General features: G+C 42.1%; 3 protein-coding genes across 12 annotated transcripts; all 3 read right to left on the bottom strand.

Moving 5' to 3' along the window:
* Positions 1-38,484: 38,484 nt before the first annotated feature.
* LOC101952463 (pancreatic alpha-amylase) lies at positions 38,485-74,430 on the bottom strand. 4 transcript variants are annotated; one of them, XR_010589716.1, is made up of 13 exons: positions 70,274-70,608; positions 68,570-68,692; positions 63,224-63,438; positions 62,399-62,545; positions 61,970-62,167; positions 60,970-61,200; positions 59,120-59,253; positions 58,910-59,032; positions 58,715-58,814; positions 58,342-58,463; positions 58,113-58,238; positions 52,165-56,344; positions 38,485-41,681 (listed from the first exon to the last, which is right to left on the bottom strand). XR_010589716.1 is itself a non-coding variant. In XM_042840647.2 (12 exons), the coding sequence occupies exons 3-12, from the start codon at positions 63,389-63,391 to the stop codon at positions 41,603-41,605; spliced, it is 1,428 nt and encodes a 475-aa protein (XP_042696581.1). In that variant the 5' UTR covers positions 63,392-63,438; positions 68,570-68,692; positions 70,274-70,608; the 3' UTR covers positions 38,485-41,602. The 4 variants fall into 4 exon arrangements, 1 of the variants encoding a protein (XP_042696581.1); XR_010589717.1 differs by lacking the exons at positions 68,570-68,692; positions 70,274-70,608 and adding an exon at positions 74,305-74,430; XR_010589718.1 differs by lacking the exon at positions 68,570-68,692.
* On the bottom strand, positions 71,144-99,070 carry LOC103305684 (pancreatic alpha-amylase-like). Of its 5 annotated transcripts, none has more exons than XM_008164332.4 (12): positions 98,993-99,070; positions 84,827-84,870; positions 83,346-83,557; positions 80,431-80,577; positions 79,422-79,619; positions 76,509-76,739; positions 75,237-75,370; positions 75,022-75,144; positions 74,779-74,878; positions 74,522-74,643; positions 74,305-74,430; positions 71,144-71,400 (listed from the first exon to the last, which is right to left on the bottom strand). In XM_008164332.4, the coding sequence occupies exons 3-12, from the start codon at positions 83,544-83,546 to the stop codon at positions 71,211-71,213; spliced, it is 1,572 nt and encodes a 523-aa protein (XP_008162554.1). In that variant the 5' UTR covers positions 83,547-83,557; positions 84,827-84,870; positions 98,993-99,070; the 3' UTR covers positions 71,144-71,210. The 5 variants fall into 5 exon arrangements, with proteins under 5 accessions (XP_008162554.1, XP_065410363.1, XP_023957809.1 ...); XM_065554291.1 differs by having other exon boundaries at positions 83,346-83,564; positions 84,828-84,870; XM_024102041.3 differs by lacking the exon at positions 98,993-99,070 and adding an exon at positions 92,847-92,952.
* RNPC3 (RNA binding region (RNP1, RRM) containing 3) lies at positions 98,827-122,646 on the bottom strand. 3 transcript variants are annotated; one of them, XM_065554292.1, is made up of 15 exons: positions 122,536-122,646; positions 119,496-119,543; positions 116,218-116,336; positions 114,655-114,738; positions 113,752-113,863; positions 112,178-112,246; positions 110,443-110,591; positions 109,106-109,231; positions 106,437-106,573; positions 105,064-105,231; positions 104,711-104,805; positions 104,574-104,632; positions 103,395-103,527; positions 102,545-102,617; positions 98,827-100,044 (listed from the first exon to the last, which is right to left on the bottom strand). In XM_065554292.1, the coding sequence occupies exons 1-14, from the start codon at positions 122,629-122,631 to the stop codon at positions 102,558-102,560; spliced, it is 1,455 nt and encodes a 484-aa protein (XP_065410364.1). In that variant the 5' UTR covers positions 122,632-122,646; the 3' UTR covers positions 98,827-100,044; positions 102,545-102,557. The 3 variants fall into 3 exon arrangements, with proteins under 3 accessions (XP_065410364.1, XP_023957810.2, XP_008162550.2); XM_024102042.3 differs by having other exon boundaries at positions 122,225-122,589; XM_008164328.4 differs by having other exon boundaries at positions 98,827-99,070; positions 122,225-122,589.
* Positions 122,647-144,179: the final 21,533 nt, after the last annotated feature.

The raw sequence follows: 144,179 nt of genomic DNA, 5'->3' as shown, positions 1-144,179 counted from the left end.
GGGAAGCTGAGCCCACGCTGCAGGACAAGCGTCACCGCTGCAATGTGAATGCAGGGTGGGCTCACTCACTCTCCAATCCCCACCTCCCCAAGGCCTCCCAAGCTGCAACGGGGGCAGGGCTGGGGGAGCCAAATGGGAGGGCTTTAGAGCCAGGCTGGGAATGGCAGCAGTTGCAGGAGAAGCCTGGGATTTTTGTGTTTCTGGGAGGGGGTTCTTTTGGAGTCTCTTTCAGCTCGGCCCACCAGACATAAAAGGAACTTTGAGAGGCTAATTTTCTCCCAGAACAGAGACTGCCTGAAGCGCTGTTTTGTGTTTTCATTTTGTTGTAGCCTGTCGTCCACTGTCACTTAAAGGAGTAATGACTTCAAATTATATGCATGTAGCAGGAGCCCTATTAGAGTTCACTATCCACACGAGGGGGCAAGGGTGGGAGAGTGAGAGCTGAATTTGTTTAAAATAAAAAAAAATAGCAAAGAGTAGTTATAAATACACACACACACACACACTATATTATATATATATATATATAATATATATAACAGTGGGTCCCAAAACATGACAAAATGCAGTAGGTGGGTCACCTTAGTAAAAAATATGGCCAACATTGGTATGCACATGATTTTTGTTTATGTTCTTTGTACATCTAAGATATGCCCTTTTCAGGAGCTGAGATCAGAAGTCACAAGATCCTAAACAAGTAAAACTTAAATTGAGATCTAACATATTCCTTCTATCTTCTGTGCTTTGTCAGTTTGTGAAATTTCTATGAGTTGTCAGACTCCTTTGTTTTGATGAAGTAAACAGGATTTTATAGTGCATTCCATACATGAGAATACAGGCAAGTGCAAGGGTATAACACTTCAGCTCCATAAATGAAATATTCCCAATGACCTATTTACTAAATAAAAACTATGCTACATTGGCACTCCCTATATTCTCCACTATGTAGAAGCTCACAGGCCCCAGAAAGAAAAAAAATTGTTCATTTCTTATTCATTAGATCACCTTTTTCTTACCTTTCCTCTGAAGAAAAAAAAAATCAAAGAACATTTCATAAGTCTTATGAGCAAGGATTCCTCTGTTCCTCTTTAGCAAATGCTAAGAAGAGTTTACAAAGCTCCAGCATAAAACAGCAACAAGTTAATATTATATGATTAATGTGTATTTCCAGAGCTACATAACTTTTTCCTGAAGTGAGAAAACTGATTTCATTTCCAAAAAGAAAAAACCCTCTAATCTCAAATTCTTTTGATTCTTTAAACATGGCAAAGAGATTTAAAACTATCTCCCTTAGTGTAAGCCTAAAGTGATGACATTTTGGTATTATTAAATCTGGATGGTAAAATTGCCATAGCAGATTTCTCTATTTGCATAAAATTCCTAGCAATAATTGTTAATATTGAGCCTAAAAGTGTCCATTTTTTTTAACTGCCTTTCTGCTACATGTAAGGTTCTACTCTTCTGGTTTAGATATTCAGCTGAATGCGTATAAACACAAAAATATCCCCTAGAGAGGTTTGTCTGAAGTGTGCTCTAGACTATATACATTTTGAAAATGTGCACTACACTTTTGAAGCTGGCTTCCCTTTATAGGAGTGTACAGTCTAGGTGATAGGTGTTCAAAGATTATTGAAATCTGTTCAGTTATTCATTTTTCTCCTACTTTTCCAGTACAGTATCTGAATAATATCCTGAGAAACTGAATATTTGATACTACATTTTATTATATACAATAAGATCTTTTACTACTAAGTAATTTTAATATGTGAAGATATTCAAATTAAGGGTTAATTGCCCATCTAATTTTTAAAAGGAATGATAAAACCATATTATGGTTGCATTTATCAAAATGTTCTGAGGGTTGACATGGATAAACTCATTTTGTCTAATTTTGACCCCACATTGTAGGTTTTGAAAATCCATTTGTAACATTATTGGGTTCACATTTTTCTTAATGAAACCAGAATAGGGGGAACGGAGAAAGAAACCAAAACAGAAGGCCAGATCCTTAGCTGGTGTAAATCAGCATAGTTCTGTGGAAATCAGTGGAACTACTTGATTTACATAAGCCGAGGATCTGGCTCAGAGAGACTATTACAAAAAAATCAGAAAGTGAGAAACATAATCTCCGGTATAAAGTTTGTTAAGAATTCTTACATATGAATTCTATTTTAGAGGGCATCCATTTGTGTTAGCCTTGCCTTATGGGGGATTCTTTTATCACTAGTATCAAACCCTGGCTCTTCTTTAGACAGAGAAACCATTAAAAAAATTGAGTCACCTTTGGAATAGAAAAATGGATTCTTGTTCTGGGGGAAAATAGTTTGTAAACTTGAAGAGGTTTTGAAGACCCATATAAGAGATAACAAAATCTCAAACATTTTGAGGTGCAGCCATCCCTCACTAAAATGTTTGATCTATAGATTTTTTTCCCCATCCATCTTTTAGCCGGCAACACCTCTTCTTTAAAGATTTTTATGGAAACTTCAGGTTGTTTCCAGTTTCCAGATATCAGTTGTCTCGACAAACTTTCAGCTACAGCTAAGTTTTAGATTTAGAGTCTCAGGCCCCAATTCTCAATTACTCAGTTCCTATGCTTGGGGCAGGGATGTAGAGCGGGGAGGCAAAGATGCCTTTAAACTTTTGTACTAAGAGGGTGAACTCCTGGTTCCATTGATGCAAAACTCCCATTGACCTCATTAGAGCTGGTATTTCACCACCTATATTCTGGAGAAGCTGTGGTGCTACAAGGCTGCTCCAGCTTATGCTGTTCACTATGCCTCCATATGGGCTCTGGAAAGCAGTACGTAGCAGTGTACTACAGGCATATCCTCTGCCTGCCCCAAGCCAAATTCTGACAGTGTTGTGTAGAGCCTTCATACTGGTTGGGAAGGCTCCTTACAAAGGAGACATCCTCAAGAGGCTGTGTTTGACCCCCTTAAGACATTTCCAGAATGGGGGGAAAGGAAACTCACTATAACTGAAAATCAGGCCCTCAGTATTTAGCTTGGTACATAATCGCTTATCTTCTTGATAATTTTGTGGTGTTTCCAGCCATTATCATTTATCAGTCATTGATTTTAGGGCAGAATCAGTTATCTCTATGTAGATCTTACCTGATAGCAATAGACAGATCTCAGAAGGTTCAGCTGAGATAAGCATGCACAAGTTCTCATGCTTTCCCACACCGATCTGGAAAGCATCCCCAAAATTTTACAAGAATCAGTTTTCTGCAAGATTCCCAGTACTTCTTGGTTTGGGTCAGACCAAAAATATTTTGAAACGTTTGTAAACGTCAGAAAGTGACTTTGATTTTAGGTGTTGAATGAAAGTTTGCATCCATTCTTATTTTATCCAAACCACTTTGCTCACCCTTTACAGTTATCCATCCTGGTCATTGTAGCACAGCTACACCGACAGTGTGATTTGACACAATTCCAAGAAGTACTGCTCCTGAAAGAAATACTTCCCAGAATGATGTTATAACATTAGGCAATCAGTACCTCCTGAAATAGCATTATAATTCCCAGAAGTATTGTTTGCTGGAAACTTTACTTCTGCTATTGATTTTTAAAAAGAAGTTTACAGGGAGCAGCTTATTTCTGCTTCTGCAAGCCCCACAACAGATGCAGTCTGCACACTGATGTGCACAAAGACCCACACACCCACATGTCTATCCATGGGTCCACAGGACCCAATTCTGGAGTCCTTATTCATTACATAGTGACTATAAGGTCAATGATCTAAAAAAATGTTTCTCAACTGGTGGGTTGCGACCTTCAGGAGGATCATGAAAGGCAATTGTTGGGGTCATGAGGCACTGGAAATTTTCTGCAGCAAAGAAAATCTCATTTCCCCATTTGCCACACACCCCTACCCTTCAGGTCACGTATTCTCTGTCAAGTAGAAACACACACAAAAATAAAATATAGACATTTGGTAATCGTTGATACGTATTTTTACTCTTCCTTTTATAGTAAAAAAAAGGGGATTGCAAAAATGTTTGACTTTGAATAAGGGGTCACCACCCTGAAAATATTGAGAAACACTGATCTAGGTTTTCATCAGATAGAATAAAGAAATTTAAAGGTTTCATACTACAAGGTATAAGCCAACAAGTAACTGACAGATGAAGTTAGGAGATAACTTCCCTTAATGGCAAGTTATTCTGTAGTTTTCCATTACAGGGGGTTTTTGCACCTTCCTCTGAAACATGAGGCTACTGGACCAGATAGACCACTGTCCTGATTGTATCATGATCAGTGGAACTGGAGTCAGTCATGTTCCCTGGAGGGGCCAATATTGAGACAGCACCAGGGGAACAGTGAACGAGTGCAGTTAGGGTGGAAGCAACTCAGCCACGTGGACAGAGCAGTGCACAGGGTTTACTAACGTTCCACTTGTTCAATTGAACCTGCATTCGGCTTCACTTTTTGCTAATGCAACATGGTGTCAGCATCTGAGCTGTGAGTTCCCTGAAGTGTAGGAGCTGGCAGCGTGAACCATGAAACTCGATTTGAAGGCCCCTGGAGCCCTGGATTTTGCTGACATGAACCCATCCCAGCGATGGCCCTGGTGGAAGGAGGAGTTTGAGCTGTACATAGACCTAGCCAGGAGGATGACATCAGCAGGAAAAACAACAAGGAGTCTGGTGGCACCTTAAAGACTAACAGATTTATTTGGGCATAAGCTTTCATGAGTAAAAACCTCACTTCTTCGGATGCATAGAGTGAAAGTTACAGATGCAGGCATTATATACTGACACATGGAGAGCAGGGAGTTACTTCACAAGTGGAGAACCAGTGTTGACAGGGCCAATTCAATCAGGGTGGATGTAGTCCACTCCCAATAATAGATGAGGAGGTGTCAATTCTCACGAAAGCTTATGCCCAAATAAATGTGTTAGTCTTTAAGGTGCCACCAGACTCCTTGTTGTTTTTGTAGATACAGACTAACACGGCTACCCCCCTGATACTTATCAGCAGGAAAGTAAATCTGTATTGAGGAACAAGGCGGAGAGATCTGCACCACTCTGAAGCTCAGCGCTGCCTCAAGTTCACAGCAGTGCTAAGATCCCTGAGAACATAATGCTCCCCACAGCAGAACAAAACTGTGGCACAACCCAGGTTTTTCACTAGAGGCCAGTCCAAAGGAGAGGAAACAGGACCCTGTGTTATAGCCTTCTGCACAATGGTCACTACATGCAATTTTGGGGACTTGTCAGACTCCCTGATTTGGAACAGGGTAGTCTGTGGCACTTAGGATCACCATGTACAGAAGTGGCTGCTTGTGGGAAGGTGATCATACATTAGACAGATGCTTAGATATGGGGTAGGCAATGGAAGCCTCAAGACAGGATGAAAGCCCCAGCAGGCACACCACCACCAAAAGTACATGCAGTGAGACAACATCAAAGGAAAGCAGGTTACTAGAGTTCAAGACCCATCTGGAGGTGCATTTACTGTGGGAGACAGCGTGAGTGGGTAAGAAGACGTGCTCCACACTAGTTTGGTATTGCAAGGAATATGGCAAGTTGAACCATTGGTAGCAGTGTGTGCAAAAGCAGAGGAAGGTCCCAGAAAGGGTCAATCAGACATGTGCAAGAGATGGATGGCACATCGGATAGTGAGTTGATATCATGACTTGCCTTGAATGTCAGAGCATTGGGTTCAGGCTGTTGGGATAGGAAAACAATAAGGGACAATACCAACTTCCATTCATGCACTAGTGTTAATAGGGAAACACCCTGTATGATTTCAGCTGGATAGCAGTGTAAAGCTGACAAGAAGGGCTCCCGACCATGAGTGTCAACCTCAGGGCAGATTGTTAAGAAACACTGAACAAATCCCCAACTTTTCCCCAGATGGTCCCTTACACCAAAAATCACAACAATATTCAGGTTACTCCCAGTCCCAGCCAATCACTCATATACCCCAGGTAAATCTCACCTATCTCACTAAATATAACGTTTGTAGCCAATCCTATAATAAATTAACTAAAGATTTATTAACTAAGAAATAGAAATGAGTTATTTACAAGGTTAAAGCAGGTAAACATACGCATACAAATGAGTCACATTCTAGGTTTCAAAAGATAATAGAAGCTGCTGTAATATGCAAGCTCTATTTGTCCTTTAGGGCTAACCCAAGCTGAGCAATTTGGGGATCCCTTGCTTAAGCTTAGAAATATTACCCTCCCCAAATTCCAAGCAGTATAGTGATACAGTTCCTTCTGGTCAGGCATTTTGATTCCCTTCCCACAGAACTCAAACTGATGGAACAAATGTCAGCACCTGTCTTCTTTTCATGTGTGTATGGGGGAGAGGAGGGTGCAATCAACAAAATCTTTGACCTTTGATATTTCACAATGATTCACTTTATTTCAATGGACCGCCTTGTGTGCAGGACGAGCACTTTATGTTAATTAATGCTTCTTTCCTACAATGCAAACACTCAGTATAACTTTATACCATGGGCTACAGATGTAGCATCCTACAAGCATTTCATCAAGTCTAAACACTAAACACATTCTTGTCAACTTAACTTCTGTTTTAACAATGCTAACACATAGGTGAGCCAGACTTGTTTCCAGATATGTATTTGTGAGTGTTCAGTGAGGCCTAAGAGCCTTGGCATGAGCTGGCACCTGGTCTGCCAGGGTCACAAGCAGAGCCTCCTGCAATGTGATTCCTCTGGATCAATTAGACTCAAATATCCATTAAAGAGAGCAAGCACACTATAATAATGTCTCATCAGAGTGTAATGCAGTCCGTAGGAAAATGTGACCTCATAGTAACTAACCTGAAAAATAACAGACAGCGCCAACTGACATTTGTGGTGGTGGATGGCAAGGACCACAGACCCCTCTGGGGTATACAGCCATACAAGATATGGATCCGATCAGGGTGCAGCATCAGAATTTTATAGCTGCAGTGCAAGAAGCAAAATGGAAAAGTCCCATAGACAATGGAGAAAATTTTAAAAGCATATTGGGATGTTTTCAAAGGCAATGGGTGCCTCAAAGGAAAGCTGTGATTGGACGTAGACCCCACCGTGAAACCTGTGTGCTTACCAGGAAGGAAAAATCCAGCATGAAAGAAGCTTGAAAGTGTGCAGGGCCAGGGTCTCATAACACCTGTAGAAACCAGTAATGCCTGGGTAATCAGCATGGTGGTGGCAAAGAAGCCATGAGATAAATTATGCATCTGCGTAGGCCCAAAGCCACTGAACAGGGCACTGAGATGATGCCACTATCCACTGCCCACAATTAATCATACCTTGCCAGAACTTTCCAAGCCAGAATCTTTACCATCTATGATGTAAGGAATGGGGTTTGGGTAAAGAGTCCAGCATGCTGACAACCTTTGGAATACCATTTGGTCACTAGAGATATCTGTGCATGCCGATGGCCATAAGTCCAGTGTGGTGGGGCGACTCCCCCACACAGGCAGGAGAAGGGTTAAGGCAGCCTTGGAGAGGCTACGCAGAACCCAGCCAATCAGGAAAGGGTTTATTGGGAAAGCCAATCAAGAGAAGGCTTGCTGGAGCAGCCCATATATAAAGGGCTGCTCAGCAGAGCAAGGGGCAGTCTCTCCCTAGAGAGCAAAAGGGAAAGACGGTCTTCTGAGGAGCACCAGAGATACTGCAGTGCTGGGCAGGGTAGTGGCACAATAGGGGAGTTCTTGGCTGACCATGGCCAGACTGAGGCCCTGAAGCAAGGGCAGGGAAGGTACTAGGGCTATGGAGAAAGTGGCCCAGGGAAAGTAGGCGGTGGGAATAGGAGAAGGGGCAGTAAGTGGCTGCCAGCTATAGGGTCCCTGGGCTGGGACCCAGAGTAGTGGGCAGGCCTGGGTTCCCCCCTTCTCCCCTTTACCCCTATTTGCCAATGAGGATAGTGGCCTAAATCCAGACTACCATTTGCCCCTGAAGCCCGGGGCTAGAGTAGAGACTGCAGTTGGCCGCTGAGGCAAGTGGAGGGACTGAGGACCATCTGTCCCCTGAAAGGGGGGAGACAATGGGCTGGGACACACCTGGAGGGCCATGTCCCAAAGAGGACACTGCGGTCAGGGAGCGACCTGGGTCCAGATGGTGGAGACGGTGGAGGAAGTGGAAGTAACAGCGAGTGAGACACCACTAGTAAAAGGCACCATGGTGGTCCAAGAGAGCTAATTCCCAGCATGACCAGCAGGAGGTGCCACTGCGGTGAGTCAGCCCCATTACACCAGGTTTCAGAGAAGACTTACCCAAGTGCTGGAAGGACTGTCTGGGATGAAAATAATTGCAGATTATAGACTCATTGTAGGTGCAAGGAGCAGTGATATTGAGGCTCAACAAAATATTTTTTTCTACTGCTGTGCAGGGGCAAGAACATAAAACTGAACCCAGAAAAAATGTGATTCAAACAGCGTGAGGTGACATGCATTGGACATCTGCTCACAGCAGACAGACTGAAAGCAGATTCCAACATGATCAAGGCAGTCAGGCATGCCAGCTCTAATGGATATTAAAGGGGTACAGCGCTTCATAGGAAAGATATATTTTCTGTCCACACTTGGCTGCAGTAGTGGAAACAATATGTCAGTTCACAAAGCAGGATGTTGAGTGGAACTGGGCAGGTCCCCAACAACAACCTTTTGCCAGAAGCTGGGAATGGGTGACAGGGGATGGATCACTTGATGATTACCTGTTCTGTTCATTCCCTCTGGGGCACCTGGCATTGGCCACTCTCAGAAGACAGGATACTGGACTAGATGGATCTTTGGTCTGACCCAGTATGACCGTTCTTATGTTGACCTGCTAAAACCAATTATTATTGATGCCTCTACACTGAAGTACTTTGAGCCAGGAGAGCCACTGACAATCCGGTGTGATGCACTGGCAAAAGGAATGTTGGGAGTAGATCTTTGCAGGAGCAGTTCGTTGCTTATGCCAGCAGAGCCCTTTCAGGGACTGAACAGGGCTACACACAAATAGAAAGAGAGATTCTGGCGGTGAAATTCGGAGTGGAGCAATTCTATCAGTACACCTATGGACACTCAATCATGCATTCAGACCACAAACCCCTAGAGACAATCATGGCAAAGTCCCTTCCTGTTGCTTCAAAGAGATTGCAGTGCATATAGATGCTCCTCAAGCACTACCAGATGGAGATCAGATATTGTCCAGGATGATTATTGGTGTTAGCTTACACTCTGAGCAGGGCATAAATACCCAGCATCAGCAAGTTGGTGAAGGGGATCAGGACATTTAATCTGCTAATATCCTTTGCTATCTCCCAGTTTCAGCAGCGAAACCGATGGAAATCAACATGGCTATGGAAAAAGGACACCCAACTATAGGCGTCAAGACAATAATACTAGCAGGGTGTCCAGAAGACAAAAATCCAAGCACTCGTAGGAGCAGAACCATATTTTCAAATTAAAGAAGAGCTGAATGCACAAGCCGAAATCCTATTTCAAGGACAGAGTGCTGTCGTCACGCTTCATTACGTAAGAATGGCATGCAAAAAATACATGCCTCACACCTGGGCATTGACAGCTATCTTAGATGGGCTCGAGAGTGTGTTTACTGCCAGGAATAATGGAAGGTGTGATACCTGCTGATCATGTGATAAATGCCAAAATAAAGAGACTCTGTTTTGTTGCCACATGAGCTGCCCACCTGACCATGGGGAAAGGTAGAAGTGGATTTATTTACCTTAAAAGAAAAGCAGAACTTGATTATAGTGGATTGCTATTCAAACTTTTGGGAGGTCAATGTCCTGTCTGATACAAAAAACAAGTCAATAATTGGCAAACTGAAAACTCACTTTGTGAAATGTGGCACTCCCACTGTATTCACTTACAAAGGACCCCAGTTTGCCCCATGGAAATTCAAGGTATTGGCACACAAATGGGAATTTGACCACCACAGCTCCTCTCCGCCATACCCATAGGACTAGGTAGGGCGGCCATGTTGTGTGAAGGGCCCCTCCAGATTTCTGCTCTGGGGGGAGGGAGAGGGAGTTCACTAGAGTTGGAGACAGTTGACAAGGAGACAGAAAGAGAGGTCACTTCTGGGGTGGTCATCTGTTGAGACCAAACTATATCCCAAAGACTGTGTAAGCAGCTGAGTCTGTGGTAAAGACAAGGCTACAGCTAGGCTATGTGCTAGCAACCCCTTGCCAAAGGGACATGAGTCCAGGCATCAATTATTTGTTTTTGATGTTTTTATATTTAAAATGTTTGTAAAATAGGGAAGTTATATCAGGATCAGTGCAACTGCAGTCAAAGGTCCATGTTCCCTGGAGGGGTTGTTACTGAGGCGACACCAGGGAACAGGTGGTAGAGTTAGGCTAGAAGCATCTCAGCCACAGGGACAGAGCAGTACACAGGGTTCAATAAAGTTCTACTTGTTCAACTTAACCAACACGCAGCTGCACTCCTTGCTAATAAAACTTTGAACTGATATGGAAACTCTGATGGTCCAAAGTTAAGGAGATTTGTAGTACTGTCCTTCATTCCAATAAGCTGTTTTTAGCTATCATCTCTTGGGAAAGAAATGGTGGAGTGACAAGCCACCTTGAAGTATTTAATGTGAAATGAAATGTGCTGCTTCTTGTTGCCTCCATTTATTAATTTTTTATTTTAATGGCATGTCAGCTTAACATATATACTTGAAAATGACTTATTACTTTTGAATTTGGTAGAGAATTAGTCTGGAGGTCACTTTATTATTTATTTATGCTTTCTCTCTGCAGTGTCGTGCTACCAGATTTGTGGCAAGGTGATTCTAGTTATTAAGAGATCAGTGAGCACTGAAATAACTAATCTGTACCTTTGCAATTTCAGTCAGAAACACTGTGAGCCAGATTCTGCTCTTAAGGGCGTGAACATATCTTCAAAAACATACTATTGATTATAATCCTACTTTTGTAAAGGGCTGGGCTGAATGTTCTAATAAATCTATTCATGTCTAATTTCTATGATTCCATTGATTCCAGATGGTCTTTTCTATGTGCAGATTGGTAGAAGATATGGCCCTAGATCACAATCAGAAAACTGTTTTTTAGCTCATGTACACAGCCATAGAATTTACCCCTGCAGCCAAAATTCAGGACCTGATATATGTGCCTAATTTGTTCATGCTCAGCCACTCATGCATGCAAGTTGGGGATCACATTTGGCTAGACAACTGTCAATCTAGTCACATATGCATGCAAAATTCCCAGTTGGCACATATAGTTGTGCGTGTGCTATTTTGCTCTGAAAACTAGGCAGTAAGGAGCAAATTCTGTTTCTGATACGTGCTCGGGTCCATCACTCATTAATTCAGTGGGTCTGATATTGTACTTCTTACTCAGAGTCAGGTGAAACACAAATTAAGTGAATTAAATCCCATTGAGGTCAATGAGAAGTTTGCTTACATGAAGAGTGTAAGATAATGCCCATTAATGGTAATTGTGTATGCACTGGGACAGAAATTGGCCCACAAGTTGTATATTCACAAACCATGAATGCTGAGTACTTTTGGATACCATCCAGTAAAATGTGAGTAAATATCATATGCCTTTTTATATAGATTTTTGTTCTTCTTTTTCTCTTTCATTCCCTCCTTGAGATTGTTAATGGTTTTCAGACTTGAATAATTGTTAATTGACTTGTTAATTCTCTTTAATATTTGTTTCCTAGTCAGTGTTTAGATCCTTTATCCCTAGTTCAGCTACCTTTCCAGGCATATCAAATCTTCCGTTTACACGAAAGCTACTTTAACCTAAAAAAGGAAGATCAAATTATGGCCCTACCTGCCACTAGTGGGAGAATCACCTCTCAAGCTCCAATAGTTACAGTATTAGGGAGTGGAGGGACATGCTGAAGTGGCTCTAAATATCACCTTGCAATGCACTTGCCACCATGGTATCTGATGGGTCTTATTGTTAGATCTTTAAAACCATGTAAAGTGCACTTTCCCCTGTGCTCTTTTGACAGTGCTGTCCAGTGCAAAGTGCAGGCAGTAACCCCAAATAATGGCTGCCTCCTTCAGATGTGTGCTGATATTGTTGGGGCACCATGTACCTCTCCCCTATTGGTACACTTGCACAGCGCCAGCTATTATTTAGCTTAGTTTATAGCTTGACATTGATATTTTAATGTTGGTAGTAGTTTTTCTCATTGCCCTCTCTTTCTATCCTTATGCATAGGCCCTATAGAATGTCATATGAATGAAATTATACAGATAAAAATTGAGTAAAGTTTATAGAAATTACTCTAAAAAACTAGAGGCTCAACTTCTCTCTTGTGCTAGGATTTGCTCACTACAGGTAGAGGAAAGAGGAACAGTCAGAAGTCACCTACATTGCAGGCTACTCTGGCCTCAGTCCTATGGTAAACTAAAGCAACCCAATGGCTGTTCTAATTTATATCCGTTTGCTGTGGTCCCCAAGGACCTTAGGCAGTTGGGAATTAGCAGAGCACAGACCCAGCAGTCCATGTGCTATCTCTGAGTTTGGCTAGCCTTTTCTGGTCTTTTCTGCCACTTTTTCTGAAATTGTTTAGAACTTTTCCATTAGTGATACAAATTCAGCTACCAAGTGCCAATACTTGCAGTTACATTTAAAGCTATGTTCTGCACTAATGCACTAGCACTAATCCCCAAGATACCTCAGTAGCTTAAACACACGCTTTATCAGATTCCCACCAAATGTGAAGCTTCTGGTATCCCTTCAAAAGACCATGTCATAGGTGTAAGATATAATAAATACTTTGCACAGAAGTCTAACACATTGTTGCTTTTTATTTAATCACACAAGAAATTAATACAAAAGTCAACCCTCATGCTTTTCCCTGCCTCCATTTTCTCACCATTCAAGTCCAGTCTTTGGCTGGGGTTAGTATCCTCCCCCTGCAACTGCATGACTTCTCTTCTGAAACATGCAGCTGCTCTTCCAAGGTCCGCTTGTTTTCTCTGAGTATGGCCAGTCTGTCTCCTGTTTCCTTCCTCCTATCCAAACGTCCTTGGTATCTTCCCCTCAGTCTTCCTCCTGGGAGTCCTTTTATAACCTTTTGGTTTGGTCACTTGTCTTTGTCTTGTTTTGATAATTTTCACTGCACTCCAATTCCACACACCCCTCAGACAGGAGGAGGATGTATATTCTCCCAGCAGGAGCTAACCCATTGTCCGAACATACTTAACTCTGGATTGATGGTTGGTAAGTCCTAATGACACACCATTGCCCTTTGTCTGGTGTGTTCTTGCTGCAGGTCCTTTCCGCAGTGGTGGGTTCCACATTTACATAGGACACTCAGTGATACAGCAATTTTCAGAGCAACAACTCCATGAAAACTTAATAATACCAACCACAATGATAAATTGTACAGACAGATCCCCCCCAAACATCACCCTTGCTCCCAACACACACACCCCCGCTTCCTATACGAGGGGAGACATTTGAGGTAGGAGCTGGCTATCGTGTATGCTGAGAGCTCTGTTACACAGAGGGAATTCTCAGCTGACTACATTCTGGCCGGAATCTGCCTGAAAAGTGCAAAGTTGCTGAAAGAAGGGAGATGACACTCAGAGTTAAATTGAGAATGAGATCCTTTCCATTGATTTTATTTGTAAACTATCCTAAGGAATGCTATAGTCGGGATCTCATTCACTATTTAAATTTGATAGAATGTGTCAAAAGTCTATTTAGAATTTGCCACTTTTTCTGAAATTGTTTAGGACTTTTCCATTAGTGATACAAATTCAGCTACCAAGTTCCAGTACTAACAGCTACATTTAAAGCAATGTTCTGCACTCTACTGCAAGCTTCCATTAACGTCAATGGGAGCTGTGCATGCACATCTAAGGGCAAAATTTGATTCTAAAGGGTATATTCGACTTTGATGTTCACAGAGTACATAACCCTTTAAAATTAATGGAAGTTACATATTCCAGTATACATCAAGCAGAAAATATCCCCCCCTAGTTAAATGGAATTAAATTTCTCCTCACCTATCAATAGTGAGCAGAATATTCATGTTGTTGAAGAATATTCTCCAACCAAGGTACAAATACTGCTCTAACTTGGGAAATCACGTTTGCTTTCATTTTGGTGTGTAGAAATAGGAGTAGGAAGGATATGTACTGAGTTGGTCCATAGTGATTGGCAGATAACTTATAGGTTTTTACAGTACATGGGCAAACCCTTGGTACAGTATGTCATCAGTTTTTAAGCCTATTTAACTGCCAGTTGCATACTAGAATTCTGTGTGAAATATAGAGTAAAAGGGACAAACTGCTAGCATAAAGTGATTTCTCTTGTGAGTGTTAGAACCTGTGCAAATAGGATTCTTTTAAGAATTATACAGTCCTGAATAGATGTTGCATTATTATCATTTATGTTCCTGAAATAGAATTTCCTAGTAATTGTTGGGGGGGAGGTGCACAGGCATGCATGTGCACACAGTCACACAAGGGCACATTTCTGAAGGAGATTGTATGCCTTTGGCAAACTTTTTTCCCCCCTGGCTATGAGACCAACCTACCTTTAATCTCATGAAATGGAAAGGTTATCTTGTATCACCTCTGAGCTTTTGCTACATAAATGCCCTATTCTGCTGGGTTATTTTATTATTATTTAGCACATAATAACTAATTCATAATGTAGACAAACAGTCCATGCACCAGAACTGAGAGTGACACAGAGCCAATGTTTACACTAGAGAATGGGATATCATTTGATCTGACTGCTCTGGTGCCTTTTGTATGCAACACAATTTTTATACTGGCCAAGCAATGCTGCAGCAGCATCCTGCATCTGCTCCCTCTCTGTTGCCTGAAAGTGATAGTAATTATTAACATGAGAGCTAATCAACAAAAGTAGTTGCCAGACACTATTTAATGGCCTCCAATTTCTCTCATCCAGTAACTGAAGACATGAAAGAAAAAACAAGTCTGCAATATGTTCATCAACTGCAATATGTTAATTCCTATCTCTTTAGTTGGAATCCAGCAGTACAGTTCCACAGGAGCTAGATCAGTGATATTAACAAGAACCCATTCTATGGCACTTGTTAAAAGGAGAATAAAAACAAAGCCTGCAGCCACCCCTAATTTGTGATTATCTTCCTATAAAAAATTACCCAAGGACCTTATACTATAGTTGTAAACAAGTGTTATGTAAACTACATGGTATGAATGGTCATATTTTAAGTCAGCAAATGCAAATCTATTTAGGGCAATGGCTTCATATTTTAAACAGTATTGCCACCTTGTGGTTCAAACTAGGTTTATTATTCTGTTTATTCTGTTCCTTATTTTTACAGTCACTGTTTCTTACAGTCACTGTATTGGCAACAGCTCCTAAAAGAGTAAATAATATAAATTTGCCATGATGGTGCATCTTCCTATTTACAAAAAAATTAATACAAAATAAACCTTTTGAAGAAAATTGCACCCAGCCCATCAGTCTGAAAGACAAGAAGCCTTTGTCACCTTCAATCAACAGAAAAGTATTGGAGAGGCAAGTTTTTAATTACAAGAATCACTTCTGAGATGACTGGTGATGCTGCCTGACCAAATGATTTCCCTCTTCTGACACGGAGCTCAATCCTACAGAATATAGTAATACATGTTTGTATAGCACCTAGCACAATGGGGCCCCAATCTGATTAACTTCTATCTAGGCACAACTGCAATATTAAATAATAATAATAACAACGTACAACTCCCATTGGCTTCAATGGAAACTTTTCCAGAATAAGGAATGCAGTATTAGGCCCAGTCTGCCTATTACAAGGGCCCAATCAATACATCAAGGTGTTGAGTCCCTCCTGTGAGCTGCTGAGCACCCCAAAGCCTCATGGCCTGACTAGGAGATGTGTTGAGCACCCACAGCTGCTATGACTTCTCCGGGACCAGGACATGCTCACAACCTCTGAAAATCAGGCAATCCATAATCTCTGGCATGTTCTTGCTAAGTGCATTCGGCTCCGCACACACCCTCCAGCATTGGGCCCCAAAAGACTATTTTCAAATTTCCATTTCACTTTATAACTTTCTTTAAAATAAGAAGGGTGAAAAACTTTAGTGCTTAGTATTTAAATCAAATGTTTCCTTTTGCAAGCATGACAGTCCCATTGACAATTAAAGCAGGACAGACATTGTTTTGCAATACAAGGTCATTTTTCTGCTTGAGTCACCACTGAGGTGATCACAAAACTGTGCCCTGGAGCTCCATGCATAAATCTCCCACATCCAGTACTAAGGATCAGCCACCATCCACTCTTCCCAGGATCCCACCAAAGGCACTCTGCACAATGGTTTGGAATCCATCCAGTGGAGCGAACTGGGAGGTCTGCTTCTGGTTGGGAAAACTCCCTCTGCTGCAGCAATACCCCTTTAAAGGGCAGTCCCAAGGCAGTTGTGGCCAAGGGGAGTACTACCCCCTTGCCGCGGGGAGGGATAGCTCAGTGGTTTGACATTGGCCTGCTAAACCCAGGGTTGTGAGTTCAATCCTTGAGGGGGCCATTTAGGGATATGGGGCAAAAATCTGTTAGATGATTTAATTGGGGACTGGTCCTGCTTTGAGCAGGGGGTTGGACTAGATGATCTCCTGAGGTCCCTTCCAACCCTGAGATTCTATGATACAGATGGGAAACAGTGGGGTTCCAAAATCAATGAAGCAATGTGGACTGCACTGTAGGGAGCAGAATCTGTCCCATTGTATAGACAATCCAACATGTAAATAGTAATCCAGGTATGTAATTAATGACATACATCCGGATGCATACCACATGTTTAGAGCATGTTGCTGCAAGCAGCTGAGTACCTTTCCTGATGTTCTGAACACCCTCTACTCCTACTGACTTGATTGGAAGTGAAGGGCACATAGGAGAGGTGCTGAGTACCTTGCAGAATTGGATCTTTGCCTTCTGGTGGTGAACAAGAAGAAAAATTCTTCACAGTTTAAACCACAAGGGGTCAGGGGAGAGCCATGCAAGGATTTTTCTACACGTCTGCATGTTGTGGGAGGAGTCTTTTCACCTGCTATGTATAGGCCAGTATTGTGGTGCACTGGACTCCTAATACCGAGTGATGGCCTACTCCAAGGAGTGCAACTGACTGCCCCAGGTGTAGTGCAAGAAGGGTGATCTATGTGAGCAGACAGCAATAAAGGTCTGGTTGTTGGAATTGTTTGGGGTTGTATGTTTCTGTCTGATACTGTATCAGGGACATTACAATCAGAGTTGAGCAAAATTTGGAATTTCTTTTCCACAGGAAATTCTGACATTTCACTATTTGTTTTTCTCCTGAAATAGGATAAAAAGATGAAATTTTGAAATTTTCCACAGAATGAAAATTCTGAAATATTTCAATTCTGACATTCTCGATCAAAACCAAACATTTCAACATTCCCTGAATCAAAGTGGTTTGTTTCTATTTGTTGAAATGATCAGAAATGCTTTGAGTCAGTTTAGCATTCACATTTCCCTATGGTGGCAAATTGCCTATGGAACAGGGTGGCTTGCTCTTGGGCTGGAGAGCCTGGGGCCAAGCCAACCCTGATTGCAGAATGAGCCCCACCTCACAGGAGTCAGGGAATTTCCTATCAGGAGCAGAAGGTAGCTGCAGGAAGAGGGGAAGTGTAGGAGACCACAAAGAGTGAGAGAGGCTCCTGAAGGGAAGACTCAGAGACTAGGGAAATTGCTGTGTCTAAGAAGAGCTGGGAGTAGCCTCTTAAGGCAGAAGGACTCTGCTTATACCATGGAAGTTTGGGTTTACCCAGCTAAAGGAAAGACTATTGTGTTTAGTTTTAAAAACTTTAAATTAATAAATCTGTCCCTAAGGAGGGCTATTTTGTTTGGGACTGGAAAACCCTGTGGGAAGTTTATTGGGGGAATCCAAGAAGGGAAACTGAAGTGAGAGGCTGTGTGCAGGGCGGCACTGAGACTGCCAAGGGGTGATATGAGGTGGCCACTAGTCTACACCCTTATGGGAACTGAAGATCAGGCACTAGATTCCCTCCCCCAACCTCTTCTCTCCTATGGCCAGGCTCCACGGCTGGACTACAGCTCCTACAATCTCCTACAATACACCCAACATCATATAACTGCCATGATGCAACACACAGCTTGATTAAAGTGACATCAGTGCATTGCTTTACGAGAGATGTAATCTTCCAGGGAGCCCAGTCCTTGAGAATGGAACTACAGCTCACATAATGTGCCACAATAGGTAAATGTGGTTTAATATTTGTTGAACTGATTTGAAATGAAATGATTCAGGTCAGTTAAAAAAAGGCAACATTTAAATTTGATTGGAAAGGACCCTAAATTAAATATTTCAATTTGATTTTCTCGATGAAAATATTGAAAACTTTGATTTTTGCAAGAACTGCATTTTCAGACTGAAAACTCTTGACCATCTCTAATTACAGCTGTGGAAGGCTGCAGTGGGAGCAGGCAAGAGCAGAGGCTATGGAATCTGTATTTACACAGTATGTACGTATCACAGAGACACTATAACCCCTCCACATCAGCTCAGATGCTGGAGTAGCAGCTGTAGAGGGGCTGTTCTACACATTCACCATTTTTACCCCAAAGTTTAGGAGTTGATTGTGAAAGTGCAGCTTTTCATGGTAAGAGCATCTCTCTGTAATAAAGATAACAATTTGCTTTACAGCTCTATCAGAGTTACTGCAAGATTCATATAATTTGTATATCTTCCAATGAATTTGGAGCAGGAAACAAGAAAGAATTCTTTTCACAATGGAGAGGTTAAAAATGAAGAGCTCATTCAGAAATATACTGCAGATTTCATGCAATATTGCAAAGCAAAAACAAATAAAAGTGACAAATTAACTTTAGTAGAAACATCAGATGTCTGTAGGAAAGAAAAATCCCCTTGTTTCTGAACATGGTAATACTCTCTGACTATGACAAATTATTCAGCATCCTGGTTTTTATACTTTAAAATGGATTAATAAATATTGTGTTAAACTGGTTATTTTGCTTATGGAATATTTTATTCTTTTGTAATATGATATTACAAACTACTTGCACGTTAGAATCCAGATTGCAAAATTAAAGGATGAGGATTAGATTTATTTATGCATGAATATAGTGAACATCTGCCAAAATCTATCTGGTTATTTTAACTCTCTGTTTCAACAAAGCTGACCATCTGCTCTGTCATCAACAATGATTTTGTTCTAAAAACTAAATCAAAAGATCACCTGTCTTAGGCACCTTGTTCTCACTTAATACAACACAAACAAAACTTTAATGGCATCCATCTGTAGCTATGATTGGTGACCTGAAACAGGTAAATACGCAGCCATTCTGACAACTCCATCTCCAGCTGCTACGTTTTGGCTCAATTAAAATTTTCATCCTGCATTCAAGAATAAAATGCATGAAGAATAGTGTACTGTCGAAAATAATTGCTCCATGTAATCACAATGCATAATCTCCTGAAACCTCTAAAACCCAAGGACATAGACATTAAATTTAAAGTATTAAAATGTACAGTGATATTTCCAATTTAAAAACGCAAAAGCCAGTGCCATCTTTTTGACCTTGTAACTCTTGTATATTTTGAGACATAAATATAATAGAATTATTATATCAGATGAATTTAAAAAGCAACTCAGTAATACAGTATAGTCAGTGTTGTTATGAAAACCTAAGATTTTTAAGATCCTCACTTATTAATTTAAATTCATAATAGCGTTTTGTTGTTGTTTTTTCCCCAATCACTTTGGGTCAATTGAAATAATTTGTTTCAGGAATTTTAAAATGTTTTTGTTTTGATTTCGACCTTTTTGATTATATTTTTTACTATAAATAGTAAAAAAATTGAAACAAGTCATTTCAAGCTGGAAAAACATAATCTTTTGTTTCAAAAATGTCAAAACAAAATGTTTCAACAATTTCAAAATCTCTTTAGCAAAATTTTTGAGTTGAAAAATTTGTTAAAATTGACCTTTGCCTGTGAAAACTTTGGTTTTGATTAATCTGCATTTTTTTTTGACGACCAAAAAAAAAAAGAGAGAGAGAGAGAGAGAGAGAGAGAGAGAGAGAATCTCAACCAGCTCTACTTGTAATTACTGCAAAATAGCAAGAGCAAATTCTGGACCTGAAGCCAGGGGAGGATATAAACTTGGCAAACAAATTACTTCAGTTCAAGATGCTTACAAGCTCTGCTGGTGAAACCAATCAATGGAGTTGCATTCAATGAGAATGCTCAGCTTCTACAGAAGGTGAAGAGCACGAGTTAGGACTGGGTTCTCAGTTTATAAAATTCGTATTATACGTTTAAGGACTATATGAAACTTCACCCTGGAATCTGACAGTGTGGTTCCTATTGTTTTTTATAGGGTCAGGAAAAATTGTTCTTAGTCTAAATTAACTATCAAAATAGTGAAACATTATCAAATTATCTGGGTATTGCTAGAGAACACAGAGGGTCAGATTTTTCTCTCAATTACATTTCTGCTACCCCAATGATTCAATGGAATTACTTGGGTGTAAATGAGAGCAGAATTTGGCCACAGAGGGGCCCAGAGTGAATACCCTTCTCCTAGGGCTGGTCCACACTAACCCCCCACTTCGAACTAAGATATGCAACTTCAGCTATGTTATTCACGTAGCTGAAGTCGAAGTATCTTAGTTCGAACTTACCACAGGTCCACACGCAGCAGGCAGGATCCCCCGTCGACTCCGCGTACTCCTCTCGCGGAGCAGGAGTACCGGCGTCGATGGTGAGCACTTCCGGGATTGATCCCAGAAGATCGATGGCTTACTGCCGGACCCGGAGGTAAGTATAGACGTACCCCTAGATTCCAGCTATAAGCTCTGAATGATCTCTGTAGTGAGCTGAATTTAAACACTGAATATTAACATCCCACACCTGGAGAAAGAACATACTTGGATCCAGTTTATGATACTCCTTAACATTTTGGGATATTTGTATCCAGTAATTGGGTTAAGTTTTCCCCACTCTAAGGATATGAGGTTATATCCTAGTCCCACTGAAGTCATTGGCTAAATTTCATTGACTTCAAAAGGACCAGGATTTTACCCAGGAAGCTTGGGTCTAGATCTGCAGACCTGGGATTTTAGCTTTGATCTGTAAAAGTGGCCCAACATCATAATTTAAATTGAACATACAATAAACTTCAAACTACTTCTGTGAGTAAGGCTAGCACAGTATGGCCACAAGTGGCTATAAATTGTGGATACTTGTCACTTAGTGAAAGAGACAACTTTTCTGCTATAAGAATCTATCAAATTAATGATGACTGTTAGTCTTGCCTTGGGGTGAAGTGTGTTTCTATGTTCTATCAATAATATTTGCAGAAAGAATTGAAGTGTTTTTTTACCCACGAAAGGTTATGCCCAAATAAATTTAAGGTGCCACTGGACACCTTGTTGTTTTTGTGGATACAGACTAACACGGCTACCCCCCTGATACTTGACTTCATAAGTCTTTGTACAAACCAAGTAATGGTATTTTCAGTGACAGTCTAAGTAGAAAAACTTTTGGAGCAATTGGAGGTACTAGATTATTGGTATTTAAAATTATCCTGTTGATCATGAGCCAGAATTGGGCAATATAAGGACAGTGCCACCAAATATGGATGTGCCAGGTTTTTCTTGGCAGGCTTTCCAGCTGTTCGAGGAAATAGTCATTAATCTTATTTAATCTTGCAGATGCCATATGTATTCCAAGGATTATTTTCATTGTATTCCTTCATGGCATAAGGAAACAGGACATTTGGTCATAAATCCATGAACTGTTCTTACCATTTAATTTTGGGTTTTTTCTCTACACACATGAAATCATTAAAGAATTGATTAGGCATGTAAACCACTAATAGGAATACACATGGGGACTAGATAGATGACATTTAAAAAACCTGAAAAGGGAGGATGGTTACACAAGTGACACTAATATTTCTATGCCAAGCAATAAACAGTTTGGATGATTTTTTAGGCAAGATGCTATTAGAAATGGTGGTGGTGGCAGGGGATTGGTGTCCTAGGGGTTGAATGAACCCCCTAAATATTTATTCAGCTAACTTTTTATTTTTTTTAACTCTTCGCCTCTTTGAGCCTGAGCCAAAACCACTGAAGTATAAAAGGGAGTGTCTCCATTAATTTCAATGGGCTTTCAAGCCCATAATCATTCCACTTGTCTTTATCCTCTCAGCACCTAATTCCCACTCAGCTCAAACTCATTTTCACTAGGCCTTACTCTGTTTCTTCTTCACTCTTTTGCTGGTTCACTTCAGTTAGCCTCTCAGCTTGAACATACTATAAAAATGAGTCTTGATATTTAATAAATACTTGATGCAATTTTCACTTTACACAGAATGGCTTGTTTGAATATATCTCAAATGTTCAAATATATGATATTAGCATACTATGTCTGAACTAACCGTTTTCCTCTGCGCCAAAGTTATCCAGGTAATGATAAAAAGTAATTTTGAAGGTTACATTAAGTATAATTGAATGCATTCAGAGCACAACTGCAAATCTCTTGAAGCTGTTATAAACCATGCAAAACTACCTCCTCTGTTACAGTTTGTTGAGCATATAAATGGAAATCAGAGAGCCTAAGCTATCTATTTCAATTCAGTTAGATATTCTGCAAAGCTTACAGTTCTGTAACACACTGTGGAAACTCAAAGTCTGCTAAATATATACAGACTTCAATAGCACCTTTTTTAAACCCTATGTTAAGAGAATGTTAATGTTGCATAATTAGGCATCCAAAACCAGGAAACGACAAAGTTAAAGATTGTATATACACTCTTAACTCTGCCGTATTGTGAAAATCCATTAATGTTCAGTTTGTAATTGCACCATAACATACAATTCTCAAATAATAACAGCATGGTCTAGTGCAGTGGTTCTCAACCAGGGGTACACATACCCCTGGGGGTACACAGAGGTCTTCCAGAGGGTACGTCAACGCATCTAGATATTTGCCTAGTTTTACAACAGGCTACATAAAAACCACTACGCAAAAAGTCAGTACAAATTAAAATTTCATACAATGACTTGTTTATACTGTTTTATATACTATTCTATGTCTAGTCTATACTATTTATATACTATGAAATGTAAGTACAATATTTATATTGTTTTATATACTATTCTATGTCTAGTCTATACTATTTATATACTATGAAATGTAAGTACAATATTTATATTCCAGTGGATTTATTTTATAACTACGCCGCTACCCCAATATAACGCGACCCAATATAACATGAATTCGGATATAACGTGGTAAAGCAGTGCTCCGTGGGGGTGGGGCTGCGCACTCCATGGATCAAAGCAAGTTCAATATAACGCAGTTTCACCTATAACGCGGTAAGATTTTTTGGCTCCCGAGGACAGTGTTATATCGAGGTAGAGGTGTATATGGTAAAAATGAGAAAGTAAGCAATTTTTCAGTAATAATGTGCTGTGACACTTTTATATTTTTATGTCTGATTTTGTAAGGAAGTAGTTTTTAAGTGAGCTGTAACTTGGGGTACACAAAACAAATCAGACTCCTGAAAGAGATACAGTAGTCTGGAAAGGTTGAGAGCCACTGATCTAGTTGACAGGACACTGGATTGGGACTCCAGAGACCTAGTTTCTATTCTCATTCTGCTACTGATTTGCTGTGTGACATTGGGCATGTCACACTCTGTGTCTCTGTTCCGCCCACCTTTTTTTGTCTCTTGGGTGTTTACATTATACACTCTTCAGGGAAAGGATTGTCTCACTACAGCCCTGATTCAAGAAAGCACTTAAGGTCATACTTAAGTGCTGTCTTGAACAGTGCTGCTTTTCTGAATTGGACCCTATATGTTTGTAGTGTCTGGCACAACGGAGCCTTGATCTCACCAGGGGCCTCTACATGCTGCAGTAACACAATTAAATATACAATTTATTTCTGCAATCAGCAATCCGTGTGTGAAACTTTTTGTAGTATTTTTCATTCTTTTATGCTTGCACTATTTTCATTGTTATAGAATCATAGAACAGGAAGGGATCTTGAGAGGTTATCTAGTCCAGTCCCCTGCACTCAAAACAGGACTAAGTATTATTTAGACCAGGGGTCGGCAACGTTCGGCACGCAGCTCGCCAGGGTAAGCACCCTGGCGGGCCGGGCCAGTTTTATTTACCTGCTGACGCGGCAGGTTCGGCCGATCAGGGCCCCCACTGGCCGCGGTTCCCCGTCCCGGGCCAATGGGGCGGCAAGAAGTGGCGCGGGCGAGCGATGTGCTGGCCACGGCTTCTTGCCGCCCCCATTGGCCCAGGACGGCGAACCGCGGCCAGTGGGGGCCCCAATCGGCCGAACCTGCCGCGTCAGCAGGTAAATAAAACTGGCCCGGCCCGCCAGGGTACTTACCCTGGTGAGCCGCGTGCCGAATGTTGCCGACCGCTGATTTAGACCATCCCTTACAGGTGTTTGTCTAACCTGCTCTTAAAAATCTTCAATGATGGAGATTCCACAACCTCCTTAGGCAATTTATTCCAACGCTTAACCACTCTGACAGTTAGGAAGTTTTTCCTAATGTCCAACCTAAACCACCCTTGCTGCAATTTAAGCCCATTGCTTCTTGTCCTAGCCTCAGAGGACTGTTGTAACAGTCAAGCATAGCTCCATTGACCTAGACATTTTTATTGGTTAAGTTATATTCTCTCTTGAGTATATTTAAAAATTTAGCCAGTAAGACAGCAACTATACCATTCTCCTTCCCCCTACCAAACCAAACCCGCAGCATAACTATGCTCAATATAGTTAAGACCAAAGCAGACTGTGAAGAACTTCAAAAAGATCTCACAAAACTAAATGATTGGGCAACAAAATGAAATTTAATATGGATAAATGTAAAGTAATTCACATTGGAAAAAATAACCCCAACTATACATACAATATGATGGGGCTAATTCAGCTACAACTAATCAGGAAAGAGATCTTGGAGTCATCATGGATAGTTCTCTGAAGACGTCCATGCAGTGTGCAGCGGCAGTCAAAAAAGCAAACAGGATGTTAGGAATCATTTAAAAAGGAATAGAGAATAAGACAGAGAATATCTTATTGCCCTTATATAAATCCATGGTATGCCCACATCTTGAATACTGCATACAGATGTGTTCTCCTCATCTCAAAAAAGATATACTGGTATTAGAAAAGGTTCAGAGAAGGGCAACTAAAATGATTAGGGGTTTGGAACAGGTCCCATATAAGGAGACATTAAAGAGGCTAGGACTTTTCAGCTTGGAAAAGAGGAGACTAAGGGAGGATATGATAGAGGTATATAAAATCATGAGTGGTGTGGAGAATGTGAATAAGGAAAAGTTATTTATTTGTTCCCATAATATAAAAACTAGGGGCCACCAAATGAAATTAATGGGCAGCAGGTTTAAAACAAATAAAAGGAAGTTCTTCTTCACACAGCGCACAGTCAACTTGTGGAACTCCTTGCCTGAGGAGGTTGTGAAGGCTAGGACTATAACAGGGTGTAAAAGAGAACTAGATAAATTCATGGAGGTTAAGTCCATTAATGGCTATTAGCCAGGATGGGTAAGGAATGGTGTCCCTAGCCTCTGTTTGTCAGAGAGTGGAGATGGATGGCAGGAGAGAGATCACCTGATCATTACCTGTTAGGTTCACTCCCTCTGGGGCACCTGGCATTGGCCAATATCAGTAGACAGGATATTGGGCTGGATGGACCTTTGGTATGACCCAGTATGACCATTCTTATGTTCTTATGCCGTTCCTTAAGGGTATTTCAGGGTGTGGGTCAAATTAGCTCCTTGGTTGGTTTAGCTACAAATGTAGAGCCTGATCCTGAAAATATATGTGGAACTTTTTTTCCCCCTCATGTGAGTTTTCCCATTGAAATCATAATAACTGAAATCCCTTGGGACAATTAATGTAAGTAAAGTTATTCAGCTAGTTGAAACACTTTATCCATGAGAATTTTCAAAAAAAAAAACAACCTTTTTTTTTTTTAACTGAAAGAGAAAATGGAAAGACAAGACAAGGGAAAAAAGGGAGAGGGAACAGGGCAAGAATGAAGGAGAGTAAGAGGGGCAAGGTGAGTGAGGCAGAAATTCTAGCTTCGGGTGCACATATGGGGATCTGAGGCTGTTTGACTGACTGTACCTGACACTATGTAAAATGTAGTGGAAAATATTTATACCAATTTATTTTCCTGAGATTCAAAATACAGTATATGATAGACATATTTACAATATTTTGTAAGTGTATTAAAACCCTAGTTATCCATATGCCAAATAGCATTAAATAGATTAGTTGTGACCTACATTTTTAATATCAGGAGAGAAAGCCAAAGAGAGTGAAAATAGCTAAGTCCCACTATAGGAAGGTATTGTGGTTAAGGCAGAAGGCTGGAACTAAAGAGACCCGAGTTTAGTCCCCAGCTTTGCCACAGATTTCCTGTGTGATGATGGGCTGGTCATTTGATCTCTCAGTGCCTTTATTCCCTGCCCATGCAACGGAGCTAACACTTCCTCACAAAGAGTGGGGTAAAGATAAATTCATTAATGTGTGTAACATGCTCAGATACTGGGTGACGGGGGGCGTATAAGAACATAGCTTAAAAAGAAGTTGACTCATTTACCCAGCCATAAATTTAATCCAGCCTTGAACTGGATTAAATCCTTGTCTCAAAAGGTATCCTTTTCTCCCAATTCATGGTCATTTGCTAAATCAAGAATAAAAATCTGTATGTCATTCCCATAACTCTTCCTGTCGTGAGCCTGTTGGCCAAGAATTGCTATCTTAATATTCTTCTTGCTACCCTCCACTTCTTCTTCAACACACCCCCAAAAATGACATGCATTGAGTAAGTGGTACAGAATTAGCCATCCATAAGGGGAGCCAACCTTTTGAGGGGAGAAGGCCAGAAATCACTTTTACCAAGTAGGCCTCTAAATGTAAGGTTGAAAAAGAAATGATAGTGTTACTAATAAAATTATTAAATAATAACTTTGTTTTAAAAAGAGAGAAAAGGGAAAAAATTAAAATACAGGTAATTTAATAGGGAAAGGGTGATGTTCTTCAATAAAATTTTCTACTCACCCATTAATTTCTTAGGATGAGATTGAATTAAAATTCCATCTGGTCATGCAATCATCTCAAAAGCTGAGTAAAAGAGTTCAACATTTTCTAGGGAAAAATATGTAAATAATTTGACTGTATCAAACCAATCTAGACCTAATCCTGTTTTTCACCCATTCAAATCTCCCTTTGACTTCAGTGGAAACTTTAGATGCACAAGGAGTGCTTCACTTGGACAGTTATTTTCCTGGAAATAAAACCTACAATGCTAAACTGTTCCGGCAGAAATTTAACAAAATGATATCTATCAATATTTCATTGGACATAATTTAATATAATTTCCACCTGAGAGCCTGTGAGATGTCCTGTAGGTAGAAAGAATATATCCTCATGATTATTCAGTATTTAATTTTGTATGAGGCTATGTGCTTACCTAATCTTTTCTGGGTAGACAAATATAACCAAACCTGTGATGATTACAGGTTAGCAAAGGAAGTTTGCATTGGTAGCTGACAATACCATGCAATCCATTAATTCATGTAGGACTAGGAGAAGAATATTAATCAGATTTCCGTGCCTACATGGATAAAGCAAAGGATAGAGAAAAAAAATCTAAAGTGGGTTTCTTTGTGTCCATGAAATTAACTCTGAATATGCTCCTAATCTAAGAACTACTAACATGCCACCATAAATATGCTTGCACAATATATACTTTGTCTCTCAAATACTTGAGAGGTAACAGTATCGGGGGAGAGAGAGAGAGAATTTATTTAAGGTGGTTAAAAGAGTAATGGACTGCAATATAAAAATGGAAAATTTAACTTAGATGCCAGGAAAAAAGTCCTGCCCTTAAGATGCATTAGCCAATAGAGTAGTTTGTTAAGGGAGGTCACTGAAGCACCAATGAAAACATGTTTCAAAGTAGATCTGATAAAACACTTAGTGGACAGGATGATTTTATAATAGTGCAGCCCAAATGACCCAGGTGGTCTTCTGACCTCTAACTGTGTGGGATAAACTGTACATGGCAAAATAGTGAGAAGCTCTAATGAACAGACAACTTCTATTGGCATTAGCCAAAATGAATATGTATCTACTGGAAAGAAATATAAAAAGTGAAATCCCATTGTAGCAATTACAAATGATGAAATAGTAGTATTAATTCCCTGCTAGAATAGATTGTGGCTCCTCCTCTAGGTACATAAATCTTCTGCAAATATGTATAGCAACACTGTAAATAAGTTGAAAGCTTGTATAAAATTTGATAAATATTCACACCTGGTGAAGGACTGAGTTGATTGTGCCTCGGCTGAAGAGCAGCATATGAATGGGCTTTGTGCCAGGGGAGTTAGTGGGTTTTGTGCAGGGATTTTCTGTGGGGTTTAGGGGCCACAGAATCCTTCCCCTAGAGTGCAGATCACTAAACTGAGCTGCTTTGTTGCTGCTACTGTGACTATAATGTAAAGTTAAGGTCCCTGATCCATACCTTAGGGTAGCCTTCCACAGAATCCATGGACTTAAAGGTCCACTGGCTCTGTCTCCAACTTTCCTCCTCCTAACCCGCCCTGCTCTGCCGTGGATAGAATCATAGAATCATAGAATATCAGAGTTGGAAGGGACCTCAAGAGGTCATCTAGTCCAACCCCCTGCTCAAAGCAGGACCAATTCCCAGCTAAATCATCCCAGCCAGGGCTTTGTCAAGCCGGGCCTTAAAAACCTCCAAGGAAGGAGACTCCACCACCTCCCTAGGTAACGCATTCCAGTGTTTCACCACCCTCCTAGCGAAATAGTTTTTCCTGATATCCAACCTGGACCTCCCCCACCGCAACTTGAGACCATTGCTCCTTGTTCTGTCATCTGCCACCACTGAGAACAGCCGAGCTCCATCCTCTTTGGAACCCCCCTTCAGGTAGTTGAAGGCTGCTATCAAATCCCCCCTCATTCTTCTCTTCTGGAGACTAAACAATCCCAGTTCTCTCAGCCTCTCCTCATAAGTCATGTGCTCCAGACCCCTAATCATTTTTGTTGCCCTCCGCTGGACTCTTTCCAATTTTTCCACATCCTTCTTGTAGTGTGGGGCCCAAAACTGGACACAGTATTCCAGATGAGGCCTCACCAATGTCGAATAAAGGGGAACGATCACGTTCCTCGATCTGCTGGCAATGCCCCTACTTATACAGCCCAAAATGCCGTTAGCCTTCTTGGCAACAAGAGCACACTGTTGACTCATATCCAGCTTCTCGTCCACTGTGACCCCTAGGTCCTTTTCAGCAGAACTGCTACCTAGCCATTCGGTCCCTAGTCTGTAGCAGTGCATGGGATTCTTCCGTCCTAAGTGCAGGACTCTGCACTTGTCCTTGTTGAACCTCATCAGGTTTTTTTCTGCCCAATCCTCTAATTTGTCTAGGTCCCTCTGTATCCGATCCCTACCCTCTAGTGTATCTACCACGCCTCCTAGTTTAGTGTCATCTGCAAACTTGCTGAGAGTGCAGTCCACACCATCCTCCAGATCATTAATAAAGATATTAAACAAAACCGGCCCCAGGACCGACCCTTGGGGCACTCCACTTGAAACCGGCTGCCAACTAGACATGGAGCCATTGATCACTACCCGTTGAGCCCGACGATCTAGCCAGCTTTCTATCCACCTTACAGTCCATTCATCCAGCCCATACTTCTTTAACTTGGTGGCAAGAATACTGTGGGAGACAGTATCAAAAGCTTTGCTAAAGTCAAGAAATAACACATCCACTGCTTTCCCCTCATCCACAGAGCCAGTTATCTCATCATAGAAGGCAATTAGGTTAGTCAAGCACGACTTCCCCTTCGTGAATCCATGCTGACTGTTCCTGATCACTTTCCTTTCCTCTAAATGTTTCATAATTGATTCCTTGAGGACCTGCTCCATAATTTTTCCAGGGACTGAGGTGAGGCTGACTGGCCTGTAGTTCCCCGGATCCTCCTTCTTCCCTTTTTTAAAGATGGGCACTACATTAGCCTTTTTCCAGTCATCTGGGACCTCCCCCGATCGCCATGAGTTTTCAAAAATAATGGCTAATGGCTCTGCAATCTCACCCGCCAACTCCTTTAGCACCCTCGGATGCAGCGCATCCGGCCCCATGGACTTGTGCACGTCCAGTTTTTCTAAATAGTCCCGAACCACTTCTTTCTCCACAGAGGGCTGGTCACCTTCTCCCCATGCTGTACTGCCCAGTGCAGCAATCTGGGAGCTGACCTTGTGCGTGAAGACAGAGGCAAAAAAATCATTGAGTACATTAGCTTTTTCCACATCCTCGGTCACTAGGTTGCCTCCCTCATTCAGTAAGGGGCCCACACTTTCCTTGATTTTCTTCTTGTTGCTAACATACCTGAAGAAACCCTTCTTGTTACTCTTAACATCTCTTGCTAACTGCAACTCCAAGTGTGATTTGGCCTTCCTGATTTCACTCCTGCACGCCTGAGCAATATTTTTATACTCCTCCCTGGTCATTTGTCCAATCTTCCACTTCTTATAAGCCTCTTTTTTGCGTTTAAGATCAGCAAGGATTTCACTGTTTAGCCAAGCTGGTCGCCTGCCATATTTACTATTCTTTCTACACATCGGGATGGTTTGTTCCTGCAACCTCAATAAGGATTCTTTAAAATACAGCCAGCTCTCCTGGACCCCTTTGCCCTTCATGTTATTCTCCCAGGGGATCCTGCCCATCTGTTCCCTGAGGGAGTCAAAGTCTGCTTTTCTGAAGTCCAGGGTCCATATTCTGCTGCTCTCCTTTCTTCCTTGTGTCAGGATCCTGAACTCGACCATCTCATGGTCACTGCCTCCCAGGTTCCCATCCACTTTTGCTTCCCCTACTAGTTCTTCCCTGTTTGTGAGCAGCAGGTCAAGAAAAGCTTTGCCCCTAGTTGGTTCCTCCAGCACTTGCACCAGGAAATTGTCCCCTACGCTTTCCAAAAATTTCCTGGATTGCCTGTGCACCGCTGTATTGCTCTCCCAGCAGATATCAGGGTGATTAAAGTCTCCCATGAGAACCAGGGCCTGCGATCTAGCAACTTCTGCTAGTTGCCAGAAGAAAGCCTCGTCCACCTCATCCCCCTGGTCTGGTGGTCTATAGCAGACTCCAACCACGACATCACCCTTGTTGCTCCCACTTCTCAACTTTATCCAGAGACTCTCAGGTTTTTCTGCAGTATCATACCGGAGCTCTGAGCAGTCATACTCCTCTCTTACATACAACGCAACTCCCCCACCTTTTCTGCCCTGCCTGTCCTTCCTGAACAGTTTATATCCATCCATGACAGTACTCCAGTCATGTGAGTTATCCCACCAAGTCTCTGTTATTCCAATCACATCATAGTTCCCTGACTGTGCCAGGACTTCCAGTTCTCCCTGCTTGTTTCCCAGGCTTCTTGCATTTGTGTATAGGCACTTAAGATAACTCAATGATCGTCCCTCTTTCTCAGCACGAGACAGGAGTCCTCCCCTCTTGCGCTCTCCTGCTTGTGCTTCCTCCCAGGATCCCATTTCCCCACTTACCTCAGGGCTTTGGTCTCCTTCCCCCGGTGAACCTAGTTTAAAGCCCTCCTCACTAGGTTAGCCAGCCTGCTGGCGAAGATGCTCTTCCCTCTCTTCGTTAGGTGGAGCCCGTCTCTGCCTAGCACTCCTTCTTCTTGGAACACCATCCCATGGTCGAAGAATCCAAAGCCTTCTCTCCGACACCACCTGCGTAGCCATTCGTTGACTTCCACGATTCGACGGTCTCTACCCCGGCCTTTTCCTTGCACAGGGAGGATGGACGAGAACACCACTTGCGCCTCAAACTCCTTTATCCTTCTTCCCAGAGCCACGTAGTCTGCAGTGATCCGCTCAAGGTCATTCTTGGCAGTATCATTGGTGCCCACGTGGAGAAGCAGGAAGGGGTAGCGATCCGAGGGCTTGATGAGTCTCGGCAGTCTCTCCGTCACATCGTGTATCCTAGCTCCTGGCAAGCAGCAGACCTCTCGGTTTTCCCGGTCAGGGCGGCAGATAGATGACTCAGTCCCCCTGAGGAGGGAGTCCCCGACCACCACCACCCTCCTCCTCCTCTTGGGAGTGGTGGTCGTGGAACCCCCATCCCTAGGACAGTGCATCTTTTGCCTTCCAATCGGTGAGGTCTCCTTCTGCTCCCTTCCCTCAGATGGGCCATCTAGTCCACTCTCCGCATTAGCACCTGTAGAGAGAACATGGAAACGATTGCTCACCTGTATCTCCATTGCTGGTGCATGGACGCTCCTCTTTCTTCTTCTGGAGGTCACATGCTGCCAAACCTCCTCACAATCCTTCTGTCCCTGCTGCCCCTGCTCTGAATCTTCAGAACATTGTGGCCGTAGAAGCATCTCCTGACGTCTGTCCAGGAAATCTTCATTTTCCCTTATGCAACGCAGAGTCGATACTTGTTTCTCCAGCCCTCGAACCTTCTCCTCCAATATGGAGACCAGCTTGCACTTTGTACAGACAAAGTCACTTCTGTCCTGCGGAAGAAAGACAAACATGGCACAACCTGTGCAGGTTACAACAGCTGATCGCTCACCTTCCATATCACCGTCCTCTTAGGAGCTTCCTCAACTGTTGCAGGAACTACTCGGAGAAACCTGCAGATGAAAGCCTCAGTGCGCTCTCCCCACGCGAACTCCCAGGCAAACTCCTGCTGTTAGCCTCTGCTGTTCGCCGCTCAGCTGGTTCGCTGCTGACTGCCCTTATATACCAGTCAGGCCCACTCAAGGCCCACCTGGAACAAAGCACTCCCAATTCACACTTTTCAAACAAACAAGCAAGCAATCAAGCACACGGTCAAGAGCCCCTCTGGTGCCGAGCTGAGCAGTGAGAATGCAGACTCCATTAAAGGAGGCTCTCCAATACCTGCTCTGTGTTTTCCAGGCATCCATAAAGTCCTATCACAGCTGTTCTGAGATGTACTCTCAAGCTACAACATATAAGTAACAAATCCTATATACAGTGCCTAAACAAAGTGACTGCAGAATCAGTCCCTTTCTTCCTTTCTCTTTGGTGTTTCAATCTTTTCTATTTGCTACCCATGGATATGCAGCTTCAGCTGTTAACTGAGTAACCCAGAAAGTTTGCCTGTGTTCTATTATTTGTATTCTGTTCTATCATTTATGCTATTTACCTTGTCATGTCACCTATTTGTCAACAATCATATTTATTTATTCTCTTATCAACTCTTGCTCTGCCATGCCAGCTATTTGTCACTAAATTCCCTGTCATATCGCTGTCACTACTGTGCTTTGCTCTGTCATATCAATTGTCACTAAAGCTGTCACTATCTAATAAATAATAGGTTAAATAAGAATTTGTGGAAAGGCAAAAAAAACCATGCATATACCATGCTTATGATGTTACCTTTCTTGTTTGGGCACAGTTCTTTCCATGTGTGAGAAAGGCCTAAATTACATTCTGCTACAATTTTGCTTCATTAATCTATACCATCTGTATGCCATGGATCACAGCACTGGGGGCTCTCTCACTAGAGAGGTCTGTATGTGTGTTTTGAGTGTGCAACAACTCTGTTATTCCTCTGCGAGTTCAAGAAGAAAGTTTTTCAGGGCATAGTTGTCATCAGTTCCCCTGCTACTACACTGCAGCCTTGGGGAAAGATTCTTTTCCTCCCTCCTCCTGGATATACAAATTACGACCATTTGTAAAGTGTAATCCAGATCAAAAATGCAAATGGAATGTATCATAACAATAGACCATGGAATACTCAGACACTTACCATGCAGAAACATGTTTTGTCCTCTGTATTCTGACAGTTCATTTTGTTACAGAGCATGAGTTGTTTTTTATATATATAACAACTAGATATATAGATAGAATGACTAGATAGATAAGTAGACAGTAATTGTGATGAATTTATATGTTTATTTTTGTTGAAAATTATTTTTATCAACTATTGCCTAGATAAACACAAGTCATAGATATACAAATATTTGTGGAACAACTTTAATATACATTATTTGTTACTAGAAACCCCCAGTGTCCTTTTTCTTATTTAATTTAACATCTGAGCCCAAATTCTAAGCTGTGTTCTGATTCCTCGGTAGATACATAGAACAATGATGTTGGTGAAGCTCTTGTATTAAAAAACTAAATTGTGATCCTGTCACTTCTTACCAAATGGCCAAGCTTGTTTACTTCGCCGTTCTTTCTAAATGAAGAAAAACAAGAGGTTTCAGCTGTGCACCCTTAGCTTTAGCACCAGCCTTTGGGGGGTGGGGTGGATGGAATCCAATTTTACTACACAGTATAGTACAGGTTTATTATTCTGGTCAGTTTAATAATTCTTTCATCCTGCATTTTTGAAATGCATTATGGCTTTTGGAAACCAACTTGTAAATGGGAACAGTATCTATATTACCTAAATTCAATCAACAGCCCTTCGGTAAAAGGCAGCCAGTGAACATTGTTTCAGGAGCTCAGGTAATAATTACTTGAATTTCAGAGATCTCAGTCCTGTATTTAACTACACAATGTCCAGAGGCAGATAGTTATTTCCACGCTAACTGCAAAGTTTGACACTACCCAAGGAGATACTTTGAGCTAGATTCTGATCTGTCTATACAGAACATTCCAAATGTAGATATTACGGTGTTCCTTGTACTTAAAATGGGGTATACTGCTAAGACCTCTATCTCTAGAAATGGAATGAACTTTTTACGTACACCCTTATATCACGGTGTTTGTCTTTGAAAACATAACATGAATTAAGGGAGTGGGACTCAATCTGAGTTCTATGTCGGGTTCTGTCACCAGCCTTCTGGTTGATGTTGGGCAAGTCACTTCACCTCTCTTTGCCTCAGTTGCCCCATCTGTAAAATGGGGTTATGATACTGACCCTCTGTAATTTACAGTGCTTCAAGTCATATGATGACAAGCATTTCATAGCTGGAATCTGTCTGGTCACCTGTGCGTTAATACAGATAGGATAACTATCAGGATCACTAGAAAATGTTTAGTGTTTGGACTCTATTGAATGCTTGAGTTGCTGCATTGATCTTATTTGTAATGTCTGTATTCCATATTGTAATGTAATATGTGAGGTGTATTGTGAGCCTCTGTGACTGTCTGAATCACCATACAGGAAAGGGACATTAATTAGTGTGAAGAGCTGCTCTTCTGCAGAAATTATGTCCCTCCTGAAAGAGGAGACAGGCTAGGTTGGATCTTACATCTAGAAACGCTCTACCTCTGGATTAAGAAACTCTCACCAAAAAGAATAAAGACTCTTCTTCTGCTCTCCTCCCATGAATCACAGAATCATAGGACTGGAAGGGGCCTCAAGAGGTCATATAGTCCAGTCCCCTGCACTCAAGGCAGGACTAAGTATTATAGACCTTCCCTGACAGATGTTTGTCTAACCTGCTCTTAAAAATCTCCATTGACAGAAACAATCTCCCTAGGCAATTTATTCCAGTGCTTAACCACTCTGACAGTTAGGAAGTTTTTCCTAATACCCAATCTAAACTGCCCTTGCTGCAATATCAGCCCAATGCTTCTTGTCCTATCCTCAGAGGTTAAGGAGAACAATTTTTCTCCCTCCTCCTTGTAACAACCTTTTATGTACTTGAAAACTGTTATCATGTCCCCTCTGTCTTCCCTTCTCAAGACTAAACAAACCTAATTTTTTCAATCTTCCCTCATAGTTCATGTTTTCTAGATTTTTGATTATTTTTGTTTCTCTTCTCTGGACTTTCTCCAATTTGTCCTAAAATGTGGCACCCAGAACTGGACACAATACTCCAGTTGAGGCCTAATCAGCGTGGAATAGAGTGGAAGAATTACTTCTCATGTCTTGCTTACAACACTTCTGCTAACACATCTACTGCTTCCCCTTTATCCACAAGGCTTGTTACCCTGTCAAAGAAGGGCATGGCTACACTTGCGAGTTAGTGCACATTAAAGCAGCCCAGTGCGTTCTAACTCACGACGTGTCCACACTGGCAAGGCACGTAGAGCGCTCCGACTCCACAGCTAGAGTGCTCCTGGTACTCCACCTCGGTGAGTGGAATAACGTTTGATGCACCCCCGCTGGAGTGCTGCGGCGCCAGTGTGGATGCCCTGGTCTGTTAATGCACTCTGATGGCCTCCAGACATGTCCCACAATGCCTCTTCTAGCCACTCTGGTCATCACTTTGAACTCTACTGCCCTGCCCTCAGGTGACCAACCGTCAGACCCGCCCTCTAAATTCTCTGGGAATTTTGAAAATCCCCTTCCTGTTTGCTCAGCCAGGCATGGAGTGCTCTCAACGAATCTTTCTAGGTGACCATGCCTCCATGCACCAGGCGATCCCCAGTATGGAGCAATGGCGAGGTGCTGGACCTGATCAGTGTTTGGATGGAGGAAGGTGTGCTTCAGCCGTAGGAATTACGGTACCTTCGGGCAGATATCAAGGGACATGATGGAAAGGGGCCATGACTGGGACGCTCTGTAGTGCAGGGTTAAAGTGAAAGAGCTGTGAAATGCCTACCACAAAGTCTGCGAGGCAAACAGCCACTCCGGTGCTGCCCCCATGACCTGCCGTTTCTACAAAGAGCTGGACACGATACTTGTGGGCGACCCCCACCTCCACTCTGAGTACCACCATGGACACTTCAGAGCCCAGTCCAACAAGGCAGGAGGAGGAGATACAAAGCGGGAGTGAGAGTGCTGAGGAGGAGGAAGACACCCCGGCATCCCTAGATACATGCAGCCAGGAGCTGTTCTCAAGCCAGGAGGAAGGTAGCCAGTTGCGGCGGCCGGTGCTTGGGGAAGGACAAATACCAGAGGAGCTTCCCGGTAAGCGGCTTTTATTTTGGGAAGGAAGTTATTCAGTGTAGGCTCTTGGGGCGAGGAGGGTTAGGGCTCTATGCCTAGATGCGGAATAGGGCATTGATGTGCTCTCACATCGCGGTAATTGGCTTCAGTGATCTCTTCAAAGGTCTCATCCAGAACTTGGGCAATGCACTTGCACAGGTTTCTTGGGAGAGCCACTGTGGTTCTTGTCCCAGTCAGGCTAACATGTCCGCGCAACTGTGCCGTGAGGGGTGAGGGGACCATTGCTGCACTCAGGCAAGCTGCATATGGGCCAGGGCAGAAGCCGCATTATAGTAGAAGACCCTCCCTTGTTTCCCAGGTCACCCTCAGCAGCGAGATATCTTCCAGGACGAACTCCTGTGGAAAATGTGGGGACAGTGTTCAGTATAGGGGCCCCCTGCAGCTGTTGGCTCTCCCCAAGGCACAGAAACCCAGAGGACAGTACAGCCATGAAAGAATCAGTCCCCCTTGACCCTGTGCTTACTCACCATTTGGGGGCTCCCATGGGTTATGTGTGTTCGCTTTGGGACGGGCAAATTATGCTATTGTGTAGACTGTGCTTGCCCTCCTTAAGTATGGGGGAATCATTGCTGGTGTGAACAATGCTGCCTCTGTTAAGTGTTGCATTTTGCCTTTACAGATGCAACCTTGAGATTTCAGCCATCCGTGTTATCAACGTCCGAAAGACTGCAAAGAATTAGGAAGAGGCCACATAGAAGAAAAGAGGACATTAATGAAATCAATGAAAATCAAAAAATGTAGGCGTGGCGGGATCGTGAAATGAGGGTCTGCCAGCAGAATGCGGATCACCGGCACCAAAGCACAGAGCGGCTGATAAGCATCATGGAGCGCCAAGCGGACTTGATCCAGCTGCTCATAGCCATGCAGGCGGAGCACTACCACACCTGCCCCCCCCTGCAGCCCTTGTCCCAAAACTCTTTTCCTTGTGCCCCCATGTCACCTCCAGCCCACTTTCCCCAACATCCAGGTTCTTATCGCCACCAGCTACCTCCAACACCTGTAGCTTCACCACCTAGCCCTGAAAACTATGACCCTTACCCACTGCACTCAATCCCCATAACCATGCAGTATAGCCATCCTGAAGTGCAGTACTCATTGCACAGGACTCCAAACAGGAAGGCTGAGTATGATAACAGGACATACGCAAGTCTGTGATTGTACCGGTCCGCACCCCACCCCCTTGCCCTTTCTGTTTCCTAAGCAGTTGTGTTTCTTTTCAATAAATGCATTTTCTTTTCAATAAATGGAATTTTTTCCTTTGATTTTTTTCGCTCTATTATTGCATAAAGGAAAAGATACCTTAGCCCAGGAAAGCAACAGGCCCTGCAAGTCAGTGTATCATACGTAGCAAACACACTACAGTAACTCCTCACTCCTCACTTGACGTTGTAGTTATGTTTCTGAAAAATGCAACTTTAAGCGAAACGATGTTAAGCGAATCCAATTTCCCCATAAGAATTAATGTAAATGAGGGGGTTAGGTTCCAGGGAAATTTTTTTTCACCAGACAAAAGGCTATATTATATATATACCATATATATATATACACACACAGTATAAGTTTTAAACAAACAATTTAATACTGGTACACAGTGATGATGATGGTGAAGCTTGGTTGAGGTGGAGGAGTCAGAGGGTGGGATATTTCCCTTACTGCTAAATGATGAACTAGCAATTGGCTGAGCCCTCAAGGGTTAACACTCTCCCTACACAAGGCAGCAGGAATGGAGGGAGATATGCGCATTTCCCTTAAGTACACTGCCTTGTTAATTAGATGAGCTTGCTGAGACGGCAGCTGCTGCAAGCTCCCTCCGTCTTGAGCCCTGGTGTATCCCCCCTGCTCTATGGAAGATGGTGTAAGTGGGGTGCAGGAGCAGGAGGGAGGGAGACACCCTGACATTAGCCCCCCTCTTCCTTCCCTCCCCCCTGCACAGCAAGCAGGAGTCTCGGGGAGCAGCTCCAAGGCAGAGGGCAGGAGCAGCATATGGCAGTGGGGGGAGGGACCCAGTTGAACTGCAGGCAGCTGCTGCACAAAGAACTTTAGGGGAGCGGGGAGGAGATAGGGGGCTGCCGGTCCACCCTGGTTCCAAGCCCCCACCAGCTAGCTGCAAGGGGCTGCTCTTCCTGCAAGCCGTAGACAAAGCAGGCGGCTGCCAAAGACGTTAGAAGGGAGCTTTGCACAACTTTAAACGAGCATGTTCCCTAATTGATCAGCAACATAACAACGAAACAACGTTAACCGGGATGACTTTAAGTGAGGAGTTACTGTACTCACATTGGAACCACTGCACTTCACTCCCGTGCAGGGCACCAGGCATTACTGGTGGCTTTCAGCCTCAAATTGCTCCCTTAAGGCATCCCTAATCCTTGCAGCCTTGTGCTGGGCTCCTCTAATAGCCCTGCTCTCTGGCCGTTCAAATTCAGCCTCCAGGTGTTGAACCTCTTAGGTCCATGCCTGAGTGAATCTTTCACCCTTCCCTTCACAAATGTTATGGAGGGTACAGCACGCAGATATAACCATGGGGATGCTGTTATCAGCCAGGTCCAGCTTCCCATGCAGAGAGTGCCAGCGACCCTTTAAATGGCTAAAAAATACTCCACAGTCATTCTGCACTGGCTCAGCCTGTTGTTGAACTGCTCCTTACTGCTTTCAAGGCTCCCTGTGTAGGGTTTCATGTGCCATGGCATTAAAGGGTAGGCAGGGTCTCCAAGGATTATAATGGGCATTTCAACTTTCCCTACGGTGATCTTCTGGTCTGGGAAAAAAGTCCCAACCTGCAGCTTCCTGAACAGGCCAGTGTTGCGAAAGATGTGTGCATCATGCTCCTTTCCAGGCCAGCCTGCGTTAATGTCAATGAAATGCCCATGGTGATCCACAAGCGCCTGGAGAACCATAGAGAAGTAGCCCTTCTGATTAATGTACTCAGAGGCTAGGTGGGCTGGTGCTAAAATTGGAATATGCATCCTGTGATGTTGTGCAGTCTATATGGTTTTATAAAAACATGATAATAAGTGAATATAATGTAACTGGGATAGTTTTAGAAAAAATATGGTAATAAGTGAATATAACGTAACTGGGATATGCTTCATGCAAAAGGTCTCTTGTAAGGTACCATTACAAAGCTTATAATCTACTGAGTGTGATCATCCTATTTGTAGAAATGTACCACTCTTGTATCTAAAACTAGAAATATAAAACATAACTCTGAGGGCCTATTGTAATTATGTAAAGTGTGGGCCATTAAGGATGGTTCGGAATCTTGATGACTCCCATTGTCTGCAGATGGCTGTATTTACCTGTGAGCCTTCCTGTATATGTGTGTGCTGGCAAGTGAGCAATGAAGTCTTGCAGTGACATGTGATCATGTCACCTGAACTGGACTCCATCTTTAACCTGGTGCTTTTCCAGTGAGGGGGTTGGAAACCCAGAGGGACAAAGGGTTCCCGCCTTATGCAAAAGATATATAAAGGGGTGGAAGAGAACAAAGGGAGAGAGGAGCCATCATGAAGAATCCCCTAGCTACCACCTGAGCTGCAACAAGAGCTGTACCAGGGGAAAGAATTGTGCCCAGGCCTGGAAGGTGTCCAGTCTGAGAAAAACTTACTGAAGCATCTCTGAGGGTGAGATTATCTGTATTTAGTTTGATTAGACATAGATTTGCGCATTTTATTTTATTTTGCTTGGTGACTTACTTTGTTCTGTCTGTTACTACTTTGAACCACTTAAATCCTACTGTCTGTATTCAATAAAATCACTTTTTATTTAGTAATTTACTCAGAGTATGTATTAATACCTGAGGGAGCAAACAACTGTGCATATCTCTCTATCAGTGTTATAGAGGGCGAACAATTTATGAGTTTGCCCTGCATAAGCTTTATGCAGGGTAAAACGAATTTATCTGGGTTTAGACCCCACTGGGAGTTGGGCATCTGAGTGCTAAAGACAAGCAAACTTCTGTGAACTGTTTTCAGGTAAACTTGCAGCTTTGGGGCAAGTGATTCAGACCCTGGGTCTGTGTTGGGGCAGACGGGAGTGTCTGGCTCAGCAAGACAGGGTGCTGGAGTCCTGAGCTGGCAGGGAAAACAGGAGCAGAGGTAGTCTTTGCACATCGGGTGGCAGCTCCCAGGGGGGTTTCTGTGATCCAACCCGTCACACATCCCATCTATTGCTCCTCTGCAGTTAGGGAAACCCATTTGTGCAAAGCCAGCCACAATGTCATGCACTTTACCCAGAGTCATAGTTCTTCTGAGCAGGATGCGATTAATGGCCCTGCAAACTTGGATCAACACGATTCCAACAGTCGAATTCCCCACTCCAAACTGGTTAGCGACCGATCGGTAGCTGTCTGGCGTTGCCAGCTTCCAGATTGCAATAGCCACCCGCTTCTCCACCGTTAAGGCAGCTCTCAATCTTGTGTCCTTGCACCGCAGGGTGGGGGCGAGCTCATCACACAGTCCCATGAAAGTGGCTTATCTCATGCGAAAGTTCTGCAGCCACTTCCCGTGATCCCAGACTTGCATGACGATGTGATCCCACCACTCAGTGCTTGTTTCCCGAGCCTAAAAGCATCATTCCACGGTGGTGAGCATGTCCTTGAATGCCACAAACAATCTCGTGTCGTATGCGTTACTCAAGTCAATATCATCATCTGAGTTCTCACTGTCACTTTGGAGCTTAAGGAATAACCCGACTGCCAAACGTGATGTGCTGGTGAGACTCGTCAGCATATTCCTCAGAAGTTCGGGCTCCATTCCTGCAGACCAAAAGGGAAGACAGAGTGCACAAAAAACGTTGAAAGATGGCGCCAATTGTGGACGGAAGCAGTGGGATTGCTGGGTTGCAAACCAATGTATCACAGGACGTTGGGACAGGACCCAGAATACCCTGCACCCCACACACTCTTCCCACAAGCCACAGTGCCAGAATGGGAAGAAGTGCTCTGTGGAATAGCTGCCCACAACACACTGCTCCCAATGTCTCTGCAAGTGCCGCAAATGTGGCCACGCCAGTGCACTTGCAGCTGTCAGTGTGGACAGATTGCAGCGCTTTCCCTACTGCGCACTACGAAGGCTGGTTTAACGCAAAGCGCTCTACATTTGCAAGTGTAGCCATGCCTGAAAGCTATTAGGTTGGTCTGACACAATTTGTTCTTGAGAAATCCATGCTGACTGTTACTTATCACCTTATTATCTGCTAGGTGTTTGCAAATTGATTGCTAAATCATTTGCTTCATTATCTTTCCAGGTACTGAAGTTAAGCTGACTGATCTGTAATTCTCCAGGTTGTCCTTATTTCCATTTTTATAGATTGGCACTATATTTGCTCTTTTCCAGTCCTCTGGAATCTCTCCAATCTTCCATGACTTTTTAAAGATAATTGCTAATGGTTCGGATATCTCCTCCGTCAGCTCCTTGAGTATTCTAGGATGTATTTCATCAGGTCCTGGTGACTTGAAGACATCTAACTTGTTTTTAACTTGTTTTTTTCCCTATTTTAGCCTCTGATCCTACCTCGTTTTCATGGGCATTCACTGTGTTAGACATACAATTGTGTCTCTAGCTATCTTAATATAATTTTGTGCCTTGACCTTCCTAATTTTGTCCCTACAAACGTGTGTTATTTGTTTATATTCATCCTTTGTCATTTGACCTAGTTTTGACTTTTTGTAGGACTTTTTTTTTTTTTTTTTGAGTTTCAGACCATTGAAGATCTCCTAGTTAAGCCAGGATGAAGATGAGTGATACCAGTGGATTCCTCCCATTAGCTGAGTTTGCAGCTGACAGCACATGGCAGGAGGGAGGTAAAAGCTCCAAATCCGAGGAACTAAGGATCTCTATGCTGCTTGGACTTTGGGGGCGGGGAGGGGGATGGTATAAGCAAGAGATCCCCAGCTGCTAATACAGGCTTCTATAATCACAAAGCTATATTACCTTTTGAAACCTAAGACTAACTCATTCATGTCTGTTTGCTTGCTTTAACCTTGTAAATAACTCTCTAATTTCCTTTTTCTGTTTAATATATCTTCAAGTAGTTTAGTAAAGGCTTGGCTTTGGTGTGAGACTTAAAGCGCAATTGACCTGGAGTAAGTGACTGATCCTTTGGGCAGGGCCGGCTCCAGGCACCAGCGCAGAAAGCAGGTGCTTGGGGCGGCCAATGGAGAGGGGTGGCATGTCCGGCTCTTCGGTGGCGGGTCCCTCAGTCCCTCTCGGAGGGAAGGACCTGCTGGTGAATTGCCACCGAAGAATGAAGCGGCGGCGATAGAGCTGCTGCCGAAGTGCCACTGATCGTGGCTTTTTTTTTTTTTTTTTTTTGCACTGCTTGGGGCGGCAAAAACACTGGAGCCGGCCCTGCCTTTGGGATTAGGAGTAACCTGAATATTGCTGTGATTCTTGGTGTAAGTGGCCATCTGTCACAGAGATATGCTCATCTGGGTGGCAAGACAGACTGGAATACCCAAGGGGACTGTCTGTGACTCTGTGTTGAAGCTGTTAAAGTGCCTGAGGAGTTTGCACTTAGTGCAGTTCATTGGTGAAATCCAAGTTTAGAACTCACTACCTCTTAAGGGTTTGTGCCCTGGTTTTTAAACAAGGTTAATGCAAGTAAACCTATATACACATGGGGATCTTTTGCCTATGCTTAGCAGTCTTTGTCCCTCAGAGTCCAGGCAGCATAAAGATACAGTTTCTTCTCATTAGGGCTTTTTATTCCTTTTCACACCCTTCTGCTTCAAGTTGCGAGTTCAGTTGTTGGGAGGAATTCAATTGCATGTCTCCTCTTCCATGGCATGGGGAGGGGTCTCTTGTCTTCTCATGTTTATGGTCCTTCTTTTGTTGGGCAGGAGATAACCTCCTGAGGCAAACTAGTGGTTTACACTTGCTAATGCTTTTCTCCTGTCTAGTGACTTACAGTTACAGAGCAAACACGTAAATATTACCGTTAACATGGATGACAGTTCATTATAAGTGCAGTTAAGGCATGCAGCAATTTACAAGCATTCCATAAAGTCTAAACACTAAGCACATTTTTATAACTCTAATACCTCTTTTAACAATACTAACACACCGGTGATCTGACTGGTTCCAGCTGAGAAATAGGGCTCTTGGCATGAGCTGGTACCTGGTCTGCTAGCGTCATAGTATCTTTGGTACATGTTTACCATATCATCCTTTCCATGGCACCTGGAAAACATTCTGCTTACACAGAGCTGAATTTACACCAGGGTGTAACTCCATTAAAGTCTATGTAACTGTACTTGTTTAAATCATACATGCTTTGGGCCAGATCTTCACTCCTGCTAAACCTCCTTGTGGTAGCTTCTCCTTTTTTTCATGGAGCATACTTTGGGCTAATTGTCATAACTGAGAGTTCACCATTGGCATAAGTGAGAGTAACCCCACCAAAGTCAATGACATTACATCCACTTATGCAGACTGCAATTTTGAGCCTAATTCTGAAGACAAGATGATTTTCTGGTCTCTAAGGAGGAGCATATTTCCTCATGCCTTTTTTCTGGTTGTAAACTTCCCCCAGAACTGAATTTTATCTCAAGCCAGATTAACTAAGGAAGGAAGAGCTGTATCGATATAGATAGGGGAATTTCCATGAGGCAGTGTATAGTCACCTGAGTTCCAGTTGGGCCAGGATATTGGAACTAATTTACCCACTACTGCAAAAAAAATCATAGCTTTTTTAACAATCAAGACCTTTATGTAGGGCATCTAAATGACAGAACTGCCCAACCCCCTCACACACACACCCCACCACCACCCCTGCTACCATTCTGGGGCACTGATTTAATGTTAAGTCAGAGGAATAGGTGCCACAATGAGAAAACAGTTACAGAGGAAGTGCTTGTACTAGAATATTATTCAGAATGCTTTGCTGACAGGAATAGCTCTGTTTTTGCCATATGAATATATGACTGCAATTCATTACAATGGGAATTTTTTATTTGTATGGTGAGGACAAGAGACTATGCACTTTTTAAAAAAAAATACTCAGAGATTTGCATAGAAAGAGCTTGTACACTTGAGCGGCAATAGAAGTTCAAGTGTTATGTGCTTTTAGAGTTTGTGATTTGTTTCCATTTGCGCATAATGATAACTTGAATCAGACTTTAGTCTCTATAAAAGGCATAATAGATTACTAGCTTCCCTTTATAGCTCTTTTTCTTTTGCTAGAAAAATAAGAGTGACTCATGGAAACCGTCTGACAATGAGACATGCAGAGCTGGAAAAAAGAAAAGACTGAGTTTACGCTCTTGAATAGTGCTGAGCAAAAAAATCACAATGAATTAACCTTTCATTCCACTCATGGAAAAGCCATGAGCAGAAACACAGTTTCCTTGAATGTGTACATTATCTGGATGTTTTTGAATTTTTTACTCTGTGGATCATAAATACAGTATTCAAAATTCATGCTGTATTGCTTTATTGTGGTTGGTCAGATCTATCATGTGGCAGTTCCCTGATTGGAAGAGTTTGCAAGTACTTTCAGCATGAATATTTGTGTGAATTTAAAATTCAGTATCCATTAATATTTGCATATGCAACTTTGAAATTCACATTGCTTCTGTGCAAAGTTTATTCCAATAAAGCCTGATCATTCAAATGTTCATGGAAAACATCAAAAGAGAGCAGGCACGACCAAAACAAATTAATTTAGAAAGATGAACAAATATTTGCAAAAGTGTTGTGCATTATTTCCCAACTGTACTTTTGCCCTGTTTTCAACCACTACAGGTTACTTTATTATCCAGAATAATTATGATCAGAGAATTCACTTTCATATGCCAAACATCAAATCATGTCCCATGTATTTAAATTCAACTGCAAAGCTGCTGGTGCTACTGCTTTGTAGAAGATGCAGAATATTGGCCACAATACAAGAAAATGCTTATTTTCTATACTCGATACCTTTTAAAGCTAAGCTTTCAGTATATTTCTGGGAAGTGGAGGATTATAGCAATCTGATTTTTGCAGAATTGTGCTAGATACTAGTAATGCATGAAACAGTTAAACTCTGTGTGCAGGTTAGTGAATGAGTGGAATATGTATTGCCTGGAAAGAATCATTGTCATGGGTTTGTACCATTTGTATATGTTAGCTTAATATGCTACTGCAGCTACCCAGAGCTGTGAGCCACTGTGTTACCTCTCTGCCCTGGCAAGAGTGAGTTTTGTTTGTGATTAGACTGAGTATCAATTCCCTGCCACCACTAGTCTGTCTTCCTCAAGGCTCACCCAGCCCAAACTGCGCTGAGCAGCTAACACTCCGTGAACTCCAGCATCAAACAAATAGCCCCTATCATTGGGTATTCAAAAAATATTACGTTCACTGCTCTGTTTAAGAGTCAGTACATCACAGCTTATTAATTTAACTGGGGTAAATACACTCTTCCCTTACATATCACTGAATTGGTTTATAGTAAAGTAAGTTTATTAACAAAAGAGCATGGATTCAGTGATACCAGATATTAGAGAAAAAAGTAGAGAAAACACATGTCTAAAAGTCTAAAATTTAGTCTAGCAAAATAGTCTTTGTTCAGGATGGTTTCTGTTACCCAGTCTCCCTTCCAGCTTTTTACTGGCCAGCCTGGCCAGGACCCATCACAGAGATCAGATCACTTGGTTTCTTTGTCTCCTAGGTGAAGGAAAAAGATGGAGTGTCTCTCTCTCTCTCTCTTTTGCTTATATCCCTAAAGGGATGTTTTTGCCTTACACAGGCTATGGCTACACTACGACGCATTTAGCAACACGGCTGTGCCACTACAGCCGTGCCGCTAAAAGCCATGCAGCGTAGCTGCTGTTTGTTGGCAGGGGTGGACAAACTTTTTGGCCCCAGGGTCACATCGGGGAATAGAAATTGTATGATGGGCCATGAATGCTCACAAAATTGGGGTTAGGGTGTGGGAGAGGGTGAGGGTTCTGGTTGGGGGTGTGGGCTCTGGGGTGGGGCTAGGGATGAGGAGTTTGGGTTGTAGAAGAGTGAGCTGTGCTGGGACCGAGGGGTTCAGAGGGCGGGAACGGGATCAGGGCTGAGGCAGAGGTGCAGGTTCCAGCTGGGGGTGCGTGCTCTGGGGTGGGGCTGGGGATGAGGGGTCTGGGGTTCAGGAGGGTGCTCTGGGCTGGGATCGAGGGGTTTGGAGAGTGGGGGGGATCAAGGCTGGGGCATGGGGTTGGGGCATGGGGAGAGGTTCAGGGGTGCAGGCTCCGAGTGGCGCTTACCTCAAGCGGCTCCCGGAAGCAGTGGCATGTCCCTTCTCCGGCTCCTACACAGAGGCACGGCCAGGCGGCTCTGCGTGCTGCCCCATCCGCAGGCACTGCCCCTTCAGCTCGCATTGGAGCATGTAGGAGCTGGAGAAGGGCCATGCCTCAGCTTCTGGGAGCTACGTGGTGCGGCCCCCGACCGTGTGCCCTGGCCGGAATACCGGAGCAGGGCTGAGCCGCGTGGTGCAGCCGCCGACCCGCGTGGTGCGGCTCCTGACCTAGAATCCCGGCTGGAGTGGGGCCAAGCCCCAGATGCTGCTCCCCAGCAGGAGCTTGTGGGCCGGCTTAAAATGGCCTGCGGGCCGTAGTTTGCCCACCTCTGCTCTAACCCATCACCCATCTGCCCTACTTGGCACAATGAAAGTATATCTTGACTGGAAATACTGAAAAAAAGGATCTTTCCTAATGCAGAAAGGAAACTATGTTTAATGTTCAAAATAGATTACGACAATAATACTCCACTACCAGTATTAGCAAGGTCCTAAACCATAGTGTAGCCCCACCCCCCATTCCTTTTCACACACCCCAATTTCTTCTGTTAAACTACTACTGTCCTTAAAATGTTCTGTAAATCTAAGTTAGAGATATCATTGCCAATAATGGATACATATAGACCAGCTGGGTGATATAAATCAAGGCATTATCTCACACCTACACTCATAATTAATTATCTTTTCATTGATCTTCCTTCTGTTCCAGTCTATTTCCCTTAAATGCCTCCATATGTTGTATGGCACAAAACAAAACATACTTTAACAACATCTTGATACATACAAGATTCTGCTTAGTTTGAGTTATGAAGTCTATGAAATTTAGCTCTCCCAAATCATGTCATTATAGACTCCACATTGTCTAAAGGAGTGTTATCAGTAAGATAGTACCTTATGCCCTTTGCACTTCAATGCAGTTTGAAGAGAGCATAGAGCTCTTTCTAACAGGTTTCTATCCTCATCATTAGTGAGTGAGTGAGTTTTCTTTGAGGCTGGAGTGCCTATAAAGAGTAAAGCTTCCAAACAGTGAGAGAAAATGTTCACTCTCTTCTTTTCCCATTGCTACCTACTCAGTATGATGCTGAATATTTGTAAAGATTCCAGAGAAAGCGAACAGCCCAAGTGCTGGAAATGTAAAAGTTATCAACCTGCCAAGTGTCCTGCTCTAGGTGTGATGCTCACTCACTGGATCCTATTCCCACACATTTCCTCTGTTTTATTGAAATTTCGTACTCCAAACAAGAACTGAGCAGGATGTTCCCTCTTCTCAGGTGTCTGGGCCTGAGGTAGAGTCACAATCACAGGTAGTCTGTGTAGAAGAACCAGCTGGAAATGAAATGGTAGTCAGCAGTGGCTTAAGCAGTGGTGTGCAGCAGAATGGTGAGGGAAGGGAAATGCTGTGGGGGAAGAGGAAGGGCTTAGGGAGAAAGGAGACATGGGGGAAGCACAATGGAAGGACAAGGAACTGAGAGAGTACAGTAAATGGGGAAGTTAGACGAGAGAAGAAGGTGAATTGGGCAAATGGGAGACAATAGGGGAGGCAAACGAATGCACAAAACTTCCTAGGGAGGGATGGATCTTCCCTTTGGCCCCATAATCAAAGATTGATTTCACTCACTCCTCCTCTCAAGCAGCTCTTTGTAACTGGGTTGCTCTGGAAGTGCTTTCTGCACTAAGGAATCTGAAGAAATCTACATTACAAACAGGTTTTCATTTTCCTGTTGGATGAATTTTTCAGATCTCAAAGGGAAAACAATCATGTTTTAGTTTATGCTGCTGTGGAGTGGACACACAACTATAAATCATCTTCCAGCCAATTTAAAAGCAGCCTGGTAGACTGATACTTCATCAAAAAGTGAGGGTGTCTCTCTTTGCTATTAGTGATCCAGCATCACAACTTCTCGTTGCCTCTTCCAGTCAGTCACATGGGACATACAACTCTAGATTCAATAAAGAATATAAATAATAATTTACAGACAGCCTCCATGGTACAAACGGTGAATAAGACAAGATTTACTTGTTGTTTCTTAGGCACTACATCCAGACACAGCTGCATATAGTTAAATGGAACATATTTATTGGAAATGGGCCTGCTATCCACTGGCAAGGTTTGAATTTCCAAAAGCAACTGAAACATTCAGGCCCTGGAGTATTGAAATGCTGTTATTTTGTAGTATGTTTGAGATGCCTTATAATTCACTGTTAAAGCTAGAGGCAGTTCTGTTATAGTTTAGGTGGCAGAAATAGGTTTGAAGAGAAATTGTCAGTCATAATTACTACAACAGTGTTTTCTTGTGCGTGCATGTATTACAAGTCTTGCAAATTTTGTTGTTTTTCATAAAGCCCTGACTGCTACAGATAAACTGATTACATGAGGATCCCTGCTTTCATTTTTCTTTTACAGGTAAATTTCTAGTTCTCATGATTGTAGAGAAAAGATTGAAAATCTGATTCAAGTGCACCTTATAGGCTCAAAAACTTGAAGTCAAACTAAAAGAACCCAAAATGTATTATACTTAAAAGTCTTATGATATCTAAGTCAATCTTGTGGCTCATTATTTTGTAATGTTTGCAGTTGGCAATACTGCTACAAATCATTAGAATACTGATCTATGCCATGATCCCGTATAACTGAGTTAAATTGTATTATTTGAGTGAATAAAGTAACCTGAGTTTGGCCCACAGTGGCTAGTTGACTAATATACTGTTTGTCCATACATAGCTGAAATATTTAAAAAGACAATGAGTACTTAAGCAAATGAATCACTATGAATTTCACCATTGTAGCAATTGAAACTATAAAGAAGATGAATTATAGACATCCTGGTTTGCCTCAGGAAATTCTCCACTTAATGTTGTTATAAAATATTTTAAAGTTGTGGTTTAAAATCTTCACTCTTTCATATTGACATACAAAATTATAAAATGAAGGACTCAATGACAGTGCTTTAAATATACAACTAGAATTGTGTGGTTAATTATAAGATTTCCCCAAAGAACTTAAAGAACAAAATGTCAGTGACACTTGGTGGATATCCAGGAGGCGAAGAGGGAAGGGGAATCAACAAAACATCACATCAATTCTAACACCAATCTAAACTCAGTGCACTTTGTTCCTGTACTCTTATTCTGGTATGTGCCTCTTTCTAAAACAAGCTATGTCAGTGGCTCTGCGTCATAAACATCATTCTCTTTCCCAGAATTTATATTCAAGGACAAAAAGAGCAAACAGATCACGTTTGCCCATCTGTTCATTTTCTAATCAAAGACCTTTGAAGGTCTTTTTTTCTTGTTGATTCCAGTTGAGAGTGAGAGAGCCTGCACTCTTTATTTTTTTTCATATGGGCTCTTTAAATGTTAAATTACTACCTATTTTCATTGGCTTTTTTCAATAAAGTGTTCTACACATCAGCTTCACTAGGATGCTGTCCCCCTAAAAGATAAACATGTTGTAAACATCAGAATATTTTCAAATGGTAGCAGAGGAGAATAGCATATTAAAGATTTCAAATTGCCTGGAAGCAGTCTCTAAATTATTTATTTTAGTTTAGAAATATACATCAAGCCATTAAGTGAAGCACCAAGGCGCCCTACACACCAAGAAAAAATTAATTACAGAATAGAGCAGACCCTCCTGTTCACTACCATCACCACCAAGAACAAAAGCCTTATTCCTTAATATTAGTGAGCATCAGTCAAAGGCTTTTTCCAGTTAGTTCTTCTCATATTGTGCTCTGAAACTCATCAGATTTAGATTATGGCAGATCACTGGAAGGAACCGTTTTCCAAAGTTATGTGTCTTTTGCTGAGATACCCGGCTACCAGCTAAGGAGAGTATTTATAGTGAGAGAGAGCTCCTTTGGTAGAATAAAAGGAAAGAAGTAAGCTCTTATATGGCAGGGTGCTAAACTTCTTAGGGGCCATAGAGATTTCATCCAATAACTTGATCTGCACTTAAGAGCAAACAGGTTGCAAAGCAGGTAGTGCTGATGTTATGTGCCTGAGTGGGTCATGCCAATATGAGACAAGCTATTCTGCACTACCTGAAGATTCTGAATCCTTTTCAAACATAGCCACAAGTAGAGAGTATTTAGTATGCAACTAAAGTTTCAGAAGTGGCATGCAATTTTGGGTGTTTCAGGTTCTTCGTGCCTATCCTGAGATATGTTGGATCTGATTTTCAGAGGTGCTGAGCACCTCTGGCCAGGGCCAGCTCTAGGTTTTTTGCCGCCCCAAGCACCCCCTGCCGCCCGAGCCCTTGGCTCTCCCTCCCCCACCTGCACCCTCCTTCCGCCCCAGCCCTGGGTCACTGGTAACTTGCTCCCAGGGCGGGTCATTCAGCAGGAATTTTGGATGTGCACAGAACACAGACAGGATTGGTTCCCATATGGTTACATAACTGCAGTAAAGTGGAACAATTTTCAGCTTGTGTGATTGGAGGATATCTGGATGTATATTATAAGACAGTCCTCCATAAATGAGGAAAAGTTGAGATGCCTGTATTATTCTTTTGTTCCACTCTTTCTTTCTATGGGGAATTTGCCAATGCAATATCACTGTCTTCCTTTTAAACAAATAAAACTGGGGGGGGGGGGGGGGGGGGGAAAGGCAATGGCTGTTGAAAATAGCAATTCCAGTCCTAAAAACCACTGGGAAGCATTTCTTGCTCAATTTTATCCTACCTTTTTCTACAGCAAGTTACAGTGGATCAGTATATTTGATTTGGGAGAAATGAAGTAACAGCTGCCTGAATTGAGCTTGAGCACTCTTGAATTTTGAGGTGTTCAAATCTGGAAGGCAGGTGCTAGATTCCCTTTCTGAATATTAGCTAAATCTGGAAAGGAAAAGTCAATGTCTGCTTCCAGGGCTCAGAAGTGGAAATCCTCCTATGTGCCTGGTACTGTATCTAAAGCTGCCCAGGTCCAGTAGAGCCTCCCCTCCCTTACTTTTCTTTTTAAATTCTAATGGGATCCACGTACCTCCCTTGCTAGGCTTCAGATAGAGAGCCATTTAGTCCATTTAGTCCACCCAATTCTTTCTTTGGGGTCTGCAAGGTGAGGTCACACCAGTATCCCTAATCCAGTCTGGGGATGTCTTCTGAAAGGGATATCTGGGCCAAAGCCTTCTACTCCTTGGGCATACTTGTTCCCCATTCACAGTGCCATGCCAGTCTAGCAGTGAGCTCTCCATTCACAGCAAGCTGTAGCATGAGGTTTCAGCTAGCATACTCCCTCCCCCTCCCTTTCCTGTTGATAGCAGCCAAGGGAATGCTGGGAAATGTAGTTCTTTCCCTGCTCCAGGGCTGGGTCTATAGGCAGGGAGCTAACCAAGGAACTACAGCTTCCAGGGCCCCCTGTTGGTTCTCAGCTCCCAGGCTGGATCCCTGCCGGCTGCTGCCCCTGCAAATGGGCTGCCCCAAGCACCTGCTTGCTTTGCTGGTGCTTAGAGCTGCCCCTGCCTCTGGCTCCCAGAGACTTCAGCTGGAGTTTGGGGTGTTCTGAAAAATCAAGCTGCAAATATGTCAAGTTGGGCACCCAAAAACCTTAGAGATTTGGCCTTAGATTTCAGTGTTTGGAGAACAAAGGCTTCAAACTTTACAAGTTTTAAAAACACCATTTACTCATCTCAGGAAGCAATGTGCCTGATTTGCTGCCCTGTGTAGTCATGTACCATTGTGAAAATAGGTGTAAAAATGGTACTATTCTGATTTAGTAGCATTTTGCATCCACTTTACATTGGTATAAATGACAGTATAAGGTCCTATGTCATTTACCCTTTTAAAGCTCCATTAAAATCTATGAGAAAATTCTCAGGCCAACTGTCTGCATCACCACCGTTCAGACTGAACAAATTAATATTACATCTCCTCTGTAGACAGTCATTGTAATGATTTGAGGGAGGGTGGAAAAAGACAATGAATGTTACTATAAAGGACTAAGCTTGAAGGGAAATGTGTTAATAGCCTAAGACTATACTTTTTTATGTCTTTATTTAGGTATGCCAAGTAATTGTAAATGGGCTCCCCCTGTTTGTAGAGAAATATAAATCCAGGTTTGCAAAAGAGCTCAGCACCCATTCAGGCACCTAAAAAAGGACCAAATTTTCTATAGTTCAGTGCACATATAGGCATGTAAATTAAGGGGCCATGTGGTGGGGCATCTGCTCCACACTGGCAGAAGAGGGGTTAAAGCAGCCCCAGGGAGGCTGCACAGGAGGCAGCCAATTAGGAAAGGGCTTGTAGAGATAGCCAATTGGGAGAAGGGTTAGAGAGACAGCCAATCAGGGCCAGGCTGGGCCATATAAGAAGGGCTGCAGAACAGCAACACTTCAGTCATTCCTTAGAGTTTGAAGAGGGAGGACTGGGTGCCCTGAAGGATGGTGATGAGATAGAGCCATGGTCAGAGCAGTACTGGGTGGGTCTGGGGAGCATGAGTGAGCTCCTGGCTGACTGCTGCCAGACTGGGGCCCTGATACAAGGGTGGAGATGGTGCTAGAGTTGTGGGGAAATGGCCCAGGGAAACAGATGGCAGGGGTTGGAGGTGATGCAGGAATGTGTTAACAAAGATTGGATAGATTCATGAAGGAAGAACTTTATTTATATTTCAGTAGTAATAGGCTCAAATACTTTTGATGTGGTAATTTTATTATGATTATTTTGTAGTGTTAAATCAATTTCTAGAATTGTTTATATACCTGTAATGTACTTTTCTACCCAGATTCTGCATCAAGCTAAACCATGTCTACCATAATTTTGTAGACAAAGTATTAACCTGTAACATCTTGAGATTAAAGCAACAGTCACCATTTTCTTCTGCTGGGAAACTTCTATGGGAGTGGATCAGCTTTCAAGTCCTGCCTCTCAGCAGCTATTCCCCATAGCAAATTCCCTCCCAACCATGTCAAGAGGGCTGCCATAGGTTTCAGAGGGAGAAGCCATTTTCATGCCAGTTTTGGTAAGTACTTGCACATTTTCATAAGCACAGCCATATAGGATCAGTTTGCTCTCCGATTGTAATTTCCAGTTGCCAAGATACTGCCATCACAAAGTAGCAGTTGTCAAACTGCTCTGTTAATCTAACTTTGCTTAAACTTGCCTCTGTAGCAACAAGAGTGTTTCCGCCCCATTCAGCTCAGGGAGCTGTTAACATTGAATTAAAACTGGCAGTCTAGTAAACAACACTGTTCACTGTTGTAAAATGAAGTCAGTTTTCAGGACGTTTTCTATGCATATGCAGCTTGATATGTGTTAGCAAATGCATTTGGCTTGAACTCTGTATTATATTTCCTTTTTGCAGCTCCTCTACCTTCTCCCTATACTTCAGTGCCCTCTTTTTAAATAATTACATTTACAATTAGGCATTATAAGGGTTAACTGGGCTTAGGTCTTCCTGACAGCAACAGGTGTAACATTTATGTAATCTGTGAAGAGGAGAAACATCCATGAAATGTGGATTAGGGTGCCATCTACCTGATTTGTTTGTTGCCAGTCTAGTGCATGCTCTTCCGTTCGACATAACATTTTAATTAAGGCTACGTTTTAGTCATGCGTATTTTTAGTAAAAGGCACGGACAGGTCACAGGCAGTAAACAAAAATTCACAGCCCATGACCCATCACTGACTTACTAAAAATGCCAGTGAATAAAACTTGGGGCTGGGGAGAGGAAGCTGCCCAGGGCCCCCGTGGGTGCTGGGGGAGGGAAGCCCGGCTGCTTGAGGGGAGGGTGGGTGGCGGCACGCAGCCCAGGACCCCTGCTGATGCTGGGGTGGGTGCGGGCAGCACCGCCCCCGCAGGATAGCTCACTCCTGCCGTGGCTACACAGGAGACCTTACAGCAACACAACTGCAGCGGTTCAGCTGTGCTGCTGTAAGGTCTGTAGTGTAGACATAACCTTAGACATGTAGGATTGGAATCTAATCCAATCCCCTGCACTACGGCAGGAGTAAGTATTATCTAGACCTTCCCTTACAGGTGTTTGTCCAACCTGCTCTTAAAAATCCTCCAATGATGGAGATTCCACAACCAATCTATGTGGTTACGTAAACTGAAGATAATGGCTGATGCACATTAAATCCTAAGGATAGCTTATTACAGGAATGGCTGCAGTCATTTTCTTTGGTTTAAGATCCAGGATACCAGTGGCTCTTGGGTAAGTGATGGGTCTCTTTGGATGGGGAGCAACCTGAATATATATATATTGTGTGTGTGTGTGTGACCATTTATTGCTAAATCCAGCTTGCGTGAGTGACAAAATAGACTGGAGAGCCAAGAGTTCATATTTACTACTGGACTGGTGAATTCTAATTATAGAACATACTACCAGTTTGGGGTGTCTGCCCTGTTTTTGACAGTCTGCCCTGAAGTAGGCATTCATGATTGTGAGCCACTCCATGCAGTGACAGACACCATATAATTTAATATAGTGTAATGTATGTGTTTGTTTCACCCATTTTCACTACTTTAAATTCATTATTCAAATATATATTAGTGGTGTGTGTACATGTATCCGATTTGGACTTATGACAGTAAAATTTAATTTCTTTGCTCTAGCTGAAACAAACTAGTACCACTAACAATAAATGATGCTGTTGGCCAGTTACACTGCCTCTTACAAACCTGTATTAGCATCGCTATTAGTTACATACTGATAACTATTTGTACTACTTTATTTCATTAATGAAACTAACAACAGTTTTTTGCTTCACCACTATTTATTTCTTAATAAGGGGGGAGAGATAGCTCAGTGGTTTGAGTATTGGCCTGCTAAACCCAAGGTTGTGAGTTCAATCCTTGAGGGGGGGCCATTTAGGGATCTGGGACAAAAATCTGTCTGGGGGTTGGACTAGATGACCTCCTGAGGTCCCTTCCAACCCTCGTATTCTACGATTAAAGGATCATTCATTGTTGTGTGCTACACAGAACAAAAAGTACTAGGTGAATGGCCAAGAGAAGAGATGCATCCAGTTTACATTATAATTTAGCATTAACATGAATTGCAATGAAAGGATCTTCAGCCTGGTTACTAATCTGGAAATTGGCAATACCACCAGAAGCAACATTGACTCTTGTTCCAGTACAGGAGTTGCCCTCCTTTTGCCCAGAAATAACATCACAGTAAGTGCCAGCAGGAAGGCCAGTTTGCAAATTCACATTCAAGCTCCTATGTATAAAAACAGATTGAAAAGGAATAAGTGATAATTCAGACTCTCATACAGATATTTCTCTATAATTAAAAACTTGAAATGTCATGCTAGCCTGTGGCCCATGGGATGGCCCTACAAGGCCAGATGGGTTTTAGTCTTCTGTCTGGTCTTTTACTCTTTGGCCAGTGGGATTGGGAGTGCTGGTATGGGAAGCATACTCAGTCTACTGTGACTTCTTTAGCCAAAGTAAGAGCAACTGTGATGAATTCAAAGGTTCAAGGCAGTCTTCATAGGCACCTCACAAGGTTGCAGCACTATGAAGAAGACAGGTAGTTCCCTGTCACTCATTAGAACAAAAGCTTCATATATTTCTGGGATACTACTCTCATAACAGGCATAACCTCCACAGAAACTTCATCTAAGGCCTGCTCTTCACTTAAAATTTAGATTGACCTTCCTACATTGCTCCAGGGTGCGAAAAATCCACACCCCTGACCGCCGTAGTTAAGCCGACCTAAGCCTTGGCATAGACATGGCTAGGACCATGGAAGTGTTTTTCCATTGACATAATCCACCTTTCAAAGCAATGGTAGTTAACTACCGTGGTGAAAAAACCCCTTCTGTCACTATAGCATACTAGCTGTATGCCCGTAGTGTAGACATGACCTACATCTCCTAAGGCAGATTTAGGCCTCCAGCAATAAGAGAGAACACAAACTTCACAAAAGATTCTTACTGTATTTACCAGCTTTCTTAGCATGTTCAGCTTTCAGTTCAGACTCAATGTTTTGACTTGTCACTTCTGTACATGTATTGTTCTTCTCCCTCTCCCAAGGACTCACCCGAAATGGCCTTTTCTGATCTCCCACAGTGCCTCAGTGGGGCTACTGCTGGCTTCATAAGGACTCTTTTCTGGCAATGTCATACTCTTCATGGCTTCCACTGAGTTTCAAATTCCCCAAGGCCTTGGCTACACTGGCAATTCACAGCGCTGCACTTGCTGCGCTCAGGGGTGTGAAAAAACACCCCCCGAGTGCAGCGCTGTAAAGCGCCAGTGTAATCAGCGTCTGCAGCGCTGCACGCTCTCTCGCAGCGCTGCAAGCTATTCCTCTTGGAGAGGTGGAGTACTTGCAGTGCTGCGAGAGAGCTGCCGCAGCAGCGCTGTGAATCAGCGAGTGTAGCCAAGGCCCAAGTCTCTTTCTGCACCTCTGACATGAGAGGAGCCTAGAAGAGCACAACACCAATCCTAACAAACTAACACCCCTTAGACTCCACTAGAGTCTTTGGGAATATCCAGAGAGATTGAAGGCATTGCTGGGGACAAAATGCCTTTTGTAGTGAAGAGGGAGTCATTTAACTGAAGTGATTCAAACCTTAACAGAGACAATGCCAAGAACAATTCAGTGAAGAATTCTCCTCCCTTCTGCAGACCTGACCCAATCCCACCTTCATGGCCTTTCCGAGAGCATCCCAACCTGACTGACTTATTACTCTTAAATCTCCACCCATTTCTTTAGAGCCATCCACCTGCTAGCTCATGGCTAGTTACCTCTTAGACCTGCATGGCTATGCATTTCTGACTGACCAACCTTCGCTGCTGGGTATGAATCCAGTAATCTGGAATCAGTAGCAGACTGGTGTGGTGCTTTAGAAAGCTAATGTTGGATTTTGAAAAGTGTTTCTGGGAGAAGGCAGGTGATAGGTTTGGATTTGCAACAGGTAAAGTTGTCACATAACCTTTCTACAGCTAAAATGTTACTGAAGCTATTCACCCCACTTACTTACCAGTCATCATTATTAAAGACAATGAATCCTCTATTACCACGCCCAAAAGCCACTTGATTGCTGCCATTGTCCCACCAGTTTGAGAAAGGCTGGCCATCAACCACATTACGGAAAATAACCATGTTCCTGAAAATACAACAAATAGGCTTGACTTTAATTAAAATATCCCCACTTCAGTTATAGTGCAAACTGCATCATCTTTAGTTAATTTCTCTCTACAGTTTCCTACCTTATTTGACGCCACCTATGTTCACAGACCCAGTCGTTGCCACAAGTGCTATCTGCATTGATTGTAACAGCTTTGGTTGAGCCATCACCATTGCTTGGTGGTCCTATCCAGTCATTAACATCCTTGTTGATAAACATAAAATTATAAAAGTTAAATGTTCTATCTTAGAAAAAGGCCAAACCTAGTAAACAGGATAACATTCATTCTTGTTCAGAGAGTCAACACAAGGCTTATTCATCACTCAAGTACCACTCCTACCGTAAGGATGTTAATGGGCATTAAGTAGGGCATAGGCCCAGCGCTGTCTCGCTACACAGTGATAAAGTTCATCTTAAGAGTCATGTGAATTTATTTTCAACTGTTAGAAACCTACCTGTCCATTCTGGAAATTTCTTGTCCAGCGGTAACTTGACATTACACGTGTGAATCCGTAAGGATGAGCAAGCATGAAACCAACTGCCATTTTATATAATCTGTAAGCCAAAGAACAATGAGACACATTAAGATACACTGTCTTCGTTAGGACAAAAATAATAAGATCCTTCACACAGCCAACAGCGTTCCCTACCTGGCATCAAAGAAGGTTAGAATAGATGCTCCTCCAGCACCATGTCCCCTTTGGTTGTCATGATTATCCACAAAGACAAGGGCTCTGTCAGAAGCTATGAAACCCCAGCCTTCTCCCCAATTCCTAAACAAACAAACAATGAGTCAAACACATTGACACTAATATTTCAACTATTGCAGGAATCTAACAATGAATCCAAATGCTATATACTTTAAATAGGACATCTTTTCTCCATTCCATTTGCGGATGACTGTCCCCAATTTCGCACCATATTTGAATTCAGTCACTCGGCCATTTCCAAAGTAGTCACTGGCTTTAATTGGCTCTCCACCCAAGTCAATTACCTGGCAGAAGTAAGAAAAAGCTGTTAGCACATTCCTAGCTATTTAAAAAGCAATACAATAAACACTAGTTCTGGGTCTGTATTATAAGAGAAATAATTTGGTTTGAGCAAGTAAACACATTTATTGCTACTACCTAAAGCAACTTAAATTCAATGTAATGAAGAACATTACAATGTCTTATTTTGTATATAGCAAGCATGGTTAGCTGTTGTGGGTGTTAAAAGAATTGCCCCAGTGCCAGAATGCTTAGTTTGAGAATTCGAGAAACATTTGAGAAAAACCCCACCAAACTTTTTCCTACTGGGAGTAATTAGTGTCAGCTTTTTAAACAGCCATTTAAAGAGAGGAAAGTATTCTTTTTTTTTTTTTTTTTTAAACGCAAAACTCTATCTATCATTAGCTTAGGGCCTACACAAAATAATGCGATGCTCTTTCTGTTGGCTCTGCAGTAGAAGTTATCTAACAAAATAAAATTTTCTAGACCTGTACATATTAAAAAGCCCTGGAGAACTGTTCGCATAAGATTTCCAAGGGGTCTTGGAAAGCTCCAGTGTCAGCATAAAAGACAAAGTGAGATTCCTAAGTGGCAAAGGTTAGACTCCATAGAAATATTTTTGCTTGATTTGCCACTTCGTTACACTTTGTGTCATCATTTGCACCTGTGTAGAGCAAATGCATAAGTATCCGCATGCAAAAAACAGATATTTATACACCTACTTGATTTCAAAGCAAAAGCGCCTATTTGTATATGCAAACTGATGATCATGTAAAATTAGAGAATTTAAAATTTAGCCCTTAAATCTTTCTTTCGTATAGGGCACGCGTAGCCGGGTGGACACCAGCTCCTGCCCTGAGGGGTTGGAAAAGCCCTGCAGAGGGCTTGGGCTGGGCAAGGTAAAACCCTGGCTGATTGGGGGAAGTGGCTGCAGCTGGGCCACACCCTAATCAGAGCCCAGATGGCCTGTATAGAGAGGCTGGGAGCTAGGAGCTCAGTAGTAGACTCTCTCTCTCTCTCTCTGTGTTCAGGGAAAGAAGGGCCTGGCTGCAGGAAGCTAGACAGGATACCTGTAGTGGAGCAGGGCTGGGGAAAGGCCGAGGAGCTGGGGAGCTCCAGCCTGGATAGCCCCAGGCTGCAGCCTGGTAGGAGGCCAAGGGGTACTGGGGGTTGCAGAGGGCAGCCCAGGGCTAGGCCAAGGCAGCAGGTCCAAACTCTCCTTGCCAGTGATGAGTGGCCTATACTGCAGTCTGCCCCAGGGAGCGGGGGCTAGTTGGTGACTGGCGGTGACTGGCAGTGACCTAGTGCTGAGGCAAGGTGGGGATAGTGGGTGGGGGTTCCCCAGGGAGGGGAGACCCAGATCTGTGGGGTACTGCTAGGGGGCAGCATCCCAGTAATAGGGGCACCGGGTCCTGGGAGGGACACGGGTGCCAGCAGAGGACACGGCGGATCACCGGCCTGCAGAGGGTTCTCGAGAAGCTGGTGAGCTGATTCCCTGGAGTAACCAGTAGGGGGTGCCGCAGGGGTGAGTCCGTACCCTTACAGCATGATTTTGCGGAGTACTGAGTACACTAAGTTAAGCCTATGCTTAAATACTCTGCTAGATCGAGTCCAGAGTGTTCAGAACCTTGTGCTTTGCAGGATCCAGCCCATACTGTATTTGTATTGTTATATAAAAGAACCCATCTCTGTACAGAGTGAAATTAAGAAAACGAGATTACCTCCTGGAAAATAAAAGGCCTCGTTCCTGAGGGAAACCATTGAGTATTTAGGTTTTTCAGTTTGTCTAAAACTGCCTTGATATCCCCAGGCCACATGTGCTTGGAAGCATCAAGTCTGAAGCCTGCCACACCAATATCAATGAGGTTGTTCATGTATTCAGCAACTTTCGAGCGCACATAGTCCTTCTCCAGGGCAAGATCAAGAAGACCAACCAGGCGGCAGTCACGGACCTGTTTTAAAAATTAGTTGAGATGTCACCGAGTCATACGCCAAACTATAAATCTTTGATTAAAATATATTCATTTTAACATATTTTTAATCTCGTATGCTAAACCTGTTTTGAGTAGAATTCCTTTAAAGTCAATACAGAAGAATGTACTCTGGAATTTATTATATTTAGGTGGTGTGATTCTCAGGTCAGGCCAGGAAGTGAAGATTGTCTGCAAATGTAGCTGCCCTATGAATTTAAGAAGGGAGACTGCACAATGGAATTTGGCAAAGACAAGGAGCTAAAATCCCTAAATTTGGGAAAGGAGACATTAACCATTTAATGATTACAAGAGCTCAGAGTTCAGTTTTATTGCTTATCACCTACTGAATTACCAGCATCACTTCATGCACAACTGTGGGTTTTCGAAGGATGTCTCCCGTTAATAGTTACTGATCAGGCTGAAAGTTCCTTAGGTGCTTAGGCAATAGCTTGAACACAACAGTATCTTCATCAGTTAGGGGTGATCAGAACTACATAACTAACAGGAGCATAAATAGGTGCATAATTCTAAGCATCCGAGAAATCAATGGTCATCCTCCCATGATTAAATTTAGGCACATACTTAAGTACCTTCTTGTATTGAGTGCATACTGATCAGCTCAACCAAGGATCTTGTTTTTTTTTTTTTTTTGCCTTATTAAGATGGTCATCCAAGAGCAAAGACTAGTCAAGAAGATTGGGAGGGGGAAGGAGGGGGGAGTAAAAACAGATATTTATATATAAATTACCTGATTCACATCACTGTAATTTTCAATCTCTCCACTTCCAGTTTTACATTTACCATCGTTAAAGTCCGACTTTGAGTATGGGACAGATGGAAAATCTTCGTTCCCTGCATTGAAATAACTTCCACAAGTAGCACCATTTCCAGAGCCGCCACCAGATCCACACATGTGGTTGATTACAGCATCCACATAAATATAAACCTAGAGAGCAATGTTTGCATTTAAGTTTGTTTTTACAAAGGAAAGTGAAGTGACGTTGTGAGTTTCACTGACTGGATCCCCTTTTATTCCTCCCATTTACATTCCTTCACCTTTTCTAACTTCTTTGCAGCCTTCTCCCTTCATTTGTAATAGGACAGGAAGCTATTCCGATCTGAAATCAGTTATTTCTCCCCACACTATTTCAACAGGAGGAAATCCACAGATACTTACTCCAACATTGTTGCACCTGGTCACCATGTTTTTAAATTCATTTTCATTTCCAGATCGTGTGCCCAGTTTGTAGCTGATTGGCTGGTACCTTTCCCACCAGGGTCTCCAGGGATTAGTAACTATAATATTTTCATTTGGAGGTGATATCTGTGAATGAAATTATGTCATTTGATAAACTAGTAATTATTTTGATATTTGTATAAGCACAGAGAGAGTGCTCAGTCCTGTACAACACATATAAGGAGCACAAACAGATATCACTTACACCAGTTTTACTCCTGATTTGCACTATAATCCAGCCCACTCTCTCCGACGAGGAGCTTGCTATCACAAGATCTGATCCTGGGAGGACTCAGATTGAAATCAATGGGAGTTAAAGTAGCTCACCATCTCACAAAGGTACTTAGGACTGATTCCTTAAAGAAAGACAAAACTACCCAGGGAGACTGAAATAATTTAGAAGTTTCTTTTTAAATTGGGATGACAAGAGTTGGTGTTTGTGCACATCACTGGAGAATAAATATGTCTGAAATGGTAATAAATAAGAAATTGTTACATTCTAATTCCTCCACGTACAAAGTAAGTGACACATAGTGGAAAGCATGTGGTTTTTTGGAGCTGCCCCCGTGGGGACAAAGTAAAATCATCCCTTCACAATGATTGGTCTAGGCACATACCTGTCAACATTTCCTACTTCCATCACTGATTTCTACTGATGGTAACTCTGGTGCCTGTTCTCTGTGAACTGGACCTTTTATTCTGGTAAATAAATAATGCCAAAAGATGAAGAAATTTTACTGTCTACTAACAGTAGAGGCTACATACCTGAACTCCACCAAATCCATTGGGTGCTAAGTACCGTTCACATTCAAGAGCAATGTCAGCCCAACGCCATTCAAATAGGTGGACAATAGACGTCCTTCCAGACTTTGTATTTGGATTGTATTGTGCCCAGCAAAGGCCAACAGCTACTAGCAGAAGAAGAGCCTTCATGGTGCCTTAAGTGAGGATTGTGCTCTTCTCACTGGCTCTTTATAGTCCTGCAAGAGGGTACAGTTCACGTTACATTTACATGTGACATATTTCACATGACTGCCTAGTATTTGGTTAACTAGCCATTTGTCATTTTATCTGATTATGTCTGAAGTGCTCAACAGGTGAAGATAAAAGAAATTCTCATGCTAACAAACTTTATCTATAAATAAAACAAATTAGGCCTGTGTGTGTGTGTTTTTAAGGATAATACCACAATTTTCCAGAGGTCTCGGGCAAGTGAGAGTGCACCTGGGAACACAAACTCATTGATAAAAAACAGATATGAAAATATTATTGGCTTCAATAATTAGGGGTAGATGCTAAGCTGGGAGGTTCAGTCTCACAGATCTAAAAGGCATCAATGGCTTAGAACCAGAAATACTTAATATGAAACATTCATCTGCACTGCACCTCTAGAGGGCTCCATCATTTCTTAAAAGTCCAGAATTTCTCTCTCAGGGCTAAACTGCTGCCACATAGGATAGGTAGCCCTTGGGTGGGGAGGCGTGGAACTACACTGCCCCAGGGGACACATGGGTGGCATTGTGCTTTGGCTATTTTAAAATGTATTTTTCCCTGTAGCCTAAAAATATTTTAAGAGTAACCAGAAGAAATTGTATTTTTCTGTAGTTTTGTAGTTTGCAAAAAAATGCATATTGGGTCTTTTATTGTAGCACTGGCTTAGCTGACTGGCTTAGTTGAACAATCCCAAATTAAGACAAGACATGCGTGAGTAATTACTGAACAAACCCAAGCATGTAACTCCTGAAACAATTAACTATTATGACTGTGTTTATAGTAAATAAGGGAGATAACCACACTAGTTAGTGTCTATGTTTATAGTAAACAATGTAGTCAGAAACACCTTGAACTGATAAGCATGCCTTATGCAAGCTGCAAAGCAATTAATCTTTACATACAAGTATAGATGTTGGTAGCTAGGATAGGTGGTGTGTGGTGTGACAAGAGTTGGAATGATGGTATCCCACTGTACCTAAACTCCTTGCATCTAGGCCTGACTAGCATACGCAAAGAGCAGTTACATGCCTAATAAAGTAATCTGAGTGTCAAGCTGTCTTCTGGATCCCAGAGAACTGGATGAAGTGTTCTCCCAGAACTTGACAAGTTCTGGAAAAAACAGGTGGAAAAAGCTCAGAAGGCATCCTAACATATATAATAATTTGGTGATCAAAAGGACTATAGTCACAGAAGTTAAATTCACCATTAGTTCTTTCTTGTTGATTTGGTAGGAACAATTGAGTAGAATCAGACAGAAAGAGGTTAATGTGACTTTGGTTAATATTTTACTACTTGGACTGATTGAGAAGTAGTAGGGAATTATAAATGCATAGCTTTTTAAGGCTAAGGGGGCTCATTGGGATCAGCTAGTCTGACCTTCTGCATAATGCAGGCCTCAAATTTCATAAAAAATTCCTACATCAAGCCCAAAAACCTGTGGTTGAACTAAAGCATATCTTTTAGAAAGAGAGCAAATCTTAGCCAAAATGTGGAAGGGACTCAGAACAATAGGGAAATAGCAGAACAGACCAGCTGAAATGATACAGTAGATATAAGAAGGGCGTGAGTCAGGTTTTTTAGAGAGACAATGGCTGTGTCTTCACTGAAGGGGAAAAAAAAAAAACCTGAAACAGGTTTTACCAATAGCTATCTTCTACAAGATATCTATCTTGATGGAAAAAGATCTGTTCTTGCAGTGAAGACAAAGGCAATATGAATTTCAAAGAGATGCATCATATCGTAGTCTCCCACTAAAACAAAGAGTAATCAAATTCCACAGTCTTAGTAAACACACAGAAAAGTAAATATTAAGAAAATGTATTAAACTTAAAAAGAGACTCTGGAAGATGGAAAGCTTAACAATATGAATGAATGACAGCCAGAAGTTGAGAAACCGTGAGACTCATTCTCTCACCAGGAATTGATTGGTCACGGGCAACTAACATACAAGCCTGGTTACATCACAAGAACAGTAAGTTGTCAGAGAGCAGGCTCCGCTTTCCAGCAGTAAGCCTCCAACTGCCAACAGCCAGTACATGTTACGATGATGGCTATAGATTAAAAAATATATACCTAGCTGGTCAAACTCACCTAACTTTTAAATCCAAACTCAAACTAAAAAAACCTAGAGAGCTTCCAAAACACTGAGCTGGCCAGCGCTATAATCTGACCCCCAACCTACCTACACAGGTAACAGAAATTTGATACTAGAGGGGGTCTTCAGTCTAGCAAACAAAAGGTATAACAAGATCCAATGGCTAAAAGTTGCCAACATCAGGCTAGAAATAAAGTGTAAGCTTTTAACAGTGTGAGTAATTATTAACCAATGGATCAACGTACCAGCTGTGGTGGAGTCACCATTACTGGAAATTTTAAAATCTAGATTGGATGGATTACTAAAAGACATGCGCTGGTTCAACCACAGCTATTGGCCTTGAAACTGGAATTAATTCAGGGGAGGCCTATGGCTTGTGTTATGCAGGCGATAAGACTTGATGGTCACAAAAGTCCCTTCTAACCTTAAAAAGCTATGAGTCTTTTGACCTACAATTTCTAACATGGATGCCACTAAAGTAGGCAGCTAAACCCACATGGAGGAACTCAAATTAGATGATGCAAGAGGAATTTAGATGCCTAACATGCATCCAAATAGGACCATTCTGACCCTGATGTAATAAAACAGCCTTCTGGTGATATGCAAAAACAGTTATAACGACTGGTATTCTTTGTGCCTATCTCCCATCTGCCTTTCAAAGCAGACTAAGGCATTTGAACATCCAACTACCAAGCCAAGTTCTTTAGGCATTGTGGGGAGAAAAAATCTAAGCTTCACTTACTGTTTAACGCAGTAAGCACCTAGTGTAGAAGTGTGCACACACGCACACACACATGCACACACACATACAGTCTCTCTCTCTCTCACACACTTTATTTTCTTGGAAATTTTAAATCACTGGGAATTCTGTAGGTTCTTCAGCTACCATGGAGATGGGTGCAGTACAAAATCTTATCTTGAAAAAAAAGTTTCTTTGTAAATAGGTGCTGTACAGATTTTAGTGAATTTCTTAGCAGCAGTGTTTCATCATAGATTGTACGAGATGCCGCTTTATTTTTATTATTCAAAATATTGCCAATGCAGAGAGCAGCACAAACTGCTTTTAGTATTTAAAAATAAACAACTTGGTGTAGTTATGAGGGTTGGGAGAAGGGGGGGTCAAGCCTCCTCCCTGATGCTTGCTAGTTTGAGGGTCTTCTCTCCCACCCCCACCCCAATGGTAGCAACCGAGGTTCTTTGTTGTGCTGCCTGGTGCCACCAACCAAGGTAAATTCTAGGACACAAGCAGATGCTGTCCCTTGGACTAATACTCCTGTTCTTACCAAGGCTTCTGACCCAGCACATAAGAAATAGAATTCAATAATACCACCCCAAACAAATTCAATGCCACACACGCAAAGAACAGTATAACAAAGGGGGACTTTATTGGCGACAGGAAACAGAGACAGAAAGCGTTGTGTGTAGTAGTGCTGCAACCATTGGCTGGCTTAAAGACAGCAATAGGGCCCTCATAAAGTATTTTCACCCCTGAGTAGGCTGGGTTGGCTCCTGGCCCTATGGTCTGACCTGGGAGCCAACACTGTAGGACTGATGAATGAAAGTGTTTTTAATTGTTTACTTTATTAATGTAACTTTGTAAGTAAAGTTTTATGAATGAAACAATATTCATTCATAAAACCGGTTACCCCAATAACTGGCTAATTAACAGTTAAGATGCTTGTTAAGAGTCATAGCTGTTCAGTCTGCTGCCTTTGTAAGTTTCACTATCAATCCAATTCCTGCTTAAATCACTGAGACTTGCACTGTTTCAGTATTGTAATTTCTGTTCACCATTTATTATACTTGTCTATATTGTAACTTCTGTTCACTGTTTGCCATATTGTAATTCAAACCCCATTTTAAAACGCTTACTCCATTTTGTAAGGGCTTGCTGCAACCTTCATTTTGCAAACCCTGCTGTAATCTTATTAGTTTAGTTTAGATGTGTGAGTGAGGTATGTATGGATGATGGAATCAACCTCCAGCCCCAGCCTGTCCTGATTAAATAGAGTTCAAACACCAACGGCTGAAGATGCAGACAAGAGCCCTAACAAAGTAAGACGAATCCACCCTAAAAAAGAAAAGGTACAATAAAAGGAAGATCAAAGCCCGGTCCGAGTCTGAAAGTCATGTCTGCAAATGACAGGTGATCAATCACCAAACCCGGAGGCAGCGTGACACAGCAAGACCTATAGACTCTGGATTCAAACTAAAGCCTACAAAAAGGATGGGTGAGATGGAAAACTTTAGAGGAGGGTAACATTCTGCTGCCAACATGGAAGGGCATCGGTGCATGCCCAACAGAGACCCAGCTCGTCCTTGTGCCCGGCTTTCCTGGCCAGTTAGCCGCCACAAGCTACGAACCCAAGCTGCAAACTCAAGCCACAGACTCAAGCAGGACTGGTAACTATGCAGCAGCTGCAGAACATCTGGATGGATGGATGTGTGTGTGTGTGTGGGTGGGTAGGTAGGTATTAGGTATAATGTGTGTGTATAAGGATTAAGATACTAGTTATTGGTCATAAATCAAATTATCATAATAAATGTGGCATCTTTATCTTGTCCCCTTTAATAAGATCCTGCTAGTTTTTATTGGTATAACAACACCAGCTGGGCTGTGCCTCCCAGGATACTGGTATCCACAGGTTTGTAACTGCCTGACCCAGGCAGTAGACCCTTTGTCTCTGAGGCCTGGTCCACACTAACCCCCCACTTCGAACTAAGGTACGCAAATTCAGCTACGTTAATAACGTAGCTGAATTCGAAGTACCTTAGTTCCAGACGCAGCAGACAGGCTCCCCCATCGATGCCGCATACTCCTCTCGCCGAGCTGGAGTACCAGCGTCGACGGCGAGCACTTCCGGGATCGATCCCAGAAGATCGAATGCTTACCGCCAGACCTGGAGGTAAGTGTAGACCTACCCTGAGTCAGGCTAACCTCCGCCTGAGGGGCTTAGTGGTCATGTCTCATTGTGGGCTCAGCAAACTGCCTGTAACAATTGATTACTGACTCCATCACAAACCTCTCTAGTGGCTTTTCAGTCTATTCTGTTCCTGCTTCAGACTTAAGCAGGCTGGGGAAAGGTGTCTGGAGGGCCTGGAGCATTGTTGTAGGCCAGCTGGTGGATGGAGAAATGATCCCCAAACTGTGGGAGCAAGTAAACCAAATTATTTCTCTTATAATACAGACCCAGAACTAGTGTTTATTGTATTGCTTTTTAAATAGCTAGGAATGCAACATTGAGAGGGGGTGCGGAGGGGCCCAGGCCAACTCCCACGGGGGAGGGAGCACCACCCAACCCCGCTCCACACTAGGTTTGCCAACTTTCTAATTGCAGAAAACCGAACACACTTACCCCCCACAACCCTGCCCCTTCTCCGAGGCGTCACCCTCGCTCACTCCATCCCCACTCCCACTGACACTCACTCTCACTCCCTCCACACCCCACTCGCTTATTATCACTGCAAGGACCAAACAGCCATCAGGAGAAGGCCAGGAGCTGCAACAGTTTGAATGTGGGAGATGGAACATCTGATTCAAATACCCTTCTCCTCCCCAGGGAGAGATTTTAAACATTATTGTAAAATTAATTGCTCCCCAAAAGAGTCCCACTTACAGTGAGTGAGACTAAACAGATTATTTCAGGAGCTGATTTTTCTTGCTTTCACCCAACTGTCTTGGTAGGGGCTCCAATAGTGCTGCAGCCACTGACTGACTCCTACCCTACCTGACAATGAACTGTATACCATGAAAAAAAGTTATGCTGTTCCATCTTTAATGACCAGTTAAATTGCATATATTGTTTGTTAAAGCATATATTTAAACAATGTGGACAAATTAGTGTGATAGGAGTCTTAATGTTAACATTTCCTGACACTTATGTTTGCATATGTAACCTTAATATAGCATTGATGTTTTTTAATGAATTCATTATAGCTCTTTAATGTTAAGAAGGTAAGGTCGCATAAAATGTAATTCAGGCTGCAGAAACTGACCCCCCCCTCCCTATTTTGCCATCCTGCTAATCAATAGATTTGCTGGGTGTTCTTCAAGTTTTTTGACCTGTACTGTGCCCCATATTTGTCCCAAAGCAGATTGAGAGGAAATAGGTTAAGTCACCCACAGCATGACCACCTGGCAGTTCAGTGCCCAAAGTTCCACATTACACATCAAATCAATAAATATTGTCTTGTATAATCAGGCAAAGGATTGTACACAGTAATACATGTTATTTGTATATGAGTGTGTGTGTCACAAATAAACTTCCTCAATGTGGAATGGATGCACATTAGGCTTTATAAACTGAACTGAGATTTCCCAAGCACTTCCACCAAAACAGTTTTAGGTAAAATATAAAACTGGTTTATTAACTACAGAAAGATATCAGAGGGGTAGCAGTGTTAGTCTGGATCTGTAAAAAGCAGATCTGTGGCACCTTTAAGACTAACATGTATTGGAGCATAAGCTTTCGTGGGTGAATACCCACTTCGTCAGACACATGGGTCTGACGAAGTGGGTATTCACCCACGAAAGCTTATGCTCCAATACATCTGTTAGTCTTAAAGGTGCCATAGGACTCTCTGTTGCTTTTTACAGAAAGATAGATTTTACATGATTATACATGGTAGGCATAAAGATCAGAGGTTACATTATGAAAATAAAAAGTAAACGTATTTTAAATCCTAACGTTTACTCTAAGCAAGAGCTGAAGCAAACAGTATCTCACCCTGACAGATGGTACAAGCAGGTTACAGCTCCCCAAGACTCAGGCTGGGACCACCTTCCAGCCTGGGATCACCCTTATCCAGACATTCCTCCAGGTATTGAGCTCGAGGCGGGGGGGGGGGGGGGGGGGGAGGGAGAGGCCAAGTGATGATGTCACTGTCTCTCTTCTTCCAGTTTGCTGCAAAGATCATTGCTATGATGCGGGATAGTCTGCCCCATGGCATATGTGCCTCCTCGGAGAAGTCTCTAGGTTATGTGTTGATGAGCCATTAATGCCGAGTAGCCATCAAAGGCCACATCTTTGGTTGTGAGTGTTCCTAACCTCACAACATATTTCTGTAACACATGTAGTAATACTTCATAACTTCATATACAATGATAGTACATAAAATCCAACAGGTTATTATTGTTCAACAGATCAAGACCGATACCTCATAAGGCATACTTTGTACAAAACATAGTTATATGACAGTAGTGAATATGGGGGTTTCAGAGTGCCACTTTGAGGTACAGAGGGTCACAGGTTTGATGTGAAACAAGATCTTTTTCAATACTTTTGCATTGCCAGCAAACCAAAAAAAATCAATTTTTTCAGCCGGCTGAAATAGGTGCTGTTACAAGCTCCACCTATACTGTGGGTGTCTGTTTGTCTGTCTGCCTGAGTTATGGAATTACAACAGTAAAATCATCTCAATTCATGGTTTAATGTCTCCTTTACTGTCTTCATGTGAAATAAAATGAAGTAGTCTTTAAAATGAACCATATTTGTAGGCCTGTTACACCATCTCAAAAAACTATCAGTGCTAGTTATTCTGTAATAATATTACAGCAATGACATAGTATTTCATTAATTAGACTAAAAAAACATGACTTTTGTGCCAACACATTTTATTCCTTGCTAGAGATGTTATACAGAGAATCTTTCATTCTTGCATGGATTACAATGTAGCATCAACATGAATTGCAATGAAAGGATCTTCAGCCTGGTTACTAATCTGGAAGTTAGCAGTGCCGTCACCTACAACCTGCACCTGTATTCCTGTACAGCAGTCACCTTCCTTTTGCCCAGAAATAACATCACAGTAAATTCCAGCAGGAAGGCCAGTTTGCAAATTCACATTCAAGCTCCTATGTATAAGAACAGATTGAAGAGGAATAAGCGGTAATTCAGACTCTCCAGTACTTCTCTTTTATTATAAAGCGTCATATGTTTGGCCAGCCAGGTGGCTTTGGGGATAGTGTTCTGCACTACAATATCTGACACTTAGGGTTTACTCTTGGGGCTGGTCTTTCAGTCCCTGATACAGCAGAGCCTGTGTGTGTTAGGTAGGGAGCAACATGAGCCTACAGTGAATACTAAGGCCATTGTATGTACTGTCTATATCAGGGATCTCAAACGCAAATCATCATGAGGGCCACATGAGGACTAGTACATTGGCCTGAGGGCTGCATCACTGAAACCTTTTCATACAATGATACAAAAGTATAATCAAAAAATGAAGAGTAATATAGTATGCTATTAAAAGTCAATGTATTAACTTTTTTAAAACTGTAATGCGAAGAGGGGTTTTAATAAAATATAAACACCTTTAACTATTCCTTATGTGGTCAGTAACACTGATGATGATCTACACTGGGAGTCTCAAACACACGGCCCGCGGGCCGTTTCCTGTGGCCTGTCATAGGTGCCGACTCTCTCCTGCACTGAGTAACCCTTTCCCCCCTCCTGGTCACAGCGCAAAGTCGAGGGGGAAACTGAGGCTCACCTAGGAATTATAAAAATGTTACAGAAAATTTCCACTTTGTCACAGACACTGTCCAGTGTCCCAACGGAGAGACCCCGGGCAATGGGGAAAGAGGGGAAGAGAGGGAAACCTCTGGGTGCCCAGCACCCCTAACAGAGAGACCCCTGGGCGATGGTGCCTGATGCCTCTAACTAACAGTCTATCACAGGGTCTCAAACACACGGCCCCACCCATACCCCGCCTCTTCCCACCCTTCCCCAAAGTCCCTGCCCCAACTCCACCCCCCCGCCCCTATTCCAACCCATTCCCCAAATCCCCGCCCCTGCCTCTCCTCTTCTCCACCTCCTCCCCATAGAGAGCAGCATCCCCACTCCTCCCCCCTGGAAAGTCCTAAGCGCTGTCAAACAGCTGTTTGGCAGCGGGAAGCGCTGGGAGGTAGGCGGAGGAGCGGGGACGTGGCACGCTCGGGGGGGGGCAGGGGGTGAGGGGAGCTTGGCTGCCAGTGGAGTTGGTCCCTATGGCAGCCCGCAGGAAATAACTCTGCAGGCTGCATGCGGCCCACAGGTTGCGTGTTTGAGACCCCTGGTCTATATGGCCTCAACGGGCCCATGCAGCCCTGCTAGACATAAAGGTTCCAGTTTGAAATGTCATCAAGCCTCGCCTGTGTAGGCATGAGTAAGCAGAGGTTATCCCTCTACTCCCATTCACAAAGGCTTCATATATTTAAAATTCAATAATATAGGCTGGTGAACATAAATTATTCAGACTCATTTTTCATTTGACCTGGACATTTAAAGAATTAGCTTTTGATTATCTTTAGAATGATCCCACTTCAGAAAGGGCAAAAATTAATTAAAATTGAAGCCCCATTTCATCTGGGATAGACACGAGTACAAATGTTAATCTGCTGAAGTATCTTTCAGACATTCTCTCTTTCATGCTTTCATGAATACAGTTCTATCTGACAGCTCCTCCTGCTTTTGCATGAAGGAGATATCTACAGTGTAATTTACACCCACGAAAGCTTATGCTCCAATACGTCTGTTGGTCTATAAGGTGCCACAAGACTCTTTGTCACTTTTTACAGATCCAGACTAACACGGCTCCCCCTCCGATACTTTACACATGAAAGACTCAATTCTACTCTACTTGCTGTATTTACTAGTATAAACTATGCCTCTGTGTGGATATAATTTCCACAGCAAGTCAATGGGGACTGTGAATACAAATCAGAAGACAGAATTAGACCCCAAATAACTAGAGAAAAAAACATGAAGACAAATGTGTATGATATTATCTGCAAGGACAGTAAATGCAGGTATTCTTGTCAGTTTCCAAAAGTTTAGAGTCTTCCTTATTATTAGGCTCCTATTGTTCTTTTTCTTCTCCCAAGTCCCTCCCTCTCTACACATCCAAATTACCTTTTCTGACAGTCCCATTGAGTCATCTCAGCAGTTTTGGCACTCTCCATTCGAATCAGGAGGGCTCTTTTCCACCAATATCATATTGTTTTGGGCTACCTCAGGATCACAGATTCCCTACATCTCTTTCTGCACCTCTGACTCTAGAGAAGTCTAGAAAAGCACAATAATAACCCTAACATGAAGTGCCAGCCCTGATGAGACTCTGCCAGAAGCTCTGTGGAATATCCAGAAAGGAAGTGGGCCTGGTTAGACACAGAAAACCCTTTGTATAAGGCAGGAAGACACTTAAATGAAGTGAGTGATTCAAACCTCAACACACACAGAAGACTGAGAACAATTCATATGCAATGCAATTCTGAGAACTTCCCGACTGCTGTGCTCCTCTAAAACATCCAATTCAATCATCAACTCTTCTCACCATAAAAAAAAGCTGAAAACTCCCAGCTGCCAGCCCTTTCTCAAACCTATGCCAGCTTCACCCACATTACTCTCAGTCAATTCTCCACCCATTCCTCACAGCCATGTCTGCTAGCCTATTAAGGCCCAGGCCCAACACCAATAGTGGCCAAAGTACCTCTCAGATCTGCATGGTCATGCATTCCTCACTGACCAACCTCTTACTGCAGGTTTCAAGTCCAATGACCAGGAACCAGCAGCAGAGTATTGTGTTGCTTAAGGAGCTAATGCTGGGTTTTGAAGAATGCTTTTGGGAGTGGGAAGATGGTAGGTTTGGAATTGCATTAGGTAAGAGCCTTGATCTGTCCCACCAACTAGTTGCCACAGATTCTATAGCCAGTAATAGGCTCTACAGCTTGACCAGGGGGTAACATTTTTTTCTGAAGCTATTCACTCCTCCCACTTACCAGTCATCATTATTAAAGACGATGAATCCTCTATTACCACGCCCAAAAGCCACTTGATTGCTGTCATTGTCCCACCAGTTTGAGAAAGGCTGGCCATCAACCACATTACGGAAAATAACCATGTTCCTGAAAATACAACCAATGGGCTTGACTTTAATTAAAATATCCCCACATCAGGTGAAGAATATATTGGGAATTGCTGTTTGCAGTGTCCTACTTTATTTGATGCCATCTATGTTCACAGACCCAATCGTTGCCACAAGTGGAGTCTGGATTAATTGTAACAGGTTTGGTTGATCCATCCTCAGAGCTTGGTGGTCCCACCCAATCATTAATGTCCTTGTTATTAAACACAAAGTTATACAGATTAAACGTTCTATCTGGGGAGACAGCTCAATGAAGCATACAAGATGACACAGGGATAATTAACAGCCTAATGGCCTACAGACTTGTTCTCATTGATCATAAACCTACCTTTCCATTCTGAAAATATCTTGGCCAGCGGTAACTTGACATAACACGTGTAAATCCATAAGGATGAGCAAGCATAAAGCCAAGTGCCATTTTATATAGTCTGTAAACCAAAGAGTAATGAGACACATGAAGATACACTATCTTTTTTGGGGGGAGAGGGGGGAAAATGGGGAGAGAGAGGGTGGGAAGGAAGGAAGGAAGGAAGGAAGAAGAAAGGGAACTCTGTTGGCTGTATGAAGCTACCTGGAGTCCCAGAAGGTTAGAACAGAAGCTCCCCCAGCACCATGTCCCCTTTGGGTGTCATGATTATCCACAAAGACAAGGGCTATGTCAGAGGGCATAAAACCCCAGCCTTCTCCCCAATTCCTAAACAAACAAACAAAGAGTCAAACACATTGAAATTAGTAGTTCAAATATTGCAGGAATCTAATGATTAATTCAAATTATAGATGTATTACTTTAAATAGGCCATCTTTTCTCCATTCCATTTGCGGATCACTGTACCCAGTTTGGCACCATATTTGAATTCAGTCACTCGGCCAGTTCCAAAGTATTCACTGCTTTTAATTGGCTCTCCACCCAAGTCAATTACCTAGTAGAAGAAAGAAAAGCCATTGTTATAGTTCAATCACCTGGTTAAAAAGATACAATTCATAGACCTAAATGCTGCTTTAAGGGAAGAAGAAATCAATTGACTGCATTAAACAGAAATAAGTTTTACTTACTAAATTCCATTTATTGCTTCCTAAAGCATCCCAAATTCATGTGCAATTGAAAAACATTAAAAACCTCTTGTCTCCTCTCCCCCACTCCCAAATATGTCATGACCATGAATAGATTAGTAATGAAATACATGACCCAGTCCTGGAACGATCAGTTTGACAATAAAAAGAATCAAATGAGAAGTTTGACTTTAAAGGGACTTTGAAGGTTTAGGTCCAAAATATTAATTCACATTTAAAATTTTAAATTGGTAGAGATTGTCTTCTGGTTTAAAAACAGTCATTTACTGATAAAAGTCATGTAACAATATTGCTGAGACTTGGGGGGGGAAATCTTACAAAGTTATTTATTTATACTTTCTCTATCGGTGCTGCAGAAGTTAACTTACAAAATAAAATTCTGAGATCTATATATATTTTTAATGATTCTATGAATGATGATGAATAGGGAGTGGAGAAAGTAAATCAAAAGAAAATGCATGAAAGAATTAATGTACACATTTTAAGTTTTTCACTGAATAAGCCAAGTAGGCTTGGAAACGTAAAACTTTAGTAGCAAAATAGGAGACTGGGGGCTGGAATATGAAGTACTAAAGGTTAGAATCCATAGGAACTAAAACTTTTGGGGCCTGATTCTCCATTCTTTTTTCATTTTGTGTGATCATTTAGACATCTAGAATGTGTATGCACATGTAAAATCATGAATAAAATCCTGGCCCCTAGAAGTCAATGGGAGTATTGACATTGACGTCAATGAGCCAGGATTTCACCTCAAGTATTTAGACGGTTACTTGATTGCAAACAAAAGGATCCATTTGGGCCCATACAAATTAGAAAGTGGAACATTTTGACCTTAGTTCTTTGCGTTAATTTGTAGATAATGCAAGCTGCTGAACACTTTGGTCCTGATACAACAAAGCACTAACATACATGCAGGGCCAAGTCCATACTGTATTTGCATAAAAGAACCCATTTCTTCGTAGAGTGAAACTAAGAAAACTAGATTACCTCTTGGTAAATGAAAGGTCTCGATCCATTGGAAAACCATGTTTTAGTTAGATTTTTCAGTTTGTCTAAAATTGCTGTCATGTCCCCAGGCCACATATGCTTGGAAGCATCAATTCTGAAGCCTGCCACACCAATATCAATAAGTTCGTTCATGTATTCAGCAACTTTCGAGCGCACATAGTCCTTCTCCAGGGCAAGATCAAGAAGACTGACAAGGCGACAGTCGCGGACCTGTTTAAAAAATTAGCTGGGAAACTGATTTAAGACAATTTTCATCCCACGTGCTAAATGAAATGTCCTGAACACAGTTCTTGCAAAGCCATTGTTGAAAAAAGCACAGAATAATATAGAATTACACAGGGCCACCCCCAGAAATTTTCCCCATGATATGCACTGTCAGTCCCTGTGGAGCATGCCCAGGGGAGCTGCTGGCACCAGCACCTCACCCATGCCGTGCTTGGCCCCCATCTTCCAGCCTCGCTCGCCAGGTGTTGTGTCACTCCCCATCCCTGAGAGGGGACATGGGCTGCTGAAAGTGGGGTGAGGAAGGGCAAGCCCCTGTGAAGGCGTCCTGGTGCATGAGCTAGCCCCATGACAATGACAAGGAGGATCAGTGCTGGCCATCCCACTGCCCTGCGTACCCATTCAGGGTTGGTCCCACAGCCCCTCCATCATGGGGCCAAATCTGAGTGGCACTGTGACCCCTGTGCACCAGGTTGCAACACCTCTCAATTTTGGCCCCACTGCTCCCCTCCCCTACATGACGGGGGGCTGGCAGTAACAAACGTGAGTGCCCAGTGGGCCAGCCAGCACTGCTCTTTATTGTCACTGCTAATGGTACACAATGTGCATAACATACATATGGCTGCAGGTGACACTGGGATTACATATACTAGACTTTACTGATATAGGACTTGATTCTTTACTACTTTGCATCATGTGTAGTTGTTTATATCTGTACAAAGACTGATTGCATTTTACACCCACTCTGCATAGGTGTAAGTGACTTAGGAAAATGCCAGCTGAGAATCAGTCCATTAATTCTATACTCACAGGGAGGTTTGGAAGGATTAGATTTTTATGAGCAACTCTCAGTACACATTGATTTCATCATACACACACAAATCAATGAAAAAATATTTCCCCCAATAAAAATTGAAATTTACAGGTAGCACAGTAAGAAAAATGCTGCTTGAGAACTTATTGGTATTTGATTTTTGTTTTAATGATTATAAAGCTTGAACTTTTTGAATCTCAATGTGGACTATCATTAAAAATTATATGACCTTTCCCATAATTTCCTACACCCATGAAAATTTAAAATTAATACAAATATAAAAAATGCTTAAAACAATTTTTGCAACTCTGACGATTTAAATCAATAAAAATGTAAAAAGGCTTAAAAATAAACAACAATATGATCCATCAAAATTATACAAAATAAAAATCAAATTCTGCCAAACCTACTCATGTGATTTTAATACAGCTAGGAGGAGTAATCTGGCTTAATATGTCATTTTTACTTCAGCTCTAATATACAGATAAAAATATTTCTCTTCAACATCAACTACATGCTACTTTTCTCTTATCATGGGAGTGCATGAGAGATTTTATTATAGCTGGATTCAAAATACAAAATTTTGCCACAGATTTTATTTCACAATTTTAAACAAATTCATTTTGACGGTGTTCACGCCCATTTTTGTGTTTGCTTCCTGTAAAATATGCTGATGTGAATTTTCAGTGAAATAGAAGATTTTAAAAGAGTATTTTAAAATATTCACAGAAAAAGAATGGTTTCCTATGGCAATCCTAGTGTACTTCTGAGAAGCCATGTGTAGATCTCTGTATTACAGTGAAGAGGTGAATAATAATGACACTTTAGCATCTTTCATCCTGAATGATGCCCAATCGCTTAATGAATTTTACAATCTCTTTCCCCCTCCCCCAGCCCTCAAGAAAGGGACAAAGGAAACGGAGTAAGAGCGATATACACAGGAATCCTTTCATGTACCATTGAAATGGGGTAAAATATGCTGTTTAGCAATGCACAGCACCACTACCTAACTGTTCAGGGCAGGGGGGTGTAGAATATTGCTTCCAAATGAAGCTGCCATGGGAATTTAGGCAATGGAATGCATAATGGAATTTGGTGAATACAGCTGATGACCTAAGACCCTCACTGGGAAAAGGAGCCATTAAATACCAACTAATCACAAGAGGTCAAGTCAGTTGTGTGGCTCACCCATAAAGGAGCACAAGGAAGAATGCTAACTACTCACACTTTTCTGTATTACCCTGGGATTTGCATGCATATTTACTGATCAGGCTCAGTCCTGATTAGCTTTTAAGAGGTAACAATATCCTTTGAAATGACCAGCATGGCCTTGATTTAGCAAGGTACTTAAGCACATTCCTAACTTATAATTATAAGAGTTATCCCACTGATTTGATAGAACTATCCACATGCTTAAAGTATCTTGCTGAAATGTAGCCTATTGGTTACGTAATTCTCACTACCCCTACTAACTAATTAATGGAGAGACTATTATGTGTGAAATATTGCTAAAGCTGGGCAAAAATTTTCTATCAAACATTTTTTCAAGGAAAAGAATGAATTTGTGTCAGTTTTGTCAAATTGTTTGGGGGAGGGCTGAGAAATTCCTAAAATTTCAAAATTTTGTTTTGACTTTTCTTTAAAAAAAAAGTATCAATATTTTGGTTTGAAACTATTTTTATTTCAAACCTTTTTATATTATTATTTTAAAATTGCCAATGAACTGAGAAATCAGTTATTCACCCATCTCTGAGTTTTTCCTGTTCTGAGGTTTTTATGTGACAGCAAAGCCCTGTAAAGAAGAAGGTGGGAGTAAGAATAAACAGGGAAAATATATTTTACAATTCTAAATTTACCTGAGTCACATCATGGTAATTTTCAATGTCTCCACTTCCAGTTTTACATTTACCATCGTTAAAGTCCCAGGCTGAGTATGGCACAGCAGGAAAATCTCTGGTCTCTGCATTGAAATAGCTTCCACAAGTAGAACTATTACCAGAGCCAGCACCAGATCCACACATGTGGTTGACTACAGCATCCACATAAATATGAACCTAGAGAGCAATGTTTGCATTTCAGTTTAATAAAGCCAGTACCTGAGTGCCATTGACTAAATAGCACTTATTGTCTCATTTACATTCCCCACCCTTTTGACTCCCCACTTTTTTTTCTTCTAGAGCTTTTTCATGTGAGCAAAGTGATAGAATATTATTTGTCCTAAATATCCAGCAGCGAGCTTACCATTCAGTGATATGCAACTCATTTGAAAGACCAGACTGTTTGGGAGAAAATTAGATTCTCTCTTTTTATAACTCTGATCTCCCCATATCTTCCCTCCTGAGTTATCTAGTGCCTCACTCTGATTTTGACTGCTAATGACCACATACCATCAGTCAGACAGCTGTCAAGACCCTGTGAAGTAAAGAAGTTAAATTTAAGCATCCATCTTAAGTTCTATCTTCAAAGAATAATGACTCCAATTTTGCTAATTGAGAGTTTTTCAATTATACTAAATTTTAAAAATAGGCACCTGTTGAAAAGCAATTATTTTTCCTGATTGCAAACTTTAAAAAAAAAAAAAAACAACAACTAAAAAACCCAACAACCCCAAAAAACAATTTTTGCTGGGTTTCTCTTTAACAGTACTTTCTTGGGTTGAGCTATTGCTGCATGATGAAACTTTTGATTGACCTAGTCTTCCACTGCGAAGGTGTGAAAAATGACTTCAGTTGAGAACTGGCACCTTATCTCCTTGGCATTATTGAAGAATATATTTTTTTTCCCCTGGGAACAGGACAGAGGGCAACCTGAAATCTCTTACATCTCCCCACACTGTTTATATAGGAGGAATTTCAAGTCTCTTACTCCAACATTGTTGCATCTGGTCACCATGTCTTTAAATTCATCATAATTTCCAGATCGTGTACATAGATTGTAGCTGATTGGCTGGTATCTTTCCCACCAGGGTCTCCATGGGTTAGTAATGACAATATTTTCATTTGGAGGAGATATCTGTGAACAAAGTGATGTCATTTGAAAATAAACTAGTAATTACTTATGTACTTGTTCAGTGTTGTAAAAGACATATAAAGACAGATGGTCTGAGGCCCCGTCCGTGGCAAGGAGTTGGCTCTATCAGAACCCAATCCAGGGAGATGCTCAGCATTCTCATCTCCGTTTGAAATCAATAGGAGATGAAGCGGCTCAGCATCTAAGAGACAGTCCTTATATATAGGAACTCACTGGGTGATCAGGCCCCTTAGATTGCTTATATTTAAGTGTTTAATGAAGCTGGCATATGAAATAGACGTAGGTGAGTGTTTGTGCAGCAATTTGAGAAATGGTACGTATCAAATTGTAGTTGTCACACTAAAAGGCCAAGCTGCACTTTAGACCCCTTTTAGCTGCTTGAGTATACCTCTCTGGTAACAAGTTTTGTTACCCTCATCCCTCTCTGGATGGAACCACACAGTCCTACAACTCCTAGAATAGGCCTCTGGGCTGCAGGCTCCCTGGTGATAATATGACAAGCCCAACTGCATTTGGCATCTGGCCTGCCAGCCTTTTTTATCTAGGAACCTGTGACTACTGGCTGATTAAAGGCTCTAAAAACAGCTTCTTCAAGATAAATTATTTAGGGTTACCATATTTCAGCAAGCAAAAAAGAGGACGGGAGGAGCCCTGCCCTAGCCCCGCCCAGTCCTGCCCTAGCCCTGCCCCTGCCCCTTCCACTCCCTCCCACTTGCCGCCCCCCTCAGAACCTCCAACCCTCCCCCCGCTCCTTGTCCCCTGACTGCCCCCTCCTGGGACCCCTGCCCCTAACTGCCCCCGAGGACTCCAACCCTTACCTAAGCCTCCCTGCTCCTTGGCCCCTGACTGCCCCTTCCTGAGACCCTCCCCCATCCTAACTGGCCCCCTAGGACTCTACCCCCTACCTGTCCCCTGACTGCCCCAACCCTTATCCACACCCCCACCCCCAGACAGACCCTCGGGACTCCCACGCCCCATCCAACCACTCCCCACCCCCTGACAGCCCCCCCCAGAACTCCCGACCCATCTAAACCCCTCTGCTTCATGTCCCCTGACTGCTCCGATCCCTCTCCCCACCCTGCCCCCTAACAGCCCCCCCCAGAACTCCCAAACACCACCCCCGCTCCTTGTCTCCTGACTACCTCTCCTGGGACCCCTGCTCTTAACTGCCCTCCAGAACCCCACCCCCTACCTAAGCCTCCCTGTTCCTTGTCCCCTAACTGCCCCCTCCTGAGACCCTACCCGCTACCTGTACCCTAACTGCCCAAAACCTTATCCACACCCCCACCCCCAGAAAGCCCCCCCCTTAACTCACGACCCCCCCCCCGCTCCGTCTCTTGACTGCCCCCTCCAGAATCTCCCTGCCCCTGCCCCTTCTCCGACCCCCTGGCTCCCTTACCCTGCCGCTCAGACCAGTGTGCCGGGGAGGAGGAGCAGGGGGTGGAGCTCCAGACTGCCGGTGCGAACGGCCGGCTGCTGATCTGAGAATGCGGGGAGGGAGGGAGTGCTCTCAGCTGCACGGGAGAGGAGGAGGCGGCAGAGGACGGGCTCTCTCTGGCTGTCGGAGCCCCATGTAAGTGGCACCATCCGGCCGACTGCCCTGTTAGCCACGCGCGCTCTGCATGGGGGGGGGAGGGGGGAGTCCGGACATTTACAAATTCCCCCCGGATGCTATTTTTAACTCTAAAAGCCGGACATGTCCAGGGGAATCCAGACGAATGGTAACCCTAAATTATTTATTCCCCTCAAAATACATAGTATTACAAGAAGTGAGTTAAAAAGTGAGGGGCCTATATACATGTCCATGTCTTACCTAAACTTTATTCTTTCTTTCAGGGCCAGCTCCAGGGTTTTGGCAAGCAGCCAAAAAAAAAAAAAAAAAAAGCCGCGATCGCAATCTGCGGCGGCAATTCAGCGGGAGGTCCTTCCCTCCTAGCGGGAGTGAGGGACCGTCCGCAGAATTGCCGCCGAATAGCTGGACGTGCTGCCCCACTCCGGAGCGGCCGCCCCAAGCACCTGCTTGCCAGGCTGGTGCCTGGAGCCGGCCCTGCTTTCTTTGCAAGTTTTGAGTAAATTCCATCCAGCCCAGACCTGGGCTGGGAGAGAGACAGCCAGCCCCTGCAACATACTTTCAGTGTGTCTGTCAGACCTACCTCCAGCCCAGCTGCCTGCTCACCCTCCTTGTTCCTAGGCAGAGGTGTCTTTACCATCGTGTTCCTTTGATCCCAGGGTCAGGAAAAATAAACATACTAGCCCAGCTGGAGTCAGAGAGGTGGGTATTTCCCAATTAAAGCTCACTCCATTGCTCCCCTAAGGAGCCTTGGTATCTCTCTGGGGGTACCTTTATCTCTGTCATTTCCTGTTTGTTTCCTCCTAACATTCTCCTTTCATTTAATTCTGCATAGTCAAAATACCAGGCAGGTAAACTGAGGCACATACGATAGTCATAAAAAAAAATAAAATACAGGTATCTCCCTCATTTTCCACAGTAGTAAATAAAGATTCAGGTGTTGCTTTTCATTTAGAGGAATAAATATTTCAATTACAACCTTTGGAGTGATTAAATAAATGCACCCTATCATGACGGGCTGGTCTATTTTCACTGCTTTAGCATTTAGTACTTCCATTACCAATTTCTATTTAGTTTGAACTTGGTGCCTGTCCCATATAACCTGGATTTTTAGTTTGGTAAGCAAAATGTGCAGCCTATGAGGCAATTTCACTGTCAATTAATATTAGAGGCTACGTACCTGAACCCCACCAAATCCATTGGGTGCTAAATACCGTTCACATTCAAGAGCAATGTCAGCCCAACGCCATTCAAACAGGTGGACAATAGACATCTTCCCAGGTTTTGTATTTGGGTTGTATTGCGCCGAACAAAGTCCAATGGCTGCTAGCAGGAGAAAGACCTTCATGGTTCTTTCCGTAATAGCTTGTGCTCTTCTCATGGATTTTTATGCTCATGCAAGAGGGTAAAGTACATGGTACAAATTACACATGTTAAAAGGCCAACTATTTTTAGCATGTATTTTGCTTAGCTTGCTGTTGTTTTGATTGTTTCGGAATTGCTTATCCAATGAAACGATGCCACAACCTCTCATGACAACTTTAATAATGTAACACGTTAAGGCTCAGTCCTGGATTACACAAAGGTGTTGTACTGGTATAACTATATTGGTTGAGGGAGCGAGCTTTTTACGGCTATATTTATACCAGTACAATCCCTAATGTGGACACAGATATACAATACAAAGGTGTGTTATACAGTAGAGCTCATTCCCCATCCTGTATAGGAATGTTATACTGGTGTTTGTAAGTATAGTTAAATCTGTACTACTTTTGTGTTTAGAGAAAGTCTTAGTGTTTTGTTTTGTGTCTTAATGCTGTCAACAGATTCAATATTTCAAAGGACTGTGGTGTGTGTGTGTGTGTGTGTGTGTGTGTGTGTGTGTGTGTGAACAAATACTTATTGTCACAACCAGACTCGAACACAGCATCAGATAATGCAACTAAATCCTAATCTCCGAGGGTCTCTCAGAGCTGTAGTAGAAATACTAAACATTTGACATCCATCTGTACTGCAGCTTGATAGCGCAAAATGATGTATTAATACCTGTTTCTCAGGGTAGACTATGTCATTCATCCACAGTCCTGGGCTGGGAGTGGTGTGGAGATGTGCTGTTTTGCCTCTCTTAGCTCCCTAGTACAAAAGGAGAGCTAGCAGGAAGTGCTTCACCCATTATCAGGTTCAGCATAGTCCCCACCACTGTGTGGCCTAACCAGCTCTCCTGGCTGGCACATAGTGAGGCCAGAGCCATGGCTACCTACTCTCCCACACCTTTGGAGTGCTACGCTGTCTTGGGTGCAGTAACAGCATTTTACTTAGCCCTGAATGTAGCCCAGCTCCGCACTTTGTAAAGCTCCTTATTATTATGTGCAGCCAAGCCAAGGCCAACCAGCTTTTAGTCCTCAGTTTCCAGACCTTGTTTAAAATAATGAGTCCCCTAAACATGTTCCCTAAAATTTGGGTTTGTCAAAATTCTGGGATCTCTTGAAATGCCTTTGTGGAAACAACCTGTGCTCTCTTCTCCAAACACAGCAAGGATGTAGAACCCAACAGATTGGAGGTTGCCCGAACCCCAGCTTTTAGCCTCTCATTTTGTAGCAGTGACAGTAGGACAGTTGAATTAGGTTAACTTGTACACATTTCATATAAGATGATAAATACCTGTTATAACCAGGGAATTGAATAGCTTTTCTTGGATTCAAAACCTAAAAATTAGGAGAAAAGAAGCTGAATAGCTGTTCTTTATGAAGGAAGTCAACATAGACCATCAGGACTGAGTATTGGGCTAGAGGAAGGAACTAAGAGTAATATATGGAGATATACCTATCTCATAGAACTGGAAGGGACCCTGAAAAGTCATTGAGTCCAGCCCCTGCCTTCACTAGCAGGACCAAGTACTGATTTTTCCCCAGATCCCTAAGTTGCCCCCTCAAGGATTGAGTTCACAATGCTGGGTTTAGCAGGCTAATGCTCAAACCACTGAGCTATCCCTCCCCCCTCTGTCTACACCGTCAAGTTTCTGCACCACAAGTTATACCACTTTTATTAAACCGCTGGAATTAAACCGCTGTTGTGTGTCCACACTGCTTCTTGTGACGCTGGAGCACATCCACATTAGCAGCTCTTGCAACGGCAAAGACAGCAGTGCATTGTGGTAGCTATCCCCCCGTGCAACTGGCCACAGGGTGCTTTGGGAAGGGTTTACAGTGCCTCATGGGGCAGGCACAGCGTCACATGATGCAGCTTTCTCAATCCCATCTTCCATGGGCATCCTACTACATTGCCAGCTGCTTTTCAACTGAAGTGGAGGGGGGTAGGAGAGTCAGAGCCGCCCAGAGGATTCAGAGGGCCTGGGGCAAAGCAATTTTGGGGGCCCCTTCCATAAAAAAAAGTTGCAATACCATAGAATACTATATTCTCGTGCGGGGCCCTGTGGGGCCCGGGGCAAATTGCCCCACTTGCTCCCCCCTCCCCCCCGGTGGCCCTGAGGAGAGTTTTTGACAGGGAGTGTGTGTGTATGGAGGGGGGAACCGAAAGTGTGTCAGCATGCTGTCTTGTAAGTTCAGACAGTGGCAGGAAGCAACCTGTCCTGAGGCAGGGGGAGACCCCTGACATCAGCCCCTGCCTCCATCCCTGGGCTCTCTGCACAGCAATGTCTCTCACACACCCACACACACACACACACACACACCCTCCCTCCTCCTCCCAGTTCTGTTTTCAACAGCACGAGCATTCCACATTAATGGTTTGCTTTGTGTCCTGAAGCAGATCAGCACAGCACACAAAGGCTGTCAGAAACGGTGCTTTGAAAGGGGAGGGGCGCATGTCTCCAGGGCAGCCGAGTTCAAAACAATGAGCAGAGTGGTCACTTGAGGAATTATGAGACAACTCCGGAGGCCAATTACAGCACAGAAAGCAATCAAATGTCTACACGGGCAATAGAGCACTGGAGCCTCTGTGCAAATAGCCTTATGACTCTCCTCAAGGTGTTTTTTTTGCAGCGCTACAACTGAGGAGTTTCTGGGCACAAAGAGGCTTGGCAGCATGTACACGTCTGCAGTTTGAGTGCAAAAAGCTGCTTTACTGTGCAGAAACTTGCCAGTGTAGACAAGCCCTAAGGTTTACATCTGAAGTACCAAGATAAAAATAAACATTGACTTGACTTTTGTTCAGCTCTGGTGATGTTTGAAAGGGAGGTCCAATGTGGAGATGGTCTACAATGAAGGTTGAAAAACAAGACAGGCCCTTTTACACTCAGCTCAGTGTAGCATGTGTTTTTTGGGAAGACTTAAGTCTTCAGGATTTTTGTACCCCCAGTCACACAGCCTTCACTTGTAAACAACGTTGGGTTGGAAAATGCTGCTGAAAACCACATCATGTTACAGACACCAAACAAACTAGTGGAATGGGAAAGGGTCTATCCAAAATGTAAAAAAAAAAAAAGAAAAAAAAGAAAAAAGACTTCTACATAACAACCCTCCCTTTGCTTGAAATAAAAATACAAGTGAGGCAGTACTACCTCAACCTTTCTGTGTAGTTGTACTCTTTGGAACTTGTTCAACTGCAAAGTGTGCCAGTTCATATTGCGCAGCTTCTGCTGCCAGATCCTGTTGCCATCAGCTGTTCTTGTAATTCACAATCATAATTGGGAGCTGAGGTATTTTGAATGAATCATTACACAAATTTAGCACAAAAATCAGTTTGTAAGCAGAAAAATAGGCTATCTGTAACTGTTGGGTAGTTTATGAACAAGTTTCAGCCTAGGAATTGTTTATGAACTGTAGTTTGTAGATTCATCATCGTATGCTAGGTCTGCTTGATCACATAGTGTTGTTTCTGTTCCCTGATTGGAGGAGAATGTATGTAACAAAGAGGGAGAATCTGTGATCAAGTCACTGAACCTTTGATTTTCTCTGGAGAGGACAGAAGCAGCTTATGTGGGTGGCAGAATTATAGCATTTGGAATCTTTTTCTTTCCTGGACACGTGAATCACACCTTGTCTTATACATCACTGCTAGAAAAGCCAGGCAATTCTACACCATGCAATCGGATTTTAAAGTTAAGTTTGTCATTACATTCACATCATAACTGTGAGTTGCACATGTACATGCAATCCTAGCAATCAAGAGTGAGGTTAAAGCATTGACTGGCTATTTAATGTTTGTGTGTGCTGGCTGTGACTATAATTGGTTATTCTGTCCTAACTCCAAGAGAACAGTTACATGTTCTTGTCCATTGCAAAGTGAGTAATCATGTAGATAAAATGGATAAGCACGAAATAGCAAGCTGAACATAAACTTTGCCCTTACTTTCACCCAGTTCAGTTAATGTTTGAAAGGAGGGTCCATTGCAGAGGTTTTCTAGTTCTTTGAGATGAGGTGGAAGATTAGCTTGCAGTAAAGCCAGATCAATTAATGATGGTGATTGTGAAATCCTTCAGTGCACCCTGAGTGTATGTCTACACACTGCAACTAGACACTGGAAGCTGGCCTGTGCCAGCTGACTCACAGGGCTCGGGAAAAAGGGCTGTTTAATTGTAGCATAAATGTTCGTGCTTGGGCTGCAGCCCGGTTCTAGAACCCTCTTACCTCATAGGGTCCTAGAATCTGAGCCTCAGTGTGCTTTCAGTATTCAAAGAGCAGAATACCACACAGAGGAGCACATACATCAGGCTTGGGGTTGACCCTCTGAACAATCTCATTGACTTCTTCCTGAAAACTCTAGAGAGAGCTAGTCAATTTCCCCCAGGCGACAAGTTAGGGGAAGAAGCCTCCCATTCAGTTCCCTGAAAACACCAACAGAGTTAGTGAAAATCCAGACAGCCTTAAAATAAAATAAATAAATAAATAAATAAAAGTGCATGTGAGGAAACAGATGCTGAACTAGGTTAGCAGCTCATGGTACCTCACTCACACCCAAGATATCACCTGCTTATTCAAATATGATCAAACACTCAGCTGAGATTTTCTTATTATCTGATATGCACAAATTCAAAGTTGTGGTTCCTACAGTAATTACTTTGAAACAGTGTGTATGCAAACCATAATAAAAAAAATAGAAGGCAGCAAAATACTATATAGTCTAAGGGCTTGTCTACACTTACCTGGGGATCAACGAGTGGCGATCGATGCATTGGCAGTTGATTTAGCGGGTCTAGTGAAGATCTGCTAAATCGACCGCAGATCACTCTCCCATCGACTCCTGTACTCCACCAGATCAAGAAGCGTACGGGGAGTTGATGGGAGAGTGTCTCCTGTCGACATCGCGTAGTGTGGACCCTGCAGTAAGTAGGTCTAAGCTACATCGATTTGAATTACGCTATTCAGATAACTCATATTGCATAGCTTAGATCCAATTTCCCCTGTAGTGTAGACAAGGCCTAAGAGAGTTACAGATGCTCTGGAAACATAACACTGGCATTCCAAACTTCCTTCTTAACTTAGTTTTTGCATTTAATTGTAGAATGCTGTTGTAATTCAGTAGGTAAATTTCCAAGCTTTCAACAGTGCTAGCTAGGCACACTCTCTCTTCAATTCAGAGCAAATTTAAGAAAGCAATTGTCATCTGTCTGGGATTAAAACAAGCGACTCTAGTATTTACTAGAATACCACTTTGAGTAACAAAGGAAAAATGGTTACCTACCTTTTGTAACTTGTTCTTCAAGATGTGTTACTCATGTCCATTCCATTCTAGGTATGTGCTTGCCACGTGCACAGTTGTTGGAGACTTTTGCCTTAGTGGTACCCGTAAGGTCAGCTGTGCCACCCCGTTGAGTGCCGCGCTCGTGCGTCAGTATATTAGGCGCCGCCGATCCTACGCCCTTTCAGTTCCTTCTTGCTGGCAATTCTGACAGAGGGGTAGGAGGGCAGGGAATTGACATGAGCAACACATCTTGCAGAACAGTTACAAAAGGTAGGTAACTGTTTTTCTTTGAGTGCTTGCTCATGTTGATTCCATTCTAGGTGACTCACAAGCAGTATCCGAGGTGGGCTCGGAATTCACAGTTTGGCGGCTTGTAGTACTGCTCTACCGAAACCAGCATCGTCCAGGGCCTGCTGGGTGTGTAGTGGGACATGAACGTATGGACAGAGGACCAGGTGGCCGCCCTACTGATGTCCTGGATAGGCACCTGGGCCAGAAAGGCTGCCAAAGAGGCCTGTGCCCTGGTCGAGTTGGCGGTTACAATCACCGTGGGTTGCACCTTCGTCTGATCATAGCAGTAGTGAATGCCGGCAGTGATCCAAGAAGAATTCTTTGTGCAGACGCTGGGAGACCTTTCATCCTATCAACCTCATCGACTTGCAGAATGGCTTGGTCCTTTCAATGCAGAAGGCTAGTGCCAACCTGACGTCTAGGAAATACAGCCTATGCGCCTCAACTGACATATGCGGCTTTGGAAAAAAGACAGGTAAAAAAGGGTTCTGACTTGTATGAAACTGAGAAGCCACCTTGTCCTTGGCCACCTCAGCTGGACCTTGTCTTTGTAAAAGACTATATAAGGTGGTTCCGAGGTGAGTGCCCTAATCTCGGAGACGCGGTGACCAGGACATGACCTTCCAGGACAGGTGAAAGAGAGAGCAGGAAGCCAGAGACTTGAAGTGGGGACTAAGGAGCTACGACAGCACCAGATTCAGGTCCCACGGAGGAATGGGGTCCTTGATGTGCTGGTAAAGGCACTTGAGGCCCTTGAGGAACCTGACCATCATGTCCTTGGCAAAAACTGACCTACCCTCGAGTAGTGGATGGAAGGCCAAGATAGCTGCCAAATGGACCTTGATAGATGAAGGGACAGGCCTTGAGATGCAGAAGGTAGTCAGGGTTAACTGCAGTGATGCTTGCTCAGGCTGAATGCCTTTATCCGACGTCCAGCAGTCGAACTGCTTCCATTTGGAAAGGTAGGTTGCTTTGGTGGAGGGCTTTCTATTGCTCAACAGGACCTGTTGGACTTCGGCCGAGCACGGCCGCTCCTAAACATTCAACCATGCAGCAGCCAAACTGTCAGTTGCAGTGCCTCCAGGTTCAGATGCAGAAGACTGCCGTGGTTTTTTGACAGCAGATCCGGTCAGAGCGGCAGCTGTAATGGAGCGGCCACCGAGAGGTCCAGCAGTGCCCCATGGGTTCCAATATGGCCACTGAGTGGGCCACTGTCCCTGCTGCCATGTGGTTGCTGCAGGTGCCACGCCTGTCTCACGAGTCAGCAGCGAATCGACCCTTCTTGGTGAGGTGCTGAACTCCCATTCCAATTCGGACTGCTGTCCTTCCGGCGACCAGGGAGGAGCCGTCGAGGCCCGAGTCTGTGGACTGACTTTGGTCAGTGACCAGTGAGGGAGGGCGAGGAATGACACTTGCCCAGTGAACGGTACCGGGGTGAAGGGGATTGGTGCTGTGACAAGGAGCAGCTCTGCCTGGGTGGGGACAGATATCTGGGAGACCGTCTAGGCAAAAGCCACCTGGGCTGTGGTGATCTGTGATGGGAAGCTCCCTGGTACCGGTGGTATGGGAACTGATGCCTCAACTCCACTGTCCCATGTCTTGTACATGGAGAGTGCATCGAGGATCTGGGCCTTCTAGCTGGAGACCTAGGGTACAGTGCCAGGGTCCAAGGCCACGGAGATGGAGATCTGTGGCTGCGGTCTGATGACCGAGGATGCTCCACTGCCCTAAGAGGCTGTCCTATGATCGGGTTGCCCTTAGATATTGGGGTCTTAGCCAAATCTGCCTCCTGGTGCAGCGCCTGCAGTGCCGGTCGTCCTACTTGTTTTCTTTAGCCACCGGGCCCGCTTCGGGCAACAAAGGCCCTGGGAGAGACCTGGGTCCCCTGCCACTCTCCGGAGTCGGATCCCTGGTCAGACTTGGGGGAGAGGGGAGAGTCTGACCTCTGCAGTACCCCTATGAAGCCCCAGGGCAGGCACATGGCCTGACATCAGTCTTTTGCCTCAGACCCCTTTCCCTTCCGGTGCCGTGTGTGTGTGTGTGGTGGGGGGAGGGAATCGTCTTCTTTTGCCACTTCTTAGGCACCAATGAGGGGGAACGGTGCTGGGTGGAGCCCGGTGTTAGCGGTGCACTCCACACCGAAGCTGAAGTGCTCGGCCTGGGGTCCGAGTGGGAGAGCTCCAATGCAGGACAAAGCGCAACCTCCATTAGGAGGGCCCTCAAGCGGATATCCCGCTCCTTTTGGGTTCTAGGTAGAAAGTTATTACAGATTTGACACTTGTCCTTTCTATGGGACTCCCCCAAACACTTCAAGCAGCTGTTGTGGAGGTCACTGATAGGCATTGGCCTGCTGCATGACGAACATGGTTTGAAGCCTGGACAGCAGGGCATGCTTCACTCCGGGACGAAGTCCCAGACTCTAACTACTAACTAACCTAACACTTAACTTAATGGCTAACTAAGTACCTACAATCTGTGCACAAAGAAGATAAAGGTTGTAAAGAAGTGCTAATGCTCTTGTGATCTGCAAGACTAGGCACTCCAACCAATCGTCACCAATGGTAAGAAGAAACTGAGAGGGTATAGGGTCGGCAGTGCCTAATATACTGACACGAGTGTGGCACTCAAGGGGGTGCTACAGCTGACCCTACCGATACCGCTAAGGCAAAAGTCTCTGACAACTGTGCACATGGGCACGCACACACCTAGAATGGAATCGAAGAAGAAAAGTGATTAGGGATGCAATTATAGAGCCTTTCTCAGTTTGTAAAGACGAATCAGTACGATGTGTTATGCTTCTTTTATGATTGACTGATGTAGGTGTGGTTTAATGAACTAGAATATGGCATAAAACTGTACCTTCTTCAGAGCTTTTATATCAGGGTGGCCAACCTATGGCTCTGGAGCCACATGCGGCTCTTCAGAGGTTAATATTCGGCTCCTTGTATAGGCACTGACTCCGGGGTTGGAGCTACAGGCGCCAACTTTTTAATGCCCCAGGGATGCTCACTGCTCAACCCCTGGCTCTGCCACAGGCCCTGCCACCAATCCACCCCTTCCCGTCCCCCTCCCCTGAGCCTGCAGTGCCCTCACTTCTCCCCCCTCCTCCCCAGAGCCTCCTGCATGCCACGAAACAGCTGATCAGGAGGTGCGGGAAGGGAGGGGAAGGCGCTGACCGGTAGGGCTGCCGGTGTATGGGAGGCGCTGGGAGCAGGAGCTGATGGGGGCTGCTGATGTATTACTGTGGCTCTTTGGCAATGTACATTGTTAAATTCTGGCTCCTTGTATAGGGTATATTTCAGGGTATATCCTGTAGTCCTGTTTTCATTTGATCCATTTGGCACAGTGGACACCAGTTGATACTACTTTATTTTCAAAATCCATCTATTGGGCCTGATTGTTTCCTCCCACAAGTTTTATACAGGTGTAACTCAACTGTACAGACGAGGACTAACTGTTGAATTCAAGTGTGAGATTAGAACCAGGACTATTATGTCTGAGGAGCATCTCAAAAGATCATTAGTTTCCTCAGAGGGAAGTAATTTAAATCCCAGGCAATCTGTTAGTTCTCCTTAGCATTGCTCTCAACTGACTATTACCTGTCTCCTTAAATAAAGGTATTTCTAAATAAAGCTCTTGTAGGAACCATAGCCCTGTGTAAGTCTTTTCCTATAAATACAAGAAATGAGCAAATTCATTATAATACTATTTCACTAAAATAAATACAAAGCAGATCTGAAGACATACATTTTTGACTGGTTGATGGCATTTTCAGTAGTTTTCCTGCTGCATTACAACCATCTCAGCATTCTGCAGTCTGAAGTAGAACTGATAGAAATATCATATGACTAAGTCAGTCATTGAAAGGCAGACCTTTCTGTCTATAAAGGAGCAATAGATAGAATCCGTTCCTCTGATGCCTGCCAAGGCTGCTTCTTGAAACTATTGCTAGTAATTATAAGTCTCTTAATGCTGCCCTCTACTGGTCTATTTGAGCTATCGATTTAAAAATTCAGTTTAGTTTAAAAACCTATTTAATATGTATTTTGTTTTAGGAGGTAGGTTTGTTTGTTTTTGAACACCCCAATAAATCAAAGACATGTGAAAAATGTTTTTTTTTTAAACATTGTTTTCAAATTCAAACCATTTGCTGAGCAATGGGCCCTGTCTTGATTCTTTAGACTTGAAAAGGGGATCAATGGGGATATGTTTTATTTGTTTCTTATGTATCACCATCTTGCTTCCATCCTATTGATTCCCTGGGAATCTGAAATGATGGTTGTTTGGCAGAACACGTAGGAGCAATGTGTGCGTCAGGGAATACAGCAGAGAGATTTTAAAACATTGTAAACTGTGTGCTTGGTGCTTTATACTTCGTCTGTTCAGTAGCCTGACTGCATCCTGCTTTGTACTGTGATCCTGTCAGTTAGACAGACTAAGGATGCCAGGCCCAACTCATTAAGGAATTCAGTCCCTTTCAAAGAATATCTAGGTATGACAGGAAGTGGTACTGGTGGACCAACCAATATTGTCTTCTACAGACCTGCCTAGTTTACTGTTGCCACACTGTCTTCTCCCTACAAGACTGGAGTTTATCCTCTCACTAAGATAAATGCAGCTGGAGTAGAGACATGTTTTCTTCATGGTGAAAACTACTAGAGCTCCATTGCTAGGATAAACATTTGTGCACTGTCAGACAAACCCAAACTGGATCCAGTTTCAGAAACTGAGGAGAGTGCCACCAGAGAGGGAAAAGCCTAAGCATGACCTGAGCAATTTGTTTGCTAAATGCGTGCTGCTATGAAAATACTAGTAACACGAACTACTGCAAATAGGTACTTTGCAAACAAAACAGTGGGAGGTAAGGCACACCACGAGTTTCCTTGAAAGACATGTGTTTTTTGGGGAAAAAAAACATCCTCCCCACCCAGGAATGGATTTTAAAAAAGGGGTGGAAATCCCATACATCTTTCTAAACATTTGTGTTATTGGTACTGAAATTACTTACCCCACCCTTTCCTGAAATTCTTTGGGGGAAAATACACCACTCCCACCATTAAAATGAAAACGAAGGAACAAATTCACCAAAGTCAGTAATATCTCCACAAAAGGAGCTCTGCTACAATTTTTTTTTGCCTGTCAGCAATTCCCTGGAAAGAGTCCTGTTCCTTAACCCGTCCTCACCAAAATCCATTCTGTAATCTTCCCTGCCAAACCCTTCAATCTTTCCATCATCCACCCTCCACCTCAGTACCTCTACACCCAACAGTATCTCAGAATCTTCTCTAAGTGGCAGCTATTTTTCACAACAGTAGTGATGGCCAGTGTTTTCTTGTGAGCTCTAGCTGTGGGATGGGTAATTGAGGAAGGTGTTCTTTTTGATTCTTTAGAGAGTAGATCTGCTTTGGTACTAGAGATCTCTTACTCCTCAGGTGTTATCAGTGTACACTTCACATGAGGTTAGCTTTAAATTCAAGGAACACTTAGCTAGATGATTCACTGGGATTTACCACAAAAATAAACTGACTCAGGGTGGAAGTGCTCTTTAAGAACTCCAGACTTCTGCAGCACAAGTGCAGCCAAGCTGCATGCATTTTCCATTTAACCACAACAATCCATTTGCATTAGTTTCAAGGCTCTTTTCAAGGAAAATGACTAGACTTACCGTGGGTTCAAGTGACCTTCTGAGGACTAGATACACTTGCTCTACAGGCAGATTCAATGCGGCACAGAATGATCAAATCATACCCAAGAATCTGGCCAAGTTTTAGATTTATGCTGTATAGAAAATGTACTTTCTGATGTCCCAAGTTCCTGATAATGCATCAAGGACTCTTTTGCTAGAAGGTCTTAATAGAAACCTTCAGGAGTACTTTATTCAAGCACATCTGTTCTGAGAATTAGCCTAGTGCTTTATTGTTATAGCCTGGCATCTGCTTGAAAACTAGTCATAGGTAACTATATCAAATGATGTACATTGTACTGAGTAAGACGTAAATGTAATTTAAGCTTTGTGATTTTTATAAGCCATTCGTTACTAAATGTGAATGAACTTTACATTTTATATTTACACACTGTCTGAGAAACATCCTCCCATGCCTTGCTAAAAAGGGATAATTTAAAAAGGTGTTAAAGCTCAAGGCATTTAATCCTTTTAAAATCATACACAGGAGGTAAAAACTCTTTCCTAAGTAGGGAGGGGATATGGCAAGACTAGAAAGTATAAGATTAAGCTGGTATTTACAGATACTGATGAGTAGCCATCAGATGTGCTGAAACAGTGTCTGCAAAACTTAAGTTTTGTTTATAAATGTATGAGCTAGAAACTCTTAAAGAAAATGTTCTCTAATGGCTTGTCTTCACTGCAGTGTTAGCTCAAGGTATAACTAGAGTTGCCTCTAACCCAACTCCCATCTACATACACAAATCTCTAGCTTGAGTTATCTGGTGTTTTAAATTCGAGTTAGATGGTCTGCCATGGGCGGTGGGTAGATGCTGAAGTACTACTGAAGCATGAGCTAATAATGCAGTAGGGACATAGCTACAGTCTTCAGCTATAACTCTCAGCTGTTAATCAAATCACTCTGTGTAACCTGAGTTGTTTTTGTAGCATGGCTGCTCTCAAAATTTAGTAATTTAGCAAACTGTTGAAGTCAAGGCTTAAGTGTTAAAAGACCCTACACATAAGAGAAGCACCATGGCTTCGGTGAGTTGGTTAGTGAAAAAGGGTAGAAAGAGAGGGACATTGCTCATGGACCGTGGAGGCATGGCAGGTGCATCACTTACTTCTCAAGTGTGGACGATGAGTCAAAGCTAGTTTGGGAAGTTGATATGAGTACCTGAACACTTGTTCCTGTAGGTTATTCTGCTTTTCTTTAGCAAATTTAAGTAACTTAACTTGTGATGTGGCTTTAACTCTACAGTATAACTAACCAACCCCAATTAACCACCAATTATTTTGTTTGCTCGCTAAACTTCAGAAATAAACCAACATACAGGAACTAGCTTTTTTATTTTTGGTAGTGGGGGGAAAAACACCTTTCAGCATGAGTGGCGTGTGTCTATTAGTTTTAGTCATCTTAGTTGTACTAAAGACAATTAGTCTTCATTAATGACTTAGATATTGGCATAGAAAGTACGCTTATTAAGTTTGCGGATGATACCAAACTGGGAGGGATTGCAACTGCTTTGGAGGACAGGGTCATAATTCAAAATGATCTGGACAAATTGGAGAAATGGTCTGAGTTAAACAGGATGAAGTTTAACAAAGACAAATGCAAAGTGCTCCACTTAAGAAGAAAAAATCAGTTTCACACATACAGAATGGGAAGAGACTGTCTAGGAAGGAGTACGGCAAAAAGGGATCTAGGGGTTATAGTGGACCACAAGCTAAATATGAGTCAACAGTGTGATGCTGTTGCAAAAAAAAGCAAACATGATTCTGGGATGCATTAACAGGTGTGTTGTGAGCAAGACACGAGAAGTCATTCTTCCGCTCTACTCTGCTCTGGTTAGGCCTCAGCTGGAGTATTGTGTCCAGTTTTGGGCACCGCATTTCAAGAAAGATGTGGCGAAATTGGAGAGGGTCCAGAGAAGAGCAACAAGAATGATTAACGGTCTAGAGAACATGACCTATGAAGGAAGGCTGAAAGAATTGGGTTTGTTTGGTTTGGAAAAGAGAAGACTGAGAGGGGACATGATAGCAGTTTTCAGGTATCTAAAAGGGTGTCATAAGGAAGAGGGAGAAAACTTGTTCACCTTAGCCTCTAAGGATAGAACAAGAAGCAATGGGCTTAAACTGAAGCAAGGAAGGTCTAGGTTGGACATTAGGAAAAAGTTCCTATCAGGGTGATTAAACACTGGAATAAATTGCCTAGGGAGGTTGTGGAATCTCCATCTCTGGAGATATTTAAGAGTAGGTTAGATAAATGTCTATCAGGGATGGTCTAGACAATATTTGGTCCTGCCATGCGGGCAGGGGACTGGACTCGATGACCTCTCGAGGTCCCTTCCAGTCCTAAAATCTATGAATTTGATAGACTATAAAAAAAAATAAAAATCAAAGCTCCCTGCTCTTTTATATCAACAGGTTAGTTTTCTAAAATGTCTGTTCATAGCTTGTGCTAGTGTTCCATCTCCATAAGCTGTGCTCAAAATAAAGAGCATTATGATGATTATTTGGCTGGTGTGCTGTTTAAGGTTCTATTAAAGCGGTGTTAAAAGTTTTGATGCAAGTCATCTTAATCTCCCCACATACATACCTCTATAACATAGGCATTAAAGAATACACCTCTACCCCGATATAACACGGTCCTCAGGAGCCAAAAATCCCTATCGCATTATAGGTGAAACCCCGTTATATCGGGGTAGCAGCGGCAGGGCTGACAGTGATTTAAAGGGCACGGGGCTCCCCACAGCAGCCAGAGCTCCGAGCCCTTTAAAGTGCTGCCGGAGCCCCGGGATAGTGGCGGCAGGGCTCCAGCGGTGATTTAAAGAGCTCCGGGCTCCCCACAGCAGCCGGAGCCCCAGGCCCTTTAAAGCGCCACCCGAACCCCGCTGTTGGAGCCCTGGGGTTACTGCACTATATGCAAACCCATGTTATATCAGGTCGCGTTATGTCGGGGTAGAGGTGTATAACAAGTAGGGTTTCTTAAACTCAAGAACTCATATGAAAGCGTTTTAAATGATAATAAAACCAGGTTTCACTGAAGAAAGAACGCAGACATATTGCATAGGTTTAGTTAAATAGTAATGAGTAAGTACTAAGAGTGATTTTTCTTTCCCCTGTTGCTACTGGAGTGGGGACAAGAGAGAGGTCTATATCCCCTTCCACCTGCCTTACAAAGTACTAGTTCTGGATTTGATGGTAAGGTTTATTGCTCCTCAAAATATTTGTATTTCACTGCCAATTAAGCACCTTTACATAGTCTTTCCCACATGATTTTAGAATAAATAAAACTGCTTGGCTTCACTATAGTTCTGAAAATTAGTATTGCATACTTTCAGATAGCCTAAAAGCATTGATTTATAGCACTGCTGCTTCAATAATTGAGTGAGTATGCTAGCCTACATTGTTCCCTTGGCTTAGCAGTGTTTAAAATTATAATTGTTTGGTATTTATCTTATGGTAATGTCCAGAGGCCTCAATCAGGATTGGGGCCTCTTTGGACTTGATACTATTCATATATTTTTGCAGATATGGTCCCTACTTTATTGACATCGGTCATAGCAGTGTAATTCTCAATCCAAGAATAAACGACCAGCTGCAACTCACTTTCATTTGAATGAAAAAAAAAAAAAAATTCTGCTGGTACTGTGCCCCCAACACAATACCAGGGCATTAGTTCAGTACTGTTTCCAAGGCAAAACAAGAATTCCTGATTCACTAAAACTGATTCTTATCCCCATTTTTACTTTCTGAGAGAGCACATCAATATCCTCAAGGCTGGAAGAAAACATCATTCACCCTGGAGCCTAGGAATGTGTCTTCTGACATTAGGGTGACTAGACAGCAAGTGTGAAAAATCGGGACGGGAGTGGAGGGTAATAGGAGCCTATATAAGTAAAGACCCAAAAATCGGGACTGTCACTATAAAATGGGGACATCTGGTCACCCTATCTGACATTAAAGCTCTGAGGCATAAACATGTAAAATAATTCAGTATTGTGTTTCTGTAAGAGGTAAACACCTCATCCTCACAAAAAAAAGAGCAGGTATAACGCAAAGTGAAGGGAAAAGGAATAATTTATTAGAGATTTAACAAGCGGACTAATATACATTTTTCATATATCTGTCTTCTGATAGGCTACAATGTGTTTAAAAGCATTTGGAACCTTTAAGAATGAAGAGAATTAAGTCTTGTTTTAAAAACATTTGAAATTCTACTACGCACTGTTCAACAGTCCTGTTGATCACATTGCTTCTTCCCATGGCTTGGTAACACTTGAAAGAGATGGAACACAAAAGGAACCTGGAACATTATAAAGGCATGTTAAAAGTATAAATGACTGGAAAATTACTGTGTTCAGTTGTCAGAAGCTTAACTGGAAAGTTGAAAGATCTTAAGATATAGAAAATTAGTGAATCATGTCTGAGCCAGCTAAATTTGGCTTACTACATACAGCATGTATTAGTTTATATTAAACTTAAAAAAAAGAAGTAAGGTTAATCACAGAATGCTGTAATACAAAACCCCCAGGAAAATTATAGATTAGTTGCCATAAAACACTACCAGAAAGTGGGAAACAAAGGTAGCAATGAATAAAGTTTAGCGTCAGTCTTCATTACTTCATTATGAGACATTGCTAGATTTTCTGTTCTCTAGTCTAAAAAAAGGAAAAAGTTACAAGAGAAACTAAGTGCAGGTTGCGTCCCATAAACTGGGACACAAGCTGTCATTAAATGAATGTATTACTTAAAAAGACAACGTCAAGGATTGTTTTCTGCTTATAACCACCCCATCAAAACTGAAACATTCTAACACAGTGTGGTGTTGCTATTTTTTAAAAAGGAACATCTAGGGCCAGCTGATCAGCTGATATAAGTCAGCATAGCACCACTGAAGTCAATGGAACAAGGCCAATTTACACCAGTTCAGGATCTGGCCCATAAAATAAAGAATTATATGGATTTAGAGAAGGAACAGGGAGGAAAGGTCACATTTTGAGACTAGAAACATTCATGGTGTCCCTCTAAGTAAATAAGTGACCGGATTCACTAACTTTCTCCCTGAAAAAGTCCCCTTTATAATTTTAAAATATCTTACTTATTTTAACAGAGGTTTGCAAAATTGTAAAAAGAGTATAAATTCCTCCCCGCACCTACACTAAAAAGAGAACTTGGAGGTATTTGAGTGCTATGGAAAACATTGCACAAAAAAGGATACAACAAGAAAGGATACACTCTGCATGACAGTATTACTGCAGTATTTACGCAGGAATGTTTCTAAAGAAGAACAGCAGAATGTGGTTTAATTTTACTTGATTCTCAGTATTGCATTTACACAACTTTACTACCTATTACAAGATTGTTTGATAAAATATAGCTGTTTTGATCCCTTATCTGCAAATTAGTGAGAGCTCATGTGTGCACCAATGAGGACTCCCACTCCCATAAGCAAGTGAGGCTCTTTACAAATTGAGGAACTATTAGGAAAATGCCAGCGTTTACTGTCCCATTCATTCAGTGGTCTGCATTTTATATAAGGTTCTGTTTTTCCATCAGCTCTTTTTTTTTTTTTTTAAATTTATTTTAAAATCGTGCTTCCATCCAATGCAGTCTTTTAGGCTACCTCTCTCCCTGGAGCCAGTAACCTTTGCGACATTAGCTTCTTCATTGTTCTCTCATAAAGCTGGCATTTTATTTATATCAGAACTGGGCACCCAACTGTTCATGAAAACATTAGTTAGTGACAGGAAAGGGGAATTCCAGCCAATGAAAAATCAAAACTGTATATTTTTCATCTTCTGGGAAAGCATGTGCATTACAGTATCTTCATAAAGAAGAAAGTAGTAATACTTTGAATAATTACTGTCCATTAAATTTAGCTATTTTCACTGTTTAATAAAATAATTTGACACTAATAAAGTGCCATATAAAGTGACACTTAAGTAGTATGGCTGTATCAATTTACATTTGCTGTGTATACAATTCATATTTTACAGTATTTTTATTTTACTTGATTTACAAAATTTACTTATAAACCTGAATCTCCAGATTTCATACCATAGAAACCACTATTTTGCATCAAAAGCTAGTGCACATCAAGTCATTCTGGCTCTTGGCAACCACAGAAGAAAATATATTCAAATAAAATTAGGATTCATGTTTGTTATTCTTTAGCAAAAGCAAAGCAATTCAAAGTTAATGAAACTTAGCCCTCCACTGCGCCACTTTGCCCGAGTTCTGTAGTGGCCAACTGTACACACAACAGTGTTGTTTTCCATGATACTTAGATACAAAAGCCTGGGTTTAAATGAAGGTGTTTTGACTAACTCAGTTTATTAGACTTTTAATTTTAATTTGCTAACTGCAAATCTAATCCTTTTACATTGTAAATAAAGCTTATGCAAGTATGACAGCTGACTCCAAAATAGTACTGTAACTCTGAATTGACTATTAAAAACATGATTAGTGATCAAACCAAGATCTAGTCATTTCTGTTTACATAACCTGAATGCCAATTGAAACTTGTAGTTAGTGTAGTCAGAAACTGGCCTAGTGACTTCTTTTTTTACAAGGAACAAATTGGGAAGACTAGAATGTCTTCAACCAATGTAAGAAAATATCTGTGAACAGCATTTGGTTTTTATTTGATAAAAATCAAACAGCTAACTTCGCTGAATGGAACCAAAGCTTATTCAAAAGTAGACTACACACCACCACAATATTGCACAAGCCAGAAGTTTCAGAGGGAGTCTTACCAACAATTCAAAAACATTAGAAATACCGCTAAAGACAATACATAGGTTAGATAGCATGGCCTCCAGTGGACACAAGCCATCTACAAGAAAATGTCTATTTTAATAAATATTTCATTAGCAACAGCAATGCTGAGCATCTCAAAACAATTTTAAGAAAATGTGCTGTTATTTTTCCTTCAGAAACAGCAACATTGAAACCAACTTCATTTCAACTAACAATTATCAATAAACAAATTTAAACACAAGAACTTTTTGGACATATTTTCTCAGATACGCTCAAATTAAGACCTCCTCTATACTAGGAAATAGGAACGTTTTCAAACTAACATGATGTTAAATATGCTTTTGTTGGCAGTGTGGACAGATATCCTAGGGATAACCACAAGCAGCAAACACATTTTCAATCACAACTGTCCAAGTCCACAGAAAGGGAAAATCTTGTTTAATATCACATTAGCTAAAACTTTTTCTAACACCATGTTATTTCCTAGACAAGCAAGGCTTAAAGGGACCTGCAATGATGCACAGATCCCACTGATTAAACATAGGGTCACCAAAGCAAAGACTCCTTGGGAGATGCCAGCAAGGAAACTGAAGTACTATTTATGGGGTTATAGCAATGAAGCAGTAATTACTTCTGGGGTCGATAGCCCTGCTGGAGTAGGATTCTGAGGTGTTAGACTGGCAGTATCCTACACTCTCCTATGTGCCACAATGCCTTCAAGTTAACTGTAGGGTCAATGGTTTGAGGATTGAATGTCAACACACATCATTACTACATTTGAGGACTGGGATATAGACTCTATGATTCTAAAAGGGAGAATAGAAATGTTAACACAGGTCAAAACTGACAGCCTCCTTGCACACTGGCTTCCTGATAGCGGGGGGGGGGGGGGGGAGGGGGGAGGGGAGGGAGGAGTTCTACAAAGGAAATCTATGTGCTCAAATAATGGACTGTTTTCTTTTCTTTTCCTTATTAAAGTCTGAATGTTCTTTTTTCCTTTCTCACTAAATCTACTTACCTTTAGCATTGTTCTATCTTTTTCTTTTCTCTTCTTTGGAATCCTGTTTTGGTCTAGCAGATCGTGCAAATTGCTAAGGTTTTGTTAAGGATTACAAGTCCAAATAAGAGAAATAATAATTTCACTAGAAGGTAAATAAAACTTTGGAGAACGAATGTTTGGAATGTATACATAACATGCATGTACTCAATCCAACTTTACCTCTTACTCCAGTCACATGAAGCTACACTTCCCCTTTCTTCAAATCAAATGGAAATATTTCACCATCACAGCACTTATTTGTAGTTAAAAAGTGGATTATTTTCTGTGTGATCCATGATTTAAGCGGCATATATTAACTAAAAAAACCCCTCTGAATTTAAACTTGTTACATCACATGATTTTTTTTTTAACCTGAATATAAACTTTAGAAAGGAACACCTTGTTGATTTGTAAAGAGAGTTTAAGAGTGAGTCAGAATCTTCCACAATAATGCCTCTGATTCTGCAAACACTTACACACTTGTGTAACTTTACTTTAGTCAATGGGACTACTTATGTGAATTACATAGAATATGCATAAGTGTCTGCAGGACAAAGACGTAAGTGGTGATTTTATTTTAAATCTTAAAGTCATACATACACATTTACTCTTCTGTCTCAGAATTAAAGTCTAACCCATAAAGTTTTAAATGATCATTGAAGCAAATGTGAATTAAGTGATTATTACGTTGTCTGTAATTTTAATAAGAAATACCTATTCTTTTCTATAGTAATTTATGAAAGAGTGAGTTTACAAGACAGGAAGCAAGAATCTCAGGAACTGACCTAAATTTAAAGGCACTAAAATGAAAATGTTCGGAAAAGGATACAACCACCATGGGCTTTTCAAACAAAACATATCCATTTACTTCTTTTAAGGCTTTGGTAGCTGATTTTTCATTAGGAAGGCCAATGAAAGCCTGTCCTTTCATGCGACCTTCTTTCATCAAACGTATGTCAAACCTGGAAATAAAATTGGGAAATGGATGAAAGGTTTAAATTTTACCCCATCTCCATCACAATTTACAATAGGCATAAATTTCACATGCTGCAAGTTGAGGAGCGAATGGAAGTGGCACTGATGCCTACATTCTGATACAGACAGGGTTATGTCATTAGACACGGTTATATTTTTCAAGACAAACTTACTAGCAATTTGTAAAAAATCACCAATAGAAGGCAGGACAGCAAGTTGCTGTACTACTGCAACAAATACTGCATACACAACCAAACATTTAACACAGTGTTTCTCAAACTGGGGCAGCCGCTAATGTAGGAAAAGCCCCTGGTGGGCTGGGCCGGTTTGTTTACCTGCCCCATCTGCAGGTCCAGCCGATCATGGCTCCCACTGGCCACGGTTCGCTGCTCCAGGCCAATCGGAGCTGCTGGAAGCGGCGGTCAGTATGTCCCTCAGCCCGCGCTGCTTGCAGCGGCTCCCATTGGCTTGGAGCAGCGAACCGTGGCCAGTGGGAGCCGCGATCGGCCGGACCTGCAGATGGGGCAGGTAAACAAACTGGCCTGGCCCGCCAGGGGCTTTCCCTTCACAAGCGGCGGCCCCAGTTTGAGAAACACTGATTTAACAGATGCATAAGCACCTAGGACTTCAATCATTACAATGCTGTACACTTTGGCCAATCCAGCGATATCAGGAACTGGGATTCGGCTCTGTGTTCTAAAGGCACAGTACAGGGTTTTTATACCCAAACGTACCACTCCACTCAGTAGGTGGCAGTTGTGTGCACACCAAGTAAATTATAAATGTTGCATTAGAAAAAAAAAAAAGTACCGAGTCCTTCCACACTGTTATGCAGTAGGTATCAAAAAAATATTCTGTTAGTAGGCACACCGCTTCCAGATAAAATACTTAATAACTGTATTCAAAAATTTCTACTCTCCCCTAACAATTAGCATCAAGGGGCTCAAAATGACTGCAACTTTAACTGTAGTTTTCACTATTGCTGTAAAAGTTAGTGCACAGTTTAATTTTACTAAGAATTGAAATAACTTACATAATTCGTTCAGTTTCTGATTGAAAGTCAACATATCTTCCAAAAATAAACTTGAGATCCTGAAATTAAAATGGGTGTGTAAGGAAAGACAGCAAACAAAGAAAAACAACAGAACATTTTCATAAATCTTTACTCACCTTTTCTTGAACTTGTTTTGACAAATTCTTCACATAAATCCTGCAGTTTGGATCACCTGGCTCATAGTTTTTGAAAATGGAAAGTTTTTCCATTTCTTGAACACGACAGAATGATGGGGAAAAATAATCAATATGCATGTTATATGACTTAATAAATCTTCATCTCACTGCTTTTTAAAACCTCATTTAAAAAAAATATACATTGTAACAAAAACAAATATCTTACAACACAAATAGTAAATTATAGACTATGTAACAGTAATGTAACTTAAAAATTTAAACAAAGTATCAATAATTTAAAAATATTGATTTGTACACAATAGTTAAAATAGAATCTAATCTAAAGAAAATACCTCCTCTAGAAAGTCTGCCTTTTTCCAATTCCCTTCTAGAAACAAATTCTGATGGTATTTCATCATCGCCTTCTTCTTCTTCTGTGTCCTCTTTATCATTAGAGCTAGGAGCTGGGAAGATCTTTCCAAATCCTGCATTAGTTATTTCTTCTGAAGTTGCATAAAGATCTGAAAGTTGAATATAACATTGTACTCAATGTTTGTAAGAGTTGATTCACGTTCCAAAAGAAGGGGGGAAGGGATGGACTGCAAGCCAGAAAATCATGATGTTTTAAAGGGGTTAAGTTCTGAATACAAGTCAAGATAGAAAGGAATTTTAGTACATACATAATGATTATTTGTCTTTTGCAGATGCATGAAGAATGTGTCCTAATACCTACTTTGACAGAAGACATCTGCTTCATATAATGCTCCAACATTTACTTTACTGGAGAAAACACCTTTCAGCAAGACCCATTTTTCCCTCTTGTCATCATTACGCTGTTTTATAAGGTTTTCTAAATTCTCATTTTATATTCCATAAGAATATCTACAGGAACTTCATAATATTGGGAAATAATGCTATAACTGTCTTTATAGTGTGGGGCATAATGAACAAAGTGCACATTGGGGCATTACAGAAACTGACAACTACAGGAAGGCTGCTCTCTTCAAAGATCTGAAAAAGAAGCTGAAGCACACACTAAGTGTCCTGAAATGCCTCTTTACACCATATGAAGTCTTCAGCATAATTTGTAAGATTGTTAAAAAATTTAAAACACATAATTCACTTTAAAAAGACAAAGATAATACATCATCTTGTGTTGATGAGGCAATCTTAGAGCCTTAAAATCCCACCCCCATCCTGCATTTTGAATTGAAACTGAACAGAGTCTTGTAAAAGACAGAATTCCTGAAAAAAGTGAAATTTAAGGCAGGTTTACTGATAGAATGACATGCTACACTGTGGTGAGCATGGTGGCATTGCTATGGCACTGTAGCTATGCCACCATAATGCCATAGCATAGATGCAGCCTACAGTGATAGAAGAGGTTTTTCCATCGCTGTAGGAACACTGTCTCCCCAACAGATGGGAGTTTACACAAGGTGTTAGGTCAGCATAGCTCTTCACCCTCTGAGCATCGCAGCTATGTCGACCCAAAATTTAAGTGTAGACTAGGCCTTAGGGTTGAATTCCCTAAAAGAAAACTCACATTAAATAAATATAAAAATAAACCAGCACTATTTACAGAGTCGTCATTCTCCAAGTCACAGAACATAAAAATATTGAACTCATATATGATGTTGTTATATACATATTATCTTGCCTGTTCTTTGCATCTTAAAATATTTCACAATATTTAACAGAAGAATTTAATGATAAGCATTCTTACCATTGTTTTGGTCTCTCTCTAAGCTTTTCTGAAGAACATCCGGAATGTCTGCAGAAATTTGGAATTTAATTTTTTTATGACCAACAGATTGCAGCTGCTCAAACACATCCGAAGGTGATAGTGTAGGGTGCAGATTACTGTTTAAAACAACAATATTTCAATCTCACTTAAAGTTTAAATGGTTAATGGAACAGACAAAGTCAAACAAAATATATGCATCTTTTCCAACTATATTTCATGCTGTTTACCGTTAGCACATCAGTTTTCTGTTTCCAAAAGAACTTTAAACTTTAGACTTAACTTTTTGTGGGTTACATTTAGTTTATCAGTGATGAGACACGTTTAGTTGGCAAACAGAAAAAACAAAGACCAGAAATTACCTTACACTACAGGTAGACTCACATACAAAGGAAAATTATCTTAAGAGAAATATTAAATGGAATAATATGAGGCACAACCAAATACACTTTCTTAAAGATTGCATACCAAGGAAAATAAATTAGGCTTGTTTTGGGTCTCTACACAAAGGAGAGTTGAAAAGATATTAGTTTTTTTTTTTTTTTTTTAAAAAGCTTAGCTTCAATCTTAGGCTCAAAATTAGATGAATGTTTCTAACCATGAAAGGAGTGAAGTTCTGGAACAGTCTTCCAAAGGGAGAAGTGGGGGGAAAAAATCTAAATTGTTTCTAGACTTAGCATAGGTTTAGAGAGGGGATGCTATGACGAGGTTGCCTAAAATGACATATAGCCCATCCACGTCTGCTGGAGATGGGACTCTATATGGGGAGAGCTCTGAATTATTACAGAAAATTCTTTCCCAGATGTCCAGCTGTTGGGTGTCACCACATCCTCAGGGTTTAACTGATCACCATATTTGGGGTCGGGAAGGAATTTTGCCCCAAGTCAGATTGGCGGAAACCCAGGGAAGAGAGGGGAGCTTGCTTTCCTCTGCAGCATTGGATGCACTAGCTGGTTTGATCTAGAGTAAACGATAGATTCTCTGTAATGCGAAGTCTTTATATCAAGATTTGAGGACTTCAGTAACTCAGTCAGAGATTATGGGCCTTTTATAGGAGTGCATGAGTGAGGTTCTGTAGCTTGCAATGTGCAGGAGATCAGAATACATGACAGTGGTGGTCCCTTCTAGCCTTAAAGTCTATGAGTCTTTTATATTAGAAAACAAGTCCTCTCTTCGCTGGAAGAGTCTCTCATGAGTGAGAACAAATGATATAACGACATAACAAGAACTAAGAATGTAAGGTAAGCAAATGATTGGAGAAGCAGACTGTATTTGGCTTCAATGACTGGTAAACATTTTGGGTAAAAGACATCTTTGTTAAATATTCAGCACCAACATTCTTTCAATTAGAGTGCGTGGGCGCACGTTAATTGTACTTAAGATTCCACAAGGGCCCTTCAGCAATACTATGGAAGACCAGACTTAACACCCCTGATGTTTCCAGGGCTATTTCTAGACCAGGATTTAAAGGTGTGATGTCAGATCATGTTAGCTAATTCACTTTAACTAACAACATGTACAATTCTAGTAAAGAAAGGGCAAGCTGTACTTTAGCAATCTATCAAGTTAAATGTCTAGGGGAGAGCCTAAGCTTTAAGTGCACCAATTTGGCACATGCTAAAGTACAACTTGCCTTATCTGAATTAGAATTTTAGAAGGTGTTAAACAGTATCAACTAAATTGGTCTAAGTAGAAAAAAATATTTTAAACCACAATAACCCCCGCAACCCACCCTCCAAAACTTCCAGGCTTTCATCTTAAAGAAGCAGAAAAGAGCACAGCCCAATTTTTGAAAAAAATCTTTTGCAACTCATCTTTAATGACCAATTTCTTAAATCACCAGGACAAAAATAAGTCTAGACTAGTTTTTCCTCAAATAAGCCAAGTGAAAATTAAGTGATTTTTTTCTTTCCTTCACAGTTTTCTATTAGAGCTCTGCAACAGCGGAACTGTCATATATTATTTAAACGGACCACAAAGCAAAAACAACAACAAGTGTCCTCGGCTATTCTAACACAGTATAAAAATGTGCCATTTAGTTTTCTTCAGGTGTGCAGGGAAAAGTGAATATACTTGTATAAATACATTTTTAAACAGTTGATTGTCAGGAGATCAAAATATTACTTCTGTTTTTTAGGGACACAGTGGAATAAAATTGGAAATGCTAAAGCATTTAAACAATATTATTATTTTCTGTATTTTCATATTTCTACTAGAGATGGCCTAAGCCTATTCAGATCCATGTTCCAGCCTTTAGCCAGAAGGGTAGAGGAGAAAACGGGGGTTCTGTTCAGATCTATTTCAAACTTGATATAAAACAAATTGATAGAAACAAACAGATATGGTAGAGACCAGAACAACAGTCTCAATAAAGGGTCCATGGCTGTGGAACTAGCTTGAGATCAAGGAAAGCTCAAGTCTTGGAGACTTCAGAGCATGATACAAGTGCCATCTGTTCAGGGAAGTTTTAGTAACAATTGAAAGGGACCACCCACAGCACTTCATCTTGCAGTAGGACACTCTGTATTAAAAGTTCTGAGGTAGAAAAATAAAAAAATCTTGAGCAAGGCACTTTTTTGTGATTATTCCTTATACTCAGTACACGATGAGCACTACAGAAATACAAATAATAATAATAATAATACAAATACCTGTGGGGAGCAGATGTGGGAGCATTCAACAAGTCTTTTATCTTTTGCTTTTTTCTCACACTACGCTGCTTTGTGGATATTGGTCTTTTAGGCTGAATGGCTGCTAATTCCATCAATTTAGTCATTCTAAATTGGAAACACAATAAAGACATTCAAAACAGTTTAGTTTTTAATCTAGAGATGCCATCTTAGAAATGTAGCCTCTTATTTCTGACCAGGACTTCTGAAACTCAAATGTGTTGAACTGTTCTATTATATCCCACACATTTGTGATACACTAGCAGAATGCAGCTACACATTACTTATTATACAGTAAATAATGTTACTGTAGAACATTTAGATTGATGAGAATGTGGATTATTAAATTAGAGTACTACTCGGGCATGAGGAAAGGATGTATAAAATCTGCCTAAATCATTCACCAAAGTAAAAAAAGGTAAATTTACAAGAAACAGAAGTTTCATTACTGTATTATGAGTCATAAACGGAAATCTTTACTCAAAGTAATGTTAAAAGTATTTGTTCTAATTAGGATTAGTTAAATTCTTTCAAGGAATTTTAGATACTTTTAAATTGGAAGCAACAGATTAGCAGTGAGAAATATTTTTAAAGACTGCCCAAAAGGCCTAATCCCACATAATACATGGCATAATGCATATAATATATAATCAATTTCTGGCCTTGTAAGTCAGGCAAGCCCTTGACACCAGCTTCAATGAAGGATAATAGTGGGGTGGAGGGCTAGAGAAAGTCAGTTTTCCACAAATGTCATAAAATAAAAGAGCCAATCCAAAATCAAAAGCAAGTGGCACAGCTACTTAATGAGAGGAGACCACATGCAAATGAGCATTGCACCTCCTGCATCATATTCAGTATAGAGCTCTGTTAATCCCCCCAGATATGGGACTGAACACTCAGCATGCAGGTGGGTAGAAAGCTGACATCACTTCCAGAGCAGACTAGATTTTCTGTGTGTCTTCCCTAACAGATAAGAGATCCTCCCTATTCAATAGGAATTTTGGAAGAGTTGGGAGAGTAAAAGTGTACGGAAACTAGTAATGTTAATTTTTAAGCCACATGACCATATTCATCCTTGCCCTGACTGACTTTCAGAAGAGTACTGTCAGCCTTAGGGAGAATATTAACAACTGCAGCTTCTTTAAAATTTATGTCTGGAAAGGCCACCTACATATTAGAATAGCTGGGGATATTCAGTCACAAAATTGGAGCTTCTCTGGGCCAGGAAGCACAGAGGATATTTTGGCTGGATTGAGACCTACAAGAACAGCTTTTTTTTTTTTTTAAAGCATGATTGGTTACCGATTATAATTACAAACCTCTCCTTTTCTTCCTCATCAGCACTTTCATATTCAGATTCTTCTCTGCTAGATTCCTGATCTTCCTCTTCTTCAGGCAAAGGAGGCTCCTCCGGAGGCAGTGGTGGGATAGGTGGCGGCGGCACAGGCGCTGGTAAATATTCTTCATACTAATCAATGAAAGACATAAAATTGAAGTCTTTAAACACTCATTTTGGAAAAATGTATGTTTTAATTTCTTCTGCATAAATAAGAAGCTTCAAATGTGATAAACAGGCAGATGGCAAAGAAAGCTTTTCAAAACAAGATGTTTGAGATCTATCTACTCACTCTTGACAAATTCAGTTTCATGAGAATTTTACATCAAAATTCAAACTCAAAAATAGTAACAAAATACTTAATTCTTCAAATTAAGATTGGGAGTAAAGGATGGGGGAAAGAAAAGATTAATTAGAGCACTTCAGAAACTAAGGAAGGAAAAACAGCTAGCTTCTCCAGAAGTTTTGCTTTTCCATTCTTAGTTTTACAGACTAGAAAGGAACATGGTCTGAGCATATAACAGGAAGACAGATGCTCTCAAATTCTAATCTTAGCTATTATGCTGAATCTCCTCTGACTTTGAACAAGCCATAAACTCCTTCCCTCTATAAATAGGGATAACACTTACTTAGCTACAGGTGTAGTAAGGATTAGTTATTGATTACAGAGATGAAATTACTGTAGGAATATTCTGAGCAGTTTCCTGCCAAAATAACCTCACCCCGATAGGATTCCCAGTGCACTTTACTGTAAAGCTTACAGCCACTTGGATGAACAAACATGGGGACAGTTGCAAAAACTGCTGAAGTCAATGAAAATGAAAACATTCAGTTCTTTATAGAAGCTGCTCAGCACTTTAGAGACTGGGTCTTTTGAACGGTTACTAATTTTTACCTGATCATAACATTCCTAGTATTTGATCCTGTCCTATAAGATGCACAGGGTAGTTTAAAAAAAAAAAAAAAAAAAAAAAAATCAGGGAAAATTTACTGGTCTGCTAAATTTACTGTGCATCATGTAACCTCCTAAAGAAACTACCCTCCCAATCCCTGAAAAAGCAGAAAGTGGTGGTATGCCAGGGCAACCTGTGGGATGTATTGGACCTGAGCTTCCCTATGCCGGATCCTGCCAATGGCACAACTTACAGTAAGCCTGCCGAAGCTCTAACATCTGCTGGAGACGGGGAGCTAGAGCCAGCTCCCTCTATCCAGACATAGTGGAGAACTGGAGCCATAGATTCAGGTCCTCCCTCTCTCTTCCCCTTCATAACAACCTATGAAATCCTAGGGCCAAAGTGAGTGATTATGTGGTTTTCACATCAGCAGTCAGAATCTCATAAAAACTCTCTACAAATGCATAGATCAAAGAACATTTCATGTGTTGCTTATGCAATAGACTAACCGTGTGGTATTCAAATGATTTTCATGTTTCCTATAACTGCTACAAGATATTGTTTGCACTACCGTAATCTCCATTTTACTGCCCTCCGTTATTTTTGAAATATTCTGAAGATATTACTAAAATGTCACAACACATTGGTTTTCATCTCATACTGTTGGAAAATCCAGTTTTCCTTGCAACAGAAAATAGATATACACCAGTTTGGAGCCCATGCCAACACATCCAACAGCTGCACAAATGTCTAATCAACAGCAAATACTGATGAACCTCCTAGAACAAGGCACACATATTAAATGTAACATACAAAATTTCTTACCATGGGTGGTCGAGCAGTAATGGGTCCAAAGGGAGGGGGCAGATTCATTTTATTCATAAGGTGCAGCACCTGAAGTAAAAATTTGGTAACAATTCTCGTTATAAACAAACTAGTTCTTTGGCACAGTACTTTCTAATGCTTTCATGAGATTTTTTAGTATTCTACTCAATTGTAAATCATCCAGATAAAAATCTACAGACTTTTACAACAGCCATGTTTGTTAAATGCAGAAATGTTATCAGTACAGTAGAACCTCAGAGTTACGAACACTTTGGGAATGGAGGTTGTTTCTCAGGCTAGGTCTACACTACCCGCCTGAATCGGCGGGTAGAAATCGACCTCTCGGGGATCGATTTATCGCGTCCCGTCGGGACGCGACAATCGATCCCCGAATCGACGCTCTTACTCCACCAGCGGAGGTGGGAGTAAGCGCCGTCGACAGAAAGCCGCAGAAGTCGATTTTGCCGCCGTCCTCACAGCGGGGTAAGTCGGCTGCGATACGTCGAATTCCGCTACGCTATTCACGTAGCTGAATTTGCGTATCTTAAATCGACTCCCCCCTGTAGTGTAGATGTACCCTAACTCTGAACAAAACTTTCTGGTTGTTCTTTCAAAAGTTTCCAACTGAACATTGACTTAATACAGCTTTGAAACTTTACTGTGTAGAAGAAAAATTATGCTTTCCTTTTTTTAAAGTTGTTTACATCTAACAGTACTGTATTTACTTTTGGGGGGGGGGGGGAAGGTTCTCTGCATCTGCCTGATTGTGTACTTCCGGTTCCAAATGAAGTGTGTGATTGACTGGTCAGTTTGTAACTCTGGTGTTCGTAACTGGGGTTCTAGCATATAAGCTATTTGCAATCTTCAATTTCCACTCCACTATGGGGGTCTTTTTGCAATTATTTTCATATAGAAATATACGTTAAAACTCAGTACAACTATAATAAAAACAGTTACTGTTATTGTTATTTTTTTTAAGTACTTAACACTTATATTGTACTCTATCAGCATTGGTATTGTAAATTAGCTAAGCACCCCGGGTGCGATCCCTAATGGTGTACACTGGTGTAGCTCCACGGAAGTCAGAGCTATGCCAATTTACACCAGCTGAAGATCTAACCCCACATGAAGCTTATCTTATGAAGTTAACATTCTGCTATGAAGAAATAAAGACTAAAATTAAAATTTAGCTAATGAGTTAGCAATGGAGGCCAGATACACCTGACAGTGGCTAAGTACAATTAACACAAAGGGTTTGCTCTGAGCCAATTTACAGTATTGGGTACCTGAGTCAAAAACAGTACAAAAAAATTATCCAGTGGCGTCTTCAATGCTAGTGAAATTACATCCACTTCTTGCCAACTAAATCTTCTCTATATTTATCTCAACTTATTTAATAGCAAAATGTTAACTCGTAGCACTGGAAAATCAAGTCTTAATTATCCACAGGAACAAAAGTAACAGCACTATTCTATAGGATAATAGTTACTATAGTATATATTATTTAAAAAAAAAAACAAAGAAAATATTGGTATCTGACTTGTATTTCTTTGATTTTCTCCTTCTTCACTTACCTGTACATAAAATTTAGGCACGCTTGCCAAGGCATTTGCTATATTTGCTAGGATTGTACTTGAAGGCGGTGGATATAGATATTTGAGGCAAGAGTTTATAGGAAAGGTTAGCCTGAGGAAAAATAAACATTGTAGAAAATTTTAAAAATCAATAAACCAGCAGCAACATCAAATAATCTTACATTCCCTGAACCCTACAGGTAAAATTAAAGAAATATTTAACTTCTGAAATACTTCTTGAAATACATCTTCAAAGCCACCTATGGTTAATAGAATATAGCACTCCATAAAATCCAGACATCTCAGCCAAAAAAAGTACAGCACAAAACTAAACCTTGAATTTCAGAACTGATCTCCTGTCCAGAGTTATCATACTTAATGATACAAAACAAAAACAAATAAAACCCAGTAGAAGGGATATTAAGCCTCATGTTTCAGGGCTTAAGCTGATCTCTGACTACTAGAGGTCAGGATGAGACCTAACAAAAGGGGGCAGATAGATTACTTCATCATCTGTCTCCTGCAGGGTTCTTAACACCTTCCTCTGAAGCATCTGATGCTGGCTACTATTTGAAACAGGATAGTTGGGCTTTGAGTCAGATCCAGTATAGCAATTCCTGAAGATTAAAATATGTTAAGCACAACATACTGTAGACAACTTTGACTTTTCTTTCCTCAGTTTGTAATAGTTACAGTGCACCCTCTCTCCCCCCAATAAGCTGTGTGTGGTTACACATCCATATTAAGGCCTCAACTCCACCAACCCTTATGCACATACTTAACTTTACTCTCATGCCTAAAGTTTTAAGAATATAAATAAGTATTTAGAGGATAGCAGACTAATACAGTATCTATACTACGCCAGGAATACAATAGTTAAGAAGCCAAAGAATCAGTACTTACCCATGGCTGGGAGCAATTCCATTCTCTATTTTAGGACAGCTTGGCTCTTTTCGTTCTCTCTCTTCTGCCACTGGTTCTTCTGACCTGAAAAATAGATTAGTATTATTTAAAGTTGGGCAAAACTCCATGAAATACGTGATACACAATGCTTAGAAAACACGTTTCACATGTAACATTAATAATTTATTCCAAAATACAGTGGGTTAGTCTACTGGCCTTTACAACTTTTTTAGACGATGCTAGTACTGTAATTATAGCGCCTAGACCTTTAAGACTTGTCCTGAGCTCTTTAAAAAACCAAAGAAATCCAGAGTTAAATGCATCATTCCCTGCCCCCGCCCCCCACAGTGCCAGATGTTATGAAAAAAACAATGTCATATTACCTAGTGCTTGGAGGTTTGTACAATACCAAAGTACAAAATTGTGATTTGAGAAATATTTCAGCCTTATTACAATTGCTCTTCTTTTGGGTGTACAAGTCAAATGTTTATTTTAATCTGTGGTTGATTTTAATTTTACATAAACACAAAATTTGTCAGACAAAAGTTTTTCATACAATGTATAATGTAAGTAGTCAGGCAACCAGATAGTCAGATCTATTCTGATATAATTTAGAATTTTTAAATCTTGTGACCTGAAATCAGGAATTTAGAATTTTTAAGTCTTTCATTCTTTTACTTGATCCCCTAATGTGTTTTTGGAAATGAAGTATTATATGAAAGATTATAAAATGAGACCCAAACTCCTTGGTTAAATAGTTACAGATTTAGAATGAATGGGGCTAAAAAAGGCTTATACACCTCTACCCCAATATAACGTGACCCGATATAACATGAATTCGGATATAATGTGGTAAAGCAGCGCTCCGGGGGGGCGGGGCTGCGCCCTCCAGCGGATCAAAGCAAGTTCGATATAACGCGGTTTCATCTATAACGCAGTAAGATTTTTTGGCTCCCGAGGACAGCGTTATATCGGGGTAGAGGTGTATTTTGAAGAATAATTACACATTTTTGTATTGTATTCAAAATCTTAAAAGTAATTCAATAGTATTATGAATTAATCACTAAGGCCCAAGCCAGGTCATCCCAGGTCACAATGTCCAGGGCAGGAAGCTGGGCCCATCCTCAGGGGACAGGAGCCACCACTGTGGGGTGAGTACAGGGCAGGCTCATTCTCCAACCATCCCTCTCCTTCATGGACTGCCCTCTGCACAAGACCTGTGACCCATCTACAATCTTTCCATGAGCAACTGGTGAGTCAAGACCAATCATTTGGGAAACACTGGATTAGGGTACTATTCTATATAATGGTGGCACAACTGGACCTGAAGTCAAGTAATGTAGGCAGGATTTGGGCCTTTAGTCTAGAGATCTATTATTGTTCTTACTGTAGAAACTAAATTAAAATATGTTAATGTTTTTAAATGGACATGTTTTATTTTTTGACTGAAAATAAATGACAATTAAGATAGTGTGAACATTTTAAAAATGGTTTTTCTTATTATTATGGTCAAAGTTATAAAAAACTCTAAACATGGAAACAAGCTATTATGCACATACATACCTTTTATTTTTCTCTGAGAGTGAAGGTTGGCTAAGAACATGAACATTGTCTTGTTCCCTTGCAAATTCAACAACTAAAGTGTGACCTAAAAGTCTCAGCTGATGCAGTCTTGACAATGCCTTAAAATAACCACAATAGCAACAAAGAATATTAAGTTTCAGTTAAGTTAATAACTAGAAATATTTAAATACATTCCAATAAAAATAATATTTTCATCGTTTTTCAAGGCTCAGTTTTTCTTCCTGACATTTTTTCACCTAAACTTCTGCTATATACAATGGAACAGGCAGAAGCCTACCACAACACTTGCCAACCTGGGTGGAAGTTGCTTTTGGAAAGGGAAAAGTAAACACATTAACTTTTCTGAAGTGCTAAGTCAAGGCTGTCAACAGTCAAAGTTTTAGTGATTACATGTTTTATTTTTAGCTTACAAAGTTCAAGCCTCTTTGGTTATAGCGAGTTATTTTTGAAAAATGTTGACATTGTATAGGGAAAATGACACCTGTATCAATATTAGTAACAGTCAGATATCCTTCAAATAAGGAAGTAAAATTTAATTATTAAGCCAAAATTTATTCAGCTAATCTGTTGCTCTCCATGTAGAACTTAAATATTCTATATTTATTAATAGATCAATGATTTAAAATAGACTTGTAGAACACCTGGAAAAACATGATATGATAGGGTCTAATCAGCACAGTTTCCCCAAAGGCAAATCATCTCTCACCTATTATTAGAAGTCTTTTAAAATGTCAACAAAGCAATGAATGAAACAAAACCAGCTGACATAATGTATGTGAACTTTCAAGAGGTCTCTGAGGGTATGTATGTCTACACTACAACAGAAGCCCATGTTTGAAGCCAGAGTCAGGCATAACCCACTTTGTGTCTTCATTGCAATTGCACTAACCCAGGGCCTAAGTTCCCTCTAAGCTTCGTGGCTGGGCAGGGGCCCAGGGCTGTGACGGGGAGAGATGCCTCTCCACCAGCACGGACCTACCGTGGCTGGGAGAGGTGCCCTCCCTGCCGGCCCCAGCATGCCGCAACCAGGAGAGGAACCCTGCCCTTGGTCCAGGTCTACCAGAGCTGCCAGGGAGAGGAGCCCTCCCTCAGCCTGGCCCACCCCGACAGGAACTGTTGCGGCTGGAGAGGTGCCTCTCCCCCAGCCCTGAACTGCTGCAGCGAGAGAGGGTTGGAGGGAGTCCTCTCTCCCCACCGCAGCCTTGGGCCAGCCTGCACCCCATACCCCTCATCCCTGGCCCCACCCCAGAGCCCGCACCCCAAGCCAGAGCCCTCACCTCCTGCTGCATGCCAATCCTCTGCCCCAGCCCTGAGCCCCCTCCCACACTCCAAACTCCTCAGCCCCACTCCCATCACATGCATTTTGTTATGTGCACCAATATGAAGGTGTCACACATCACCTCCATATTGGTGCACATAACAAAATTAATTCCGCACATGGATGTAAAAAATTAGAGGGAACACTGCCCAGGTCTCAGACCCATGGTCCCAGGACCCCACGGGGTGGAGGGTCCAAGCTCGACTTAAGCAGGGCCCAAGCCCTATTGCTTTGCAGCGTAAACACAGCCCCGTTGACTTGGGTCCTGGGAGTCAGATGGAAGAATCCCACAGTTCCATGAGACAACTTCCTTAGTCCTTTCTATCCCAACCATCTACAATCCACTCTATTAAAAATGGAAGTCACCCATCCTTTGCAAACGGTAGCAGCTCAGATCAGCATTCACCCATTTTCTTCTGATCACTGATCTGCAAGTACACTATCAGAGAACCTTCTCGGTTTGCAATGTAGCGCGAACCAATCAAACCCTTTGCACAGCGAGCTGCTTCCTGGTTGCGTACAGGGCAGGCAGTAAAGTTTTCCCACAGTGCACCACGGTTCTAGAGCTAGAGCAGCCATATTTTGTGGGGGAGAGGGGACACTAGGGACTCTGGGATATAGTTATTTTGACTCGGGTCTGTGTGCTGCACTGTGGATGCCAGAGTCCTAGGTTTGAGCATGGGTTATAAAAGTCTTAACCTAGGGTTAAAACACAACGTAGACACTCAATATCAGTGCACCCTAACACGGCTCAGTGGACTCGAGTCCCAATAATCCTGGGCTTAAATTGCAGTGTAGACACATGCTGAGAAATTTCTTCCCAAGAGGCTATTAAAGAATCTAAATAGTCATGTGGTGAGAGGGAAAGTATTGTCATGGATCAAAAACTGTCCAGTGAAGACTGAGGAACTTCAGGGATGTTTAACCAAGCTAGTCAACACAATGGCAAATGAAGTTGAATATTAATAATGGCAAACTACTCACTCACCTTACAGGATTCTAACCATATCAACTCAGGAAAATATGGGGGCCTCTACATACTCTACTCTGTTCTAAAACAGTTCTCAAATATAATACTCCTTTCCACACAACTCAAGGAAATCATGCTAGAACCCTAGAATCAACAGCCATGTTTAAATATGGTTGTAGTTAGCATGGTTCAAATCTCATTGCATATAAAACAATGCTCTAGAACCAAGATTCCTGAACTGTGAATTTATGAAGTTCTGGCAAGTCAGCAAGCCTGTATTTTGGTGCGCAACTAGAGTTGATAACTAACATTTTTTCACATTTGTGGCATGACAATAAAGAACAGCAGAGCCACTTGAAGCCAAGTCACTATTCAACTGATACATTCAATATCACTTTCTTGAAAATTATAGTACACAGTGTGGCCTAAAACTGTATTCAGAAGACCTGGGTTCTATCTCTAGCTCTTCCACTGGTCAGCTGGGTGACACTGAGAAAATCACTTCATCCCTCTGTGCCTCAGTTTTCCTAACTGTAAAATGGACATACTGAATCTTACCTCCTTTTTGAAGGAATATAAAATCTGCCAACAAGAAGTGCTATATAACATTATTATTACCTCTCTATCTTGTTTGCAAGGTGCCTATCAACATGACAACATCCCTGCTCTTATCAAAGTAAGGCAAAGATTTTTTCAGGGTGCAGTCCTGAATGTGCACCTGTGAAGTCCTTCAGCAAGCATTATAGCAAAGGTTCAATTGTAGTTGGAGACACGCTTTATGTTTGCTATAACCAAACTGTGATATAACCTGCAGTATGAATAGCATGCTTATCCTTGAAAAAAATTTTACTCTATTTTGCATCTTTTTCCCAAACTCCCAATATTGGGAGATCCAGGAAATGTTAAAAGTTAGCTGGAAACTTAGAAAAAACATTTGCTAAAATATTTAACGAAAAGCCCAGTACAAACCTTTACAGCTGAATTTTCATTGGGGAAAGTAGCAAAAGCTGTATGTTTCTGGAAAACAAACATAATTATTTGTCTGTTATAGCTTTTTAGATCAGAGTATGAGAGATCTCAGCCATATACACACACTTTTGGACTATAGTTTTTTACCAAAGATTTAGCACTAGAAAATACATTTAAATTAGATTTTAAAGGTAAATTTGAAATTTTTATTTATAAAGTTAATTAAGTTATTCGCAGGTTTCAAGTTTTCTGGTTTTTAGTCTACTAAATGTATATTTGGGGCAAGAGATGGACGACCAGGGAGTGCATGGCTCACAAAAAGGAACAAGAGGGAGGAAAACAGTCAGCTCTGTGTCCATGAAGGCAATGGAGCTCTGCAAAGAGGTAGAGGGTTGTGGGGAAGAAGTGAAGATTTGCCAGTGTAAAATTAAAGCATGCTTAGTCTGTGGCCAAGCAGATATTGGGGAAGTTTATCAAGCCCTGATTTTCACATGAGTATACCATCTCTAAGTCATCATAATTGTATATTAGACATATTTTATGATACAGGCTTTTCTAGTGAATAAAATCTAAGTCAACAGTGCCAATTGGCGGAACCATCTTCCTCAAAGAAATTCTTACCAACACTACTTCCCTGTGGCAAAGGCAACATCACACCTAATGCTATGTTCTGACATTTGGGAGGTTTTTCTGCTTATTTTCTAGCCTGGATGATTTACCTCTTTTTCCTAAGTACAAGCCACTTTTTCCAAAATGACAGGTTTCAGAGTAGCAGCCATGTTAGTCTGTATCCACAAAAAGAAGAACAGGAGTACTTGTGGCACCTTAGAGACTAACAAATTTATTAGAGCATAAGCTTTCGTGGACTACAGCCCACTTCTTTGGGTGCGTGGACTACAGCCCACTTCTTCGGGTGTTACACCCGAAGAAGTGGGCTGTAGTCCACGAAAGCTTATGCTCTAATAAATTTGTTAGTCTCTAAGGTGCCACAAGTACTCCTGTTCTGAGAAGGCATTTTGGAAAAAAGAAGATTTCAAATCTGAAACAAACTATCATTTAATGAATAGTTTAGACTTCAGCCTAAAGTTTTATTAGCTGGCATAATTTTATATGTATATATTGGAACAAAATTTTACTATTATTTTGGCATTTGTTTTGCATCTTTTTACAAAGATCCTACAAACACTAAAAACACATACTGGAACCATTTGGGAAAATAAAGTTAAGTAACTGAATTTTAGACTGAGGTTTAAAGACTATAGTCTGTTATAGTGAAAAAGCATTAAGGGTCTAACAGAAGATGATAAAGAAAATTTACATTTCAAGATGACAGACCAAATATATAACAGGGCATTGCTGCAACTACTTTCTGGATTGAGCCTCTCTATTCTGGAACATAAATTATTAAGTACACTAGTTCAGGCTTTTAAATCATCTCGCAGTTTTTTAAAAACAATTTGGCTTTGTCACCTCTAACTAACAGTCCACACATCTTGTGTCCATTTGCACCATTATAATAATTTTTGTCACTACAAAATTCTAAGTTAGAGTTTGAAATACCTTTATTTACTATAAAGGCCATTTTCAAATTCCTGGTTCAATGGGGTTTGACAACTTTTAACCCCAAACTGGAAACTCTGTTTTTACTCCTATGACCCTGAAGGCTAGCCTCACTATACATCAATAAAAACTAAAGTTGTGTGGTTATTTTCAGAATGCTTTCATAATATTGGGCATGGGAATCATATTGCATAATTTTGGTGTATTATTTAGGGTCCAAACAAATCTTCTATCATCCATTTATCATTGTCACAACAAAAGCTTGATCCTGAAATAAGCTCTATGTGGACAGACCCCTGCGTCTCTCTGGAGGCCCACTGAAATCAACTAAGCTCTGTGTGAGAGCCAGTCAGGAATTTTTCAACGTTTTGAAGTTTTATGGGAACTTAACAGTTTCAACAAAACTTTAGTTGGGTCCGGGGTGGAAGGATGCCCCAGAATAGCCTGGCGAAAGTGGCGATTAGGGTGCTCCGCTGTACTGTGGGAGACGCAGGTTCAAACCCCTGCTCTCCCAAGGGAACTGTTGCTCGCTATCCAAATTACATGTTCAGGGACTGGAACCTGGGTCCCTAACCACAGTGCTACCGAGCCCCATACAGCTCTAACTATGCACCAAGCAGTGGCCAATAGCCAGAAGGTTCCTTCTCAAACATAATTAGTATGGAGCGGCACCGAGGCGGCCGGACAAGAACAAACGCAAAGGGGAGGTTTCAGAGTAGCAGCCGTGTTAGTCTGTATCCGCAAAAAGAACAGGAGTACTTGTGGCACCTTAGAGACTAACAAATTTATTAGAGCATAAGCATCCGAAGAAGTGGGCTGTAGTCCACAAAAGCTTATGCTCTAATAAATTTGTTAGTCTCTAAGGTGCCACAAGTACTCCTGTTCTCTTTGCAAAGGGGAGGGGAAGAGGGAAGCCAGTCCCCCCCATCAGGCATCCCGCCCCTCCCTACCCCCTCGGGGGCCGAGGCTTCCGGGGAACGACGGGACGGGACGGGGAGAGGTGGAGCCTCCTCCCGCAAAGATAGCGCCGTCAGAGCACTGGAGCAGGGGGAGGGGTAACCACGCAACCTGCCCTGCCCCGCCAGGCTCAGACGCTGCGGGGTCACCCTCCCTCAAGAGCCCCGCCGGACACGATCCCCGCCCCCCACCAGGCCGCTCCCGCTCCCTACCAGCCGCCCCTGGTCTGACAGGACCCGCACGGACGCGGCCCCGAAGTGCCTCAGCAGATCCTCCTTCTCCGCGGCCGTCAGGTCGGCGGGCAGGTGCCGCACCAGCAGCGTCCGGCTCCGCCGCCGCCGCCCCACGCACGGGGGCCCTCCCCCTGCCGCCGCCTTGTCCTCCTCAGAGCCGGGGGCCGCCATCCTGCGAGGTGGGGAGTGACCCGGGGTCAGAAAGGCCGTGCGAACCCGGCCGCGACACCCGGGGACGGCAGCTACCACCCTCGCGAGAACTCCGGCGGGGAGGGGCGGGGAACACAAACCTCCCGAGAGTCTGTGCGCTTCCGGGTTGGGCCGGCGCGCGCCCAAGCTGCTCTTCTCTCTGCTGAAGAGGGGGCGGTCCCTTGAGGGGCGGGCATGGAGCCTGGGCGGGAATGAAGGGATCCCGGGGTTTCGCAGCACTGCCGGAGCCAATAGCGATTGTTCCTGGCTCGCCGACTCCAGGGCCCGTGCAACCTTTGAATAATTTGCTTTTCAATCCCTTGCTGTGTGAATAGTTTGACACCAACAGAGAAGGAGAGGAACTTCCAAACACACATTTTAATGAAGAATCAGCTTGACAGGACACGTGTGAGATAATGTCATAGAAACACAGACAGTGCAGTAATATTGTAACATTGTATTTAGATAATTTCACTTTCCTCTTTTTTCATTTCTCCCTTCAACTTAGGGATAGTAAAGGTCACTCGTTCCAGTCCATGTGTCCCTCCACTCCAACTCACATTTAGTGATGCCCATATTAACAATGACAGGTTTCAGAGTAGCAGCCGTGTTAGTCTGTATCTGCAAAAAGAACAGGAGTACTTGTGGCACCTTAGAGACTAACAAATTTATGGCACCTTAGAGACTTAGAAAGCTTATGCTCTAATAAATTTGTTAGTCTCTAAGGTGCCACAAGTACTCCTGTTCATATTAACAATGTAGAGAAGGGGATCAGATTAACATTAACCCAGCAAAACACATTTTCATGATTTCAGCTATAAATATTTCCTCCCATTTCTATAAACATTCAGTCATTGCCAGGCAGGGCCGGCTCCAGGCACCAGGCAACCAAGCACATGCTTGGGTCGGCACCTGGTAAGGGGCGGCCAATCTTGGGGTGGTGGGGGGCAGCGCAGCGCGGCATTCCGCGGGGGGGAGGGGCGCTCCGGCGGTACGGCGCTCGGCTGGGGGGCGGCGTGGCGCGCGGCACTCAGGGAGGGGTTCCGGCGGTGCGGCGCTCGGTTGGGGGGGGGGCGGGCTCCGGCGACGCAGCGCGGGGCGCGGCGCTCGGGGGGGGGGGGGGGGTCCGGTGGCGGGGGGGCTCGGCGGCGGGGCACTTTTTTTTGCTGCTTGGGATAGCAAAAAAGTTAGAGCCGGCCCTGTTGCCAGGCCAACCCATGACTTTACCTGGAGCCTTCCAGGCCCCTTATTATAGTTCTTCTAACTTAATCAATCCAGTTTGTACCAGTCTATTTGTCTCCAACTTTTGCTGACTTTTACAAACAATTTGTTGGACATTGTTCATCGGGAATGGAGTGTGTGTGTATGTTTGTGTGGGGGCGGGGGAGGCACATGGACTAGGAGGTGTGAGCTTTACCATCCTGGCTTCCACCCTACCATTTCCTGAATCCCGAGAGGCACCAGGTTGCTGATAGTTTAATTTAGGAAATGGTTGATGAAGACCTAAGTTTCAAAATCTTGTCTGCTGCAGACACAGGAGGCTGATAAACTTCATAGTTGCAGACCAGTACAGATTTTGACATCCCCTCGCTGGCGGTAATTGTGTGTGTCACTTTCAAAGTTTCAGAGTAACAGCCGTGTTAGTCTGTATCCGCAAAAAGAAGAACAGGAGTACTTGTGGCACCTTGCCACAAGTACTCCTGTTCTTCTTTTTGCGGATACAGACTAACACGGCTGTTACTCTGAAACCTGTCATTATGCAAGGCACTGCATTTAGCCGTATGGAATGGAAATCCATCAACCTCATGAAAATTTAAGGTGCCACAAGTACTCCTGTTCTTCTTTTTACTTTCAAAGTTCTTTACTTAAGAAGCATCTATTTCTAAAAAGGTTGTTTTTATAAGATGCTGGAGAGGAGAGAACAGAGTTAAATTGAATATGTCACTCAGCTCAGCAGTTAAGAATCAAATGGATAGAACAAATGAAATGTGGTACTGTCCCAAACTATGCCTCGCAAGCTGTAAAGGCCCAATTGTGTGATAGATCCAAAATAAGGGAAGCCAAAAGTTATTTATGAAGGAAACTTGAAGTTGTGGAATTCCTTCCTTGAGTGTAAATGCTGTTTCTATAACCACAATTTTCATGACTTTCTGTTTTAAAGAATTTAACAATAAGTGAGAAGCCATAATATTTGTGTGGAATATAGGTAACTTTGAGACTAAAGTGAAGTGAAAGTGAAAACACTTGAAAGCCACTCATATAGATGCACATTTTTTTCTCTTGTCTTTGGTAGGCTAGGAACCAGTCAAATAGGTCTGATTTCACTAGAGACTTCAGAGCTTTACTATTAAAGAAATCAAAACTAAACTAAATATGATCATTTTAACGAAGTTTTAAAAACTGATATTTTTGCAAATTTTTAAACTGTACAAGAAATTTTGAAACAATTTGAACATTGCCCCCACCTAGTACCAATGCCATCCCAAGCAGCTATTTGCAAACACATTTTCTAAACACTGAAAGCAAGTTCACAGTGAAAATAACTGGCCAATTTGGAGGTGAAGTGAACATAAGTTTTCATGAAGTTTGAGTTAATATTCATGTTGATGCTCTTAAAATGGAAAGCATTTCTTCATGGGCATAGTGCATAATGCTTTTAGATCTTAATAGCATTCATTCAGTTCTCTTGCTGAGGTGTTATTTCCTGATGATAAATTCACAATTTTGAATTGGTGCTAAGTCGCCTAGTGGCAAAAGGAGTTACATTTTCTATTCAAGAAACGTTATTTTTCATAGTTGTAATGTATAAGGCCAGATTCTCTGCAGCATGGGTCTGTTGCACCAATCAGATGGGAATAAAGGAGCCATAATCTAGCTGCAAATTCCTGAGTAGAACTGTGCCATAGCTGAGTATACACCTCTGTCCAGGGCTTAATTTGTGCCACGGCTGACACCTCTAGGTTTGCCAGTTCATAGTTCCAGCACCTCTGGGCTTGCTGAATCAGTTATGAATGTAAAAAAAATTGCTTGAGTCCCAGCACCTCTTTCATTACAATTTAAGCACTGCCTCTGTCCCCCTTTCCCAGCTCTTCTCCAGCCTAGGAAGAAAGGCAGTAGGAATGAGAAATGGCATAGCTATGCTATGTTACAACAATCCTCCATGACCTTATAAGCTCCATTGAGGATCTTCCATCAGTGGCACAATCTAGAGCTGCATGACAACAGCTCTAAATCCTGCCAGGATCAGCTCTAAGAATCATAGAGTTGTAACTGGCTCTCTGAGGGTCCCATCTCTGTTGCACTGAGCAGATCTCTGGTATAGGAGATAATCTTGCCTATAGTGTTTAAGAATAATATTGGCATAGTTTTAAATTCAAATCAGTTCCTCTTGTTCAAGAGTATCAAACATATTTCTGAGTAACTCCAGCATCCCTTGACGTCCTATTCAAGACAGAAATCACCATATTGTGTATTGCAGGACCGGCTCCAGGCACCAGGCAACCAAGCACATACTTGGGGCAGCGCCTGGTAAGAGGCGGCCAATCTTGGGGTGGCGGGGGACAGCGCGGCATTCCGCGGCGGGGAGGGGCACTCCGGTGGTGCGGCGCTCGGCGGGGGCGCTCTGGTGCACGGCACTCGGCGGGGGGGGCGGCGCGGGGCGCGGCGCTCAGGGGGGTGGTTCCAGCGGCGCAGCGCTCGGCGGGGGGGGGGGGGGGGGGGCGGGCTCCGGTGGCGCGGCGCTCGGCGGGGGGGCAGCGGCACAGCGGCACTTTTTTTTTGCTGCTTGGGGCAGCAAAAAAGTTAGAGCCGGCCCTGGTGTATTGTCATTTATGTTCTTAGTTCAGATGCTAACCACATGTTCACAATGCACCTAACAAAAAGTTGCCACCACCAATGCAGCCCCAACAAAAGCATCCGATCACGTCTTTCTTTCTCTCCACACAGAGTTTGCATGGTTTGCTCTGTGAAGAATGACTTTTGACCTTTTTATTTCTTATTACCCTTTGTTCTGGTTGCATTTTTATTCATCTGAGTGATGAACACAAAGTTTTTGTTCAAAGCAAAAGCACTGCAGTGACAGCTTTACATTTATTTTACTGCATATGAACAGGAGTTTTCTAGTGAGTACACCTCCTCTTTATTAGTTTCAAGTGCTATATTTTAATAATAAAGAACTATTAAAAACTGCTTTTCACATATAATGACCAAGAAAAACTACATGCTAAATTTTTTAATAATTCTAGGGCGTCTGTTCTCAGATTGCTGAGTGCTAAGGTGCTGCACAAAGTGAGTTTCTTTGTATTTGCTTTTCCATTTTTAAAGAATATCTTCATTTTTTTTTTAATTGTTGATTCAAAACATGCTGACATCCTCTTGCCCAACTCTTTGGTCTTGGCTGTGGCACTCACCCTTACACAGAGTAGATCAGATTGCAGAATCAAAACCTTACTTTTCACTATGCATTCATTTTTATATTTTAGTGGCTACATTTTTCATCCAATGCAACCTCAGTTACATTAGAAACTAGTGAACTATAAAATTTCGAACAAACATTCCATTGTATACTGAAATGAGCATCCTTTAAACTTGCGGTATGTCTACACTGATCTGCAATTTGACTACAGAGGTGTTAATAGAAGCATGCACCAAGTGTTATAACTCCCTAACTTGGAGGCTGTGAGCACAAACTAAAAAGTTCCTACTTCTCATTAACATACTCCTCTTCAAACAGGACTATGTTAATACAAACTAGGAACCTTGTCGTACATGCCTGCAGTGTCCACATGGGGGAGCTACAGAACAGCACTTCAGTGCACGCTGCTTATTAACACCCTGTAGTCCAAGCTGCAGGGAAATGTAGACATTCCCTAAGCAGTGCCTTGGATTGACATTCTAATTGTTCTCCTGCCTAATCCTGCTCAGACTGTCTAACTCAAAATACTCTGTCAAGCAAGATTTGGACACTGTAATCTGGAATTTCCTTCTTCCCCAAAAACGTATATATAAAGTATATACCTACCTGCGTGGGGGGCATGAGTACAAAAGACAGAAAAGGGTGGAGTTTTTTGTTTTTACTTTCAAAAGAGTTAAGGCATAACAAGAGAGGGATCCAAGCATGAGACTTTTTAAATACCAATGTGGAAAGCCAAACCTCTGGCAAGAAGGAACAGATTTCTAGTTCTCCAGCCTTTTGACTAAATTTATTTGACATTTGTCAGAATTCATTATTTCCCTTTCATTCTGTTTTAAAATTCAAATATTTTCTGCCTTATTTCAAAGTGGACAAAAATGTCCTAGTTTAATCAGTCAGGGAATATGCATCACAGTATACATTTATTACCCATGGATCAGGGCTAATTTATCATTTAGCACCAAGGAACATTTTGTTCCAATTTTAACATTGCAAGATTAAAAAACTGAGTTCCAAATGGCTTTGAATGCTTTCTGTTTTTCATATTGCATGCAAACATCAAAGTCATGCATAAATTTCAGTGCACTCCCAATATCTTGTATATATTCTCAGAAGATCAAGATTTTTTGTCACATTAAGTTGCAGTACACCTTTAGACTGGTATCATGTATTCACCTGTTGAAAATATTAAGTTATTTTGCCGTTTCTGAGGGTACATAATTTGGAGCAGAACTTCTCCATCAGTGGCTCCTGATGCAGAAGCAGGTTACATCCACTGGCTGAGTGGGAGGTGGGGAGGTTGTCCATGTGTAGCAGCTCCAGCACCTGATGGGACCATAAACAATTTACTGGTCTAACCTGCCCTCACCACAGACAGAAGCCACCAGATCCAAACAAAAACAGAGTACCTCAGGTTCCAGGCACAAGCTACACCATCCATGCACAGCCTCACTCTCAGACTCACCTCCAGACTGAGGGTAAGCTAACTGATCCTGTGAAGTCACAGACTCCATTTTACTTCAAGTGCTTGGCACCACATGGAGAGCGTAATATGAACAGATAGTTAAGCACAAAGTGAATTTGATGGGAGTTGTGACAGATGAGGCCTTGGAAGCATGCAAACTTCAACAGATATATACCAAGATATGCCAGACACTATAGGCAGAGAGATTAGTTGGATTTTTGTATCTATAAATGTTATATCTATCTCTGTGAACTATGGATTGTGTTCTAGCTCCATGTGGGACGGTTACCAAGCTTCCCTCAAATTAAAAATCTGTGTGTGTGTGTGTGTGTGTGTGTGTGTGTGTGTCTGTGGGGAAGGGGTAATTACTGCAAATCCCAGGACAGGTAAACAACTCCAGAGAAGTACTACTTCCGAGAAGCAATTGTGTATACTGGTTCAGACCAGGTTCATGAAGCCCAGGAGACAAAGAAAGGGCTTTTGGTAGAAAGGGTCAGCATGAACTGACTCAGAGACCTTCATTTTGATAAAAAAAATGGACATGAGATTGTAACCAAAAGGGCATAACCATGCTGGAAGGGTTTGAAGGACTGGAAACCTACTGGTCTTCTGCAAGTGGGAGATGATAAGCTTATCATGCTTCTAGACTGTTTATTGTTTTATTCTATGTTGTCTCTGTAACAGTTTTGGCCTAAAAATAAATATACAGTGGTTTGTGAAAGCTGTCTAGTCACTGGTAAACCCTCCCTAGAGAGAGCGAACCACAGGTGAATCAGACCTGGGATAGGGGAATTGCAGGGGGAATGCAAGCCTAAATCCCAGGTCTTGATGGAGAGAGAGATGCAGGCCCCTAACCTTAAAGAGGTGACAATTAGAGGCCTAAGACCTAAAAAGGCATCCTTGAGAAGACCATGGAGGGGGCAGAAGTGCAGTTAACTCAGGAACTGTGACAGGGGCTACAATGGTCAGGTGTGCTATGACCCCTTATTACAATGATCATAACTGTGTCAATGTTAACTTGTGCTCTTCCCATCTGTTGCATCCACCCCACCTATTGTCACTTGTCTTTTAGACTGTAAGCCTTTTTGGACAGGGACTGTCTTTATTGTAGGTTTGTATTGTGCCCAGCACAATGGAGCTCTGATCCTTGATTAGGGGCTGTTAGAATACTACTAATAATATTACAGGAAGATCTGTTCCCTTGCTGGTCCCACCTCCTCTCTAGAGGGGCAGAGAGGGAATGCCTGCTATCTCCAGTTCCACCTTTAGCTACAATCTAGGGAAAACATTGTGAATTTCCTCTCCTCTTCCTGGCATGCTGTTGTGAAGCAGGGAAAAAGTTGGTAAAATTGGTTGGTGGAACAAGGGAAGTTTCCCTACAGATTTTGATACTCTGCGTGCATGTGAATGCACAATTTTTTTTTTGTTGGGCTTGTCCTCGCCCATTTTAGGAACATGACTCCTTTCAGATACATGTATTGCCTTGTCCATATTCTCTCATTGTTGAGCTGGTATATGCACAGAGGCCTATGCTTCTCAAATAAATCCAGCAAGCTAGTGAGCTCACAGTGACCTGCCCCTTGGCATCAGCTAAGCAATCTAGGGGTACTTTGTCACTGACCACCTCACAAAGGCCTATTCCTTGATCTGAGGCCAGCAAGCTAGAGGTATTGAACTAGTAATTGGACAAAAGGCTGGGCACCAACTTCAGTCCAGCATGCTAAATCTGTTGAGCCAGTTATTTCACAAAGACTTACACCATGACTTCAGCTCAGCGCTGCTGAATCTGTAACTTCACAGAGGCCTGTAACTTGTCATCAGTTCAGCATGTTCAAGTTCTTCAGCTAGTGGAGCTTCATATCAGACCAGCACACTAGAAGTATTGAGTTGTAATCTTCAGAGAGACTAGCATGTTACATTGTCTTTGCACTTCTAGACTCTGGGCCTGACATAGAGTTGCTCTAACTGCAACAACCCTCTATGAGAACACCAAAAATCACAATCCAGATCCCCTGACTCCCTGTCCTTGGTCACTAGACCATCTTTTCTCCAGTAACAGTTATGCAGAACAGAGAAGTGGAAAAAGGGTGTGGATATTACCAGTCATTCATTTTCAGATATTTTTAAAACAGATCCTCCTGTGCATAATGTATCTCCCGTCAGCTTGTGAGAGAACATCAGGGAGGCAGGGGTTATTTCAATAACAGTGTGCTGTTTTAGTAGCTTCAGGGAAAACGGTTTTAATTATTAAAGAAAATTCAAAAATATACCAATCCATGAGTAGGGTCAAAATGACAATGCTGCTGGGAAATCAGATTTTCATAGTAGGAAACCCGTATGGCGGAGTATTAAAATTAATAGTGTACTGTGACAAAGTGGCATTAGAACTGGCAAAGTTAGAGGACTAAATATCACACAGTTAGCATAATGGTTCTTATTACTACTATTATTCATTTGTGTTGTACTAGTGCCTAGGAGCTGCTGGCATGGTCCAAGGACCCATTTGCTAGGCACTGTAAAAGTGCATAACAAAAGACAGTCCCTGCCTGAGTTAGCATCATGGTTGCTACATTTCATTTTGCTTGGCATAGAGTGGACCAAATTTTGAGGATTTGACTCATTTACAGTTTACCTAAATAAAGTCTAAACATGGAATAAGAATCTCAAGACTTTTCCACTGGGACTGCAGCGTACATTACATATATTAGGGCAGATGATAATAACTGCAACACAACTATGTGGTATTTCTTTGTCGCCCTTTACACCAGTGCAGAGTGGGTACAATATGCTATCCTGATCTGGTTGCATTTTGTACCAACTTTGCTGTCAGTTAACAATGGTGTAAATGATTGCACAAGATGCAAGGCAGTGATGAATTGGGCTCCAGATTTCTATTTTTAATAACTGACCACTAGATGATGCTCTGACTCCAACTATGTGTGAAGCTGGAAGTCTTCAGATTTTTTTTTTTAATTATTCTCTCATTTGGTAGAATTTTGAATCCTATGCAACATTCTATAGATCAGTTATATACAATATGAAACACATACGGAAACAATATCATCTCTGCCTAGCTTCTCTCCTTGGCTACATCTACACTACAGACATCTACTGGCATAGCTATGTTGGCCAGGGTATGAAGAGGTGTGATCCCAGACCGACATAACTATGCTAAGCCCCTAGTGTAGATGCAATTATACAAGCAAAACTGCATTTGCCAGTATAGGTTGTTTCGCTCGGGGGTGTGTGGCAGAAGCTATGCCAGCTCTGGTAGCACAGCTTTGCCAATATAAGCTGTGTCAACACAAAGAGCTCTTTACCAGTGTAGTCTGCTGGTATAGAATCATAGAGCTGGAAGGGACCTCGAGAGGTCATCTTATCCAGTCCCCTGCACTTGTGGCAGGACTAATTATCTAGACCATTCCTGACAAGTGTTTGTCTAACCTGCTCTTAAAAATCTCCAATGATGGAGATTCCACAACCTCCCTAGGCAATTTATTCCAGTGCTTAACCACCTTAATCCACCCCACAGAAACATTTTCCAATCATTGCTAGTGTTAGGAGTGACAATTTGTCTGTTTCTATACTACTGCTAGAAACGAGTCATCTGCCTCACCATCATCATAGGCATTAAAGTCTGTGCCCTCTCACCACAGGACACCAACCATTCTTTTGATGTTGCTTTCTTCTAAGTATCTGGTCACTTGATCCATAGTCTATTAGCTTTGTTGGTCCAGGACTCAGATTTTCAAGGTTCACATACCACTTTGTTGATTGCTTTTTCAAATGGCTTGCAGAAGAGTACTGTTATTCTTTCTGCTTTTGTATTAATTAACTTGCTACCAGTTTACATTTTAATTTCTCTGAATTTTTGTAAGAATTTTTCAGTAATTTCATTGTTAGTTCCATAATTTTGTCTGTCATCCTGGAACTACAGTTGCCAAACTGAAACTGAAGAGAAACAGAAAAGATTGCAACTGTTTACTTTAGAGAGAAATAAATAGGAGAGGATATTGTGACCCTAAGAGCCTCTCAGTGTCAACAGGCAAAGGGTCCACTATATTGTAACTCATTACAGGCCTGACTGGGTGGATCTCACCACTGCGGCACCTCCTCCTGGCTGTCCTGGGGTTTAGCTCTGCTAGCCAGTGTGCCTTCTTCTGGTGTTCTCTCACCATCATCATTTCTGCTCCTGGACTGGTGTCATTCCAAGGACCACAATGTCCTCTTCAGGATACAGCCTTCCAGCTGTGCCGCACTCTGTGCTCCCCACTTCTGGGGGACATCTCTGTAGTCCCTGTCCAGCCACTTCTCTCAGTAGTGACCGCAATCTACTGCCTAGCCATTTCCGCAGTGGCAAGGAGTGGTGGGGGGAGACCCGGGGCTGCCCACTATTCCCGCCCCAGAGACCCTGTAGATAGCTGCTACTTGCTGCGTCCCCTCCAACTGCTCAGTCTATTTCCCTGGACCACTTCACCTGCAGCCCTAGCACCTTCTTCACCCTTACCTCAGGGCTTCAGCATGCCAGTCTTAGTAGCCAGCCAGGAGCTTGCTCTCACTCCCCTGATCCTGCCCAGTACTGCTTTGCCCCAGGTGCTAGCTTTCTTCCACCTGCAAGGCAGCGAGTTCTACCTCTTCAAGTTCCAGGGAGCAACTAAAACTGCTCTGTTCTGCAGCTTTTCTTATATGGGCCTGCCAGGCCCTGACTAGCTGCTCCTCGCAGCCCCTCTCCTACTGGCTGCTTTCTGCGCAGCCTCTCTAGGGCTACATTAACCCCTACAGGCCAGTGTGGGGCAGATGCCCCATCACAACCTGACATACTCACTACTCCTAACACATTGTTGTCATGATAGGTATCTTGTAAGGTATTCTATGGAAGTTGGTGTCACACTGGTCAGGAATATCACTGTGTGATTATGTACAGGTTATGTATCAAGAATTATGTTTGTGTGCTGGAAATATGTTCTTAAAATTTGTTTGGGAGGCAGTGCATAGATCAAGCCTGCCCTAGACAAAGGAATGTGGATTTACCTGTCTGACTAGCTTGATTACAGGCAGAGGAAAATGGAAGAACATTTGCATATAAGTTAAACAAAGCAATCAGGCTAACAAGCAATTTAGTCAACACACTGGGGTCTGAATCTACACCCCCAGGAAGTCTTCTTGAGAAAAAATCAATGAACTTTGGAAAATATAAGGGGGATAAAAAAAGACAATCTAGATATCCGTCATATAGGTGGCATAGCGAACAGCATCCTCTTTGCATGAAGGGCAGGAGCAACTGATATGTTGCTGTAAATAAGAATCTGTTTTAGACAAAGATATAGCTTTCTAGAATTAAGTTTTAAGCACTAGAAGGAATGTTCTTTTTGTTGTTGTAACCATTCCTGTCTATTTTTCTCTTGCTTAGTATCATTTAATCTCTATTCTTTATTACTACAATTATTCTTAGTTTTTATCATAAACCATCTCAGTGATGTTATATTGAAGCACAGAGAGAGTCCTCAGCTAACTTAATGGGTTGGTGTGTACACTATCTTTTTAGAGGCAGCAAACATAATTTCTGTGAGTGTCCAGTGAGAGGGACTGAACACTACAGTGAGACATCTCTGGGGAACTGAGGTTCACTTATTGTTCTCTGCAAAACAAGGTTAAGACTGGCAGAGTCTCAAGGAGTTTGCTGGTAAGGCTGACAGAACTGGTGTGGCAGGGAGCTGGCACACAGTCTAATCTCCATAATGCTCATTCTTGCTAAGGCAGAGGGGCAACACAGTTGCTTGCAGTTCTGGATGTCCTTGACAGAGCAGCATGTAAATTACAGAGGAATACAACATAATGAATGGGAAAGTGAAGTTAAATCACATATTCCTATTTTCCATCTCTTAAGACATGAACAACAAAACTGAAAGACAGCAAATTTTAAACTGGACACAGAAAAGTACTTTATGCAATGCATAATTGACCTATGGAACTCATTGCCACAAGATATTACTGAATAGGATTAAAAACAAGATTAAATATTTATATGGATAATGAGAACATCCAGCGTTATAATTATTTTAATACTATCAAATGTAAGGGCTATAATTCCTTACATTTCAGAGCATAAGCCAACCACTAAATGACTAATATCCTAATCTTTTAGAGCTATGCATTTAACTGTAATTGTATTCTCTTTAGTATATTTGAGATGTTAAATTGACAGGTCTCTATTTTTTCGTTTAGTCTGCACCCCATTTTTCAAAAATATTACATATGTTTCCTGCTGTTCTTTCAGAACATCACTGCTCATGAGAAACTCCCTCAATGCAAGTGGGATTTTTTTTTAACACAACTGTTTTTAAAAAATGCCATCTGGAGATATATTTATTTGAGTCACAGTGTCTCACATATTATTAGGGCTTTGTGTAAATCACAGAGGAGGGTGAAAAATTCCATAAAATAGTCATGGGGAATGTGACAGATTTCACCCTTTGTCTCTGATTAGTAGAGGAGTCTCAAAACAGTCATTTATATGTTTAAAGTTGCTTTATATCTGTTGTTCCCAACCTGTGGGTCACAACCCCAAATGGGGTCGCACCATCAGCAGATGGGGGCGGCAATCCCTATCGTGCAGAGGATGCCATTTCGCTCTACAAAATGGGATCCTCCGCACAGCATGACCTCATGTATATGGTGCGTGTGAGATCATGCTGTGGGGAGGATGCCATTTTGTAGAGCAAAATGGTGTCCTCCATTCATTGTGACCTCACACACACTGTACATGAAAGTTCATGCTGTGCAAGGATGCCATTTTGCTCTTCCAAATGGCATCTCCCTGTATGAAGTCCCGGAAGCAAATAATTAATTAAAAGTAGGTAGTGCCAGAAAAAGTTTGGGAACTCCTACTTTATATACTGATACAATCAAATTTCAGTCTGTGCTTGGCATCAAGAATCTAAATTTTAAGAAGAGGAACATGACACAGTAACAGAATATCTAAGACAAAACTACAGATCTATACAAACCCAGAGCATATTTACGGGGGGTTAAATTCATCCCAGTGAAGAGGGTCTAGTCAAGTTCTTCTGCACCACTTATACTACAGTTAAGAACTTTATTTTACTGAGGTGAATTTCATCCCAGGTCACCCTAGTTGTGACAGCCTAAATAGGAGTATAGTGTTACAATGTATCAATGTGAGGAGAGAAATTAAAGATGTTATGGACCCCTGCTAAGAAGTCACAGGTACCACTGTCCTTGAATTAGGATCTATCACCTAATTGAACTTAGTGTGAATAAGGATAAGGGACAAGAAAAGGTAAGCTAAAAAGGTGCTTTATTTAACATAAGGTAAATATATGGACAAAATATTTCAATGGTTTGCATGGGCATGAAGCTCAGAACCCTCTCCCTCTACAAATGACAGACAAAGGTATTTATACTTTACAGATCAAAGTTCGTCTGATCATCTGCCTTGGCCTCCAGATGTTGGATCCGGACCTACCACTGCGCTTGGGAATGATGGGCAGCGCAGAAGGGACTCAAACCTTTGATGACTGCTGGACCAGGATCAGATCACTTCTCAGGTAAGTAGGTGGTATGGTATCTCTCAGAGATCTTCCGATGGTTCTTGATCCGACGACGTGAACGTGGGCTGCCGGTAGGAAGGACATCACCCTAGAGCCTGTGTGTGGGGCTTTTATATCCTCTAGTCTCTAGGCAGATTAGTGAACACCTGACCGGTCCTTTTCCCGTCTTTCCACAAAAGAGCACCAAACTCAAACAAAAGGGCTCCAAAGTTGCAAAGAGAAGGGTGGCCAACATGGCTGCCAAACAAATACTAGACACCATTCAAGATGACGATTTTAACAAATTTTTGACATTACCATTTCCCAGGTAAATAATACAAGATACCACATAGACATAAATCAGAGCATTCATATTAAAACATAAGTACATGAATAATGCTGTATAATAGGACTGGAACGGACCCCTAGATCATCGAGTCTAGTCTCCTGCTAGGTCAGGTAACCCTGTCATATAACCCCATTCATAATCTTAGCAAGCTCCATTTTAAAACTAGTTAGGCTGTTTGCCCCTACTACTTCTATTTGGAGTCCTCCAACCATTAGAAACCTTCTAATTTCCAGCCTAAATTTATTCATGCCAGTTTATATTCATTTGTTCTTGTGCCAATGTTGTCTTTTAGTTTAAATAGCTCTTCTCTCTGCCTGATATTTAGTCCCCTTGCTCCAAGTATTTATTGGGAGCAATCATATCCCTTGCTGCTTTCATTTTGCTAGGCTAAAGTAGGGTGACCAGACGTCCCGATTTTATCGGGACTGTCCCGATATTTCCTTGTTTGTCCCGCGTCCCGACCGACGTGCGGTCGGGACACTGGACAAACAAGGAAATGCGCCGGAGCCTGGAGCCCGGAAGTGCTCGCGCCTCCCCCCCCCCCGCCCCGACTCCACCCCCTCCTCCCCCGATTGGCTCCCTCCCCGAATCCCCGCCTCTTCCCCGGGCTCACCATTCCTCCCCCCTCCGCAAGCGCTGGAGGGAGGCCCAGGAGACTCAGGGGAAGCGCGGGGCCGGGGTGAGTAAGAGTCCGGCCTGGCCCAGTGCAGGCAGGACTCAGTTGGGCGGTAGGGCGAGGAGGGGGGCGGCCCGCGGGGCCAGGCGGCGGCTGTTCTCCCCCCCCCGGGCAGCGGGACTCGGGAGCAGCCACTGCTGCAGCTCCCACTGCCGCGGGGGGAGGAAGCGGCCATGGCGCTGTGCGGCTGCGGCGCCCCCGAACCCCCCGAGGCATCAGCAGCCCAGCCCCGTTCGTTCCCCTGCGGGACCCGAGCGGGACGGGGGGGGGCTGGGGCCTGCTGCCCCCACTCCGGGGCCGCCGCGGGATAGCACCAGCTGGGCAGCAGCCCAGACGCGACTGGCCAGGGGCTGGGCCCAGCGTGCGCGCTGCTGGGTTCCCGCAGCAGGCCCCGGCTCGGGGGGTTCGGAGGCGCCGCAGCCGCCGAGCGCCATGGCCGCTTCCTCCCCCCGCGGCAGTGGGAGCTGCAGCAGCGGCTGCTCCCGAGTCCCGCTGCCCGGGGGGGGAGAACAGCCGCCGCCTGGCCCCGCGGGCCGCCCCCCTACTCTCCCTACCGCCCAACTGAGTCCTGCCTGCTCGGGGCCAGGCCGGACTCTTATTCACCCCGGCCCCGCACTTCCCCTGAGTCTCCCAGGCCTTCCTCCAGCGCTTGCGGAGGAAGGTTTTTTTTTTTTTTGGCCCCGCCCCCCGCCACGCCCCCCCTCCGCGTCACCCCCTCCCCCCGCGTCCCGATATTTGTCTTGGGTGATCTGGTCACCCTAGGCTAAAGAAGCCAAGCTCTTTTAGTCTCTTCTCATAAGATAGGGTCTACATTCCCTTGATCATTCTAGTATCTCTTCCCCGCACCTGTTCCAGTTTGAATTAATCTTTCTTGAACCTGGATCACCAGGACTATACACAGTGTTCCAAAGGAAATCTTACCAGTGCCTTGGACAATAGTGTTAATACTATCTCTACTGGAAATACATCATCTGATACAACATATAATCACATTTCCCCTTTTCACAACCACATCACATTTCTGGTTCATAGTCATCCTGCATTTGACTAATACACGTAGGTCTTTCTCCTCCTCAGTCATTGGCAAGTGATGAGCCCCCATTTTATAGCAAAAATTCTTATTAGTCCATAACTGCATGATTTTGCACTTTGTACTATTAAATTTCATCCTATTGTATTACGTCAGTCCTCAAGCTCAGCCAATTCTTCCAGTGTAATATTCTGATCCACCTCTGTATTGACAGTCTCCCAACTTTGTGTTATCAGCAAATTTCATTAGCACAATTCTACTATTTGTGCCAAGATCATTACTGAAAATATTAAGTAAGATTAGTCCACGGCTGATCCTTGAGGAACTCCGCAAATAACCAGCCTCCAGCTTGACACTTCACCTTTCAGCACTATCTACTCTCATTGCTCCTTCAACCAGTTCCTTATCCACCTTACAATTCTTGTACTAATCCCCATTGTCTCCATTTTAACTAATAATTTCCCATGTGATACCATATCACTTTACTGAAATCCAAATAGATGAGATCTACCACATTTCCCTTGTATAAAAAAATAGTTATCAAAGACAGATATTAGGTTAGTCTGGCATGATGTACCTTTGGTAAACCAATATTGCATTTTATTCCAACTTCCATATAACTCCATGTCTTTAATCTTTCCTTCAAAATTGTTCAAAAGCCTGGCATATTATTGAGGTCAGACTAATGGGTCTGTGGTTACCCAGATCACTTTTCCCTCCCTTTCTTAAATATAGGTACTCTGTTTGCTATTCTCCAGTCATACAGTACCACCCCATATTTGACAGATTTATGAAAAATCTTTGCTACCAGACTAGCAATCTCATGTGCCAGTTCTTTCAGTATTCTGGGATGGAGATTATCTGGTTCCTCCCAATTTGAGCACATTAAGATTTTTGAGTTTTGCTTCCACTTCAGATGTGATCATTTCTAAACTCATTCCCATTAGCCATCCTGCCTTTGTCCCCATGTTCAACATTATCATCTTTATTGATAACTGAGGTTAAAGTATTTAATATTCATTTCTGCCATACCTAGATTATCTTTAATCTCTACCCCATTCCCTTTTTCCACTTCTTTTCTTGTTCTCTTTTTATTTATATGGGTAAATAAACTTTTACTTTTTAATTTTCTTTACAAAGTCTAACTCAGCTTGTCTTTGGCAATTCACACTTTATCCCTACTCATTCTGACCTCTAAAACAGAGCTTTCATTGCTGGTCAATTTCTTTTTCCATTCCTTGTAGGCTTTCTAATGGTTCCCAATAGCCTTTTTGAGGTAAGGTTGTTTTTTTCTTTCTTCTTTGTTTTTAGGTCCAGTTAGGTCTGGAGCCCTTCCCTACATGTTTTTTCCTCCCATGCTTGGGATGTAAATACTCCACATTAAGGTCCCTGAGCTCTGAAGTCGAGCTAAATTCACTAACTAGTTCCCTTAATTTCTTAAAGTCTTGATTTTTGAAATTGAAAGCCTTAGTTACCAACCTTCCATTTAATTTATACTGAATCAGCTAGTGATCACACAATCCAAAAAGTTATTTTCTAAAACCAGCTCTTCTATAATGTCCTCACTAGTTATCAAAACCAAATATACAATAGCCTCACTTTTTTTGTTTGTTTGTTCAGTGAATATTTGGTGAAGACATTGGTCAGCTATCAAATCCAGGAATAACTGGGCCATGCCATTATTAGTAGCAAATGTTCTCCAGTTCACAATTCTGAAGTGAAAGTCTCCCATAATTGGCACATTTATCTAGAAATCTTTGATTCTTCTAATGCTTTTGAATGCGAGTGTGACTCCTAAGAAAGTTTTCAAGTACACAATTTTCCATTCTGTACAGAAAGCTGCTTTAAAATCACTAATTTTAATGTTTAATGATTAGATTATTGATTCTTAGCTTGTTGCAAAGCTAGTCAAACTTTTTACATGCTAACAAATAGAACTGTGTTGTAGGAACCCAGCCTCTTGCCTCACACTACCCATTTAGAGCAAATTTTTGGACTATGGCTTTGATAAATTCAACTCAACCTACCACCACATTACAGAATGTTCTATTAGAGAGCTTTCAAAATGAAAAATCCTCAGCTTTCTTTCTTCAGCTCATGCTTCCTTTCCTAGTCCAGTAAGGTAGATACATTTCAAGCTGATTAGCCTTAGGCGATGAGTGTTCCATTCAGTTTCACTGAATTCTGATAATGGTTATGAAAATATTTGCTCTATTCACCAAGGGCTTGATTGTACAAGGTGCTGGGTACTCTGACCCATTATAGCAAAGCCTTTTACGCACAAGCTTAACTTTAAGCATTTGAATAGTCCCATTGACTTCAGACTGGATTGAGACCAGAGTGCTCAGTATATTTCAGATTTGAAACCCAGGGAGCAGATTCCAATTTATATTTTGCCCTGGCCTTTGAAGGGAGTGGTAGTGGCATAAGAGACACTGCCCATGAGAGTACTCTGGGAGCTCCCTCCCTCAGCTCTCTCGCACATAGAGGGAGTGCATGTGCCCTGTTCCTTTGGATGGCATAGCCTTTGTCACAAAAATATCCAAACATGGCTCTGCCTCCTCCCTAGCCCTTCCAAGTCCCCTCAGTGATTTGCAGAATCACAGACATAGGTAAGAACAGTCTTTGCACTGAGTTATTTTGCAAGAGTTGTTTGGGGAAACCTCTTTGTGCTTTCACCCACCCCTACACAGCCAAGAACAACCTAGCCTCAGTATGGCTACAATATTTTGCTTACAGCTATCATAATACTTTTTACTACATGTTTTGAAAATCATTTAAGCAATATGGAGAGCTGAGCCACCAATATGGGGAATAATGCTGGAATGAGTTTTACCATGCTTTTGTTCCCTCCAGATTGGACTAGAGAAGCTATTGATTGTTTGGCTTTCCTGATTAAACTTTGTGTAAGCTTCAGTCAGGTGAAAAGGTGAAAGAAGCTTCTTATCTGCTTTGAAAGAACTACATTATTTGTTAGTCAAAAATTATTTTTGCAAAAGGTCATTCTTCTGATATATTAGTCATTACAGCCTTTCCCCTGAAAAATCTCGTTGACAATCTTACTTGTTCCTATACATTTTTCATGTATTCATTTATTGAGGCAACTCAAGGTTTAGATGTAAATTCTATAAAGCAAGACCTTTTAGTCTGTCTCTCTAAAACTTTTGCTACAGTGCCTGGCACTTGGCCTGTCATGTGTTTTAAATTTAACTTATTTTGACTAAGATTTCACTAGTTATTGAATTTTATATCTGAGTTTGTAAGCTCCAGCACTGTTTTTATTGTTTTACTCATTTTATTATGTAACATTTTTTTGATGTAAACTCTATTGACTTTGTTTATATCAGAATACAAGGGGGTCCTCAGGCTTCATTGTCCTCTGACACCAGTACAAAAATCAGTAGTAATTCCATTGAAACCAAATGGAATTTTGCTGGTATGGGGGCAGGGGTGGGGAGAATGGAGAGTTTGAGGGAAGAGAAGTGGCTTGATATAGGAGGCTTCGGGAATTGAGGAAAAAGAAAGGGTATGTAAGGAGGGGCAAGCAGAGAAGAAGGAGCCAGAGCCTTGCAGAGAGAAAACTGTCAGGAAGTTTGGGAACAGACAGAGAGGACAGAATTGGGTTGGAGCAGAAAGTTGAGAATGATCACCCATCTCAGGGCACAGTGGAAGCATACCTGGTGCTACAGCTGTGATGCATAAAACTGAGAACAGTACATTCTTTCTTCAAAGATGGAGTAGCAGAGGGACTAACTGATGGGTTTGTGTTCTTGTGGCTTAGGGTGGTGGAGGAAGTGGTGCTGATTGGGGCTAGTGGGGATTGTGTGTATGTACACCTGTGGGGAATTGCTGCCCACATAACATTTTTCACATCTTTTCAGAAACTGCAGGACCAGCTCGGTGCATATCTTTCCCTTTGATGGAGCAATTTTAAAGAAACTCCATGAGGAGGAATCTCAGAGTTTTTCTTCCCTATGCCCCCTCTCTTGTATATATTGTCACAGGAAGGGGGGGGGGGATCCAGGGCCTTGGTTTTTTGGTTCAGATGGAACCTTCTCTTTGAATTTGTTTCCATACTCTTGTAATAGTCTTTTTCCCGTTCTCATTAGATACCAGTTCCCCCCCTCCATACAACTTTTAAAGTGTGAGGTAGCTTAATTTCTTTGAAATTCCAGAGGCTGGAATGGTTTTATTTTTCCTTGTAGTGGTTTTTGCTACTCCCTGGTGTTGACCACTGAGGGTTGCATATTCTTAATCTTTCTTATAGCAGTAGCAGTCTTCATCCCTTCCTGTTTCTCACAGAATATTTTTTTCCTATCAGATTCCTGCAATTTAGAGACCCTCATTTTGTGATTTAGGGGCCAGATAAGTGGTTCGCTCATTTTGTGCCAAAACTCTACTTGTCTGGTGCCTCACCTGGTTAATGCTTCCAGAAAGCATTAACCAATGAGTATGTACAGGCTGCTTTCACATTAAAAAAGAAAATATAGACCTATATTTTGAAAATCAGCCATCAGTACTTTGAGTGCAAATCAGGTAGCTAGGCTTCAAAATGAATGCAAATTATGGATGCTATTAAACATGCCTGTCATTTAGTGCCTACACTGAATTACAGATGCAAAGTTTTACTCAGTTGTGGAGACTCAGTTGATGGCCTTGGAATGTATCCCTTTAATCTTTTATTGTGTGAGATAAATGGATCATTTAATACAATATAGAATTCTCTTCATTCTTTAATGCAGTATTTTTCTGCCCCTTTAATGCCCCAATGGAGCTGAAAACAGGTGAATCTAGGGTCATTTGACACTAGATAGATATTAGATTAAATTCAGTTTTTTTGCTTTAGGATGATGTCATCTGCACAACATTGGGATGCAGCCTTAAAAGGGTGTATTCTCTGTATATGGGATATTTTTCTAAATCAGGGGAAGGTATTTTTTACTTAAACACACAAATCAGTCCTTAAATAGCATTTCAAGCATACATGAAATGAACCAACTCACAAGTGCTGCAGTTTAGACAAAGAAAATGGAACATGTGCTGATCAGGTCAGACAATATCCCCTTTCTCTTTTATAATAGTAGTCTTAAAAATAATGTAGTTCTTGATCAGACAATTGTGGGACAGGTCATATGATTGAGTTTATTGTATTGTGTTGTGTTAAAAAAAGTCTTTTACAGCCTGAACTTTATTCCTATCAAGAAAAAAAAAATTTAAACGGACATAGCACAAACAAGCTCCTGACTGATACTTCTGCTTTCAACAATTTTTTAAAAAACATTTTGTAACATCAAAGGCAAATCTGAATTCAGAAATTCAGTTGAAAAAAGAGCTGTAATTTCTCCAGGAAAATGTGTTCCACTTCCCAAAATGACTTTGATAAATAAAAAGCTAAAATGACCTTGACATTTGTAAATCCTTTAAAATGTATCGTGTACCCTCCGGACATAAAAATTCCATTGTAGATCTATTTTTTTTTACATTAGGCATTAATAGTGATGTTCCAGCCAGTTTAAAATGAATTTGGTGTGCAAGAAAAATGCTTTAAAATAACCTAGAAATGCATCAGCTACTAGTTATTGAAGCTACATGCTGTTGCAAGCTTTAGACTTCAATTTCCTTCTGTATCTTTCTATGACTACATTACATGTATATTCACTAAAGGTCAAATACTTCAGTCCTTACTCAAGCAGAACTCCCACTGACTTCAAAGAGAATTTTGCTCATGAGAAGGCCAAATTCTGTAGCCTAAGTGTAGACATTTTGGGACAAATATATTCCTTAATGTGTTTTGAATGTATTGTTCATCTATTTAACATTAACACACAGTATATTCTGGTCTGTAGTACAGGTCAAGTGCTCACTCACACTGGTATAAATCCACAGTAGCTTTCCTGAATCAATAGAGCTACACTAGATTTACATCAGAGGTCCTCCAGATGGAGCAGATGTCTGTGTAGTTCTGCTTCTCAAGCAACTTTGCCTGCAAATCTCTCCCTCTACTATCTTTGGTACCAGCTACTATCAATAACAAGATACATGAAGGGAAAAGGAAAGGGGGAGACATGTAGGCAGAGTTGCATGGAGGCATTTTCTCCTGTGGCTTGCCAGAGAAAAGCTAAGGTCTGCACTTAGTGGATTCATGGGACTAATATTTCCTCTGGTGACCTTTTCAAGGGGTGCAATGGGGGTGGACAGCAGCTGTAACATAGGAGTCCTCAATAGGCAAAGAGTTAGTGAGGCTGGCTCCTGTGTCACTTCAAT

Source organism: Chrysemys picta, chromosome 8 (genome assembly GCF_011386835.1).
Source record: "Chrysemys picta bellii isolate R12L10 chromosome 8, ASM1138683v2, whole genome shotgun sequence".
NCBI classification, from domain to species: Eukaryota; Metazoa; Chordata; order Testudines; family Emydidae; genus Chrysemys; species Chrysemys picta.
The sequence above is the reverse complement of the archived record's forward strand: the minus strand, read 5'-3'. Positions and strand labels throughout refer to the sequence as shown.

Bases quoted from the DNA above. Each gene is read 5' to 3' on its own strand.
- LOC103305684 (XM_008164332.4), bottom strand. From the start codon at position 83,546: ATGAGAAGAGCACAAGCTATTACGGAAAGAACCATGAAGGTCTTTCTC. The intron at 75,145-75,236 runs GTAATACATCTA...TTGTTTGTTTAG, and splicing joins GAAAAGATGGCCTATTTAAA to GAATTGGGGAGAAGGCTGGG. The intron at 74,644-74,778 runs GTAGGTTTATGA...TTTAATAACAAG, and splicing joins GATATTTTCAGAATGGAAAG to GACATTAATGATTGGGTGGG.
- LOC101952463 (XM_042840647.2), bottom strand. From the start codon at position 63,391: ATGAAGGCTCTTCTTCTGCTAGTAGCTGTTGGCCTTTGCTGGGCACAA. The intron at 59,254-60,969 runs GTAATCTCGTTT...TACTTCTGCCAG, and splicing joins GGCCTTTTATTTTCCAGGAG to GTAATTGACTTGGGTGGAGA. The intron at 58,239-58,341 runs GTAGGAAACTGT...TTGTATTTTCAG, and splicing joins CATAGGTGGCGTCAAATAAG to GAACATGGTTATTTTCCGTA.
- RNPC3 (XM_024102042.3), bottom strand. From the start codon at position 122,416: ATGGCGGCCCCCGGCTCTGAGGAGGACAAGGCGGCGGCAGGGGGAGGG. The intron at 116,337-119,495 runs GTTTGTACTGGG...GGTTATTTTAAG, and splicing joins ATGAAAATTCAGCTGTAAAG to GCATTGTCAAGACTGCATCA. The intron at 104,806-105,063 runs GTATTTTCTTTA...GTCGTGTTCAAG, and splicing joins AGGCAGACTTTCTAGAGGAG to AAATGGAAAAACTTTCCATT.